Source organism: Perissodus microlepis, chromosome 16 (assembly GCF_051167445.1).
Source record: "Perissodus microlepis isolate ML-2025 ecotype Zambia chromosome 16, ASM5116744v1, whole genome shotgun sequence".
Taxonomy (NCBI): Eukaryota; Metazoa; Chordata; class Actinopteri; order Cichliformes; family Cichlidae; genus Perissodus; species Perissodus microlepis.
This window is the reverse complement of record NC_140476.1, coordinates 20,487,183-20,609,078: the sequence shown is the minus strand read 5'-3', so window position 1 is coordinate 20,609,078 and position 121,896 is coordinate 20,487,183. Positions and strand designations below refer to the sequence as shown.

At 39.3% G+C, this 121,896-nt stretch overlaps 5 protein-coding genes across 9 annotated transcripts; 2 read left to right on the top strand and 3 right to left on the bottom strand.

Annotated features, from left to right (window-relative positions):
* Positions 1-1,808: 1,808 nt before the first annotated feature.
* Positions 1,809-43,105, top strand: st6gal2a (ST6 beta-galactosamide alpha-2,6-sialyltranferase 2a). 4 transcript variants are annotated; one of them, XM_084909005.1, is made up of 8 exons: positions 1,809-2,023; positions 20,356-20,446; positions 23,350-23,406; positions 23,476-24,555; positions 28,423-28,520; positions 29,033-29,134; positions 32,758-32,932; positions 38,975-43,105. In XM_084909005.1, exons 4-8 carry the CDS (start codon positions 23,520-23,522, stop codon positions 39,220-39,222), a joined length of 1,659 nt encoding a protein of 552 aa, XP_084765131.1. In that variant the 5' UTR covers positions 1,809-2,023; positions 20,356-20,446; positions 23,350-23,406; positions 23,476-23,519; the 3' UTR covers positions 39,223-43,105. The 4 variants fall into 4 exon arrangements, with proteins under 4 accessions (XP_084765131.1, XP_084765130.1, XP_084765132.1 ...); XM_084909004.1 differs by having other exon boundaries at positions 20,353-20,446; XM_084909006.1 differs by lacking the exon at positions 20,356-20,446 and adding an exon at positions 9,670-9,736.
* Positions 33,894-65,050, bottom strand: tmtops2b (teleost multiple tissue opsin 2b). Its single transcript, XM_084909007.1, has 4 exons — positions 63,719-65,050; positions 47,820-48,145; positions 43,167-43,400; positions 33,894-36,956 (listed from the first exon to the last, which is right to left on the bottom strand). The coding sequence occupies exons 1-4, from the start codon at positions 64,083-64,085 to the stop codon at positions 36,741-36,743; spliced, it is 1,143 nt and encodes a 380-aa protein (XP_084765133.1). The 5' UTR covers positions 64,086-65,050; the 3' UTR covers positions 33,894-36,740.
* A 3,595-nt stretch (positions 65,051-68,645) lies between these two features.
* Positions 68,646-102,191, top strand: uxs1 (UDP-glucuronate decarboxylase 1). Of its 2 annotated transcripts, XM_084907648.1 has the most exons (15): positions 68,646-69,392; positions 69,980-70,007; positions 74,550-74,598; positions 79,852-79,895; positions 81,844-81,904; positions 85,673-85,853; positions 89,044-89,148; positions 90,062-90,121; positions 90,707-90,828; positions 95,292-95,411; positions 95,860-95,903; positions 98,665-98,725; positions 98,830-98,887; positions 100,362-100,465; positions 101,467-102,191. In XM_084907648.1, the coding sequence occupies exons 1-15, from the start codon at positions 69,302-69,304 to the stop codon at positions 101,596-101,598; spliced, it is 1,260 nt and encodes a 419-aa protein (XP_084763774.1). In that variant the 5' UTR covers positions 68,646-69,301; the 3' UTR covers positions 101,599-102,191. The 2 variants fall into 2 exon arrangements, with proteins under 2 accessions (XP_084763774.1, XP_084763773.1); XM_084907647.1 differs by lacking the exons at positions 68,646-69,392; positions 69,980-70,007 and having other exon boundaries at positions 74,410-74,598.
* Positions 102,192-102,263: 72 nt separating this feature from the next.
* ecrg4a (ECRG4 augurin precursor a) lies at positions 102,264-106,969 on the bottom strand. Its single transcript, XM_084907649.1, has 4 exons — positions 106,462-106,969; positions 103,894-103,935; positions 103,600-103,769; positions 102,264-102,822 (listed from the first exon to the last, which is right to left on the bottom strand). The coding sequence occupies exons 1-4, from the start codon at positions 106,529-106,531 to the stop codon at positions 102,673-102,675; spliced, it is 432 nt and encodes a 143-aa protein (XP_084763775.1). The 5' UTR covers positions 106,532-106,969; the 3' UTR covers positions 102,264-102,672.
* Positions 106,970-112,020: 5,051 nt separating this feature from the next.
* otos2 (otospiralin 2) lies at positions 112,021-113,851 on the bottom strand. Its single transcript, XM_084908888.1, has 3 exons — positions 113,004-113,851; positions 112,766-112,830; positions 112,021-112,646 (listed from the first exon to the last, which is right to left on the bottom strand). Exons 2-3 carry the CDS (start codon positions 112,827-112,829, stop codon positions 112,417-112,419), a joined length of 294 nt encoding a protein of 97 aa, XP_084765014.1. The 5' UTR covers position 112,830; positions 113,004-113,851; the 3' UTR covers positions 112,021-112,416.
* Between the last annotated feature and the right edge of the window lie 8,045 nt (positions 113,852-121,896).

Here is a 121,896-nt window from a genome sequence, read left to right as displayed (position 1 = left end):
ATTAGGTACATCTGTTCAATTGCTCTTTAACACAAATATCTAATTAGTCAATCATATGGCAGCCACATCCTACCCGAAGACAAAAACACACACTTCTTGGCCACATCAATAGGTATACCTGTTCATTTGCTGGTTACTGCAAATCACATGTGATCAAATCAATGCATTTAGGCATGTAGATATGGATTTTCTGAAATACAAGGTTCAAACATCAGAATGGGGGAAGAAAAATGTAATTTAGGTGACTTTGAATGTGGCATGGTTGTTGTGACAGATGGGCTGCTCTATGTATTTCAGAAACTACTGATCTGCTGGGATTTTCCCACACAACCAGCTTTTGGCTTTAACAGAGAATGGTGTGAAAAAGAGAAAATGTCCCGAGAGGAGGAGGGCCAGAGGTCAGAGGAGAATGGCCAGGTTGCTTCAAGGTGATAGGAAGACAAGTTGGCGTGTTACAGCCAAGGTATACAGAAGAGCATCTCTGAGCACAAAGCCTGCTGATCCTTGAAAGAGAAAATCACACCTGGTGCCATTCCCATCAGGTGAAAACAGGAAACTCAGGCTACCATTCACACAGGATCACCAAAATCTTTACAACAATTCAGACTGGTGGGGGTGTATTGATGTGGGAGATATTTTCTTTGCATGTTGGGCCCCATAGTACTGTCTGTAGGATAGTTCCAGCTGAGCATTGTTTAAATGCCACAGCCTACATGAAGAAAAAACATACGCACTTGCCAGCCACATCATTAGGCATACCTGTTCAACTGCAGATTAATGCAAATCACAAGGCATCAAATCACATGGGAACAAATCAGTGCACTTAGGCACACGGATATGGCCAAGAAGGCCAGCTGAAGTTCAAACTGAGCATCAGACTGCAGCTGCAAACTAATGTGTGTGCCACTCCTGTGGGTTAAGAAACTAAGATTACAAGTTGTACTGGCTCACAAACGTTTAATAACAGAAGACTGGATAAATATTGCCTTGTCTCAAAAGTCTAGATTTCTGCTGTGACATTCTGATGATAGGGGCAGAATTTGGCATCATATGACCTCAAAGCATGGGCCCATCCTGCCTTTTATCTGTGGTTTAGGCTGCTGGTGGTGGTGGTAGGGGACAGCTACTTCTTTTCTTGCCGCACTTTGGGCGCCATAGCACCAACTGACACCACAGCCACATTATTGCTGTTAACCATGCTCATCCTGTTGTGAGCACAGTCTACACATCTAATGATGTCAAACTGGTTTCTTGAACACGACATTGAGTTCTTTGTATTCATCTGGCTGACACAATCACCGGATTTCAATCCGGGGTTGAGAAAGTTGGGATGTGGTGGAATGGGAGATTGGCATCATGGATGTGCAGCCGGTATTTTGCATCAATTCTGTGATGCTATCATGTCAATATGGACCAAAATCTCTGAGTAATGTTTCCAGCGCCACAACGAGTTAAACCTTCATCGGGCAATGAACTTGCAACATAACAATGAAAAGAACTTCATATTTTCCAGTAACAGTCTGTTGTTGAAATTTTGAATTTCCAAGTCTCAGTATGAAGGGCTAACCTGACTGCATAGGTTTGGAATCACTGTATCAATATTAGCCTTATTGCCTTATTGACATTTTGCACACCATGACCCCTCATCCAACTCACAGTCAAAATCAAACTTAATTTTAATATCAGTTTCCTTCCTTTATCCCTTATTTCCTTCCTTCTGGCCAGCAAGCCTTATCCGTGGCGCACTAACAAAGGGGAAAAAAAAAACTCGCTGGCCCCGCCCCCTTTAAAAACGCAAAAAAAAAAAAAGAGAGGGGGGGGGTGGGAGGCCAGCGACAATGTGATAGACAACACAGCCGCTCTGCTCTCTCAGCGTAGTAGTGGATATCTTCACAGTGACCAGAGAGCAGAGGCGAGCCAAAGCGAGCCGCATGCTCGCTGTGCAACAAGGGGGACGGGAGCAAAATGAGCCACCGGAAAGCCGCAGCAGCAGCATCCATTGAGGACCCGTAACAGTATTTGGGTAAGGCTTTGTTTGCTCTCCCTAGGATTTCGATACAGTTCTGCATTTTCTGATTAAGAGCGCTTTGTGCACGAACGCGGAGCGGAACAAGGGGAGGATGTGTTCGCACGATGTTTGCTTAAAGCGCTGCAATACCGAGAATTTGAAATGGAAAAAAAAACCCTAAATAAAAAGAAAAAACATGCGGATGAGAATGTAGCCGACAGCGCTTTGTCTTCGTTACTTCTCCGAAGCAGCATAAGCATCACAGGAAGCTCATTTTAACAGCGGCTCATTTTTTCTAACCATTTTTATTGGTTAGATTGTTTAATGAAAACAGAGGCATTGTTGACACAGGCAGCAGAGTTCACCGTTTCTGACGCGCTCCTGTTACCAGGCGCTGTTTAGTGTTTTTCTTTTTTTTTGCTTCGCCCCACAATGGATTGATTTCATTCACAGCTCACTGTGAAGCCAGGCCCCCACTCCGCTCTACAACTTGGGAAGAACATGCGGAGGTTTCTCGCTGCCTTAGCGCTCAGTTATTGATGCACATGCTGGAGCAGCTCCACACAAAACAGCAAACCAAGGCCAACTAAGGAGCTCCAGGTTAAGACAACTGGAAGGAAAAATAATAATTTATTGAATTAAATTAAAAACAGTTGTATAGTATTACATTAATCGCGCTTATTTGACGCAAACAGAAATCAGTGCCACTTTAGTTAAGGTGGAAATAACCTGCTTTGTATACCAAAAGTTACATTTAGCAGTCATGATTTGGTGCTCACGTGCTCCTTATTGAAATGTCTTTTTCCTTTATAAACACTGCTGCTTCCCCTCAGTTCACTTCACTTCAATTCAGTTTTATTTATGTAGCGCCAAAACACAACAACAGTTGCCTCAAGGTTCGTTATTGTAAGGTAAAGAGCTTACAATAAAACAAAAAGAATTCCCATTAATCAGACAACCACCTATGAGGAAGCGCTTGGGGAAAGTGGGGAGGAAGAACTCCCTTGTAACAGGAAGAAACCGCAGAACAGGCTCAGGGAGGGGGGAGACATCTGCCAAGACCGACTGGGGGTGATGGGAGGAAAAGAGGACAGAACACACACTGTTGAAGAGAGCCAGAGATGAATAATAACTAATGATTAAATGCAAATGGTGTTTAAACACATTGTGACACAGTTGTAGCCATTTGTTTTTAAAATTAGAAGCTAACCTATTCTACTTTACATAGCCATTCACTCACAGACTAACACCAGGTGATTGAAAGCAGTGAAAACAACAACAACAGGACCAACAACACACAGACACACACTGGTGTCAAGAGCAATTAAGCCTTTTATTTTTTGTGCATGTGGAGGGTTTGGAACGTGATGCCTTTTGAAGTAGTGCGAGTTGTCTTGATATCAGCAACAGGAAGTTTTATCACTGAGCTGTCGCCACTTTTAGCTGAATGTCACCGTAACACATTAAACCTGCCAAAGAAACGCACACAGCCTTCAAGAACCGCGGCGGAGTTTGGGAGTCGACTGAAACTCATTACAGTGAGAACACGTGCACGTGCACAACCTCGCTGTTCTCCGTAGTCCGCCGGAATCAAAGGCACCGGTCTGTTCTTTTGCATTTTCCTTCTCTGTGCATCATAAACAGCTCAGGGAAGGAAATTCAAAGCTCCTCTCCAGGTTATAGTGACATTGCATCAGAAAAGTGTTATTACGTGTGCGCGTGTGTAGAGCTGCTGAATATTTATGTGCGCTGTGGTTTTCAAGGCTTCACGGAGTTTACAAGGACAAGGACAAAAGTTGAATTTAATGGTCACTGTTTAAACTGTAGAGGTAAAGTTATTTTTGTTAAATTATTCATTTATATGTGATAAAATAAACCAGAGCAAAAACGCAGGATCGCTTTCTGTTCTACTTCTCAAACCATAGATGTTCTTACCCCCTCTCACAGTGCATTATAAATGTGCAAATGAATGCTTGATACACACAGATTTACACCCGCGCTGTGTGAAAACGTTGTGACTGTCACACAACTTCTGTATTACTGCTATTACACACAACTAGCTAATCGCATCCACGCGTTGGCTGGCACCTCTTTGTGTCTGCAGCTGGATGTTTATTGTCTCCAATGGGGCTCCCTCCCTCTGTGTGTGCAGACAAGGAAAAGGTGTTAAGGAGAGCTCCTTTCTTTGCACACACTAACACTAATACACCACATTTACTCCACCACAGCAAATACTTCAAGCCATTTTTACACACGGACTCTTTATTTCTTTATCGAACTGATAGATATTGACCAGCATGTAGTTCTGCCATGAAGGTAGTAAACATGTAAAATGGTAAGGGTGTAGAGGTTCTGTAAAACTAGTGAGAATTTACACTGCAAAGAAACACATTAGGTTGAAAGGAAGGTTTGGAGGTTAATTACACACACACGCACACACACACGCACATATATGTAAAAGGGAGGGAGTGCTGTGTGTGTGTGTGTGCATTCATGAATATGGCTCTAAAAATACTAGGAGGTGAAAAAAATGCTAACAGATGAAATGCATAATTGAAGTCGGCTATGACCCAGTAACAGTGTTGGAGTCAAAGACTGACTGTTCTTATTAGCATCAGATGAGAGGACGTCTGAGAGGGGAAGTGATTCATACCAGCTTTAGTCTGGATTAGGCTGTAAAGAGATAGATAGATGTGCAGCAGTCAATCTGTTCACGAGCAGGGCTGTGAAGTGGATATTGCACCGCTGCAGCCTCGAAGGTGCTCGGAATAGTTGCATTGATTAAAGTATAAGATGGTACTGCTGATATTGAGGTTTTCAGAATGCTTTTTTTTTTCAAAACCAGTTCATATTGATTTAATTTTTTAATTGCATTAAACCTGCAGTAGCATGTTTTTCATCACCTGAGGGCTGTGCTATGAACAAAGTTCAACAGAGTCAGGTTTCTTTGCGTTAGCTGGCTCGACAAAACCCAAAGCCTGAGTTGGAGGTAGTGGGCATCATGACAGTGTTTATCAGTTTTTTCTGTCAAGTTGGGCTTTCTGCCTCAAGCTCTGCACACTCACATAAAAATGGGCATTTTTGTAGGTAATGTGACTCTTCTTCCACCAAAAAATGATCCCTGTGAGTGCCACCTAGTCTAGCCAGAGATGTTATCAGATGGTGATAATAAATAGTGATTAAAATTCAAAGAACAGAAAAAGTATCTGAGTAAAATGCAACACAGTTGCAAATAAGACAAAATTAATGCTGCAGAAAATTAATAATCTGGTGATTTAACGCGCAGAGCGGTAAAATAAATATATTAATTCAAGTTATGCTGAGGGCACTTTCTGCGCTCAGGTTTTTTTCTAAGGTAACGGCTGCAGATTAGAAACCCTGAAACTGTAAACTGGATTTATTGAAAACTAACGGTTCATTGTCCCAATAAATGAGATCGCTGAAAGCGGTTTAGTTTGTTGGCAGATTAACTCAAATTAATGTTACTGAGTAAACAGGTGTTTCACATATAAAACACATTTTCCCAGCAGAGATTTTAAAAGATTAGCACTTTAAACGTGCTGTAAATGATAGATTTAAATCAGATTTTCGATTTCAAACCAAAACTCTAAAACTGTCCATGGGGATTTAGGGTACTTTAAGCTCAAAGAAGCTCACTAAGCCATTAATCTCGCTGAGCAGCACATGCCCCAAGTGAAAACAAGTAACCCAAACTTTTTAACTTGACATGGCAGCCTTTGTATGTATCCTTAATTTGCACTTGTGTTTCTATCTAGCAGTTAGATTTATCACAGTTTTTCAGCAATGAAAGGAAGAAGTTAAGACTGTGCAACTAGTTGCACAACTTGTCACTGTCAGAAAAGTTGTGCAACTAGTTGCACAACTTGTCACTGTCAGAAAAGTTGATTTCGAAACTTGTTTGCTTTCACAGAATCTTTTAGTGTGGACTCAAAAATTGCAGCACATAAGAAATGTTAGGCTAATTTGTTTGTTTCATGTCTATGATAGAAAAAAAATATATGTCAGTGGAGTTTTGAAAAACCAAATATCAGTATCCGTCCTAAAAACAAAATCCGGCATTGTTCGAGTTCTACTAGTGAATCTCTTGATGCATGCTTAATCATCCAGGTAAGTAAATGCTGAAAATTCTACATCCAGATGAACAGAATCAACCTGGTGAATGTTTCGATGCTTTCATCTGTGTGTGTACTACACTGTAAAAACAACCTTTGTAAGACTCATGTCACACAACGTGAGATCAGATTGTGTGATTAAAGAACAGCGTAACGCTGATGAATATGAGGGCAGAGACAAATCATCTGCTTGCGTCATCTGGTTTGTGCTGCTCTTATCTGTGGAAATGACAGTATCACATAAAAGTACGCAAAACTTGTTTTGAAATATATATTTTTTTCTTTTATGTTGCTTTCTGTTGCTTTTGCATGTGATGGTCCACTTATGGAGTCACCTCGAAGGGGAATCGGCATCATTTTATGTTTTTGATTTGTTTTTTTTGGATGTTGGTTGGAGCGTGAGTCACACAGTCAGAACCTGGTTATAAATTAGTGAAGGTGTGAATTTTGCCACAGGGCAGCTGTCTTTGATTGGTGCGTTTGAGAGACGGCCACAGATTTTTGCCACCTTTCCCAAAGGTGTCCAAAATCAAACAGTGTAAAGAGGCCTTTAGTCTCTGATTGTGTCCATCTGCTGTGTGGTGTTCAATAGGTTTTCGAAGGTGACTTTTGAAAGCTTTTTCTTCTTCTTTTTTTTGTGAGTAAAAGCAACCACAACAGTAATGTCACAGGCCGAAAAGCCCTGCAAAGCTGAGGGGAGCTGCAGAGTCAGGTAATAATTCTCCAAGTTTTGCTTTGAGTCGATACCCGAGCTCCTTTGTAATTGTTCCTAACATGCTTGCAATTTTACTGTTGGCGATGGCTAGAGGTAGGGTTTCAATTTTATCCGCACCAGACTGTAAATGTTGAGATACAGTGCAAAGGAGTGGAGGGACTTGACGGGCAGGCCACTCCGGGAAGGTGGAGGTGTAATTTCAGATGCCCACTAACCGACCAGACCAGCAGTTATCTGAGCTCAGGCTTCAAAAGCAGGAGAGCTGGAGTCATCAAGCCCAGCTGTGTCCCTCACTCCTGGCTGTAGTGCGTGAGGACTCGGAGGATGACCCCTCTGAACACAGCGGCGTCTTTGGTAATTAGCTGTCTTCACAGGATTGTAAAATTCCAGAGGAGGCGTTTTTCAATCTTAGCTCGTGTGCATCTCGATGTGCGATGCTGTAGTCCTTATGGTGTGTCTTCTTAAAAAGGGACACGGGATATTCAAGCAGCTTATTATGGCGTCACATTCTTATTTTTACTCTTAAGTCTCTAATCTCAGTTCATGAGGGGAGGCAAATGTCCGGAGTTCAGACAGATTATAAAAAGGTTAGCTTTCTGTAAATGGTTCTTGAGCTGTAGATTAGTGGGTTTGGTCTCTGCACAGTTAAGTAAATAATATTTATATAGAACTTTTTAAGCAAAGAATCTATTACAAAGTACTTTACAGGGAATTTAAAAATATATCGCACAAAAACAACATAATACAAAAGAACATCATCCAAATACCTGTCAAAAACAATTAGTTTTCAGCTGGTTAAGTAAAAGAAAAACAGCGATCGTGGAGGCGCGGTGATGTGGAGAATGCTTACGCCCTTGCTCAGCATTCCTCTTCTCCGATTCTAAAATGCAGTGTTTCACGCTACCTGTCAGCATTGATTGTGGTCCCAACAGGCAGAAAGTCAACCAACAATACCCCCTTTCGGTCCCAAAACACAGTTGCACACTGCGTGCACACTGTGCGTAAGCATTCTCCGTGACACAGCGCGTCCACACGTCGCCCTTAAAACTGTCGCTCTCCTGCAAAACTTTGGTTGGAACTTCATCACCCAACCACCCGATAGTCCGAACTTTACACCCAGTGAGATAATCCATCCACAATACGAGGTTAGTCATTTATATACTGATGCATGGGCTGAGCTGTAGTTACATCGTAAGGTTTTAAAAACTGATCTTTAAAATGAATAGCGGTAATAAAAACCGAGAGAGGCCGACAGTGATCACTGACTGTTTTTAGGGGCTTTTTGAGATTAAATAGAACAAGATACAAAGCATGTTAAAAACACAAAAGCCTTATTAAACGCAGGGTAGTTTGGGCCCGGAAGCAAGATTTGTCATGTCATCACTTAAAGACTGGATCCCTTTTCTGTGTGTGGACCAGAGAAATATCGATACTGGCAGCAGTTTTCTGAGCCTGTTTGTCTCGTTTCCTAATCACTGTCATCAGTAAGTGTGCGAGGTGATACGGTCTGGTACTACAAACATCGCCATGTACTTTCAGCCTACACAAGAAGGGCAACAGACAGCGAAAGAGGCTTTAAGTGGACTTTCTCTACTTTTTCCCCCCACGTCAAACGGCCACCCGCTGTGGGCGTCAGCACTCCCGGCTGTATTTATGGGCCATAATGTGAGGTGTGGAACTGCATTTCCTTCATAGGACCTTGCCGCTGGCAGACTGTATTCAAGCGAGCGCTATGCACCGTGAAAGCCTGTCATCAAGAAGCACTGCTCTGTGTGATTTATCAGAAGAGGATGTGGTTGGAAGGTCACAATGAGTCAACCCTTTCCAGCCATATAATTTCATCAGATTTGCCATTTTCTTCCGGTGAAGAGAACTTTGTAAACTAAGCACTAGTTTCATTTCTCTTCCCCCCACTTTTTTGGAACCATGAATTGCCAAGTCCTCTAAGTATAGTGTCATTTTAGACTTTTTAAGTCTTCCACCTATTTCGACTCTAAACAGCCAGTGGGGTGGCTGATGAATAATGATTTTCTCTTGTCCAATGTCTGCTTTGAATAAGTCACAGGTTTGTTTTTTCCCATTGGCTGTGTCAGTAACACTAGTCTCAAATAAAACACGTCCTCTCCTCTGGTAATTACAAGGTGCACAAACAGCTCTCCCAGCGTTCTGATAGAAAGGGGCTAATTGCCAGTGCAGTGACCTTGTCCACATATGTGTGTGTCCAGGTGTTGTCTCAGTATTATGGTTTCTTCTCTTTTTCTGCAGAGTGAAGACTCTGTTGTTTCCTCTGTGCTAAAAATTAGTTGTGGGTTTTCTGTAACAGATGGACTGTGACAGGTGTGCTTGTGTCTGTGTGTGTGTGTTTTGTGTGTGAGAGACTTCCGCTCCCCTGCACCTCTTAGCCATTATTAGGTGTAGCTGCTTCTTCAAAGCAAGATTAATGAGTTTCTGAGCATGCCTTTGCAAAAATAGACATTTTTGCTCAAGTGATGTAATCAGCGCTGTAGTTGAAGGAGGATAGAAGGGGACAGGACAGACCTAATCTCCCTCAGTGGGATCGGTCTTTAATGGAGTTGGTACCTTTGGCTCTGACCTTGCTGGACCTGATATTACAGCAGCATGAAGCCATCTCTCATGAGTCTGATCCTGTTACCACCAAGTGGGAATCCAGATGAAAGACGTCTCTTTCTCGGTATTTCCTATAATTGATGAGCCTGTCTGTAACTTATTTGTTTTGTGAGCTGTGTCATTGTATCAACACAAAAACGGACACGTTTTTACACGTAACTCATGATTACGTTTTCTTTTTACAGGAAAGCGGTGGTGCCAGGCAGCGCAGGAAAACAAAACACAAGACACACTGTTGTTCTGGTTAAACCAGTGAGTCTATTAACTAGTCACATGGTGCTAACATTCACCCATAATTTAGATCTTTTCAGTGCTGTTTAGTAGGTGTGTGTTGCATCGTTCACTTTGCTGTTTTGTTTTTATGGAAATGAATTGTAGTGTTTTGGTTCATCCCTAAGCCACAGTTTGGTTTGAACGCCTAGATGTTACAGACAGATATTTGTTTGCGTTGAGATAGATGCGTACTTCAGGGGGTGAGTGGAAATGTTGAACAGTCTGTGAACTAATGATACAAAAGTCTGGTGGGACATTATCGTGAGAGGCCCTTTTATGATCCAGTAGTTTTTGGAACTTGCCTCAACTGACCAATTATTTGAAGATTTGTATGTTTTTAGGAAATTAAGTCTAAAAGTATTTAGAAACTGTCTTTTTTTTATTTTATTTTTTTTTACATGTGTTGACCAGTTTTGGGTCAAAGTTTTTGAAAAATTATTTGAGTTTTTTTTTAATTAATTGTGTGCATTTAAAAAATAAAGACTACTAGGCGGGGGCTGTCTGTGCTGTTTCACTATCGTTGTTCTTGGATAAACTAGCCCTCTGTATACATAAAGGGCTGAGCAATGCAATTCAAGTAGTGCACCATAACTAATAAGTAAGGATTAATGACTCTGGTGTTTACTTTCTTAATGAATGGCTGACATTAAAGCAGTGATTCACAATTGGGGTCTCTTGATTTTTGTCAGTCCAAAATCCAAAGCTGTTCACTTTTTAATTACTAGGAAGAAAAAGAAGACCAAAAACAAATCAGCATTTGAGAATCTGAATTTCATTTACTGTTTTATTATCGGTTATTGTGCTGACTAAAAAATACCAAGAAGAAATGGACACAACTCGGCGTGAAAACAAAGTGGAACAAAGAGGACTTGGACTCTAGTGTCAAAACAATACTCTTGCTGATACTCTTGTAGTTACTCTTGTAGTTAGCCTTCTGTGTATCTGTCTACATATTTTTTCCACCCTTTTTGTTGTAGAGTCCTTATTTAGCTTCTGAGATTTAAATCACTTCATTGTTTGTGTAGCTGTTGGAAATGTGTTTTTAAAACCGTGCTAAGCTGCAGTCATGTGATTATTAGCGTATGTGACTGGCAGGCAGTTGATTGGCTGGAACTAGCTGTGTTGCGCATGTGAAAGGTGTCATTTGTGCGGAGCCGGTTTCTCTAATGCCAGTACAAATTCACATTTCCACAAAAAGACTGACAGTCAAAACAAGATTACAATAACTACAAGCAAGCAACGAGGAATATTCAGTCAGTTCTCTGTATGTGTACAGTACAATATTAAAATGACCGACGTCAGAGCAAAGCCACGCAGATGTGATCACAGCCAGCGAAGCGGTGTCTGCGCTTACATCTGCATGCACAGCACCACAACTGAATGTAGGTCACAGATGAAGGCAGTGGTAGTGGTGGTGGGGGTGGGCATTGGAGGTGGAAGTGAAGGGAAGAGGAAGCCCTTCATTATGTCATTGTGTTGGAGTTTCAGTGACAGGACTAGAATAGGATGTACGGGGAGGTTTTAAGAATTAAAGTAATAATTCTTCTACATGTCCGCAAAAACAAAGATGCAATATGTCAGCAGAACCGTCTTGTTCCTCTCTGACAGGGTCAGAAAACAACTACCTGCATTAGATAAATGACTTTTGCTCACTTGTTTTGCTCTTTTTTTGGAGGTTTTTTTTCCCAGCACAAGAAAGCGTTTCAGCTTTGACATTATCCTGTCTCCACTTTCTCATTTATGTGGGCTTCAGTCTATTTGCTATTCTTATCAGCTGCTCTTTGAAGTTTGAAGATGTGATGAAGTGTAGCAGGCCCTTTGGAGAGCTCAGATACTGCCAGTGTAATTACACAGGATGAAGTGTTCTGTACCACATGGTAATAACTCCATCGCCTCCTGAGGCTAAAAGTACGGTGGACTTTGCAGCAGGGCACTTATGAAGCGAGGAAGGAGAGACACTCTTCATTTAATCTTTGCATGCGCTTCGTCTTTATGTTCAATTTCTCACTTCAGCTCACGTATTGAAGTGACCTCTGACGTCTTGCTTTTCATTTTCGGTGTCTCATTTGTTCCTTGTCAGATCCAGAACCGCCCAAGTTTCCCCAGATTAGATGAGAAAGTGCAGTATGTACAGTACAGTGAAATGTTATGCACTGGACGGGCTTAGTTTGAATGATATCAGTATCTCATGATATCCATTAACTTTGGACGATTGGACAAATGCACCGCCCAACCCTGTTATTTAAAAAAAAAGAAAAAGAAAAACGAAGCCGTTCCAGTGATGGCCCCGGCTCTGGCAGTGTGTCTGTCTTAATGACACTTACAGCTTGAATCATGTCTGCAGACCAAAAACGTTGGACGCATTGATTTTGATTTCCAGAGTCTGTATTTGGTATGTTGCTAACATGGGTAATTTCCATCTCTGTCTCATATAGAGCAGTTTAATTGGTGAGATCAAAGGCTGTGTAGCTGTTTCATCACTTTTACACTTTATTCTTTTGCCTCTTGGAGTAATTTATTCAATCTCTTCTTCTGGAAAAGTTCTGCTCATGTGAAGGGGAGTGAAGCGTGAAATCTGAAATGCAGATTAGTTGGTGGAATTGCACCAAAACAACATTCTCCTTGACTTTGAACTAGGTGATGTGAATAAGCAATGAATAGGAAAGGACTCTGTTCCAACAAGTTCTGACTTTAGCCATAAACATATCAGAGTAGATTAACTCAGAGACGTTCAACTCGTAGCTTTTAGTTCCCTGAAGGCTGATCAGAATAAGTTCAGTCTGCTCTGAGTGCGTTCACCCCGAGTTAAGTGTGTGCATGAGTAGAGGGGGAAAAAGCGATCATCAGCAGAGCTTCGGGATGCACCATGGCAACCGGTAAACAAAGAGCAAAGCTTCCATTTGAATCCAGTTGACCGAGGAATATGAATGTGTGTCACCGTGGACCATGAGGTTGATCTCAAAGAACAGAACAGAGTCAGTTTAGTTAGCTTGAACCACGCTACCAGCATAATAAACACTGTTACATTTTTAAACAGAGGATATCATTTTTTTTTGTAGTGTCTTTTTTATCTTTTGCTATGTGCTAACATGGCTAATTTCTTTTACCTAGTTTGAATTTTCAACAGGTAGAATCCACATCCTGTGTCATCTGACTGATTCAGGAGGTTTACATTTCTACATATTGCTGTCAAGCTTAAAGGTTAATATTTATTCCAAAGTGAGGAGATAAAGCTAACTTGGGTTGAAATATTTATTTTCTGTCAGAAGCTTATAAAAATGTGTTTTAAATAAATAACAAAGGTGTAGAAAATCCTAAATCTAATCAGTCAAAAGCTACTAGTCCTACAGAATAACACAAACAAAATGGAAAAGTTAATTCATTAGTCAGTTCCAAATAAATAATGTACACAATAATACAAAATATCTTGAAGACTTAAAGTGTTAAAAGCACTTCAATCAAACTTAGATTGCTTGATTTGCGATCCACTATGGTGGTGTGCAAAAGGCAAAACTACAAGAATTGTGTCTTCGCCCCAAACATCGCAGCATCACCTGTATATAACAAACCCTTCTTTTCATCAGTGTTCGTTGGGACGTCTTGTTCTGAAGGCTTGTTTTTGTCTCACTCACACTCCTAATAAACTTGTGTGTATAGGTACAGTAGCCCAAACATTAGCACTAGAGGTGGGCAGATATGGGAAAATATTGATAGTATAATTACCAATGCTGGTATTTGCATTAGGTTGATACCAGCACATTGGCAATGCTTTGTTTCTATCCGCTTCTCTGTGTAACCCACTGAATTGTGTTAAATAAATTTTATTAATTTTTTTCCTGTAACATGCACCGTGACAAATGTCTGAACCTTTTTGTGTTTGACTGTCACGTTGTTTTATTTAGAGCCTATAGCACATTTAAACAACAGAAGTTGACCCAAAGAGCTTTAGAGTCGGGCACGTTTACACTCCAGGTCTCCAAAAAACCCAGTTTCAAAATGGAAAAGCCGAAAGGCGTGTTTGATCGTGTTAAATCACTACTGTGAAAAGTTCAGAATTTGCATATTGATGATGATTTATCTCATAAATCATGACACGCTGCTCTGCCCTATATAAGCTTTATGTGGTAAAAGTATCTGTATATACAGAACAGACCCTGTATTTATTTCGTATCGCCTCTATACCGAAATCTGCAGTATTGCACGTTCTAATTTAGCATATGTGTTGCTGCTGCCAGCCGCTGCCTCTATGCTGTGTGCGTTTACCTAATCTGACATGACTCTAACTCACCATGATATTTGGTTCGACGCTGTGCTTTCGTGTCATCTCCCTTTTAGTTTTATTGACTTTATGTGACCATGTCTTTGTCTTTTTATTGCCAAGCCCCAACTGTAAATATAGTTAGGCGTGTCAACATATTTGAAAATGTCCCACTGTCTCCAACTAGCTTTTAAAAACGTAGTTTAAACATTTAGTCATCTCAGGCTAATCTTTATTGGTATTACTCGCTTCATCTTCAGCTTCTCAAATGTCACAGCCAGCTTTTCTTCAGTGTGACTGACTGCAACATGACAAATGATTGATTGTTGATGTGTTGTGTGTCTAAAGCTTTATGCAGATCAATTATATTTAAACAGCAATTGCAATCATGTCAAAGCAGTCATGTTACTAAAAAAATGAACTAATGTCTAACTGTAATTTCAGTGTTTGTAGAAACATAAACTCCTGGAACCTAATTCGCTCCACTTTGTATGATTGAAGAAGTTAAATTGAGTGAAAGAAAAGCTGATTCAGATGCTGTCAGAAGAAACGAGTTGGAGAGAAACTCAGAGTTTGCAGCATGAATTGAAACCTGGCTTCTGAAACGGGGTCTGGGGCACCGGCAGGGTCTTCACCACTTTCTGTTTCGCCTCACGCTGCTGCACATTACGCAGCTATTAAGGCTTTATTGTGGTTGAGCGTCGTAGTAGCTGGACGTGTCTAAAGATGTTTGTACCCGTTAGAATAGTCTAAGCTGAAGGCAGATTAAAACACCCTCCGTTCTTGCACGCCACTTCATGCAGCTCTCATCTGCCTCCAGAAAGACATTCGGTCACATCCCAAAAGACACAAATTCCTGGGATAAGACAAGCTGCCATTTATTATGAATAAACTCTATTTATTTATAATAAATGCCAGTTCCAAATGCACAGTTTTTGAACTCTGGAAAATGTGTATATGGGGCAGACTTTGGAAGCTCCCATGCACGCTGACAGGCACTTCAGTGTTAGGGGCCAGTGTGTAGTTTCTCTGAACTAGCTCTTCAGATATGCTGTCCAACCAAGTCAGACATCAAATGCGTTCATAGCCATCCCCATCGGCCACACTCGGATTGGAATGCATCCCATCATCTTACACAGGCTTGTGTATGTGAAAAGGTCCACAGGAGAGGAGTACAATACCTCTCTGCTCGCTCACCTGCGGAGGGCCGGCCATTCACATGGTCAAGTGGGTGTGAATGTCAGATCTATTTTAAAAGATTATGGTTGGTGTTGGCATCAGATGTGGGGTGAGCAGCCTTGGGACCAGCTAAATTTTGGATGGAGCATAAATCCAAAGCATGCTTGAGATCAAAATACAATTTGGGTGTGAAAACTTCTCCAAAAAACCCAAAATACACTCTTTAAGTTCAAGTTCATAAATAACTCTGGTCCCAGCAGTGAGGGTGCATTCACCCATCCAGCAGCCCCTCCTGCTTCAGCCTATTTCTAACAGGCTCCCTCATGTAATACATCACTGGAAAATCTATTTCCCACACTATGTGGAGCACATACTGCATTTGCATTTATACTACACTATGCTCTCTTCCCATAATCCTGGGAGACTTGGCTTGGAAAATTCTAACCTGTTCATAAATTAATTCGAGTATCTACAATAGCTGACCACACGGTTCACTCTTTGATTTGTTGGTCCACAAATTCTTAGTGAACCTCATCTTGTTGCCTTTTCCTTTTTGTTTTTTTTCTTTTTACCTCGCGGTGATGTATTAGTTTACAGCTACTAGAGGCAGTTTGAACCATTGCAAGGCAAATATTAAAGAAATTCAGCGTTATTTATTTTTTAAAAACTCTTTCACATGGAAAAGAACTCTGCTCTTGAGTGCTCAATATTTTATGAGGAACAAGTCCTTTGGTTCGTGTAGTAGTTCAGAAAATGTGCAGCCGTCTATTGTAATGCAGTGCGGAAAAATTGGGACCGAAAGCAAGCACTGCTTCAGAACAAGCCTGCGATAATTACTCTGTGTGCTTTCGGTTCAACCGTATCTTTTATAAGACTCTTTTATTGCTTCTCTTTTGTTTTCTGATGATGTGTTAAACATCGAATATTTATCTTTGTCGGCCCACTCACTGAATAACTCTTCTTAAATTCAGCAAGCCTCACAAACATGTTCCTATGATCCATCTTCAGCATTTCCATTTTTATTTTCTGTAAATGTTATGTGGCTCTTGCTTCTTAAGCCAAAGCCAGAACCTCTTCAGAGACTTATATTAACTTGCAGGAGAAATTTTTCAAGGCGTCCATGATAAAAGTATTCGTATCGTGGCCGCCCCTCACCAGTTCCTCAGCAGGGTGCTGTAAAGTGGATTCTCTGAGATGGTGTGCAGCTGGATCCCCCGAGGGCTCTTCTTACCTGGCAGCCAGATACTGGCTGGAGTTCAGCGTGCTGAGAATATTACAGCAGGGAGCTGCAAGGCATGCTCAAGGAATGTGGTTATGTAAAAGAAATGGAAAAGAAATGTAACTATAAATATATTCTCTATATTGTACTCTTTCTTGCCTCTCTTGTGGAGTCACATTGCAGTTTTATGGCTCGACTGTGGTTCAGTGTTGGTGCTATGCAGAGCTTTGCAGAGCTGTCTTTAACTACCCAGGTGACAGTTTCATGCTTTGCCCTTGCCTTGGAAAAAATATGGTGCATGTGTAAGCAATGTGCTCGTTCTGTAGGCAGAATTTCCATAATCATATCTAAGCAAATCGACACCATCATCGGACCACATACAGACATTTAAACTGCTGTAGAGTCCCAGAGCAACTACATCATATTGATCTCAGCAGGTTTAAATGCAATTCATGCAGAAAGAGGAAATGACGTCGGCCCCGCTGTTTGAAAAGTCATCCTGATTTTGTTTTTTTAACTAAGTGAAGATAAAAGATTGGTGTATGAAAAGCAGCCCAGTGATTCTTATCAGTGTTTCCACCTACGTGCATGAGACCACAAACCAGGAACTCTTTGTCAAGGGAGACGTTAGGGGGCCTAACAGTGCTGCATTATGCTAATCACACAGTTGTAGCATAGCTGTTTTTTTAAGGCAATCAGTGTGAATTAAAAAAAAATAATTGTAAAACATAACCATGGGTGTATGCAGCTTTTATAACACTATGAGCAATTTTCTGTCTCTTCAGGAACAATTACACCTATAACACTTTGTCTGAACCACAACGTTAGTCATACAAGTGCCTTCTTGAACACTAAGTTTCTCACAGTTCACAGTTCAGCTAATTTTAGGAGGGACTTCTTAAAAGTCTGTTAGTTTATGCAGGATTTGTACACTTTGTTGCTTTTCAGTGTCATAGAGCATGTCAGAAACTTTATAAACGTTATATAATAACGTGTAGTACAAATGAAACGTTAACCTTTTACATAATATCTTGAAGACAACTGATATTAATGTTAAATGCCCAACTAAACACTATCACAACATAAGTGAATACTAAAAAAACAACCTTCTTATCCTGATGTTATTATTTTATGGTATTTTGCCTCAAAAAACAAAACAAGGAAAGATGGCCCAAAGGTAACTATCTGGACACCCTGCTAAACATCAGTTGCTATCTTCTTTTCCTTATCATAGATGATATAGTTTATTTTGGTTTTGCAGTTTTTATATTGGTTGTTGAACCACTGTGTGCAGAGTAGTAAAATTCTTTTTTTTAATAAAAATGCTATATATATTTTTGTGATATTCTCTGTCAAGAAGACTAGAATGATAGACGTGGATGCTGGGCGTCTGAGCGTGTACGGCATTCAGGAAAGCAGGTTCAGAATAAGTGACCTTTTGGAAAATAAAGCCTCACCTGGCATGCAAAGTAAAGAAGACTCTAGTGGAATACAGAATATTTAGAAAACGCCACATAAAATTTCAGAATAAGATCCAGGTCCTGGTCCTCATGTGTCCCCTATACCAGGATGCTCAGATATACAAAAATGTGAGTTTGGATGGCAACGAAAAAGGCACTTAAAAGAATGATACTAAGATTATAGAGCCAAGGTAGATACAGCGACTTACTTTCATCATATTATTTTGATTTTAAAATGTTAAACAAAACATTGAAAAGATAAGAGAAGAATATTGCACTGGTAATAAAGTGAAATATTCAGTTGTGATTTTTGTGAATAGTTGTCCATAGTTAGGTTATGAGTAAGAGAAGATGGAGTGTTTACTCTTGGTTGTTGTGGAAGTGTTGGGACTTGATACCAAATGTTGACATATGCATGTAATATCCTGTTGTTAGATGTCACAAATGTGAATGTTTCACGTGAATATGGCACTTACTGGTTCTTGTTCGGGCATTGTTTTTCACTCAAACTCTCTAACACAGGTAAATAATATTTTACTATAACTATCAAGTCAACAGGCCAGTTTGACTGCAGTTATGTGATGGTGGTTACCTGCATTTACACGCACTGTTGCACTTCTTAATCTGATAAGTAACTGAAGTTCAAGCTAATGGAAGATAAAGAGAGAGAGGGTTAAACTGATATATGATTTTGTGAACTAAGGAGGAAGCAACACAAGGGCTTTCTCTGACTGCTTTAGGACAATCAATCACTCCTCCCAGAAAATTTAAACACGAACGCCTGGCAGAGGACCGGCAGACAAGCTACAAAAATACTTTTTTACTCCCTTATGAGGTACCTGCAAAAGCTGAGCACATCAGCTTTTGAGCTCATCTTTCATCCAGCCGTGCTTCAGAAAATCTCGGGGGGGGGGGGTACATGGGTAGAACAAAATAAAGTAAAAAAAATAAAAATAAGAAATGGTTGATTCATTTTTGCGTTATTGCATTTAGAACTGTTTATAACTGCAGGCGATATCTCTAACTGGGAAACTGTGTATAACACTGAAACTGAAAATAGGATGATTTCCAAATGTCATAAACTCATTTTGTATTCGCAGTAGAGCAAAGCACACAAATCAAATATTTAAATCAAGAAAACGTAACATTTTAAGAAGGGCAAAAATGTCATTCTGAGAGTGATGGCAGCAACACATTTTTTAAAAGTCAGGACAGGGTCATGCTTACCTCTGTGTGTCATCCCCTCTTCTTTAAATAAGAGTCTGTAAATATCTGGGAAATAAGGAGACCAGCTTTTGGTGTCCCGTTCCTGATATGAGACTCTGGCTGCTTAACAGTCCTACGTCTTTTTGTGTTTTTCATTTCATGATGCTCCAGATGTTTGGAGGGAGGCCTGTTCAGCACCCAGACTGGTCTTCTGTGAAGCTATGCTCCTTTGATGGATGCAGCATGCGGTTTAGCATTGTCCAAAAAAAAAGAAAAAGATGTTGTTAGGCGCATTTGTTGCTCTAAAGCCTGTGTATATCTTTCAACAATGGTGATGCTTTTCCAGCTGTGCGAGTTGCCAATCCCATAGGTGCTAATGCACCCCGATACCATCACCGATAACGAGTTAGATGGTCCCTCTCCTGCTGCAGTCGATCGATGGCATCTCTCTCATGGGTGTGTGATGACAGCTACCTATAGGGTGGTGTGGACACGCAAGTTTTAAGAATGAGACAAAGTGGGATTTTAAAATTGGTACAACAGGTTGTCCACTAAATATCTTGGCACACGTTCAAATCTCAGTGACCTTGACTTCGAGCTTAAGGTCAGAATAAGTTAGAACAAAGCATTGTAAGACTTTTAGACTGATACTATGTGGTTCTCAGGCCAAATGTCCAGTAATTCTGAAGGTTGAGTGGACTTTCAGAGGAAATTAAAAACACATTGAGGAAAAGGCCATGGCTAAACAGAAACATCGCACATATCTGCAATAATATATAAACCACAGAATGTTAAATAACTAAAAACATATTTTAGCTCATTCAATGGCTGTTTGACAGCAATGTGACTCAGTTAACTTAAGTCAAACTGTAGCAACAGTGACAAGCCCTTTTCAGCATCCCCTGGGAGAACTCTTATTTGCTGTTGTCTGTGTTGCTTGAATGTTTGTTATTTTCATATTTGACTGTGTTAGATCTCTTAGAGACGTGCAGGTGTTTTCCGGTTTCTGAACATGTTTGCTTTGTCATTTGCATTCCATAACATTCAAGCAGCTAACCGCTCTCCTCTTTCCTGCTGCACAAGCTTCAGCTGCTTCACTTTCATACACCCACTTTCGATTTCGGTCTTATTCTTTACAAGATCCGCGCTTTATATTCTGTTTGCCTCCTTTGTCCATCACAGCCTCCTGCCAAGTCATTTTGTCTTCTTTTGCTGTCTGGCAACGTCTCTCTTACATGTTTCCCGTTTTGTTGTTTCTTTGTGTATCCCTCAGAAGATAGCTCTCTACTCCGCCCCCGCCTCTCCATCTGTGCCACACACTTGTGTTGTTTCACAGTTACTGAAGCACACATCCTGATTGCTACCAGGTGAGGCAAACTACAAATGCACACACATGCTTGCATGACATGCGTTGGAGCACACACATACAGTCTGCAGTGGTTCAGTGGTGCATTTAGATGACATTTGCTTGGTGATAACATTGCCACTGGCTAGGTTTGTGTTTTGCACTTTGTCTTTGCTTTTTGTGTGTCGGGCATACTGCAGCTGTTGTTTTCAGGTGTTAAATGGCGCATTTTCCATTTAGGAACATTTGACCTCCAGTGTGGTAGACATGTCAAAACTCCTAGAAGGAAAATCCCACCTGACTGTGGCTTTAAATGTTCTCAGAGGAATCAGATGTGTGTTTCCACAGTGTATTTTCTTTCTCTCATGCCGTTCCTGCTCCCTCTAGCCTAGTTTCTCCCTGCTGCTTTCCTCCTGCTTGACTGGGGTCAGCAGATGAGCTTTGACCTCCTGTGTGGCCCCTGAGCGAACAGCTTGGAAGCTGCGTGAACGCATAGGGGCGGAAGGCCACAGGGGCACCCGAGATCAGTTGTGCTGTACTCTGCAGGACCCAGCAGCTGCAGAGACAGGAAGCTGTAATTAGGACTAGAAGAGGCTTAATACTTTTTTTCCCTTCCTGCCAGTCTTCCATTCTTGCTCTCTTTCTCTCTCTAGAGAGAGAAATGCTTCCACATTAGGAGACCAAAACTCGCAATTACATGTGATTGTAATCCTCTGATGTGAGGCAATTTAATGCTTCATTTATTCACCTTCATTGCTGTATATTTCATGCCTTAATCCATCAGTGAGCCCAACGTTTTGTACACCAGAGTATTATCAAAGCTGTAGAGGGGGGGCGTGCAAAAAAGTGAAGTAAACAAAGGTGCTATGTTGTCAGATTTGTAAAGTAATGTAACAACGAATGCTTTTGAATATTATTGTTGAATATTATTACACAGGAAAAAAAACAACTACACGTAAAATAATTACACCGTGATGCCTTTGCCTTTGTAAATGGAGGGACAGTAACTGCGTGTAATACCTGCCAGTCAGATTAACAGTATTTCGTCTCTATCTGCCATTCTGCAATTCATCTCATGTAAACAACGTGGCGCACAGCGTGACGTGAAAAAAGGCACATCCCTTTGACATTGCGTGAGGAACTCTGTATTCCTCGTCCACAGGAAAACGCAAAAAAGGAGTTTTAAAAAAAATCACCGTTTTCGGTGATTCGAAACGGCGTTTACGTGAGGAGGAAGCAGCTGCGTTTTCAAAAATACCTGTGTAGGTGCGGACGTAGCGTAAAAGAGTTAGTAGTTTATTTTCTTACTATCTGTAATTTATTGCAGATTACTTGTATTTGCTTAATTGTTTACTAAATGTTTGAGGTGTGAAATAAACCGCAACGGAGCAAAATATGGGCGTGTGTGGTTGGAGGATGTGTTTGTGCGTGTGCCTGCGCACGTGCACGCGCGGGGGCGAACGAAAAATGTTCGCCCCGAACATTTTTCTTGTAAAACAAAGGGGGGCCCAGCAAAAAAGTTTGGGAACCACTGATTTAAGGTGTGTGTGTGTGTGTGTGGACAGACAATTTGCACGCCACTATACAGGACAGGACCAACAGTCACTTATAGGGGCAAATTGCCCGACCCCACGAGTTTGAAGGCATTTTTGCGGCTCAAAATGTGATTGTAGTATCAGGGTTAGGATGAGGTTATGGTTACGTTTTAGGCTGAGAGTTAGATATTCGTTTGTGATTGTTGGGGTAAGTGGCTAGGCAAAGCATTATGTCAATTAGATGTCCTCACTAAGAAAAAAAAAAGTGTGTGGGTGTGTCATAAAAAAACAAGACTATACCACAATTTTTCTTTTTTTGAAAAGTAAAAAAGAAGGAAATTAATCAAAATTAAACTATCATTTTGAGTAAATAGTAGGATAATGGCGGATTCTTGATTATAGTAACCATTGTTTCATCAATGTTCAGGTACAAGAACTGGACTTAATAAGGAATGAAAAAATAGCCAATGCACAAAGACAAATTTCAAAGAAATTCAAAAAACCTGCTCAAGACCACTTTAGAAAAAATGCAAAAGTCACTCAGGACTTGTGCACAATAAGGTATTAATCTATTCCACTTCTAAAAATGTGTCAGTAAGTTGCTACACGTTTCTTTATGAATAAACATAAAGAGTAAAAGCCATCATAATATGAAACAGATGCAAACTTCTTTAGAGGCAGAGTCATAAACTTTTAAAATGTCCTCATGCCTCCTTATGGGTTATATCATCTCATGAATCAATTAAATGTTCATTTAGCAGCAGGTAGCAGTGATGTAAAGGATTACTAATTGATCAGCCATTTGGTTCATCACTGTGTACATCTTGGGGAAAGTACTTTAAAGACAAAATCACGATACTCAACTGCCGATCTGTGACACAGCAACAGAAAACCCCCACAACATTGTGGTTGCCGTTAAAGTCATTTTGAAAGCTACTATTTAAACAAAGCTTCCACCCGAAAGGCTTCCTTTGAAGCTTTTGTGTGGAGGCTTAAAGTTTCCTTCAAAACCTGTTGTTCAAACCTTCAAACCTCACGTTAACAAGCTTCCATGGGAAAACTTGGGTTGTTTTTGTTTATTAAATTGGGGAATTCATCCAATGATCCAAATTGTATTTCATCTTTGTCTGATGTTGCGTTTAAACACAGCCGGAGCAGCTTTAGTTTTAAAGTTGCGTCTGGAGCTTTCAATCTTACATGAGGGAAGTTTGATTACATCTAATAAATGGGGCCAGTCTTTAAAAATTCTCTTTAGTTGCAAATGGAAAGCGGCCAAGTTCTTGTGTGCAGACAGTGGTTTCCTGTGTGAGCCGTATGGTTTCACGCTCGCATGCCCTCATGCATGCATGTGCACGCTGCCTCAACTAATTAGTACCTCTCTTTTTCGCAGGGTCCTGTTATATCCTGACAGACACATGGACAGGGAGAAATAAAACCATCAGTTCAGGTGAGTATTTCAAACCTCTCGCTGCCTCTTTTTGCTTCCTATCGGTTTTTAACTGTACTTCCTTTACAGGCCCTCCACCTGACCTCTGGGGTAAGTCCTAGCTGTGGGACTTGATGTTGGTGGGCCCACAGAGCTGGCGTGCATGTGAGAAAGAGGTAATGAAGTCCAGTATGAGGCACTGGCGGAGGCTGATGCTGGTGGGAATACTGGCCTGGGCTCTCTTCTTTCTTGCCCTCCTGTCGTATTTCCTGGATGCTCGTGTGGATGAGCCCCTGACTTCTGCTGGTGCTTTACTCTCCCAGCACCCAGACACACGCCGTCTGGCCTCCATACAGGCCTCCCATCAACAGCATGCCGTGGTAAAGCTGACTTTACCATTAACTACAACGTATCCCAGAGATAAACCAGAGCTGGAGCCTCTCGCCAAGTCCGGGACCCCAGAGACCAGCCTGGAGATGAGCCAGAACCCAAACAATCTTCCTTACGCTGTTTATGGCAGCCAGGAAGTAAGTCGCCAGGACTATCTTGACCCACAGAGCCTGGCAGCCTGGTCTTCCTTTGGTACAGAAAATGTGGGTTCTCACTCAGATCCTGTAGTCCAGAGTCGTGAGCGACAGTCACAGACTGCAGACTATCAGAACCACTTCAGCAACACTCAATACCAAGGTGGCAAGGAGGAAGATGATGAAAAAGAAAATGAAGATGAAGATCTGGGAAACAGAAGGAAGAACAGAGTACAGAGTATGGCCGGTGATGACTTCTCTGATCTGGAGGAATTCTATTTCTCCAAATCCATCTCGCTAATAAAGCGGCTCTGGAAGGGTCGAGTGTCGGCGGGCATGCTGAGTCTTCGACTGCAGCGTGCCATGAAGGAATACGTCAACTCCAACAAACACCATGTTTCCTACAAGGGGAATCGCAAGCCCGCTCAGAGTGCCAAGGAGCTGCTTTGTGAATTGAAGAATCAGGCCCGGCTGAGGACAGTAGACGGGTTGGAGCAACCCTTCTCTTCACTTGGCTGGGCTCGTCTGGTGCCATCCCTTCCCCTGGAGCAGCTGTACAAAAAGGAGAACAAGAGAAGCTTCAAGACCTGTGCTGTGGTCACCTCTGCTGGGGCCATCCTTCGCTCACGATTAGGCAAAGAGATTGGTAAGCACCAAATAAGACACTTTCTGGCATTTTCCAGAAAAAGTCTACTGCAAACGTGTATTCTGTTGAAACTTGTGCAATTACAGATACTTTTCCCCGAATGTCTTAAATACAGCACTATAATAATTATATAATATAAATAATTTCCATGAAATTCTTTATAACAAATTATGAGACAATGTGGAGCCGGTGCTGCAATTAGAAGGCTTTGTGTGTCTCTGACAGTAAAGGCTAAAGTGGAATTCAATCCTATTCAACAGTAGTAAATTTCACAGAAATTAGTCTGTGAAGAAGCCTTAGTGACTTCTTAGTCTTAGTCTCAGTCTTAGTCTCAGTTGACTGCAGGTGAGTGCAGCTGACTGAAACTAGCATCAAGTCACAGGATGTAGAATTTCACTGAAGTGTTTAATGGAGAAACAGCAATACTCGGAATTAAGTAGGAACAATAACAGGTTGGACATGTTACTGCTGCCAAATAAAGGTGTCCCCGTTCCTAATAATAAATTACCATTAAATGATTCATTAGATTGTTTGATTGCTGCACAAAAGACTCGCCTGTTCTCTAAGTGTCCCACTCAGGAGTGGTAGTCTGAAGGTCAGCACATTTCCACTTTGTGCCTGCAGAGATTAGCATTTGCTCAGGTTTTTGTGTGGCTTTTGCTGATTAACTTGTCAAGCTGATTGTGCGCAGCATCGAGTGCGTGCCTAGTAAGCTAGATATCTTTGCATTTGAATGTGTGCGTTCTTGGTTTAGAGACTTTTGGCAGCTCTCTGGTAAGTGGGGAGAGTGTGAATTCAGTGACAGATGGCTCCGCAGAAAAAACAGAACCCCCTCTGGTAACCAATCAGGCCTCTTCACATCACATATAGCTTCCTTGCATTTCTCTCTGAATTCAGCTGTTCAGGGCAAGCGCTAGAATTAATAAGAAGGTCTTCAGCTTTGTGGCTTGAATTTTTTTTTTACATCTCTATAGACTGATACGGATATACAGATGTCACTGCCACAGAACACATTTTACAAGAAAGACAAGAAAGTACACCACACAGAGAAATGGGTACATGCGGGCAATGGAAACAGACTTCTGCAGGTGACCCTTTGGTTATCAGTGAAAACATCGATGCCAGAAGCCTTCAGTCTTTAGCGCGCTACTCTGTTGTGTGCTACTTGGAAATCAGCAGCGACATCATTTCCTAGCCACCTCCCATTGTTAGTGCATGAACACCTGACTTTTGGTATACGAGAAACAGGTGACTGAGATGGGAATGAGTTTTCAGTTTCAGGCACCAAATCGAAATCTTTCTGTATCATCATCTCCCGTGTTTGATTTTGATGCCTGGCCAGTCATGTGTCCCATATGCATGTGCTTGCATACAAAAATAATAATAATAAATTCTACCAGTGTTATACGGTACTTTAGTCATGAATTAAATAAAGAGCTGTTCTAAACAGTATCCTGAGTTGGTATGATTACACACACACACCTTCCTATAGAAAGCTGCTGTTGATGGTTTCTGAGGTCACCCACATCTCAGTGTAAAAACAGCTGCAGGATACCCGTTCAGTGTGTAATCATCTACGTATTCAGTTAAGAGATGTTTAACTGATGTGCTGTAGTGTCTTGATAAATGGGACCGTTGTTATGAAGCTGATTATTTATTGAACAGCATCACAGTGCTTTAAAAGAAACAGCATGAATTTGCTACATTAATTCTCAGGCTTAGCTTCAGCAGGAAATCAGATGGCATTGATCTCACTCTGTCTACTCATTCTCACCCTGTTGTACCCCCTGAAAGGCTTCTCTGTGCCAGAACTTGTATTTTGCAGGTATGAACAGTGAGTCATTCATTCATTCAGTTAACCTGTCCGGACTTGAATATGACAACCACATCGCTCTAAGTTTTGAGAATACCAGAGGCAGGTTGACTGACTTTTGGATTGTAATGTTCCTAAGTGTCTATACACCACTGAGGCCATGCTGTGAGAGTTTGTTGGTCAGAACTTGGTTCAAAGTAAGTGTGGTGATGTGTGCCTGCCATCATGTGGTGAACACGGCAAACTGCATCCTCATTCCAAACACGGTATGGAGAAGATTCGTCTTTGGCAGGGTTATTCAGTTTGATGCAAACATGCTGCAGTAAAACACTCAATTCAGAGGTTTGTTTTATTTATCAGTGTTTAGACACAACTCTAGTGTCATTTATATTTCAAATTTACCATGCGAGATAAGTAAATATGCTTGAATATCAGTGCTCTCTAGAAACTGTCTCATTTTCCTTGCAACTCTTAAGTATGGATTGTCTTGATGCATGCTCTATTATCCAGGTGAATTATGAGAGAGAAATAAGAGTTATGAGAATTTGCATATTAAGGATCAAGGAACTGACTCCAGCCCGTTGTTCTTTCAGTGGGGCTGGTTTCAGTCATTATGCAAATGGACTTTTTAAAAGATTGGGGAAACCTGCAGTCAGCTGCGACAGAAGAAGTCACTCCCACTGAAAACGCTACGTCTAGATGAACAGAATCAACTTTTGGGGAAGTCTGGATTTTACCGTCCAATGGCAGTATTAAATATGGTGCTGAAATGCAAGGCGTTTTTCCTGAACTTGTTTTTCCAGAATAATACGGACAGTTTTTTAAACTTGAACCAAGTCATATATACCTGTCCCTGTTTGTGTAAGGGGGATATTGGTCATGATAGTAACAAGAGACAAAATAATAAGCAGTTATTCATGTAACTCCATTTTGTTTTAGTGAATAGTTATGGAAAAATACTGAGAATTTATCTTCCTTTTCTTCTACTACTACTAGTACTTTCATCTCAGAATTCTGACTTTTTTCTCAGAAGTCTGATTTTTTTCTAAGAATTCTGAGTCAGTCAGGAGTGAGCAATGAATTTTTTCCAGGAACCCCATGAGACTCAGTTCTGCTCTCATTAATTTTATTATTATGTGCTACGCCTTTACTAAGTAATCCTTTTTTTTTTTTATCCTTTCTTTCTTCTGAAGGTGTTAAATAGGCGTTTGGCCTCCATCAAGATAGAGGCTGATCGCTGCTTGAAGGACTCTTCTTTAAAGCCATCCTTCTGCTTGAGCTCTATAGAGAATGGACATGTTTACTGTGTTTTATTAGAGCCTTGTTTGCTGTTGTGAAGCTGCTCTGAGTTGTAAACCTGCTGGTGGCAGTGATGAAGGGGTATCAGATCACAAGCTGAGGGATCATCCATTTTGGTGTTAGTTCAATGCAGGAGGAGGACGCCTGAAACTGACAGATCGATCAGCAGACAGGCAGGAATTAATTTGTAATTGTTACAGCCGCCATCCATCAAGGTGAGGACTTCAAGTTGAGGACCGTGAAGGACATGTGAACAAAAAAACCAGTAAACTCCTTATGTGAGCCATGGCTCTTTGTTTACCTGAGCCAACCACCGGTTACATCCCCGAGCCTGTCAGATATTGTTGTCAACAATTAGTGCAAGTGTGATTTTCATCCCTGTAGTCAGTGTGTCGTCACTGACTTTGGTTGAGGTGCTTGGTTATTGAGATGTTTGCGTGTGTTTTCTCCTCTAAATAAATTAGGACTAAGTAGAAATTCTGAAAGATGATGGTAATTGCTTTAAGACCTTGACAATTTATGAGTTTGCAGTGAAAACATGAGCTGGTAACATTTGGAAGAGACATCTGATATTTGTTTGTACATCTTCAAAGCCTGGCTTCACCTTTTAAGTTTTTTTTTTTATATTGCTACGTCTAATTTTCTGAAGAAGACTTTTTATGGAGGGAAATTGTCTGTATATTTCCATGATAACAGATGCAACTCAAGGCCAGTTTGTTACCTTGCTTTGAAAGACTCCATGATTTCCCTTTCAGACGCTCATGATGCAGTTTTACGTTTCAATGCTGCACCTACAGAAGGCTACGAGAGAGACGTGGGAAACAAAACCACTATCCGCATCATCAACTCGCAGGTGAGTTAGCGTGAGGCCTTAAATGTAAATGACAGTGAATCCTTAAAAGAAACAGATTTAAATACAGTCATTTATATTTTCAGCTCACTATTTATGTAGCAAAGTAATGCCTTTAGAAGTGTATAAAGTGTATAAATGGTCAAGTGTTTCATCCAAATGACGATGAGTTCATTGTACTCAAATAATCTGAACTCAATGGTATGAACTGTTATTAGCAGATAGGCTAGGTCTTTGGAAAAAAACACCAACAGCTTCTTTAGTCTTTGTTTTGTGTAGTCTGTCTGGAGATGTTTAAACGTTTGCTATGCCTGGTCAAAAAATCATATTTGTGTAATCATATTTACTTGACAGGTTTTATGTTGGTATCTGCCTCCTAGTCTAATTTATAGTAGGCACATAAAGAGGTTCTCTCTGTGTTTTTATTTGTATTTTGGCAAAATAGTGACCATGCATCTGAATGATTGTGCTTTACATTTGAAAGTAAGACTTACATTTCATGTGCTGTGTTACAGATTTTGGCAAATCCTAGGCATCGGTTCAATACGAGCTCTATCTACAAGAATATAACTCTGGTGGCCTGGGACCCCGCACCTTATGCTGTCAACTTACACAAGGTATATGTGTTTTCACTTTAGCAGTTTCAGCAGATCATTGTCACACTAAGGTCGCAGTGAACCGAGAGAAAAGGAGTATAGGAACATTAAAGCGGGTCGTCTTAGGAAAGTAAACACAGTTATTGTTGTGTATGTAGCCACAAACACATATGGGAAAAGAAGCTTGTTAAACATCCCTCCACTAGTTGCCATGATGTCATCTCGTCTATCTCTGACTTCCACCTGCCCTTTAAAAGGTTTGATTCATGTTAGCAAATGTGTCCAAAACAAGATTTTATTCCGAGGCTCCTTTCCCCTTATCCTCCTCTCCATGCTTCCCGTTAATTGTTATTCAGTGAATGGCCTTATTGTTTGCAATTAAAATATATTTGCATGCAGCCTCTGCTTTCAGTGGTTTCATTTATCTGGTGAATTACATGAAATTTCTTTTTTTCATCATCGTTATTATTATTATTTTTATTTTTTTTAACGCTTTAATTAATTTTCTGAAGGACATCACCAAAACAAACAAGATCAGTTATATTCCTGCATTAACCTTTAGTCCTTTTAATCAGTGCTGTGCTGCTAGATTAGGTCTTTACATCAGAATATATCAGATTAAGTAAAGATTAAAAAAATGGCTGATTTGTTAGTTTATTACTATCCATGCAAATAGAGTTCAAGCGTGCGTGCAGTGCATTGTTATATAGCTGCAGTATTTGCCATACTGCTCACCCAACTGCTCACATAACCAGTAGACAGCACAGTAAAGAACAGGATTACTGGATGTGGACTGATGGGGTTTTAATAAAGAACACGATGCTCCACTGACACTTGACCTTTGTCTCTACATCCGTGTTTTCAATTCTATCCTCGCTCATTGTCAGTAGTTAACCTTTGGAAATACTGGAAGGTGTTGTTGCTGCTGTGTAGTTTCTTGTAGCTTTTAGCACCTCGCAGTGTGTCTGTCATGTAGCTTTCCTTCTCGTATATAAGTTTGTTCAGTTTATTTTTACTTTGTATCCCATGACACTCGCCAAATGATTAAATGTGTTACAATTATTAACTTTATTTAACTTAGATATAAGTAAACTGCTTGTTAATGCAAATATCTAACCAGCCAATCACATGGCAGCAGGTCAGTGCATTTATGCATGTAGACATGATCAACACGACCTACTTGAAGTTCAAACTTAGTGTAAAAATGAGGAAGAAAGCTGGGGTTTTGAATATGTGGTTATTGGTGGCAGATGGTCTGGTCAGACTATTTCAGAAATTGCTGAGCTACTGGGATTTCCGACACAACCCACAACCATCTCTAGGGTTTGCAGAGAATGGTCAGGAAAAGAGCAAATATCCAGTTTGGCAGTTCTCTGGGTGAAAATGCCTTCAAATAGAGACTGTTTATAATCAAGGTATGCAGAAGAACACACAACATGTCAAGCCTTGCCCAGATGGGCTACATCTGGTTTTGTGAATGTTATAGTGAGTTCATTAGGGGTGCTAGTGGTGATATATATTTTCAGTGATATAGCAGGAAATTAACTAGGCATATAATTATTTTCTTTCTCCTTCCCCCCTTATTTTTCAACTAACCTGCAGTTCACAAGAGCATAATAAACCTGGACATTCTGTTTTTGGTGTGCCACCCCAATATTTTTAGTGGCCCCCATATGGCCACCCATATGAAAAAAATCTGGAGGCTCCCCTGATAGTATACCAAAAAACAGCATTATATTTACATATATTATAAGTTGAACTGCTTACTTAACATGCCAGTGCAGTTACTAATTATTATCCAATGCATGGATTACAGTAACTTGCATTGTGTGTTATATAGTTTCTCAAAATATACATTCCCAGTAGTCGGGTCTTTATTTCAAAGCCCTTACAAAGATTTACATTAAAAGCCATTAATTCATAATATTCAGCTCTCATGAATTAGTGGAACAACTGTTATTTAATTTGGCTTTTAATGATAAACTACAAATTATGAACAATGATTTTATGCTCTCCTTTATTTCTGCTGTCAAACTGGAGATGGTACAACTGATGAAAATGGACATGCACACTCTTCCACGAATCCATTATGAGTACTTGGCACACCGATTACATCAGTTTTCTTATGATTTCATTTATCCAACTGTGATGTATCCCTACAGTACACTTGCTGTCTTCAATCACAGTATTGTTCTCTATACAGCTGTGCTGCACCGTGCGTCTAAGACACTTAACATTTTCAGGGATGTTTTGACAGCTTAAAATTTCAGTCAAACCACCTGATTGACTCCAGAGCCCTTCAATTTCCTGACCGGAAATAGTCTCTTACATAGTTTCAATGACTCTAAAGTTTTAAGCATAACAGTCATGCTACTGTAAGACAGCAGCTCACTGACTTTTCTGTTGAGAGGCTGACTTGTTGGTGGGAAATTATCAGTATGCACTAGGCTTGCATCTGCAAAAGGTCCTCACCTAAACCAGGATTTGTTCCGCACATGCACACACTTCCTGTCTGAGCATTTAGTGCAGCTACATCGATTTGTTCTGCCGCTATGATGTTATTTCAGGAAATTACATTTAATATGCTTTAGTTCTATTTTGTTAAATGCATACCCTGTAAGCTATACATTATTTATGTCCCTGGGTAACAACACAAACCTCACATGAATAAAACATAATCATCTAAACTGTGAAAGAAAGCATAAATACAATTCAAATGTATTCCAGAGCCACTCATCATGATACAGCATAAAACAGCAGTGACGGACGTTTATCTGTATGGGCGTTTTGTGTTTTTTTGCAATGTTCGCAGTCTGAAGATACATTTTACTAAACTTCAGCATCCATTCAGAGGAGTTTTTTGTCCAAAAGTTAGAGACTGACAGATGTTTGCAAAGGGCTGCACTCTATCTTTAAAGATCTTTTCCTTCTTATCTTTTGCTTAAGGGTTTTTTTTTAGCCTTTGAGATAGGGTGGTGGAAAGAAGACAGGAAACACACAGCCACGAGTCGATTCAAACTCAGGCCTCTGAAATAGCCTTATGGCATTTGGACCACCTGCTCAACCCAGTGAGCGATACTACTGTTGCTATTTTTGTATTGACTGCCATCTTCATTGTTTTGAATAGTAGAAAAATCCTCTAAATATCAGAAACATTTTTAATTATTGGAAAAAAAAATCACAGTGGCACGGTGGTTAGCACTGGTGCCGCACAGCAAGGAGGTCCTGAGTTCAATTCCACCATCAGGCTGGGGTCTTTCTGTGTGGAGTTTGCATGTTCTCCCCGTGTTTGCGTGGGTTCCCTCCGGGTACTCCGGCTTCCTCCCACCGTCCAAAGACATGCAGCTTGTGGGGATAGGTTAATTGGATAATCCAAATTGCCACTAGGTGTGAATGTGCGAGTGAATGTGAGTGCGAATGGTTGTCTGTCCCTGTGTGTTGGCCCTGCGACAGACTGGCGACCTGTCCAGGGTGTACCCTGCCTCTCGCCCTATGACAGCTGGGATAGGCTCCAGCGCCCCCCGCGACCCTGAAAAGGATAAGCGGAAGCGAATGGATGGATGGATGGAAAAAAAAATCACGTCTTATTCTTATCTGACTCATGATTTGAGATTAAATCTGTCTGCTGTGTTATCTCTCATCAGTGGTACACTAGTCCGGACTACAACCTGTTCGGTCCGTACATGGAGCACCGCAAGCTGCATCCTGACCAGCCCTTCTACATCCTTCACCCTAGCTATGTGTGGCAGCTCTGGGACGTGATTCAGGGCAACACAGAGGAGGACATCCAACCCAACCCCCCATCATCTGGCTTCATAGGTGAGTGCACACTCACGCATGTCTTGCATGCGTGCAGTGGTTGCACATGTGATGCACGTCTGTCCCTTCAGCTGCTTCTTTGTTGTTATCTTTGCAGATTGTTGCCTGCTCCTATAGCAGATATATATGCACACAAACACACGCACGCTTGTTTGCTGATAGTGTCACTGAATGCACAGTGACACCATCAGCAAGTGGCAGGATTATGCAAAATACCAACACACTCGAAACCAATATATTTAAACAAACAGGAATGTAGATATGCACTTCACCTTCCTGTCCTGTTGCACTGTGCATTCTTATACATGATGCTAGGAAAACGGTTGTCTTACTCTTGAAAAGCTGCACACATCCTGAACTCGCTAGGGAAAACTTTCCTGAAATTTCTTTAAGTAGTCTTCATTGAATAGTTGTCCAGGCTTCTTGAAAGATTTTCAAAGCTCTTCTTTGGATGTTGTATTTTTTTAGGCCTGCCAATTCTTGTTTTGTCCTCCACCTATCAAGTTTCCTCAAATTTCTCAAGGAAACACCGCACACAATGCTGAGATATGGCTATTTTTCAGCTAAAAGCTCTTTGAGAATCACCTTAGTGGGAAACATACTATTTTATGCTTATCAAACTGGCATTTTCCAGATTCGTCTGAAAAGATTCTGCTAGAGAAAAAAACGACACATTTTTGAAACAGGAAAGCAACAAAGACTCCACAAGAACACGAAATCTAAGTAGCATTCACGCTAGTGAGCAGATATTTGCTGTACAAAGGGAAAAACTTGCAAAAGCAGAAATAAAGCATCAGCTATAAAATATCTAAACAGCATATTAAAAAAAATAAGTCAATTCAAATTCAGCTGACTGCAGAGGGTTGCACATGAGCGCAGAGGAGAAACTGGTCACTCTTTAATCTAATTACACTTTTTTTTTAGCTTAATCTAGCAGCTCTGCTGCATCACAACCCAGGAATCTGCGCTTTGGTTTGCCGTGCATCGGGCGACCCACGTTACAGCTGGTTTTCATTGTGACTGCACTTGGTGATAATCTGTGAATCAGTCGCTGATTACACAGCTTAAATGGAAGGCAAAAGAGCTTTACACTGGAGAAACAAAACCCTGCTGAAGTGTTAGGCATGACTGCCTGTATTTAAAATGTCACAATGTTCCTTGGAGGACTCTGTTGTTTATACTTGTCATGTTACTTTAAATTAGACTGTTTTCCACTCAGCTGAGATTTTGACCTTCAGGGGGAAATAAAAAGCCGTCACCCATCTGTTGCTGTTACAGGATGTTTCTCCATCCTTTTTGGTTTTAGACATTGGCGTTTTGTCAAAAGTGATTAAGAAAAACGTATTATTTTCTGTTTTGTCCTCATTTGCACCTCTTTCATTTAGGAAATACACGAGCACAGGGCTATCCGGTCGTTAAGTGATGACGTGACGAATCCTACTTCCGGGCCTAAAGTAGTCTGCGTTTAATATGGCTTTTGTGTTGTTAACATGTTTAATGTTTTGTATTTTCTTCTATTTAAGCTCAAAAAGCTCCTAAAACAGTCAGTGATCACTGTTGACCTCCCTCGGCTTTTATTACCGCTAATCATTTATTTAAGTTCAGTTTTTAAAACCTTAGGATGTAACTACAGCCCAGCCCATGCAGCAGTATATGAATGACTAACCTCGTATTGAGGATGGATTATCTCAGTTGTTCTCCTGGCTGAAGTTTGGTCCTTTTACAGCATCCTGCCATGCGATTACATTTGTTCCTGACCACCGAGAACACTCACGTTTTAATTTGTTTCCAAAACCCCGCAGTCAGGACATGCTATATTGTATTTAGATAGAAGCTAGCGAGCTAACTTCTAACTCCGTTAAATGTCATAAACTCCGTTTTCATGGATGCCTGGATGTTAAACTCAATTGTTACACCTGGTAGAGCAGAACGCTGATCATTTTATTAAAGATGAAAGACTTTAGACAGTTTTTCAACTCTCAGTAATGCCATAGTGATCGTTTGATATATGGACCTGCAGCGGAGTTTAGGCCCAGACACGGCTAGTGACGTCAGACTTAACGACCGGATTAAGAAAAAGTTCCTTTTGCTTTTTATAATATTCACAATGTCACACCATCCTCCAACCTAATTTACGATGCATGATACAACGTTCCTTTTTCAGCAGCAGACATTTTTATTAAATCAATTGAATCCAGCAATAAAATACAGTTAAACTGGTGACGATAATGTTATTTGTAATACCCAGCATTTCTGAACAGACTACTCTTAAATTGAATTTCATCCGAGTCACAATTACAAACACAATTTGACTTAACTAATAACACAGTGCTTTTCTTGTTTTTATTGAATACACTGAGCAGTCAGCTGCATCGCAGACTGGAAAAAGTAAGCAAAGCTTTTGTTGTGGCTTATTTTTTTGCTTGCAGCCTCTTGAAGAAGCACCAACCTCAATCACATATTTTCTGAAGGTCCTGAATGGCACTGCACAAAAGTGAGGAGGAAAATGACTCATCAATATTTTCTGCAACTCTATGTCAGTGGGTTGAGGTCTGAGCACTCTGACCTCACTTATAACTTCCTTAATCTTGAGCAGGTCCTGGTCCATTATAGTTCTAGATTTACAAAAGCAGTAAAATACTGATATCTGCTTTGTGTCTTGCAGTTGTCATTTAAGTAAGGCCAGCTAAATGTAATCAGTTTCCCTAAATTTGTGCATTGTGTTTCCCAGATATGCCCGTAATTTCCATCAGTCATCAGACTGGAATCCTTTTTCTGTGGCTGGCCATACTGGATAATCATTTTGAAACACTGGCCCTTTTATTCTGGAAAGAAGGTGAAATCATACCTGCAAAAACACCTGCAAAGAAACAACTTTGTAAGACCAACTAAATCATAACCAAAGAAAGCACAGCACAAACACAAAAACGAACACAACTCCAATAAACGCCTTCATGCAGAACAAAACTGAAGTACACGCATGATAAAAGTAATAAGGATAAGGTTCTGGGGGCTTAACCTTTCGTATTCTTCAACATTTAAAGCCAAAGCAGCAGGAGGAAAAGAGGAAAAGCAGAGTTAAATGATGATTACGTCAGTCTCCTTGCTGATCAAATCACAAGTCTGCGCAGTGACCTCCCCATTTACAGTGACACAGCAACTGAAAAGCAGCAAGGAACAGGCGCTGTTTTATTGGGTTTTTTTTTACTCTTTGTTTAAAATGTAAATTAAAAAAAGATCCTGTAGTTCAAAAAAGAAATTTGGCCTTTTTAAACTGTAGGATGAAAACTAAGAATATGTAATATACTGAAATATATTATATATAATATATACTGAAATTAATGTAATGCATACACATCAGTTCAGAAACAGACTAAAACCTTGTACCCACCACAGTGACGGTGCCCTTTATTAAAAAATACATATTTTTAATAGATGCAAAAATAAGTTTGAATGAAGTTCTTACCTTTTTTTTTGCATGTACTGAACAGGAGAAGGTGCGTGGTGGATGATAAAACTGATTGATACCAACATGTCTGGTTGCATCACACATGGGTGTACATATATGTGTGCATTTGCATACTTTACATGCATTTCTGTGGTCGTTTAGCACTTTTGTGTTATGTATAGTAAAAAAAAAAAGTTTTAAAAGGGCACATTTATGGTCTACAAATACAAGTTTACACATAACACGAAAAAGCACATCTACTTTCTCAAAGCTCTTGTCCACAGTCCACTGGAGTTCACATTCTGGGTTATTAGTGCTTCATTGTGATCGCGGTGATTCCTGTCTGATTAATGCTCATGTTCAGGGGGTGACCTCTGGAGGGTTTGTGTGCTTGGTGTCTGCGGTGCTGTAGCACTGGTTGAGAGCTTCGGTGGAGATCTGGGTGGTGCAAGCCACCGTGTTGCTGTAGACGCGCCGGTTAAGGTGGATTACCGTAGTCTTGGACGGCATCGAGGTGTCGCCTTTCTCCGATGACCAGCGATCGCAGTGAAACAGAATCAGGAAACACCTGTAAAACTGAGAGGGAGAGGAAAATAGTGGAATCACTGCACACTCACAAGCAGGTGAAGGTGTTTTACAAACAGTAAACTGAACTGAAGCATTTCTCACATATAGTAAAGAAAAAATTATTTGCATAGGGAAATGGTGCTGTCTGGATAAGTATGCAGGGTAGTGTATACAAAAGTTCACTTGGTGGCTGTAAATTTATTGGCCACAGTATTCTGTCAGGGGTGAAATCGAACATCGGACTTTTTTCTGCTTTGCACTCTGGGTCAGTGGCAGGTTAAAGAGCATTCAGCGTTTGCTCTCAGTCTGTTAGATATCTGTGTTCTCCATTGTTTTAAGGTCTTGAACAGTTCAAGACTGGAGTGCATATGCAAATGAAAATGGCCTAATGGTGTGTTCAGACTGACCGAAATTGTTGGTTTGCTTTTTGGAAACCACAAATATTTTTTAGCCAACACCAGAAGCAAAACTGCAAATAGAAGAAGGCACTTTCAGCTGTTCTCTTATTTCCCAAAGAATCTCCATGGCGACTGGATCTGCATATTTTGATTTGGCAAAGATTTTATATCCTTTCATACTCTTCCTGACAACAACCGCCTTATTTATCCAGGCTGGGGACTGACAGCAGGAGTACACTAGTTGTAACCCCCTTTGGACTTTTTCTAAAACACTATACCACAGAGCCGCTAGAAGGAGAACTTCAGTATGATTGAGAACTCATTTATGATGTTGCCAAATTTTCTCCAAGCATTCTCCTTTTTTTTTTTTCTGCTGCACAAATATGCCTTTACATAAACTCTATGTGTAATCTAACTGTAAATAATTCCTTTAATGTTCCCAAATTGAAAACAAAGTGATGCTTGGGAAAAGAAAAGGATCTGTTGTCATGGTAAAGCAGGTTACCTCCAGCACTTGGCGCTTCATTTCTTTGGAGGTCTATAGCACAGAACTTGTTAGGGTCTTATGACATCCTTAGGATCTTGTGGAAGTGACTCATCCATCCAAATTACAACTCTGTCATCAGTAACTCATGTTTTTCAGCTTTGCCTTCATATTAATGGAATACAGTTGTTAGGGGGAATATAGAATTCTAATAATGCCACAGACCACGGAGTCAAACTTAGCCCTCAGTCATGATGGCAGCTCATCTGTTGGTACCTTACCGTTGGAAGTCTTGCTGCAGCTCTCCCCACTTCAGGTTTTGCACAATGGGGGAGTGGAGAGGTCTCAGAACATATCACCAGCCATACCACCAAATATAATTACTGCGGAAGGGATAATTATTCTCTCTGACTGAAGAGTCCTTGCTAAAATATATGTATGAGGTCACTGTTCTTTGTTTTAGTTGCATTTCACAGCGTAAGAAAAATCCAGAACTTGCTGAAGCAGGCAAGGTCGAAGTCTTCATATATTATTCACAGTGTTATAGTTTTCTCCTCCCCTCTTTCAGCACAGTTGAGCTTCACATTTAGTTTCTGCTTGTCCTTTGCACATTTTCAGATCTAATAGAAATTTGTCAAGTTTGTGTTAAATTCCTTTTCCGAAGACGTATCGAATGCCCGAAAGGCTCGCACACCTTTGATAATCAGATGTTTCCCACCAGGCCGTGTATTTATTATCGGCCCACGCTGATAGCGACCTTTACGAAAACTGAAAGGATTTACCTTATCTCCCGGCTTTAAGAGTTTCTGTTTTGTGAATGTCACTCCCCGGAGCAGATGAAATAAAATGGATGTCATTAACTTCTCTTTGGCCATAAGATTAGATTTTGGTTTTACCAGATTGCTTCCAGGTGTGAATGTGTGTTTTGACAGTGGTCCTGGGGGACTATTTCCTTAAAAAAAAAGAGAGAATAAAAGACAGGAACAGAAGGTTTTAGTGTTGTATTTTATAATTATATATGTTATTTTTATGTTCTAATAATTTTGTAATGGTTGGACCTCAAATGTTTGGCTAAAAAGTTGAACTCTAATTTAGTTGGCAAGTGTGTGAAAATATTTATTTTCTCCCGTATGCTGACATTGCAGGTATCCTCCTGATGATGGCGCTATGCGAGCAGGTGCACGTGTACGAGTACATTCCCTCCATGAGGCAGACGGACCTGTGCCACTACCACGAGACCTACTATGACGCTGCGTGCACACTGGGTGCCTACCATCCTCTCCTCTATGAGAAAAGCCTGATCCAGCGAATCAACATGGGCCCCGTGAGTGACCTCGAGAGGAAAGGACGCGTCACTCTTCCAGGCTTCAGCACCGTGAACTGTGACATCTGATATATGAAGCCTGGCCTCATGAGCCCGGACGTCACACACACGAACACGCACACACTTCTGGCCTTTTCAGGCTGACCATGGGAGAGGTGCAATAATGCCCCTATGGACAAGGAGGTTGAAGCTTGCAAGTTTCAAATAAAACCCGTAAAGAGCATAAGCCATAGCCCTCCAGGGACGGATAAACATAGAGGTTTCTGAAAGACCTTGTCTTTATTACGATGGTATACTTGACCAGAGGCTGGAAATTAGAGTCTCCAGGGTGGAGCTGAAAAATAAAATAAAATAAAATATAATATCAAATTTCTCTCTGCTTTAGCTGAGCCACGTTAGCTGTGGAGCTGACTAGGGTAGCAACTGATCTTGTTTTAGGTAGGCAAGTGAGTTTTTAATAACTGGGTGTGTTTCCAGTGATGTAAAATCTGTGTTTCTCAGTACTATGGATGGTTTTCCACTTTAAGGAACTGTCACTCTTTATAATGGCGAATTGTATAATTATTTTTTTTATATATATATATACTGGTCCAAAGGGTTGTGAATAAACAAATCATCCATGTTGAATGTCATAGGTACACAAACTCGACGCAAACGTACATGCAGAAGAATGCAAACTAAAAGAAAGATGAGAGGAGCTGTCAAAGCTATCACGTTACTGTACATATTCTTGCAAAATCATCATAATGAGGGGTTGATTTCATACTACTGAGCTTATTACTGAATTATTGTTCTGTGCACGCTGACTGATAACCACCAGTTTGTCACGTTTTGGGGGTTTTTTTTGGGGGGGGGGGGCATTTGTGTACTTAAATCAGAGTAAACGGGGCCAAAACAGAACAAACAGGTACTCAGAACAGCCGTGACCCTGTGCCTAGCAGTCAGCTGAACACTTTCCTCGGGTTGCCTTGTGACTGTTCAGACACATGCAGTACACACTCTAGCGGGACTGCAGTACCAATCAGTTCGATGTGTGGAGCAGTAGACTTTCCGAAGTGATGAACATCAGGGGATCCTCCGCTCTGCCTCAGCAATCACCAGCCCCTGTTTGTGACAGTCAGTTCACTCTCTATTGAATGTAATTTTAACACTGCGTGTTGTGGCCAAACCCTTGCTGGAGCTCATCTCTGCAGGGTTATTTCTTTATTGCGTAACAGCATGAAGTGCATTCCCTACAACTATAAATGTCTCATATTTTCTGAATCCTCTGGTATTAGTCTGTGCCTACCCGCAGCTCAGAGTAGAGACAATTATGAAAAAGGAATTTGGACCTGTACTAACCTCGGATTTACTTTGTCTCCAAGGTAGGGTGGATTTTATGTTTACAGAGTGCCGTGTCTTCAGCGAGCTCGAGGTATTCGGTCTGTGGGAATGAGAGCATCTTTTTTTCTTTGTAACAGATTGATCTTGTGCCATTCGTTGTGGTTTGTTGAAAGATATGAAAACATAATAGAAATGTTGCTTTAAATAGAATGATGTCGCTCTTCAGTAGAAACACTAGAGCATAGTATCACTTAGATAATAGCTGGTGTTAACAGGAGCTGGATAATGTCTGGAATTTGTCAGTATTTACCAAAGGACATAAGCTTTTTTTAAACCCCCCCCCTGAAAAAAAACCCATCTTTTACGACTTAGACAGCTAAAGACATGAGCATTGATCCTTATTTTAACCATGTTTAAGACCAGTTACTACCACTGGTGTTTTTTTTAATTAAAGTATTTATGTACTGTAAATTTTGATATTATGCATTTATGTTTACCAGATTTAATAATCAGATGGCAATTCAGTAAATTACATGGATGACAAAACTACTGCATCACATAAAGGGAATTTCTGTAAATCAAGAATTTGCTCATTCTCACAAGAGCTTTTTCTTGCACTCGTGTAGCTGACTCAGTTGAAGTTTTATAAAAATATTTTGAAGTTTTGTTGTGGACACATTTCTTTTCCAAACCCCCAATACTTGCTTTATGTCCAGACAAGTCATTCGACTTTTCAATTAATTAAATTAGTAGCTGTAGAAGGTGTATGACAAATATTTGGGTCATTTTGCAAAAATGTTGTGTATTTTATTTTTTTCAAATCTCCCACTTTAATTTTGAGTTGGTGCACAATATCCCCCTAATTTCTAGTTAACAATGCAACATAAAATCTTACGCCCACATACCTAACAACTAGACGTGATTACTATATGGAGGACATGATCTTTCTCTTAGAGCTCCAAAGCTGACAGAGTTGGTGAATATCAACCGACAGAGCACAAATAAATGAGGCGCCACTGATTGTTCTGTAGAAACAAGCAACATTTCTTTGTGCAATGCTACGAGTGTGTTCATCTGTGCCTGCTAGAAATCGAATCTTAGTTGCTTTGTCCGGGTCGCCGTTTACACTCCGGAAGCACCGTTCACTGTTATCGTTGTGTTAGCATGTTTGCCTTTGCAGGTGCTTGTTGGGGTTTGATTCCGTGTTTGCAGCAGTGGATATCGGTCTCTAGCCTGGCCACAGTTTGCACTTCACCATCACATCCATGTCCCTTTGTGCAATAATTTGGGAAATCTGCGCACACCTCTACACTCTGCCATTTTTGTTCCCACACATGAGCACACTTGAAAAGGCATTTTTGTTGGTTTTTCCCCCCTATTTGCTCAAAAAAATTAAGAATGTTTGTAATGTGATTAACAACTTGTTGTTTTATTTGTAATGTTATTACTGAATTAGCTCAGTAATGCCAAACATTACAGCAATAGTGACAAATGTAATGCGATTGCAGTAACGCATAACTTTGTACTGTGCAGTACACCCAATCCTGACTGTAACAGAGATTTTAATGTATAGAGGAGGTAGTTTAGATGCTTAATAAAGGACTTATGATTCATTTTAAACAATGCAGGTTTTTTCGCTCTGCTGTACGTCTTATAATTGCGATAAACGATAAAATGTGCTTGTGATTGTAGCACACTGAAGGTGTGAAAGCCCTGAACATATTGTACATGTGCATTGTAGTAACAGGTTACTTTCCAATGCACAGAGCATGCAATTCAGGAGCAGGGCTAGGTCTTAAACTGTCTGTGCTGTACTGTGATGCAAGTAGGCACCATTGTCTTTAATGTTGCGAAAGGCATTCGTGCTTGCAAGGTTTTCTTTTACTGAAGTGATGTTTTGCAGATTTTATTGCATGCTTGTGGATCACATTCATCTGCAGTGCGGCTATCAGCCGCTCCATGGAAGTGCTTGATCAGGTGCAATGCCTTCTGGCTACTTCATCTTTGCATCTTTAATATTGTGCCAAATCCCATCTTTAATTGTGTTCCAGTTTGGGTGGGTTATTCATGGGATGAGGACTCAGAGTAACAGTAGGACTTCTTAGGTGCTTCTTTCTGCAAAAGTCGAGCTTAACTGAATTTTGTATTCTTTTTAAGATGGGACATTGTAGTCAAACTTGACATTAATGTTCTTTGGTAGTGAAGTAGTGAGTTGAAAAATATGTTTGAAGACATGCGTGTAACATTTACCACTTTGAGCCTCTTTCTGTCTGCTCTTTACTCTCGAGGCCTATTTTTCATGTCGAGTTTTTAACAAGTGTTGTGGGGATTTCTGTACCACACTGCCTCTGAAGAATTGTTTAACATTTGTTCTTTCTATAGCTACCTTTTTGCAGTATTCTTCAGATGAGGAAGAGGAAAGGAGTGAGTAATGAGAGTGATTGTTCTGTTTCCCTTTTAAGAGCCTTAGGGCATTCTTCTTGATTTTTTTTTTTATTTCTCTTTGGTCAGTGAAATCTCTTGATATTACACTTGAATTGATATTTAAATCAAGCAGTTCTATGATTTCAGCTGTTGTTTGTCTTTTTCTACTGTGTAAATAAAGCTGTTGTACATGTTCAAAACTGTTTTTCAGAATTATAACTCTTGATTTTAGGTAAGACACGCACATGCACATAATAGCGACTTACCTGTTTGTTCATAAGTATATAGATGAGGGGGTTGATAACGGTACTGCTCTTGGCGAGCAGTGAGGGAACTACACTGGCCACGGGGCTAATGATGTTGGGTGGGCCAAATGTTGCCATCATTGCCACGACACCATAAGGCATCCAGCACAGCAGGTAGCAGGCTGCAGTGGTCAGCACCATGAACAGAATGTGGTACTCTCTCCTCCGGGCTGCAGTCTTTCGGATCTTACCCACCTGTGAATAACGGAACAGGAGAGAGAGGGAAAAAAATATTTCTGGAAAATTTTGATTTGAATTTCCTGACGTGTGTCTTATATCTAAGAAACATTAAAATTACTTTTTCACTGCTCTCATGTAGTAATCACAAACAAAATGCAGCAGTAGCTCACCTGGCTCATGAGTCATCACAAATCTTACACTGAAAAAAAGGGATTGGCCATCTCTTGGGTTTATGTAAGCATCTTGCGTGTATTTAACACAATTGCCTCATGCTTTAAAGTTAAGTGTAACTATATAGTGTAGAAACTACATGATATGCAGAGAGGGTAGATTAAATTGTTCATATCATGTTCGAGTGAAGTAAGTCAATGATATATCAATGTTAAATCTCGCGACACTGCACGGGATTTCAGTCTCGAGCACTTTGGATCGTGTATTTGAGGAAGGCATCCATCTCAGTCAAGTCGGTATACCGAAAAAAGTAAATTGGGTGGTTGTTACATTAATAAAGTCTACCTTGTAATTTGAACACAAAAATTTCATGTTTCTATCTTGAACGTAATTAAATCATGTAGGATCTGTATGAAATTCAACAACTTAATTTGTTCTTGTTGAGATAACATGATACAATCTAGTAAGAGTGGTTAGTTGCTGGACTCGTGAAATTCACAAGATCGCAGGAGACTTCAAACTGCAGGAAAATCACTGGAGTTATAAGAGGCAGACAACTACACACACACCACGTGTATGCTTTTGCTATTTATTGTGGTTTAACCTGTCAAGGACAAAAACATACAGAAAATTCTGCATCAAGCCTTAGAAATCATAGCTTTCCTACTTTTGTTAACCCTGGATTGGTGGCATGGTGATTAGTGCTGTTGCCTCACAGCAAGAAGGTCCTGGGTTCAAATCCACAATCTGGCTAGTTTGCAGTGGTTTCTCTCTGGGTATTCTGGTTTCCTCCCACAGTTAAAAGTCATGCAGTCATTAGAGTTCGGTTAGGTTAATTGGTGATTCTAAATTACCTGTGAGTGCAAATAGTTGTTTGTCTCTATGTGATAGACTGGTGAATTATCCTGACATATTTTTAGATATATTGGCAAGTGTTTGAAAATGTCTCTTTTATAATTATAGTTTTCTGGGTGCAACCATTTAATTTTCAATCCCATGAGAGCCCACTGATTAAAATTAATAGCAAGGGTGAGTATATATGTACTCTTATACCTCTTATATATATAAATATACCTCTTTTCCACCAACACAATGTCAGTACTGGTGTGGACCTAGTTCCTCCTTATTGAGTGGTGAGAACCATGCAAACTTTGACAGGTTTGACAACTGAGGATTATTTAGGATTACAAGCAGAAGTTGGGATAATTTCTGTGGGGAATAAAATTGTGGTGAGCTGTCTGCCAGTCGTTTTTAGTGGAAATGCACGGATGTCTAGATTGGGCACTGGCACAAGCACTGTGTAAGTGAAAAAGCCATATATCTCCTTATCACTCTAACGCTGCTGGTCGATTGTTAAAGGTGTAATGAAACATATTCTAATTTGAATTCGTGATTATGTGACTAGATTTATATGTGCTGAAATGTAGCTTCTCTTTGCAGGAAGTTAGCTAGAGCAAAGGGAGTGATGCACATGGTGTTTTTTTAACACTTGTGACTTGGACACATATTTCAGTAAGTAGTTCATTTATTATTTCTGTCTAGTTTTGAGTGTATTTTATAGTGTTTGGCAGTTTTCTGATGTTTTTATTTGTGTCTAATTTAACAAAGCTAATTTGAAGGTGCTATCCTTGGTAAGCTAGCTCTGTTAACTGTTACTGAAAAAGTAGAGCACTCACAAGTTTTTATTAGTATCATTAACATTCTATCACAGTGTACATATAGTAATATGTGTTTTTTTCTGTATTCAGTTTTATTTTTGTGGTAATTCTTCATTAAACATTATAAAGTTTCAAAGTAACCAAGGACTTATAGTTTTATTGAAATATCAAAGTGTTAGCTAGCTTTCTACCTCTGCCAGAAACCTGCTATGAGGATTGCATACCAAACAGTTAACACAGTGAGGAAATTGTGTACTACTGAAGCAGCAACTTTAGAAGACACTATAGTTGGTATTGCCAAACTGCTTGGCCACCCCACTGTACACCATATGATGACTACTAGTTAATAACATTTAGTATATGTTTGTGATTTTTTTCCTCTTATATAGAGAAACACCTCTGGGGTCTGTCTAGTTTGACTGATCCAATGTTAAAATCTGTCTTCTTGATGCGATTAGGAAATGACATCAACAAGGAGCCAGAGTGTCTTGTGCTTCCATTTGATGCCCATCTGCTTTCCCCTCAGTATGTTTCAGCTTTTAACTGATTCCTTTGTCCAATATGTGTCATTTTAGCCTTGTGTTTTTTGCATGAAATCTTTAATATGTTAATGAGCAACACAGAAAAAAACAGCATAGACTTTTCAACATCTTGAAACTTCGGCAGGACATAAGGACGATAAAAGCCTGGAGGAGTAAGTTTCATGACAGTACCTGACCTCCTTTTTTGATAACACTATTGATGAGTATTGATGTTTTTCCATAAAAAAAATATCACATTTTAATTCATCTGACCACAGCTTCCCTCAGAATTCTCTAAATGGGCTTTGTTTTTTGTTGTTGTTTTTTTGCATGGCAAAGCTTTCATTTGTGTTGAACTGTGTTCAATGACGATAGATTTCTGAAGTCTTCCTGAGCCTGCAGTTATTTATACTAGAGTTTGTTCTGTTTGTAATACCTATCTGATTTAATGCAACCTGAACTTATTAGGCTGGAAACTGGTGTCCTGACGAAGGAAGGTCAGTGTGTAAAATGTTATGAACTTAACAGCTCATTTAAAGTTAAACAAAAGTAATGAAACTGAAATAAAACCAGTTTATCTCATATGATCCAAACATAGATAATTATACTTGGAGGGGATTTGAAAAACAGCTGCTTATTGATACCAGGGGGTCAGTCTGAGTTCCTGAAGTGCTTTAAAACCACTATACTAAAGCAACCTAAAACAAACCCAAGAAGATGGTTGAGTAGCTTAGGCTTTGTCTGAGTCATAATGCTGTGATAATCCTCTGCTACCCTCCTGTTGCTCTCAGGAATAAATCTAAAGCAACGGGAGAGGAACAGCTTTTATTTATTTATCCAAGACAAGTGAAGTCACTCACTTAAAAATAGAAAAAAAATACCCATGAACCAATCACCAAAGAAACTGTGATTGGTTGACTGATTCCCCACAAACCATGTGTTACGTTTCTTTGCTTTTATTTTTATGTAAATGAGCAGAAGGCATGAATATATTGCAACTCATCAGTAAACTCATCATAAACATCTGTGTTCTATGAATATGACTGTGGTGGGAACGTATCTTCTAGCAGCACTGCTCTGTTCCATTAGCTGTGTGGAGTAGCTTTAACTTTGATGGGATAGATATCTCCTTGATTTATAGACTGTCAACCAAATCTGACATGTACTGTTGATGTATTTAGCCAGAAACTTCTTCAATCAAACTTCATTGTAGCTTTGCAGAAAATCTCATTGATGTCAGATTATGTCATCTGTCAGATTTTATAACTTCTGTCTGAGAGATAGCTCAGATGGATGTGGAACATGTCAGGATTTTAAATTTGACTGACAGAAAAAACGTTTACCTTTCCAATGTGATTCCACATGAACAGAACAAATGGGAAAGGCTAAATGTTTTCAGGTGTATTCTAGATTTTCAGCAAGTTTCATGCAAATAGATCAGTGTGCAGTAAAAATCAGAAGACTTTTGTTTGCAGTGCTGCTCTATTTTAAATTTACTAGAAATTTATACTGTTCAGAAAAACTAAACAGTTTTGTTGACGGGTAAATACATCAGCTAGCTTTTATTTTCTTTCTTTAAGTCAGCAAAAATAAAAGAATGGGCAGATCTGAATATTTGATGGTTGATTACAACAACTTTATTGACCTTACATGCATTTCACGCTGGGGACATTTATTTCTGAAAATAGCCCTGCTGGGACACGACAGATTAGGTGACCCGGTGGGTCCTCAGAGAAAAGTTGATAACCCCACAAAGACTTGTGATAATGAAAATCTATCCAGTTGTCCAGTGCACAAAACCTACCCCTTCCTCTGTCTTACATGTTAGTTTTATCTTAGCAGAGATCTGTTCATATGAAGCTCTGAAGCTTTGTCACCTTTGTCAGTTATTAAAAAGCAAAAAAGCTCTTTTCAGCCATGTTTGACATCTGCAGTGTTTGGTGTTCAAAGGTGCAAAATCACTCTAAGCAACTTGTAGCTTTATTTTTGACACCTTATTCCTAAAAGAAAAAACAGCATAGACATTCACATGTATGCAGTTAATGTGTGACTAAGTGTCAGTGTCTGACAGCTCGTGTGTGTACCTGTTTGACTGCCCAAAGCAATCTGCTGTAGCAGTAGATCATCACTATGACAGGCAGACCCAAGCAGAAAATGAAGAGGCAGATGATGTAGGCGTGCGATTGGGCACTGTTAGCAGTCCAGGACACAGAACAGCTTGTTCCTGCCCCCTCTATGCCATAGCTGCTCCAGCCCAGTAGGGGGGGCACTGTCCAGAACAAGGAGTACAGCCAAGAGCCCCCAACGGCTATTAGGGGCTTACGGTAGTCTGGCCCACGCTTGTTGTAAACAGTAAGGGTGCTGTAGCGGTCGTAGGAGAGGATCACCAGAGAGATCAGCGAAACTATACCTGAGAAAGACAGAGATGTGGAGGCGTGAGGCAGTGGGGGTAGGATGTAACTGGCTCAAGAGGGCAATAAACATTTATACAGTTTATAATTCAATAAATTGCAACAACAGGCAGTCATAAAAGTACAGAAAACAATATTATATGATCTTAGTCTTTAATGCTGATTGTTCTTGAAAAAACACTCACTTAAAAGTGAGGAAATCTTAAAGGTGATTGCAAGGTACATGAATTTTTGAGCCAATAAACTTTCACCAGAATCACAAAAGCCAACAGCATGGTACTCGTGGGAAATTCACGAGAGTACCAAATCAATAGCTTTAATCGATTTAGGGTCAGGTCTTTACAAAATATTGTGCCGCTGTATAAAAGAAATAAAGATTGGAAGATTTAATTAAAAACAAACAAAATGTTCACTACAATCAGTGAGAAACACTTGTTCATCTTAGCTTCAAAATGCACCTCAGTCAAACTGAAATATTTGTGAGAATGAATCTCAATCACAGTGACTCATTGTGTCTGATCTTACCTGCAGTCAGTTGGGATTTAGACACTGTGCTAATGGATTGTCACAACAAGTGTTTCAACAAACAGCCACCTTCATTGTGCTAATTAATTAAAAACATTTCTTTGAGGTGTACCAAAGACTGTGCACATCTTCATTTAATATCATTCACGGAGAAATTAATTACATTTGGATAATCACTGTCAAATATAAAGCCTTGTGTTCTTATTAACCTTGCCATTTTATAATAATCTTAATAATTATAATATTTTTTGTGACGACACTGACTTATCTGTAGAGACAACGAATTTTAAGAAGTGACTGCTTGGCCATTGAGTCTTCATCTGTTCATGTGTACAGCACAGTATAATCAATGCTTAATTACTAAATAACTTTTGTTTCCTATGTATTATCTGCTTAGAATGGTTGTACCAGAAGGAGAGAGTAGCCTGAGGGTATGACTATTGATACTGTGTACAAGTCCTATCTCTGCCCTACGCATGACCAGCACTCAGTGCTTCCAAGACACAAGAAGAAAAAACCCTCAAGAATCCATCGGAAATGCTACCAGGTCATTTAATTTGACCTTTATGAGAAAAAAGCATAACCGAGAACACAAGAGGATCCAAAGCTGTCTGCAGCCACAGAGGACAAAATATTTCATGTAGAGCTTGGTGGTAAAATTGGTGTCTTTCCCAAAAAGCCAAGCATTACACTGTATACTGAGGGATGACCCTCTGTATACAGTGTAATGCTTTCCAGCATCATGATGTTTTTTTCTGTCTAGCAAAGTCACCATCCCATAACTATTAATTTCAGCTCAATCTGTCACTGTTTTTTGTGGTGCAGCATTTTTCCTCTAAACTAATGCATCTACCTCCTTGAACTATGGCTGATTGGATTTACCCTGGTAAATGGCCTGTGTTTGTATAGCGCTTTACCAGTGCCTAAGGAGCCCAAAGTGCTTTACACATTCAGTCATCCACCCATTCACACACACATTCACACACTGGTGATGGCAGCTACATTGTAGCCACAGCCACCCTGGGGCGCACTGACAGAGGCGAGGCTGCCGGACACTGGCGCCACCGGGCCCTCCGACCACCACCAGTAGGCAATGGGTGAAGGGTGTTGCCCCAGGACACAACGACCGAGACTGTCGGAGCCGGGGCTCCTTCCGATTACAAGACGAACTGCTAACTCTTGAGCCACGATCACCCTGATCGCCCTACCATCCCACATACTGCACTTCACTGCTTTACACACAGCGCACACATGAAGCATCAGACATGAAAGAAATAGATATTTGCATGGGATGTTTGGTGTGTTTGTAAATTACAAAGTAGTTAGATTAAGTGAATGTTACTGCATTTTGCAGAGCATCTATATGCTTCAAACTGCTCTGACCATCAAATTGTCTCATTTTTCAAATCCGGCCCTAAGACTCATCACCCACGGTATTTTTTTCTCTGCAGTTCATTACCTTTCTCATTTACACAGTTTGCACAGTGTTACTATGTTATTAACACATGCCGAATTAAAGATATATCACGTGGCAGCAGTCAGAAGTGTATCATTGATGAGATTTCCCATGTTATTTCTCTAAACATACTGTTGAACCTAGATAGCTGAAAAAACTGAAATGATCCACAGCTTTATTGATGGCAAAAACACAATAGAAGAAACCAAGTGTACTCAAAGCACACAGCTAATACATCTAATCTAATAACTCCTATTATATGCCAGCCACAGACTGTATTAGGTAATGCTTCTACTAAACTAAATTTAGCTTTATTAAAGGTCCAGTCTGGCTGGCAAGCTCATCCTGTTTAATGATTTTATTTCCAAAAATTATCTTGATTTTATGTTCCTAAATAAAAGCTCGTAAAACAAAAACAACGGTTATTATTGAAACAGCCCCTCCAAATTTCAGTTTTATAGACCCTCAAAATAAAGCGCAAAGGATTGACTAGATTGCCATTAGGCATGACTTTAACATTGCTAAGTTGGTGTTTTTAATATGCATATTGATCAACACAGCAATAGCATTGCCAAAGAACTTTTGTGTATTCTGGATCATTTCAGACTCGTATCATATCCTACACCTAGTTATTTCCAAAGGCCTGTGGCCGATACTGCTCTCTTTGACCATAAGGTGTCTTTTTTGACCATCTCTGTGGACAGTAGAATCAGAAGGTGCTTTCTTAATAAAAAATTACATTACATTGTCTACCCATTTTTTAATGGGTAACACTCTTTTTAATACCTTTCCCAATAAACACTGGGCATCTGATAGACATGCAGCTCATTTCTATATTGGGTCTGTCGGTCCATGAGCTATACTGGACATCTATTCGACATTCATGGTTGGGCATCCAAATTGTGGACCTAGTTTGAATGTCGACATGTAGACGTCTATGACAGGTACAGGAAATTTATATGATTAATATATGTAATATTATAAATTTTGGAATTCATACTACAACATGTTTAATAAGATTCAAAGAGCATTTGCATTATATATGGTTCATTTTGTAAGTATCCTGTTTTATTGTGAAGAGCTGACTGTAAGAGCAAATAAATGTGGTTGTGATCGGTAGCTGGACTGAGAGAAGTTGCAACAGAAAGTACGAGAAGTTTGTACAAGTATGCATGTATGAACTGGACTACCTGCTTGACAGTCTTTGTTGATGCACACATTTTGCAAATTAGCTGTGAGAAGCTGGGGACATCCACTGATCACTCAGCATTCCCTCATGCATAACTGTTTCTGTACAGAAAACATGCCCTCCAGCCTCTTAAAAAATGGGACTACAGAGCCTCCAGAAGCAATATAAAATTGATGTCAAAAATTAGTAGGTTTGACATTGAAAAGACATGGACAACAACCACATTTGGACTATAAATAGCCTGTACACAGAGGGACGGATATCAACAATAGATGTTAAGCAGACGTCAGAAAAAGACGTAACCTGGCGTTACAAAACAACCTCTTCCTTGGACCAAAATTGTACACCGGAAAAACGACACACCAACAACAACACATCATTCTGATGTCACTTTGCGCAGTATGTTCAGTTTAGATGTCTTTAAAGTAATAAACAATATTCATCTAAATAGTGACAGGTCAAAAAGTCCTAACACCCAATGACACACAAATATTGGTGCTACCTCAGGACTATGGTCCCCTACACTTTCACAAAAGTTGCAGTAAACAAATTATTGAGTAGATATGCCAAAAATTCCTGAAAATGAACTCAGAAATTTTTATTTTTATTGAAAAAGAAAAAAGGAAAAAAAAAGAATGAAAGTCTATAAAAGCCTGTCTATAAAAGATGCTTAAGTCTTAAATCCAGACCAGAAATCTTAGCATAATTCTGGACTATGACCTAGATTTTCACAGCTAGATAAAAACAATTAAAAAATATTTTTTTAAATGGATGCATGTTTGAAGTAGATACAGATTAGAATATTATAAGAGTATCTTTATTGATCTTGAGCACATTACTCTATTTTCAAATCTCTGCACTGTTTTTTTTTGTGCGTCAAAGGACAGATCCTAAAAATACTGGTACTAGTTTACGAAGCATTTAATCTACTCGTGCCTTACAAAACACCCAGAACTCTCAGGTTAAAGGGAATATACCATTTATGTACATTCCCATATTTAGAACGAAACAAAAGTGAAGCAGTTTTTATGGTACTCACCTGTGGAACAAGCTTCCTGGACAGCTGTGCCAAGATGAGACACATCTGTTATTTCCTTTAAATTACAGTGCTTAAAACTTTTTTATTATCAACAAACAATGTCTGCAGGATCCTCTTAACCTTTTGTTTGTTTATATTTCAAGTGGGTTGTTCCCTGGTTTAACATATTGTCTAAAGATTAGTCATTGCAGAACAGAATAAAAGAGTTCACTCCCACAGTTTTACCTCTGTTTTGACAAAGTTTTTACCGACGTTGTAGCAGAAACAACCTGGATTCATGCACCAGATATACAGTGGCTTGCAAAAGTATTTGCCCACTTGAATTTTTCCACATTGTGTCACATTACAGCCACAAACATGAATCAATTTTATTGGAATTCCACGTGAAAGACCAATACAAAGTGGTGTACACGTGAGAAGTGGAACGAAAATCATACATGATTCCAAACATTTTTTACAAATAAATAACTGAAAAGTGGGGTGTTCGTAATTATTCAGCCCCCTGAGTCAATACTTTGTAGAACCACCTTTTGCTGCAATTAAAGCTTGCCACTCTTCTTCTAATAGTTGTCCTATCGACAGATTCCCCCACCTGAGCTGTAGATCTCTGCAGTTCGTCCAGAGTCACCATGGGCCTCTTGGCTGCATTTCTGATCAGCGCTCTCCTTGTTCGGCCTGTGAGTTTAGGTGGGCGGCCTTGTCTTGGTAGGTTTACAGTTGTGCCATACTCCTTCCATTTCTGAATGATCGCTTGAACAGTGCTCCGTGGGATGTTCAAGGCTTGGGAAATCTTTTTGTAGCCTAAGCCTTCTTTCAATTTCTCAATAACTTTATCCCTGACCTGTCTGGTGTCTAAATCCAATCGAAAATCTGTGGCAAGATCTGAAAACTGCTGTTCACAAACGCTGTCCATCTAATCTGACTGAGCTGGAGCTGTTTTGGAAAGAAGAATGGGGAAGGATTTCAGTCTCTAGATGTATAAAGCTGGTAGAGACATACCCTAAAACAGCGGTCCCCAACCCCCGGGCCTCGGACCGGTACCGGTCCGTCAGTCGTTTGGTACCGGGCCGCGAGAGTTGAGGCTCAGGTGTGAAATGTATAGTTTTCAGGGTTTTTATCGGTTTTCAGCGTTATTTTGTTATCGTTTTTATCGTTTACTCAGTTTTCCTGGATCTTTTCACGTATGTTATGAATAAACCTTCTTTTTTCGGTACCGGTACTAGTTTTATTTTGTTGTATTTATCCGCGACACCTTAAAGGCCGGTCCATGAAAATATTGTCGGGCATAAACCGGTCCGTGGCGCAAAAAAGGTTGGGGACCGCTGCCCTAAAAGACTGGCAGCTGTAATTGCAGCAAAAGGTGGTTCTACAAAGTATTGACTCAGGGGGCTGAATAATTACTCACACCCCACTTTTCAGTTATTTATTTGTATCATGTATGATGTTCGTTCCACTTCTCACGTGTACACCACTTTGTGTTGGTCTTTCACGTGGAATTCCAATAAAATTGATTCATGTTTGTGGCTGTAATGTGACAAAATGTGGAAAAGTTCAAGGGAGTCAAATAATTTTGTAAGCCACTGTATACCAACAAGACAGCTGTGAACATGGGAAACAACTCTTCTCTTGTTTGTTTTTTGTTTCTAAATGTTGTTTGTTCCATTTCCATAATAATTATGTGTAAATGCCATACATAATGATATGTATTCATATGTTTTACTTGTTCTATCTCTCTTTATCTTTCTATCCCTCTGCATAGCTTCGGCTTATGTATTTGTATAGTGCTATACAAATACATAAACACATTTTGGTTGAATTTTAAAAGCAAGCAACATCAGGGAAGTAACGCAACTACATCCACTTAATAAAGTTTATGTAGCTAGCTGAATAAAGCTACCATGCAAGACCTCATTGCTCAAACAAACCTGGCATTTAAGAAATGAACTGTTAGGAGACATATTCTCTTGAAATTCCAGAGATACAAAATATGCAGCACTGAAACCAGGAAGACATACCAGCTGATAAATCAAATATTTGAAACCTTTTTTTCAGTCAAACCATTCCATTTTTGAATAAATGGTGCAGATGCTTATCAATCTAACATTACAGATTTAAACGTGGTCAAACAAAGCTTCAGTCTGGCAGATTTATTTATCACATATTATGATTTTCTTGAGTTTCTCAACTGCCACTTTATCTCAGTACCTTCTACTATTGTGTGTGTCAAAAATTATAGAGTGGCAGGTTTGTGGAAATTCCTTTTAAAGTACAATATGTTAATATCTTCTATTCATATCTGTCCTTTAATGCTTAAACCATTATGAAGCTGCAAGTTACAGGACTGCTACTGAAGTCTCCAACATTCACCCCAAGGCTGTGTTTATGTCATGTCAGAGATAATGTAATTATAAGTGTCTGGTATAATTAGAATTCATGTCAGCCTCTTACTTGTATATTGAACATGACACTTAATATTATCGAGTGCCCAAAAACTGAACAAATTAGGAGATGCCATCTCATCCTCTGCCTGGGCAAACTATTCTCTGTAATTACACTCATAAACCCATATTAAATGCATGTGTTATATTTTCAGTACACTGTATTTTAATCCTAACACATCCAAATTCATACTTATGCAATTGCAACACTTGCAAGTCGGTAACATGGGAAATGCTTTTCTGACTGTTTTTTTTTTTTTTTTCACCAGTTTTTGCAATTGTGAAAGAGCCCATGTGAAAGATGTCAAAGGGTCTAGAAGAACCGTGGAGAACATTATGCTGCCTGTAACATCATTCAACATGTTTAGTGGCAAACCATGGAGGCATATCCATGGATGGTCCTCTACAGGCTAGGCAACGACACCCTTACTGCCATTAGGTAAGGGGAAAAGATCCTAGCCAGACCTTATGCTTAAAAACCAATGAAGTCCTGCTCCACTTATTAGTACCAGACTGACAAAATGAGCATCTGTAATCTCATATTAAAGAAACGGGATAGGACTTTACATTGCTTGCACAGAAACACAATTAGTTCCAATTTCTTTAGCTGAATATATGAAAAAATGCCAAAGATAACATGGCTTGAAAGGCATAAAATAGCATTTCTGCAACAACAAGGCGATTCCCAAGGAGTATAGCTCAGCATTTTGTGCAGCGTATCGTTCAAAAACTGGCAAAACTGAACAAGTGGAGGACAAAAGAAGTGTAAGGACTACAAATCTACAGCTGTTGAACAATATCTGAAAGTCCTGTCCTTAAACAGGAAAACAACTAGCAAAGACCTGATATAGGACCTGAGAGATGCATATGGCTTTTCAATTATCCACTGAAGCCTCAACAGAAATGTTCTGGTAGAAAGATGGATGTCAAGATGCCATTATTAAGGAAGGGAAACAGCCTGAGTTATGGCAAATTATACAAGAATTGCACTGAAATTCAGTGGCAAGGGGTCTTGTGGAATGATGAATCCAAACCATTAGTGTGTTTGGAGGAACAGTGAACATGTATAGACATCAGTAAAAAACGGTGGAGGCTCTTCATGATTTGGGACGTCATTTCAGCCAGTGACGTTTGGGATCTTGTCAAAATTAAGGGAATTATAAACACAGAAAAGTACTGTAAGATTTTGATTATTATCCTTTATTCATCTATTGAGATTTAAATCTCATTTCCCAGAGAGACCTGCAATTATCTGTCATAGACTCACCTCCCCACACCTCAGCGAAGTCAGATCATCTTGGCAGAAAACAGAACAAAAGGCAGTCAAAATCTAAAGAAGAGCTTTGATATTTGTCCTTGGATAAAGTCTCTCTGAAGGCTACATAAAGAAATTAGAAGTCAGCTTGCCTAAGAGGGTTCAGGCTGTGTTGAAGAATAAGCGTCATATCAAATATTGACATCCAAGCTTGTACAATTGAATTCAATTTGATTAACATAGTGCCAAATCACAATTAGAGTTGCCTCAAGGCGGGTAAGGTACTGACCCTACAATAATACAATTGCACTCTTTCTGCCTTATATACTGTATTCCATGTATATTTGGATGTCTCATTTTCCTGGGAAAATACAAATATTTTCAATTGCCAGCGCAATTAAAACAACGTTAAGACATCCATTACGCAACCCCTCATTCTATTGTGTTGTTTTTAGCTTTTTTTGTGGCTAAACCAACACCTTCAGATGAAAACCCCAAATATAACAGATGCTCTGCCACCCTCCAACTGTGGCTTTTTTCCCCTGCCTTGTGTCACTCTCGCTAAGGCTAAGTAAAAAAGAAATACAACAGACATGCAATCAATCTGTTGTTCTGACCTCATCCTCACTGATATCTTCTGTTATTAAGGTTCTGCAGCTTACAGGCTTTAGCTACTATAAAGTATAAGACAGCCATAGCCCCTTCTGTTATGAGGACATCAAATAATGTTTGGGCCAGTGTCAGTCCCTGCAAAACTTGCTAACATCCACAAAAGTAACACAGAAAGACAGCGCTGCGGTGGTTAAGTGTCTCCTTTAGGCATAGTAGATGGTTGCAATTATGTGTGGTGTGATTTCTTTTATCGTGTATTAATCACATATTTTAATCATATCACATAGTAATAGTAATATCACTTTCTCTCTTTAGTATAGTAAGAGTACTGTCACCAGTTTGCTTGCATGTAGAATGTTATCACAAGTCGGCCCCAAGTTTTATTGCACCTTCACAGAGGACCCATTGTAGACTGGAAGATCTCCAGACATCTTGCTTTAAGGGAGGTGATGGGTGGTCGTAACTTTTCTTAGGGTGGGAAAGGGTCCAGGTTGAGCTGGACTGAAGCTATAGGGAGACGTGATGTACTGTGGAATGTTCTTTGGTTGAGAGTGTCTGTGATGGTGTATATAAGACGTCAAATTTCAGAGATGATGCTAGTGTTTTGGCTGGGAGGTTTCTCTCCATATTGCAATATGTTATTAAACCGTTTCAAAACGCTCACTGGCTGTGTTGCAGGTTACTTTTAAAATTTCCGTAACATATGTGAACTTAGTTCCTGCCAGTCACGGTTTTGAATGTGAATGTTAACCAAACATATACAGAAAAACTAATAGAATCAAATCAGTGGTACAGTGTTTGTACATTTTAGCATTTTAGAGTTTCAACAGTTTGCAGGATAATTAATCAAATCTGATATTCAGATATTCAAAAGTACATATTGCCCTTAGGTATTAACATTTATTTTAAAATGAATTCTTTTTAGTATTTCATGAATATTAACAGTGCAATGTGTTATTGCTGGAATCCAAGAAAACACTTTTAAACTGAAAAAATGTACTTAAGCTGTTAAATATTTCATTAGAGAATGCAAGTGAGGCATAACTTTCTCAAGTATGGAATTTCATAAAGTCCAGTTGTTGGCTTTTGTTTAATTAAAAAGGATTACAAAGGTGAACGATAAATTGTGAGTTTTGCGAAACTGAAAATGTGATTTTGTTGTAAGTTATATCAGTTCATTCCCAAGAAAGACATAATTGGAAAGTAACAGAGAATGTTTTCATTTAAGTATCAGACATGTTGGTTTTTATTGTAGGAAAAAGTTAAATGTCAAATATAATCAGAATATTAAAGTTCTAATGAACTTTTAAGTTCGGCTAACTTTTATCTGTTTACCGTTATTAGTACGGTGGCCCTGAGAAGCCAAACAGACTGCAACTTAAGAAAACACCAGCAATAAGAAAAACGCTGCAAAAGCACACAAAACACAACGGAAATAGGAAAAACAAAAACAGAAATAGGAAAAAACAGATTTCCAAAAGCACAAGGGAAGTGTTTCTGAGGAGACAATAACCCGACGGACCAGTTGCAGAAACCAAAATATGCTAAGAATTGCACTGGGAGACACTTAAAAGTGGAGGATTTATCGGTTTTGTGAGGAAAGAAAAGATGAGAAGTGTGTTAGTCTAACTATTAGCCTTAAAATCCGTCATCAGTATTATATGAATCATGATAAAAACACACCTACCATGTTTTGGGTTCCTGCAACTGGTCCGTCAGGTTATTGTCTCCCCAGAAACACTTCCCTTGTGCTTTAGGAAATCTGTTTCTTCCTATTTCTGTTGTCTTTTTTCCTATTTCCGTTGTTGTTTTTCCCATTTCTGTTTTGTTTTTTCCTATTTCTGTTCCCTCCCTGGCATCTACAAGGATATCTACCACCAGGTTTTTGAGATAATAGTCTCGTTTTAAAAAAAAGAATCTTCCTTTCATTAGTCATGAAAGAAAGGTCATGCAATTAATAGAGCTACTTTCAGCTGCTCTCTTATTGACAGCAGGTCACCACATGTTTAATTTGGCAGATTTGCACACTGGATGCTCTTCCCGAAAGGGATTTGTGTCTCCTCTTTATATCAGAGCAGAGATCTTTCACTTGATAAACCAATATGTAAATCCCAGTTAATAATTCATTAATGATCATCCCAAACATGCTGTTTTCTGTCATAAATGTATTTATTTTTCCGGAAAATCCTGTTCACATGTGATTAAAATCAAAGAAAATGCAGTAGTTTTGAGGTAAAACTGTTAGTAAGTTATATGACTTTGTTAGCTACTTTACAATGTGTAGAGAGAAGGAAACACCAATCCCCACTTACTGCTTTTAAGCTAAAAAGAAAACAATGATTACAAAAAGCAAAACTCCTTTAACTCTTGATTTAACTCTAAAACTCAGAATAAAACTTTTATTCTCTGGCTTTTAAATCCAAATTAGTTTTGACTATTTTTCTTAGTGTTACTTCTTCTTCGGGTTTTCTCTTTTTTTTTTCTCCTTTATTAAATTCTGTCATTTTGTCCTACATTTTTGTGTCATTTGATTATTTTATATATAGAGCTTGTCTTTAAATGTGCCATAGAAATAAATTTGACTTTGACTATCAAAATCTTTATGTTTGGGTGTCTCTTGACACAAGTTGCTTTATCTTCATTCTGGGATGTAGATCGTTGATCTTCATTACAGCCATTGTTTTCTTAAACCTACACTGCCTCATTTACTCCCATGTGATGCATTTGCACACACACACATGCAGCATATACCTAATCATGATATACAGCACTTACAGCTCGCAACAAAAGCATCAGTAACATCATTATTCTTACAAGGTTCTTACTCAAGTGGTGTAAGCCAGTGATTTGTAGGGTTGCTTAAAAGCTTTAAGAAGTCAGGTTAAGTGAATGTCAGGCCCTTGAACAATAAACAGACTACACCCTGTGTATTGTCCTTTCTTCTTATCAGCTGTTTACTTGAGTGTGTGCAGATCACCGGACTTTTAAAAGTAAAACATTCTTCCTGCTCTTTGTTGTCACCCACCTTCCCACTCGTGTAGCGTAAGTACAAGACAGGAGACAGAACACCGAAACAACTATACTTCAAAAGTCTTTAGGAATACTGTAAGTTCTTGTAATGTGGTCATAATGATGCTTTGGAAAAAATAATAAAATGTATTATTTCAACATTTCTGTTTTCTTTATACTTTCTGTACAAAAAGACAGCATGACTGTCTATGTTTTGATTGCTTTCTCTATCTGTATATGATGGTTTGCCTAGCCCTGTTTTTAATTTTACCCGTGTTTGAAACTAGCCTCAGGCCAAGAAAAACTGATCTGTTATGATGTGCGACTCTCTGGCAGTTATATATATATTGAATCAGCCCTTATGCTGTCTCATATGATGAAGGAATAACAGGGAGATGATAATGGCAACGATATATATAGAAAGAGAGAAATGAACGATCAGTGTATTATGGTTGCTGACACTCAAAGCGTTCTGCCATCTTCAAGCGCACACTATGTGACACTGACGGTAATGTTCTTTTAACAAAACAGCTACTTGGGAGAACAGGATGTACTGGACGAGGTAAGAGTGCTTGATCATTGGTACAAACATATTAACATCCTGCACACACGTCATATAAGTATAGGAACAATGTATGTACATATTAAGAAATGTTTAACAAAGAAGCATAAGACCCACATCAGAGACTTTATTAGGTATAACTTGTACCAGGTTGGACCTAATTTTGCCTTCACAACTACCCTATTTATTTGTGGCATAGATTTTAACAAGGTGTTGGAAACATTCCTGAGATGTTGGTTCATTGTGACATGACTGCATCACACAGTTGCTGCAGATTTGCTAGCTGCACCTTCATGATATGAATCTTCTGTTACACCTCATCCCAGAGGGGCTCTATTGGATTGGGATCTGATGACTGTGGAGGCCAGTTGAGTACAGTGAACTCGCTGTTATGTTCAAGAAACCTGTTGGAGATAACTTGAACTTTGTGACATGGTGCATTAACCTGCTGGAAGCAGCCATCAGAAGATGGATACACTTTAGTCATAAAGGGATGACCACGGTCAGCAACAATGCTCAGGCAGACTGTGGGGTTTAAACCATCAGTTGGTATTAAGGGACCCAAGTGTGCTAAGAAAATAGCATTACCCTACCAGGCTGAACCACTGATAGAAGTCAGGATGGATCCATGCTTTGATATTGTTTATACAAATTTTTGGCCCCACTATCCGAACACTGCAGCAGAAATGCTTAGAACAGGCAGTGTTTTTCAATCATCTATTGCCCCCTTTTGCTGAATCCATGTGAACTGTAGCCTCAGTTTCCTGTTCTTAGCTGACAGGAGTGAGACGTGTGTTTTTCTGCTATACTCCACCTGCTTCAAAGTTTGATGTGTTCTGCATTCTTTGGTTGCAACAAGTGGTTATTTGATTTAATGGTGCCTTCCTGACAGCTCGGAGCAGTCGGTGAGTTCTCGTCTGACCTCTGGGTTCCACACTGCATTTTCACTGGACATCTTCTTTGTTTCAGTTCATCTCTGCATAGAAATGGTTTTGTGGGAAACTCCCAGTAGATCAGAAATACTCCGAGTCATCTCGAACAAACAACCACGCCATGTTTAAAGTCATTTAAACCAACTTTCTCTATGCTCCCCGTGTTAAAATGTGTTTACAAAATTGTAATTCCTCTATCTGTGCGTGCTTGCATGCATGCATGTGTCTGTGTAGAGGTGAGTGGGTGGGTGGGTGGGGTGGGGGGTGCTGGGAGTACCCGCTTTAATGTTTGACTAACAGTATGGCTGCTCTTTGCATTCATATTGGCAAACTTTATGTGGCAAACATTTTGTATCTACCGACTTCTGTCAGCTTTCCAGCATCTTCTCTCTTGACACCAGTAAATAAGCAGTGAGCTGTTACCATGCTGGTTCAAGTTTTAAAAATGCAACACCGTGAGAAGCCCAGAGGAGAATAAAGTCAAAGCACGCTGCTGACTTTAAAACATAGCGTGAAGACAAATGAAAATTCACCGCCTCAACATATCCTGCTGACATATCCGGTTTTACAATACACAGAAGGTAAATGAACAGATGTAAACCAGCACACAAGCACCGGCAGAAGGAAAACACCACCGTCAGAGGATATGGAAACAGAGATAAGTTAAAATAATACACTTCATGATAAGAGTCTAAATATCATTTGTGAGGTCAGATGAAAATCTGTAAAAGTATAATAAAAAAATGCAACTGAAATGAAAAGTAATTTTACTAGCATGAGAACAACTCGGTGTATATAATTTTATTCATTCAACTACTGTGTGAATGTGTAATGAAATCACAAAGCAGGAACTCCAGCAACACTGGAGGGAAGATGAACAACTTTAATAATTGACCAAAGCGTTTCGGCTTGTGGCCTTCATCAGGGTCAAGAATGTGTAATGACAAAAGTTTGAATATCAGCAAGCATAAAGTAAACGCATGAAAGCACTAGATCATCTAAAAAGCCACAACAAGAATGAAAATGAGACCTACACTATACAAGGTCTCGGCAGCTACTGAGTGTGTACTGAAGTCTGATCATTTCCTTTTTCCTGCACACAGCTATAGTAGCATGAGAGTCCAGTGACATTTATAGGCTTTGTGTTTCCATTGTGATAAACAGGAAACGAATCACATACAATGTATCATGCTTATTAGCATAGCACAAGCAGTTTGCACTTTAATTTGAGTTTATTAACCACACTGTAAAAGACTAAAGTGGGTGAGTTACGTTCCAGCAATTGTGTCAGAATTAACTTTCCTTACCAAACTGTGGCAAAGACATGAGCCTGACCCCAAAAAGCAATCAACACTGAGCAAGCCAAATGTAGGAAAAACGTTTCACCTCCTAACATGAAAACACGAGATTGCCCTAAATCTGTCAGACAGAAATAAATACAAATGGCTACAGTTCCAGAGTTCATATCCTCTGATAAATGCGATGAGGGTCAGTGCATCCAGGTTGTGACACTACCACCTCCTGGTGGATGAACTACATAGTAAAAGTGCAAAAAATAAAAAATAAGTCCGTGTGGGGGCACGGATTTATACGTCATTAAATAAATCAGTATGCAATGCATTGTGTGACAAACTGTAAAATACAAACTCGTTTTTTCACTCTTCCTTGAGCTCAAACCAGCCAGATGTTAAGAAACGCTGGAAAGCTCATGATGTTTTAGTTTAATAAGAGAGGGGATGGAGGGCTCATGAACAATGTAGTACAATAATACTCAAATCTGACTGCAATCCCCGTTCCCTCTGGAGACAGAGGAAGAGAAGGTCAGAGTGCAGCGCTGGACCAACTGGCTAGTGTGATTGCAGATACGGAGCGGGCAGTGTCTGTCGATAAGCAGACTTAAAAAGAAACGCGATGGGCTGTACAGACACGAAACCCGCAGGTCTGAGGTCAGAACCAGTGTCACCGTTACATAATTTGTTTACCGAAAGACATCAACCGTCAAATGTACTTCTCTTTGTGCAGTGGACAGACTTTGGGTCACAATTCTTTGATAAAAAAAGAAGAAGAATCTGGATCCATCCAAAGAGCGCTTGTTTGATTATCTATCAGGCTCAGCTATCATTATATGTACAGATTCTTATTATTATGCATTATTATTGTGAAAGCTGCTACTTGGAATAATGACAGAAACTAACCATTGTGCAAACAATCCAAGTTAATGAATACCAATGGCTTCAATAAAGCGAAGTAATTTAAAGAGGGAGTCTCGTGGTCTACTGAAAATATTATTAATCCATCCAATCCCCATCAGCCCCGATGACTCTTACGCAGAAAAACACAACAGAGCGGACTAATAACTAATTACATTTGACGATGTGAAATAAAGCATATTTGCCACAGCTTTGACTTCAGTGTCTCAGTGACTTATTATAATACATTTTGCAAAAACAGCATATATTTCGCACAGTTTTATTTCCAGAAATGTAAAACGGTGCATGAGTTGACAAATACCACAACATCCCAAACTTTGAGCTGTTCAAAAAAGCAGAACTTACCAAAGCAAGAGTTGATGAAGCCGTACCAGCTGCAGCCGCTGCGCCCCAGCAGCCACTTTCCGCGGATGCTGGAGGCGAAGCTGAGAGTGGTGCCGAACAAACACACCAGCATGTCGCTCACGCTGATGTTCAGCAGCAGCATGTTCACCGGTGTCCGCAGCTTTTTGAATTTGCAAAACAGCAGCAACACAACGAAGTTGTTCAGGAAGCCGAAAGTCATGATGAAGCCCAGCACCACGGACAGCACCACAAAGCCCGCCGGGGAGAGCTTCGCCGAGCCCGCCGGCGCGTCCAGCAACTCTCGGTCATCGCTCAGGTTGAAGCTGTAATTCAGACCAGCCTGACCAGAAAACATGCCGCCGTCCATTCAGTCCATCAGTTTCTCTTCACTCTGGAGCTTGCTTCACTCGGCAGCGCTGGTCACATCGCGCATCTGTAAAGTTTGCGCGTGTAGCTTCCATCTTACTCCATGCTCATGTGCAACAAACGCGCAATCCTCCGCTGATCGTGAGAGCGATCACCTGGCTGCCGACTCTTAGAGAACTGGCAGGAATGTTAAAAAATACATTGTAACCAAAAAGTGTCACCTTAACTTGACTTTAACGCAACGCCTCCTCCGCTTTCACCGCGTCTCTCCGCGAACCAGCTTGACAGTACGCGCTATTACATATAATTTGGGCAATCTAACAAAATTCATCCCAGTTATCAAGTTACTTTCCACAGCAGTTTTTTTTTATTGCGTGGGAGACGCCTCTCGTCTTCAAGTTATCACTTTTAGACTGGCTGTAATCCGCGCTCGTAGCGGAGACTCCTGTGCCACCAGTGGTGTTATGCGATTTGGGCTCTGCGCCAGGACTTTTAAAGGCAGGGCGACTCTTACATCACAGGGTAGTGGGATGCTCGGGTGGTGGGGGGGTGAGGGGGGCTTTATATGCGTGTCTGTTTGTACATATATCTTTCTGAGGACCTATTTAAGTTTAAATAGGGTGTGCGAAACTGTTTGGAAATTTAACACAGCTGCTGCTTTTCCGCTGTGGGGCTTAATGTTGAAATTAGGTCTGGGGGTAGTGTAAGGCTTTTATTTATGTCTGTGATGGTCACGTTGAGGGTAAGGGTCTTGGGCAGGGATGTCAAACTCATTTTACATCGTGGGCCACATACAGCCCCCTAAGTGGCCCTGGCTTGTGGAAGACCCCTAGCTGCACATTTTACCCCCGAGATATCTCAATATAAGAAGTGCAATTTCAACATTACTTCTCAGTTTTCCTACATCATAAAGATTTTGCTGTAGTAAATGAGCTACAGCTGTCAGTGTGATTCTTTGGGTTTAAATGATAAGAAATGTGTGTGTGTGTGGGGGGGGGGGGGGGGGGGGGGGGGGGGGAGAGAGAGGAACCACTCTCTCATTTAATTGTTTATCTTTGACTTTATTACTATACTATGAACGACTTTGGGGGAAGGGTTTATCAGTAGGACATGTTTGACACCCCTGATGTAGGGAATTTTTTATTTACAATTAAATGTCATCTTTGGATGGACAACAACTAAGATGTTGCCCTTCATAATTAGGGCAGCAGGCTATTTAAGGGAGGACATAGTTTAGGAATCCAGTTTTTGTAGCTAAGCCTGAGACCACTGCCAAGTGAAGTGCTCTAAATGTTTGCGTTTGATTTTATGAGGGGCATTTGAAGGTTGTGTTGACAAAGAAAAGAAAAAATGAAGCAAAATGTTCTGTTTGGTTCTCACAGTATCTCACAGAATGAAATGTACAGAGTCAGGCAGCAGTTCGGGTGTGATGAACATCTGTATTTTGGAACTTGAATACATGTATTTAAAGGGGACAGAGCTATGTCTCAATGTAAATAATGTGCTGATGATCAATGTGAGAGCTAGAAGCTAAATGCTGTAACTCACTTTCTACAGAATCCTTTGTAGAGATTGAAGATTTGGACCCAGAATAAGGTTTTAAAAAAGCTGTTCCCCCCACTGAAAGTTAGACTTCCATCTCCATCTTTGCTCATGTGGAACTCTCAGAATTATTCATTCATGGCTGTCTGAAACAACAACGACAACAACAAAAAGGGGGAAAAACATCAAAGGTAGAAAGAAATGCATCTTTGTTGTTGTTTTTTGTGTGTGCTTAGAATGTAAAAGGGACACACACTCAAAAAGGCCAACAGGAAAATTTTATTTTTCATCCAGTGTTTTCCCCAAAAGACTTTCAAGTGGGTTGGTAGACAATGATCAATGAGCTGTTCAATTCAGGACCTGGGCAAACAGATTATCCTAAAGTGAGTGCTCATATTCTACCCAGTATTCAAGCACGACCAGGATATGAACTGTCTCAGTCTATATTTATCATAGCTTCCTCCTCCAGCAGCCCTACACCCAGCCTTCATAAGTGGATCTAGATTGCCCACGAGTTAATATATAGTTAAATCAGCCATCAAGCGGGATGAAGTGTGTTATTTTGATGTCACTGTTGAAAATTTGCCTGCAAATCAAATGAATAAGAGTAAAGTAAATCCTCTAAAGTTTTAAGGACATGATAAAAAAAGAAAAGAAAAAAGATCTGGTCATTTATTTGACAAAACTTAAGCCAAAATGCATGTAAGAAATTGAGGTATTACCCTTGCTGTTTCCATATGAATTAAGAGGTTAAGTAGCAGCAAGATATTGCTAACAAAATGCACTTGATTTACCTGTATGAAAGCAGAAGTTTTGACAGTTTGCAGGTCTGGAGCATTCAGGTGTTCGTGAACACAATGCCAAGGAAGGAGGGGATCAGCAGTAATCTTAGAGTAATCATTCTCGCAACTGTTTTTTTCCTCATCAGTATGGGAAAGGTTATAAGGTTGCTTCCAAACAATTTGAAGACAATTTTTAAGAGAATTAACAAGAGGAAAATGTTCAAGACAATGTCACAATCATGCTATGATTGGACCTTTCAGCAAATTAACCCTAAGGTCAGACCATACAATGTTCAGAGAAACTGCAAAAAACTCAAATGCTAGGTCTGAGACTCATGAAAGCACAATCAAGACAAGAGCAAACCACAAGATTTTTAGAACAATGTCTGTTGGATAAACAAGGCCAAAGTGAAGCTGGCCACAAAGCACAGCACCACATTTGGAGAAAACCATATACAGCATATCATCACAAACACCTTATCCCCTGTGTGAAGCACAGTGGTAGAGGGGGGTTGATTTGGGTTTGTGTGCAGCCACAGGACCTGGGCACCTTGTACTCTTTGAGTCGACCATAAACTCCTCTCCATACCAGAGTATTCTAGAGTCAAATGTGAAACCATCTGTCTGACAGCTAAAGTTTTGTTGAAACTTCTTCATGCATCAGGACAATGAACCCAAGAACAGCAGCAATGTTACAACAGAATGGCTGGAAAAGAAAATTAATCAAGGTGTTGCCATAACCCAGCCAAAGTCCAGACTTCCACTTGACTGAAATGCTGTGCTGGGAGAGCTGTAGATAAATGAAATCCTACAAACCACAAAGAATTGAGGGAACACTGGAAAGAAGAGTGAGACAAAATTCATCATGTGAGAGACCGATGAAGCCACACCGAAAAAGCTGCACGGGGAGCATTTTGGCTTAATTTTCATTAAATAAGTAATGACAGTGTTTTGTTGTTCATAATGAGACATTTAATCTGAAACAACAAATGTCAGCTTCTTTGTAGTGGTAATGGAAATCAAAATAATAACTGTTGGGATATGAAGATATATCACAGACTAGACAATTTATGCCATTATTGCCACTTTAAGTACCTGCAGCTTCTTTCTGGAAAAAACATGTGACCTGTAGTTTTGATTGTTTGCTGCACAGCCTTGTGCTTACAATCTCACTGAAAAAATTAACACGACGTTTCCAGTAGCGAATTGATAAAGTGACTCTCTCATCACTAGCTCTGTTTACCCTCTTGTTACAAGGTTTCCTCTGTCGATCATGAGTTATGTCTGAAGAACACATGGAATTGTCACAGTAGATTGTAGGGCTATGCAGTCTTTGTGTCGAATAAATGATGAAACAGGAAAAGCCCAAAAATGAAAACTTTATATTTTTTATTCTAATTTCTAATACTGTTCATAATGTACAAATCATGTATTGCATGCAGCAGGGTCAAGATCTAAGCATACATTTATTATTGCCCTTAAATTAAATGTAAAAATAAATCACACAAACAAACTAAAGGAAATTGCTAAAGGTATTTAAAGCCCAACCTTTGCCTGCCACTAGGTTATTTATGAGCCATTTGAATGGATGAAAAGATGACTTGACTTGAAGATGACTATACTCACAAAGAAAACGGCAGCCGTTAAAACCTATGTATAAATGTGTCGTTTCATGCATCGGTTAAAACACTCGACTCCAGGTACACTACGCCCAGCTATACATATATATATATATATATATATATATATATATATATATATATATATATATATATGTATATATATATATATATATATATGTTTATTAATTTATTCCATAAGAAGGTTAGTAGTAGATCTGCAGTACAAGAGTATATTAATTAGGGCTGTATCACTCTATATATCTTTTTTTAAATCCTAAAGTCTAGGTATATCAACTAGTGCAAGTATATAAACAAGAACAAGTACAAGTAAGCGGAAAATGGGATACAGTGGTTTAGAAACTCAACAAGGTTCACTTCACACTGGAAAGTAGCGCAATGAATGAGCCATTGTGTGTTATGAAAAGAAATGAGTTTGGAACTTGAAAGCTACGCCTTCTTAAAGAATGGAATTTTAAAAAATTACTACAAATAACAACAATTTGGGGAAGATATGTCTAAAATTAAAAAATAAAATAAAATTGTATATATGTACACACACAACATCTCACGAACGTCACAGAGGCTGCAAGAAAAATCAGGCTGCTTAATCGAGCACCGAGCAGTCGCTCATCTGTTATTCCTTGGCCCAGGCGAGAGGAGCAAACTTCGACATTTCAGTGGTGTTAAAATTAGCGACTTATTTATTCTCGCGGTGCTTATTCGAATATGAACGTTAGCCACGGCTTATTTCTGCTATTGTTTCAATAGCAGTTATATTTAGTTTAGAATCTTGTTATACAGGCGTAGCTTAATGTGAAGCTAACGGCTAACTGTCCGTAGTGTTATCAATGCGTTACAGTAGTTTGAAGCTGTGTGATAGTCACATCCGCGTGCGAAAGAAGTAGCCATGTACTGCAGCTAATATGACCGCCTTCTCCGTGTGGGTATAAATGGGGTCAGCGAATAAGTTTAGGCGTAGTTGTGAACGTTGACACTCCACGGTTTGGATTGCCACCTTATTGTGTGCTACCTGTGCGTGCGCTGCTAGCCACGTAAACTGCTCCCGCTCGGTGTTGACGTAGCAGGACGTAGCATCTGTCCCTTGCCTGCCCCGCCAGGCTACACTTTCTGTGAATTTGTGGTGCCATCGCCAGCCTGTCCGCCCAGTAAAACCGAGACACACCGAGGACATGAACCGCTGTAAAACAAAATGCTATAGCTGGACCTGAACGTGCGGTTCGCTTGTTTCCTGGTCCTGCTGCATTGAGCGGATGATGAAGCGGATCATCTGGATGATATCAAGCTTAAACAGAAGAATCATGAAGCTGCTTTTTGCCCTCGCTTTGATCGCCTATATTGCCTGTAAGCGCACGATTTTTAAAAAAATCTTTGATTCTTGTCGCCAAGTTGCCATCTCTACAGTTTATTTTCCACTCATGACAAACTGTACTCGTGTGACAACAACCAACTGTTGGGTGGCCAAGCCCCCCAGTCCTCCAGAGTGCACCTTTCAAAGGGTAGACTGCCTACAAGTCGCCCCTCTGGATGTTTTTGATTTCATATAATTGATTCTAATGCCTTTGGGAAATTTAAAGGATATTTTAGGAATTAATCTGAAAAATTGACAAAGTAATGAGCAGGCTAATTAAGACTGAGGATAAACATTTGTTGCAAGTGTTCAGAGATTGGACACAGTCAAAATGTGACAGTTCTAGTAACGACACTAACTGCTATAGTAAGTTCATTGCTCAGTGATTTCAGATCCACTTGTGAAACTGTACAGCAGTAGTTGAAAAAACAATTGGATCAGTTTTCATTACTTGTTTGTCTTCAGCAGTTTTTGTGTTTATCATAGAAAGTCTAGCTGCCTCTCAATGTGGCACTGCTCTGTTTATTCGTATTGCATTCATTATGATGCCATTATTATGTGTTCTCTTTCTCTCTTTTAGCTGTTTGGGGAACATACACCAACATGAGGTATAGTAATTCATTTATCTTCTGCTTGAAATCATATATAATCATATATCACATAATCATATAAAAGAGAGTTTTCACAGAACTCTGTGCATTCCTTTGGGAGAACTGAGTACACACCCCATGATTCAGTAGCTTGTAAAACCAGCTTTAACAGCAACAATTGAGCAACACTTTCTGTGTGACTTTATCAGTCTCTCATATCAATGTGAAGGAATTGTGGTCCCACTCTTCTTTACGACATTGCTTCAGTTCATTCACGGCTGGGAGCATTTGTTTATGCAAAGCTCTCTTAAGGTTGCAATAAAGCATTTCACTCAGGTTTAGGTCTGGACTTTGACTGGGTGGTTGGAACACAACACCCCTTGCTCCACCCTAATGTCCAAGTTATTCTGCTGTCGATTTGGTGCTGTTCTAGGGTTCATGGACCAACTGCTTCACCCAGTTTCAGCAAGGCTTTATCTGTCAGGCAGATGGTCTCATATTTGACTTTAAAATACTTTGGCATACGGAGGAGTTCATGGTCGACTTAATAACTGCAAGGTGCACAGGTCCTGTGCTGCAAAACAAACCCTAATCATCAGCCCTCGACCAACATGCCTGATTGTTGGTATTACATGTTTGTGCTGATAGGCTGTGTTTGGTTTTCTCCAAATGTGGTGCTGTGCATTATGGGCAAACATCTCCACTTTCTTCTTGTTTGTCCAAAGGATGTTGATTTTTTTTTTAATGTCTCTGAGTATTAAATGGTCTGACCTCGGGGGGAATTTGCTGGTATGTTCACTCCCAGGAAGATCATAGCATTATGTTAACACACGCCTGACTCCTCCAGATCAGTGTACGGCTTCTACTTACTCTCTTAATTCCTAGAAGTAAGGGTGTACTTTGTTTTGCAGAGGACTGCGCAGCATCCTGTGGATTTTCTTATCAATATGACTGTATGATTGATGATGGTCTGTTTAAAAATACACGTTTTATTTCCTTTGTTTTGCTTCTAATTCTGACACAAACTGCTCTGACTGCTTGTAGGCCCAAAACTTTGGGGGGAAATATTGATACATTTATTTCTGTTATTTCTATGTTGTAGAATAATAGGTAAAGTATTAGAACTGTAAAATAACACAATTCTAAATGGGGGGAAAAGGAAATGCACCTGCCGTTTGTCTTCATAACAGGTTTGGAAGCTTGGATTCTCAGCCATCTGGCAGCTTTTGTAGATACTCGCGTTACAAGTTTTTCCACCAGTAACTGCTGCCCAACTTGACTAACAAGTAAACCTGGTTTGAGGCCGAGAGGAGACACAAACTCGGCGTCAGGGGATCAAAAGCTGGTTTACTCATAGTGCTGGTCCCAAGCCTCCATAATGGGAATGGCAGCTGATTAACCCATGACCAATTTGCCCGTGTGCTGTGTGTGAATATAGTATTGTACCTAATGCGTCACTAATTTACTGGCCAGGACAACTCTGTCTGTCTCATAATGGTAATGTAGTAGTTGGTAATCTGAGAGGGTAACAATCTGCTTTTTCCTTTATTCGTGCATTTATGTAATTTCAGAGAGAAACTATACTGAGATACTGAACTGTTGTTCAGTCCTCATTAGCTCCAACATGACCCACTCAGCTCTGTCAGCATTATTTAAAGTGCTCAAAGAACCTGAGACAGAAACATAGTAGCATTATTGCCATCTAAAATGGTTTTGAATGTGTCACTACAGTGTCACAAACATGTAAAACATAAGATGAATCATAACATACTGCTTTTCATTTTTAGCTTGATTATATTTGTACAAAAGTACAATAACTTTAAGCATTTACATTGAGACTTGAGGTAAAGTGAACAATAGTATCTGTAACCTGTTGCAGCAGGTGCCATTAAAAGGTCAGTGTTTTATTATACATATACAAAATGAAATTTCCATTAATGAAAAGATAAAAAAAAATACTTATGTGTACTGTTAATTATAGTTATTAGAGCAAAAAACATCAGCCAAGTAAAATTGAAACTTGTTGTTCTCCCATATTCACACAGCCATAGGAGCTTTATGTTTTGTCTTAATAAAGCAGAACTGCTTTATTAATTGAAACCTTTGTTTTACACCATAGCTTATTACTGACTCTGAAAAAGTGCACAACAGTCACTGCAGTGATTGGCATTTTGTTTGTTAATGTCATCATTGCAATGTTTTAGATGTTCATCTTGTCTTTATTTTTAGTTAGCTTACAGCTTGAAGTGTTTAAGGTATTTGCTATCAAAATAATCGTTTGTTGCAGCCCTACTCAATACTAATACTTTTCTTCCATTTGGATCAAATTAAAGTGAGGAGAATTCACATTTAGACACAATTCGATTTTTTTCGTTGTCTCAGCTGATGTCAGCAGTGCTCCCTCAGTTATGGGAAGTTGTATAGCTAGCCCTCTTTTGTGTTGTTTTAGAAAATTAATGGGTGAATGTAAACTGAGTCAGAGTAAACTGGCATGTAACCACTCGATGGGACTGATGTGTAAACACATGCTGCACAGCTGTGTGAAAATTAACCTTCAGTGATAGAAGACTGCTGTCAGTAGCACTGTTAACATTAGCCTCACTCGGCACATTAATCTGATTATCTGTACAATGTTTTGCATGGTTTGCCACACCAGAATTTTATCAACATTTTAAATGTGATTAGGCTATTGACAGATGTGATTGATTTCAACAAGCCCTATGAAGGGCTTGAAGCATAAAATGCAGAAAATCTGCAAGACATCAAGACGTTACTTTATGTAGATGTGTTTAATAAACTCATAAGCATAAATACCAGCTTTTTTCTGTTTCAAATTGTAAACATGCCGAGGAACCTTTTGTATTAGTAGTTGTGGCCAAATTGTTGTACTTCAAATGGGTGGGAAAAAATATAGCCGATGTAAGTCTCCAACGATGCACTTAACACTAATCAGAATTCATAGCATTCCTCGAATGCTGGCATAATGTTTACTCATCTCTATAATGTCTCATTTTTTGCCAGAAGTAGGGCGTCTCATGAAGACGACCATTCTGCTCTTCTGTTTGTGCTGTTTTATCTGTTTAATTAACCAGTCCTGACAAGTGTCTGTGGAGCTCAGTCTACAATGTGTCATTACTCCATAATGACAGATGCTTATTGCTGCACAACAACAGGAATTTACGGTTATGAATATACCGCCTTGTATGATATGAAATAAAAGGAGTAATATAAAAAAGGCATTCTACTCCTGGCGTTCTGAGAAGACTTAGCTGTCAGGAGTAGATTGAATTGTAATGAAACAGCTGCAGTGTGGTAGCGATGGTGAAAAAGCAGCGCGTAGTAAGATGTGTTAATCCTGTTCAAAGATGATGGGTATGCTGGCTGACTTTGAAGTCAGCTATGCTCGCTTCCAGCTCTGTATTTTATTCCTGGATTGTGCTTTAGATGCTTTGCATGATTTTGCTGTTCGGAAAAAAATATTTGTATTCCTGTTAAAAGATACCTGAGAGAAATGGGCTGAAATGCAAACAGAAGTGGAAGCCTTCTGCACTCAGGAAGTATAGAAGTGCATAAAATAGTGACTGTGTTGCATCTCTCTCATAGTTGCTTTTAACTGCTTTTCTACATACATTTTTTTAGCTGTTGTAAAACAGCTTAAACGACTTAGTGGGATTACAGAGAGCAGCTTTATAGCAGACTATAGTCATAAGCTGTTTGATCTGATTATCCATACAAGACAAACATTTCATTGATATAATGTTATTTACATGTAGAGGTTCTGGCTCTTCAGCAGTGTAATTTACAGATGGGACTCCCCCCTCTGAGAGCATTAGCCTAGCCCAAAATCCGGCTTCAAATTGGGCTGTGTTGTTTAGTCATCTGTGATGTTGTGAGAACAAACATTTTGCCTTTTGGCTGTTGTTGTGGTGTCAACCAAAACAGAAAATACTTGCATACTACTTCCCTTCAATTGACATCAGCACAACGCAAAAGTAGAAAAAAATGTTGGAAACTGAGCTTTTAGAGCAGTCTCAAGCCGGAGCTTTTGGCTCACTGGGATTATTTATGCATCGATTCGCAATATTTGAAATCAATATTTGAATGTTTGTTGTGTCGGTCTGTAAATATGAAGGGTAAAACACGCCATGTCAGTACTAGACATGCAAATAAATTCAAATTATGTAATTGATAAAAACATTAAGCTACTTAGGTGCATGTAATGAAATAAAGCCATACAAAATATTTACTGTGAGTTGGGTAAAGCATGTAAGACATTTCTATATTGTATTAATCAGTTGCATTTAGCTGGACTTTTCCCTTGCCTTTTAATCATTATTATAATTGATTACCTTCTTGAGCTAGCCCGAAACACTCATCCCTGTTCTTCTTCGCTATCAATTAACAGTAAGCAGAAACAATGAATGTAGAGGGTTGAATGAACAGACAGGTGATGTGTTGTGTGTTGCTGCCTATAGGTCACAGCATGCTTAAACTTGTAGTTATATCCTTGTCCTTGATTAAGTCCTTTGGCCTTTTCTTTGTATCTCTCTCTCTTCATAGATCAATACAAGAAATCGGAGAAATGAAGATCAAGCAACAAATTGAAGACGTGAGTTTGAAACAAAAAAGCAGTTCTCACCACACTGATCTGTTTTATATTCACAGGTCCAAGGAGCTCTGCTCTGTGTTATCAGCTACTGTTTCACTTTCTCACAGACTCACAGACATATTTGACATTTGTATTAATAATTTACTAGAATACGCCCTCACAAAGGTGTACCTGTTGGGACAATCCATGCTTTTACTTCTTTCCTTATTAATCTGACCTAGATTTGTTTTGTTTTTTTGTTGAAAAACACACCACCACCCCAAATCAGGTCACCTTTTTGTCAAAATTGTTCAATAATCTTCAGACTCTGCTTTTCATATGGTTGGAGTCACTTTTCTTATTATTTGTTTATATACTTTTCATTGACCAGTGACTTTTGAATGTATTGTAGTTTTTTCTGTTACCCAAACTGTAAGTTTAGAAATTTTTTATTTAGTTTGGAAGACCTATAACACAATTAGTTTCTTTTCAACGTAGTCTTTAGAATTTTATTTGTTTTTTGACTCACTTTTTTTTTCTTGACTCACAGATTACCATGAATTTAAGAGTATAGTAGATGGTTGGTTTTTTCTTTGTTTGTTTGTTTGTTTTTTAACCTCTAGGATGACATTTTTGTTTTAAGCTTATCAATACTCTGCTAAAAACCGAACAACTGTTGACTGAATAATATATTGACACATACTTTCCAGCCTTTTTGTACTGCTTGCTGTCAAATTATTGTCAGGAAGTTGCTATTGGAAACCAGCTGTTCCCAGTTCAGCGATTGTATTGTTTATGTTTCTTGCTCTAGTTTTTCTGTGACCTGTTTTTTTTTTTTATTAGAGTAAGTGATAAAGTTATATAAATGAGGGTGCCTTCTGTCAGCAAGGATCATCAAAGCTTTTAATATAACTCCATAAAAAGTGTTATAATGATCTCGTCAAGCAGCACTTTTGCAGATAGCCACAGTTAAAATATTCAGTGTTATCTTTCGAGGACAGTTTTTCTATAAGGCTGGAAGGGTCACCCAAGCAATGTAAATGATGTGGAGAAGAGCATGTAACTGCAGTTTTTGTTGAATGTAATTTAGTACATACATAAGACTGGAAACATTAATCATAAATTCTTTTCTGAAGTATTGAATTTTGGTAAAGAGTAAATAGCAGTTATTCTGCATGCACATCTTTATCTGCCCTCTTGTGACTTGGGTGAAACTATCGTTAGACGTAATCCTGGATGGGAGATGTATTTCAAATCTGTTAAGGCATTAAACATCAAAACCCACAAAGAACAAATTCTGTGACTGTTGCTGACAGTATCAAAAGCCTTGGACAGATCTACAAATAGTGCACAGCAGGGTTGCTTCTTGTTGAGTGAATTAACAGTGTCGTCATCAGTAACAGCTGCAGCAGTTACTGCGCAATAAGCTCTGTAGCCGAGGGAAATTATTATTCTCAGGCGAGCAACAAATTGTGAGCTGACTCCTAATTCTAGGATTTAGAACAGGCAGCACAGGTGGATAGTTAAGTGTGACCAACTGCAGGGGATTTTTCATGAAGTGAAAATGGATTTAAATATTTGTACAAGTGGTGACAAATAGGATCGTAGATGCGTGGAGTCAGGTCTGCAGACCAAAACAAAAAAACACTCGCCAGCTAATTTTTTGCTGTTTACATTTGTCTACGCCTCATCATTCTGTGACAGGTCTGGAAAAAAATGTTAAATAAAGACTAGAAGCACAAATGTTTTTTTAATGGTTGAGTTGTTGGTTTTGACTTTGGTCTTAAATATACAGCACTAACTTATAACCCCCTTATAACCCCCTTATAACCCCCTTATAACCCCCTTATAACCCCCTTATAACCCCCTTATAACCCCCTTATAACCCCCCTCAAAATAATAATTAAACGCTTACCATGTCAACTTGGTGGTTATTGCGTGCAGTATGTGTATAGAGTTTTCTTTACTATTTCAGTATAAAAAAGCTAGATAGATGCTCTTTGTTTCTTGTAAAAGTAATGAAGCATTTCCTCTGAGTTTTGACTCTTAGAAAAAAGTTGTTGTGTTTTTTTGTTACATTTACATTAAGGTTTAATGTGAGTATTCACTTTGTGACACAGTCTGGTAGACAATAGTTACTTAGATCAGGGCAAGATTATTAGAGGTAGCATAATTGTTGTTTGGTTGATAGTCTGCAAATCTGCTGTAACATATCCGTTAATGAAGATTTGTCGATTTACATGAATCTATCCATTATCCTCCCTTTATACATAGTCAGGTCATGATGGCAGCAGGATAAGCCATGTATTTGAGTCCTCCTTCTCCCCAGCAACACCAGTTTCCAGTTGTTTCAGATGATGAGATATAGAACCTTTCAAGCAGGTCAACACGGTCCTGCAGGAGGCATCCTAACCAGATACTCAAACTACCTCAAGTGGCCTTTTGACATTAAGGTGAAGCAGTTCTGCTCAAAGCTCCTTCCAGGGTGAGGAAATGCTCCTCACCCTGCCTTTAGAGCTGAGCCGGGTTCCCTACAGACAAAACTCAGTTCATCTCAGTTCATTCAAAACCTTTTGGTCATTACCCAGATGTCTTGACCATAGGTGAGAGTCATAGCATAGGTGGACTGGTAATCAAAAGCTTCACATTTTTGGCTCAGCTCTCTCTTCACCACAGCACTCCAGCACAGCACCTGCCCTGCTGATCCACCACCTTGCTATCAGTATTGAATAGGATACCAAGTTACTTTTCTAAGAACATCATCTGCTTTGTATTTCAGCTGAAACAATATTCAAATCAATGAAGATCAATCACTAAAGTACTAGAAGCGTTTTGCTGCATCAACAGCAACTGGTGTGCAGGCTATACAAGTACTAATCATAGAGTCACATGATAAAGCTGCTGTAGCATTGCATGCATTGACATTTTCAGTTGCTGTGTATCACTCAGAGTTTTTGAATGTAAATCTGTGTTTTTATTCAGGAAAACAGTTATTTGGAGTTCATTTTTGTTGGCTCCATCCAGCAAATTGAATCGAAACTGAATTGGATGCACACGAGGACACACACGGTTGTAAAGTCAGCTTCGTAAAAGCAGTTATAATTCTCTTAACATTGAATAAAAGTGAGTGCTTATCACAGATTGCAGATGGTCACTGAAATAATTGCAGTCTGTTATGATGTTGACCTTAGAGTTTTCAATCCCGTGAAAGCCATCATATTACTGGTAACCTTAAGGTTTTTTTTAATCAGTTTGAAGTATAAACTAAGTAAATCCACACTGTGATTATAACATGAGGTGCAAGCAGACTTGTTATTTATACACTGAACCTGGGAAATGACTTACTGCCATAAAGCACTTAAATGAATTCAATAAAAGGTTGTGAGGAGATTTTACTCCTGTTAGCTAAAAATAGGATTGTTGCACTTTGTGCATCCTGAAACCCCTTCAGTCCTGTTTATGCCTCAGTGCCACGACAGCTGTGCCCAGAGGTGCTGCGTTTTTTTTGGCTTGTCCGTCTGTACCTTCGTCCAACCGTCACACTCTCATTAACATGACTCCTCTTGAAAGCAGGGGATTTTTTTTCATAGTTGAAGTCAAAAGTGAATAATTTTTATTTGTTGATCAGATGTCACTGTGAGCTCATGTTTGGCCCATTCGTGGGAATGACATTGCAGGAACATATGGAGGGAAATTGATTACATTTGGTGCGGCTGATTTGATTTCTATTTTTTGCCATTGGCCAAGGTCACTGTGATCACACAACACATGGTTTTGTTCATGACTTGAGGATTTATTTGCTCTTATGGTAATATTACAAACCAGTGTTAATGGGATAAAACAATAAGGTGAGCGTATTTTATAATATGGGCTGTTGCATTTTAGACTACATGCCATTTCACCCGACCACATAAGCACACATACTCTGTTCTGTGCCTTTTAAGCAGATTCTAACTATCACACACAAGCTTCTGTGATTCATCAGGGACAGTTTAGGGTTTAGTATTTTGCTCAGGGACACTTTAACATGCTGCCTGGAAGGGCTGGGAATTGAACCACTGACCTTCCAATTGGTAAATGCCCCAAAAATATCTTTTGACCTTTTAAAAGGTCTTTGGTTCCCAACTATTAAATACTTTGAAAGTCTTTACTCCATGTATTTATTTAAACACACAAATGGATGCAAACCACAGGTTGAGTGGTTGACATAGAAATGCAAGGGGTAGATTCTAGTTCAGTCATATACCTGTAGAAAACACTGTCACTGCAGGTAGCTGCAGGGAGTTTTGAGTAATAGGCAAAGACTTCATTGAATAGTTATTTTTAATGCAATGATACTATAAATTAGTTTTGTTCTGGTTTCTCTCGAGTTCAGTGCATACAGTGAAGTTGTCATTGCTGGTTCAGAGTGTTAGTCAGACAAAACAGGCAGTGTAATATAGTCATGTTGGTTTTCTGTCCTTTAAAATTGTTAGATATAAACTAAAATAAAAAATCTATTTCTGACATTTGACAGGTCAGGTTTTTTGAGAAGAATCCTGCAGTGAAATAGGCAATTATATTTTAAAAAAAAAACAGCTGCAGCATTTAAAGTAATTAATTAGCTGTATATCTGTGTCTTGCTGCTTATCTGGCTTCAATCCGCAGCGAGCGTGTTTATAGCATTTCGTTATTATAAATCATTGGATATACTATACAGGAGTGCTTGTACACTTGATTATAGGCTTATCAAGTATTTGACAAAGTTGCTGTCTGTGAAGTTCATCCTTTTTCCATTCTTTGAATCTTGAAATTCGATTCACATTTCTCTTCAACTACAGTGAAATGTTTTCATCAGCCCTGACTCAATTCTCTGGGAATATCTTATCATTTCTTGCTGCTTTAATCTGTAATTCTCTAAAGTGTAGGTTTGTGAACTAATCATTATTTGTATTTGTGTAATTTATTTTTTGAATTGTCTGGAACAAAGTAAAAATATTTTCAAATTTCCATAGGGATCACTATGCTTTTTGAATTGTTTGCATTATATAGGCCAGTTTGGGTCTAAAGGACAGGAATATTCAGTAAACATAAAAATGTGCACGTTTTGCAAGGAATACACATGATTTCATCTCTTGACTAAATCAATGTTATGAAAATAACATGAACTTAATGATAAACTTACATTAGCATGCTGCGGTGGTAAAATTGAACCACTGGTGGATTCATTTATTATTTACTTAAGGGCATTGCTAATTCAGCTCATGCATTTCTCCCTTTTTTATCTCACTTTAGGTTGTGGCTCCTCTCAAAGAAAAGATTCGTGACCTAGAACAAAGGTTTGTATCTGGGTTTTTTTTGTTGTTGTTTTTGTTTCTATTGAGATGTTAAAATATTTGGTCATAGCTCGGTGTGAAGGAAAGCTTAATGGACTAATAAGTAGGTTTAAGGGCCAGCGTTATATATTCCTTCATTTCCTACTTTAAACTGTTGAATTTTCATTTGAAAAGGCACTTATAGACTGAGAATGCAGCATCTGAATAACTTGCACATGGATTAACATTCTGTGCTTATTTAAAAGGTTTATCTCTCTTTAACAGATGTTGAAGACAGAATGAATGCAACAGCAGCTAATTAATTGCATCTGGTGGTCTTTGTTACTTGTGATAAGAAGATTTCTACATCACAGGCTATCAATTAATTAACCTAATTTTGCATTGTTTTTATGGTAGCATCTCTGGGTACAGTAATCCAGCTTGAAGGTGTTAATTATACATATTTGTCTTTAGTACCTTTAATGCTAATAACACTGACATACAAAGGTACGTGTTTAAATGAGCCCGTTATCCCTAGTATAACGTGTTAGGGCAACAAGAACCTCTAAATGGAGCACATTTTATGTCTACCTTATGCTCCTGAAGAGCGACTGTGGATCATTGAAAGCTAAGCCCTGTGAAAAACAGTTCTCCCTTACTGCTTTAACAGGATTTAAGAGGGGAAATATCAATTAGGTGTCGCCAATCAAATGGTCTTAGTTATTTGATCATCAGCAAGTGTGAGCACCTCTATAAAGTAGAAGATCTCAGGGTTTGCTGGTATGAAGCATTCAGGTGGACGTTCTGGTAAATTCAAAGTGGAGATGTTTGCCCGTAAGGCACAGCACCACATTTGACAAAACCCAAACACAGCACATCAGCACAAACACTTTACACTAGCTGTGAAGCCAAAAAAAGGGGCTGCTTTTCACAGTGTTTCCTTGTGAGTGAACAATATTAAAAGAAAGTAATTAAATAAATCAATGAGTAAAAGCTTGAGCTAAAATAATGGAGGTACTGAATATTGTTTCCCCTTGAGTGAGCTAATTTAGTAATGAAATATATGATTGTTTAAGATGTCATAGATAAGGAATATTGAATACTTTTTGATTTTTATGGTAATTCTAAATATTCTTTGGTTCATGATGTTTTGGAAAACCATAAATAACCAAAAGGCAATAGTAAAAATTATTATGAGTAGTAGCAGCGCATTCATTTTAAATTTTCCTACGACAGCCAGGCCTTCATTTGTTCATATGTTTGGTCAGAGGTGCTAGAAAATGTGTTTGTAAAACACATGAAATTATTGATAAAACACTGAATTTTGCGTGAAACGTACGTACACACAATTTATGCGCAGACTTGTGTTTACAGAGATATGAAAGTAACCCGAGCACAGCAGCAAATCTACAACAGAAAGGCTAAAATGAAAAAATAGAAGAATCAAGGTGCTACAATGGCCCAGTCAAAGTCCTTTACTCAACCTGACTGAAATGTTTTGCTGCGACCTTCAAAGAGTTGAGCATTAATGAATGCCAGCGAATCTCAATAAACTTCAGCATTGTTGAAGGAGAAGAGTGGGCCAAAATTCCTCCACAAAAAATGTGAATGTTCTGTGAAAAATGTTCGTTTGTTTCATCATGCATACAGCACAGGCTTAGTGGTGCAGCGTTGTGGTTATTTAAAGGCCAGTTTTAATAATCAAGTTGAGGTTATTTTTGAAACAGTGTTGTATTCCCATAAGCAATCTTGAAATAAATACACTTCTCTAAATGATTAACCAGCTCATATCTTTGTTTTTAATTGTAGCTACACCAAAGGTAACCATAAAATATAGTTTATTGATGTTTATTAATAAGATTACAGGACCTGGATTGAGAGTAAGATCCTAGATTGTTCTGTTTTGCTTTGGGCTTATGTGATTGTTTCTCCAGATGTTCTCTACAAAAGGTTTTTGTGTTCTCTCTTACAGTTTTTCTCAGAAATACCCACCGGTGAAATTCCTGTCAGAAAAGGATCGTAAGAGAATTTTGGTATGCAACACATCCAAGTGCAAATCGTATTTTCAGTAACCATGACATGACATAACCCTGAGCTTTCATAAGCAAAGGCCAACAGAAGCACAATCTTTCCTCGAAGCCTGACTTATCTCCATGTTAACAGTAAACTGAGGGAAGTAGAACTTGCAGAAATGTGTATCTTAAGTAGGGATGAGTATCGTTTAAGTTTTATCCGATACCGGTGCCAAATCGGTACTTTTGAAATGGTGCCGGTGCTTAAACGGTGCTCTACCGGTGCTTAAAGAATGGAGAACACAAACTTTGTCCAAAAACCTCTTATGTTTTTATGTTTAGCAGTCTCTTTTTTTCTGCAAAATGATAAGCACCGTCCAGCCCCACGCACGGGGCGATCCGCGCTAACTCGGAGATTTATGGAGATTTACCACACCCAGTAGATGTGCTCGGTGTGAGGTCTTGCAGCAAGCTATCAAATACGGTGCATTTCTCGGCTTTTAAAAAAACGCTATGCGTCGCCAGGTGTTTCATCAGATTCGAGGTGTTACCTCCTTTGCACAGTATCACCTTAAAGCACTTGTTGCAGGCTGCTGAGTTTGCATCTTTTGCTGTGAAGTACAGCCAGACTTTTGACCGCTTTGCCTTGGGCATTTTTAATCTGTAGCTCTGCTCTAAAAGAACGTACGTGCCTGGGCCCGCCTACTATCCTTGGAAAGGTAAAATGATTGGCTAGAATCAAAAGTGTATGACATCTCAGGAAAAAAAAAAAAAAGCACCGAAATGTGCACTGCTTTTCAGTCTGGTTACTACCGTTTATGTCAGAACCCGGATACCGGTACCCATCCCTAATCTTAAGGTGCTGTCTAAGAGAGCAGACCTGGATCAAAGGCGATCAGTGCTTCCTATAAAACACTTGCTTTATAGCAGTTTTACAGCAGCTATCACCCACCCTAATTCTTGAAGTGGTGCTCACTATTGGGCCAAATGGGTGGAGCTGGACCTAGTGCTGAAGTAGAAGGTCAGTAGTGTTGTGTGACATGGTGCAAACTAAATACAGCTTATTTATAACTACACAACAGACAGAAAACCATTGAAACATACAGATACCACATAAGCAATTATGAAAAATTTACTTTAAGCTAATTCATAGTGTTCATTTTTACGTTATGCTTAATTTTATATTCTTTATATGATTAAAAAGGATAAGTTGTAGTATTAATGTTGGCAGTGTACCACAGAAACATCTCAAGATATTCTCAAAAGAAGTCTGAACTTAATTATCTAGCTCTTTAGCCCTCCTTTGAGTCAGACTGTGAGCAGTAATGTAGCAACCAAGGACCTTCTGAATTACTCACCATCCTGCAGTGGAGCAAACAGGAAGTTGTGACATGGACACAGGTTTTTTTTGGGGGGGGGAGTTTAGTGAAGAGTTCTGTTTTTTTTCTTACGGTCAATGAAAACCATTTGGTAACTTTAGTAACTGTACATAAAAGATGTTAACAACAGTGGCCTCAAAATACTTGGATTAGACATACACACATAAAAATAAGTGAGTCAGACAAAAAACAATTTCACAAAACTAAAATAAAAAATGTGTTTATATTGTGATCAACAGTTCAACTGAATCCACATCGGTCACACGCACTACGCTCCAAAGACCAGTGAAACACATTCCATGCTGTTTATGTGGGGTCATAAACAGACTGATTATGTTGGCTGCCACAAAAGCAGCAGTCCCTGTCCTGCAATTTCAGCCTTTGTTACCATGTGAAACAAAAACATTGCTAACGGCTGAGATGGGGAGTGTACTGGAATTGAGAAGCAGTATTCAGATAAAGCAAAGAACACATGATGAAGGTGCTTATATTGTGTCCCATTCTTAATTTCTGATTTGAGTTAAAATAGTTCCACTTTTTGACCGTTTTCTTTTGCCTCTGCTCCAGTGACATATGTCTCCAGAGTCACTGTGGAAGAACTTGTTTGAACTTGGAAGAACAGTGCAGTCAAAGGGATGAATCAATTAGTCAATATTTACATTTGAAAGATAGGAGAAGATCCACTCCAGAAATACCCACCCAGTCCGTGAGCCTATTTCCGTTAATTAACTTTGGGTGATTGATGGTGTCCGGAGCTGCACTGAGGTCAAGCAGCACCAGGACGTAGATGTGTCTGTCCTGGTCTGAAGTCTGAAGACATGAATAAGTTATTTGTAACCTTTAGCAAAGCAGTTTCGGTGCTGTGTAGCTTGCTGTTGTAACTAAATACCGCTAGCAGTTGTTCTAAAACCAGTTTCTCAAGATTGAGGCCAAATTTGAGATTAGTTTCATCAATTTTCTAAATGAATATGTACGAATACAAAGTATTGTCTACTGCCATGGCTACATGGCATAGTTACTTCAAATTTAAAAATGTACATATCATCAGTGCAAAATAAACATTTTAAGGGATTATGTGAGCCTACTGGTAATGAGCAAATGAAACACAACATGCGTCTTATTCAGGTCATGCATTCAGTTAACCTGCTGAGAATATCCCTGTGCAATCTGATAAAAATGTGAGGTAGATAACAACAATATAGTCTACATTATAAATGAATGACCAGCTCTGAATGTAACCCTTAACTCTGAGCCCACTTATCCTGAGGTGGAAACTCTTGAGTGTTTATGGGCTGAGTGGAATCATAAAGCTATCAGTGATGGAGCCGAGGCTTCCCATTCTGATCCACTCCTAAGTAAAAATTATATACTATTACTGTTTGTGTGGTATAATAGACGGCAGCAGCAGTAAACAACCATACTTGGAGTGGAGTAAAGAGTCAATAAGTTAACCCTTTAGTATTTTATTCAGTGTAGTAGAATCATTAATCATTTAGCAGATAAAGTGTTGGAAAGGTTAGAAAGACACTGCAAGCATAAAAAACAGAAAGTAAGCTTTCATAAAGATTGAAGAGGTCACAAGAGTATAAGTAGTGCAATGAACATGAGTTGAAACACAAATGCTGCATTGATTAAGAGGCGTACTGTTGGAAAATGGATGATCGTGTGTCTGACTTGGCACGAGTATTAACTGTGCGGCAGTTACTTTAGTGACTGCATACAAGGTGTGAAACACACTGAAAGATATCAGCCTCTATGTATTATGAGTAAGAAGGAAAAAGTGAAAGAGATTAAACAGCTCGGGGACAACAGCAACTGCAACGTGTTGGCCGTGAAACATGAAGGTGGGTGCCTTTATATTAAAGCTGGATATGGGTGACGAGTGACATTTATGGATGGCACTATATATATATTCAAGTTTGTATATGCAACTGTTGATTGATTGCACAGGAATGCATGCAAACGACTTGGTTTTAAAGTTAACGTCTTCTAGTTTTTTCTTCTGGTGTCTTCTAGTAACCCTAACCCCTAAGTTGTTTGTTTGGTGGATGTTAAGAGGTAATAGTGGAAAGTAAAGCAACAAAATATTAGCCTATTATATTATGATACAATATCACAATAATCTGTGAAACAATGGCACAAAACCTCTCCACAGATTTGTGTAAGACTGGCAATATTCATTTAATGGGAGATAATGAATCCTGCTGGCTTACGTAGCATATTTAATTGTATTTTAAAACGGTGGAGCACTTGCAGTTAGTGTAATACAGCTGTGGATTTGCATGCATGCTATGTTGAAGGTACTGTTTGCTCACAGGCTGCATTTCATTGCTTTGTAACGTAATATACACTTAAGACTCCACATACCCTGACATTGCAAACATATCCATCACTGTGTGTTTGCTATTAGATAACTGGAGGAGCTGGTTTTGTGGGTTCCCATCTGACCGACAAATTGATGATGGATGGCCATGAGGTGACTGTGGTGGACAACTTCTTCACAGGAAGAAAGAGGAACGTGGAGCACTGGATTGGTCATGAAAACTTTGAACTCATCAATCACGATGTGGTAGAGCCTCTCTACATTGAAGGTGAGTGAAAAAGTGAAAGTGATAGGTAATGGCCTTTTCTACTTATTTCTACTGTCTGCCTGTTGGTTGAAACAAGTGGTATAATCCACAATGCTGCTATCTCAAGTTATTTTCCATTGAGTCAAATGTGTTTGATTCCAGTATATCTGAAATAAGAAAATACGCTCTGTTTACTACAGCCGTGTTGAATAACACCCCTTAGAAAACGAATAATACATCACTGCCTTGTGAACAGCTCACTGAGATATAAGTGCTCTATGTCTTCAGCATAAAGTAGCACAGTGCTTGATGAAGCCAGACATTCAAATGATGATGCAGGCTTATGTAAGTTAAAAACTCAGACTTCATCCTGAGCTAAAAGCTAGGATTTTAACATGATTTTAACAGTCATCCACCTGCTCATGCCCAATTTGACGTGGACATCATGAGCATGCTTATTAAAACTCTGCACGCTTTGCTGGTTGATCACAAAATGCTTTTTCTGTTATACAGTAAAGTTGTTTATTTTTTAAGAAATGCTAAAAGTTAGGGTTCTACCTGCAGGTGGAAAGAGTATTGAAGTGACTGCGTTTACCTCAAATTATGAAGTTTTAGAATGAGGAACATGTTTTTTTAAATTCGTTTTTTAGTTAGGTGTTTCTCACAAACATTCGATTGTGGTTGCTGAAGTCCGACCTGAGCGAGCCAGAAATAAGAAAGTCAGCTTGCATGGAGGAGGGCCAAAGAGACAGGGGGGCTAAAAGGGCTTGTTTCAGATGGAGCATAAACTGATGGTGTTGCACAGAGGGCCAGTATAACAGACTTTTTTTTTTTTGAACAGTTGACATGCAGAACTACTCTACTGGAGTCCCAGAATAAGAATGTAGAGCTAGAAGCTACAAAAATAGGTCATCTTTAATGCTGTTCTGAGTAGAGGTTACACCACTCCAACCCCCAAAAGAATAAAAAAAAAAAAGAAGAGTAATTTTAAGAAACATACAGTACTTTGGTGTCCACAGTGATGACTTATCACAGGGTCGTCTGACAGTGTTGTAATTCTAACTGCATTTACATTTTAAAAGTTTAATGCTGGAGAAGCTCAATTAAACCTATGTAACTCAAAACATTCATGCTTTGTAGTGTCATACAAAAATATACAAACTATCAGGTTAGCATTTCCTGGATGTGGTTATTTTTAAGAATGGCATTTTAGGGGTTATGAGAATTGAAAATGGGATACAAAAACAAAAGCGTCCATCGATAGTTGAGCTATCTGCACGGATTGGAGTAGCGGTACGGCATGTTTGATGCACTTTGTATCACGATCTGACACCTCAGAGTGGTCAAGATCTGTAGGTGCCTGTCAGGATGGAAAGAGCTTTGGTATTCCGTTTTGATGCCAGAGTATTTGAGTTTCTCTGTTTATCACTTTTTCTTCCAGTCTATCTTTAAATTCCCAGTACATGCTTAGAATTGTTCCAGGGTGCTGAGTGCCTTGATATTCTCAGTCAATCCAAGTGTGTTGACATCGTTTGTTTGCTTTGGTATACCATCTGTCAAAAGCAGCCTAACACTCTGTTAGACTTGGTGTCTACATAGGTGGACGAGAATGGGCAGAGGTGGGATTGTTAACGGCAGGGAGGATTGACGGCTGAGGTAATAGCAGCCAACATGTCTGCTGCAGAAAGGACATACTTAGTATTTTGTTCCAGCGTAGCAATTGGTTTTTCTGCCTGATAATGTCTTAAAGACGTCACTGCAGTTTGGTGTGAAAAAATTTCCCCATTAAAGTACCATACGCATGGAGAGTGCTAATGATGAACACATTTCATATGGAAGAGATCAACCAAACATGACTGATTTACATTTAATGTTATTGCTAATATACAGTCTTGAAAATGTATTCTAAAAATAAATGTGCACAGCAAAAGAGATCTCCTGTTGCTCGCAATAGTCTGATCTGACATCAGTGTCTTTGGAATTTTGAGAGGAACACAAGGTACTGCAGTGGACTTAAAAATACTGAGTGATGGGATGGAATAAGCTTTGAAAGTAAGGCATTGAAGAGGAGGTCACGCTTTCAGTGGCTGATAGGCTTTGCCTTGAAAAGAAATTATTTGAGTGGCCTACAAAACAGGAAAATGCTGTGGAGTGCTAGAGACTGGGAATGAGACAGATAAGTACCTGTTCAAGACTTATAGGGCAGTAAGGACTACTTAGAAGGATAACCACAAAGATCAGATTAAGTACACATAATGCATTTCAAGTTTTTTTTATTGATTATTAAATAACTTTGAAAAGTTTTAATTTGACACATTTGAATTAGTTTAATTAAAGAAAGGATATGGAGAGCAAGGTGTTGCTCCTCTCCACTCAAATGATGGATCCAAAGGAGGAAAAGGTTGCTACAGTTTGGTGCCAGTCAGGTTACAGGAGTTTCCATTTAAAACCAATGTGCAGCTTTTAGGACTCTGACTCTGGGGTTTATTCTCAAAGCGTTTGTATAATCAAAGATTCCCGGGAAAGCCATGGGGGACTCAGTGAATATGGAAGTATCCCACATATTGATTTACCCATTGGCCGTTTGCAGTTTGGGGTAAAAAATAATAGAAATAACTCAAATAACACGACCTACTAATTTCTAATTACGTATGTTATTTATATTGTTCTAAACGCTTTTAAAAATCAGTTTTCTTCCATTTAAAATGTTTGACACATATAGATTTGCAACTCAACCTTGAAAGCCTCAAAGAACAACTGTTCTGGTTTGCAGTAGTACTGTTTTAAACCAAGCATTTCTTCAGAGCTAAAACTTGTTGTATTTGGAGTTCAGACTTACCTGCAGCTCCCAAAGTATAGATAGTTGTTTGTAGTCCATTGTTCTAATATGATATAGCACATATATCTGTTACTCTTAAGCCCTTCAGCTTGAATCTGCTGTTACAGCTTTTTACCTCTCAGCCGTAAAAGGTTAAAGGGGTATTGTAGTCACCCACAGACACCCAAGTTTGTGAAAGCGATAACTGAAGGACAAAGTGATGTAGGAGTTTTTTGCTTTTTGAGTTTAGTCTCCTCTCCTGCTCTTTTAAAGCCTAAGCTTCCTAAATTGATTATCAATAAAGGCTTTAAAACTAAGGAAAAAAATCCTCATATACAGATTTTATGAAAACAGGATTGATTTATTGATTATTGTTTCCTCTGCTCTTCACAGTGGACCAGATCTATCACCTGGCATCTCCAGCCTCTCCTCCTAACTACATGTACAATCCCATCAAAACACTGAAGACCAACACCATTGGCACACTTAACATGCTTGGTAAGTAAAGTCAGTACTCAAGGATAGGGTTAAAAAGACTCACTAATTGCATCGCCTGTAAATCAGAATTGATGCAGCCTTTTTTTTTTAAATTTCTCCATCCGTTTAACAATAAAATATCGTAAATAATTCTTCAGTCTTCAGTTAAGCCTGTATAAAAAATGTCTTTGTTGTCAAGTCAGACTGAAGAAGTAAAGGGAAAGAAATAGATCCATTAGTCTCACTCATTAAATTGTCAGCTTTTTATCCAGCTGCTCCAGAAAAAAATGCCTGTCATATTATTTTGTCTGGGTGCTGTCAGAATATTCAAACTTAGGTTCATTACTTAAGGATATATGATTCTGCGACCTATTCGATCCTTCATGAGAAGTCTGGTGAGGCTTTTTTTGTGTGCTAACAATAGTGATTAAGCTTTCAGATGTAAAATGCATTTCGAAACTCCATCAGTGGTACAGCTCTGAGAGAAGCAAATAACTTTTCTTTTTCATTTTCCTGCTGGTCAGATAATAAGTACTGAGTCAGAATGGCAGGTATATCCTTAATAGTCATGTCATTTTTGAAGGAGCCACCATGAAACATTTATATAATAGAAACCATTGTTGAACAAGTCAAGAGTCGTCTTTGTTATTGTTATGGAAATCTATTCTATTATTTTTTTAAGATAAGAAAACTTTGTCATCCCCAAACTCAGAAAATTAAATGATACGTGGATGCCAATATAACAAAAAGGACCAATGTACTGCTCTATGAGAATGATTCCAGACACTCTCGAGTTGTATCGTCATTGTTTGAAGACAGGTTGCCTCCCACCAGATCACTTGTGCAGCCACCTCACGATTTAAGTGGTTGCCCAGAGGTTCAGAGTGTTACCCGCTCAACCTACCATAACACTGTTGTTTTGTTTGTGTCCTAGGCCTGGCCAAGCGTGTGGGCGCAAGACTCCTGCTGGCTTCTACCTCTGAGGTTTATGGAGGTAAGAAAGATCTCTGAAGCCGGTTGTGTTTTCCACTGCCATTGTGAGCCTTTCGCACACCTGATGTTATTTACTGCTCATTCCTATGATCCATCCTGCATCTTTCACTAAAACGCAGTTTGGGTTTCAATCACAGCAAGAGCACAAGATTGAACAAACCTGGGTGTTAGCTTATGTGTATGTGTGCGCTGTTATATTCATTCACACAACTACAGTTAATCAGATTTTGAGAGTCATAATTGATGAAGAGGTTTAAAAAATCCAAATGATTTCTTAAAATTTGTGCTTATTGTGAGGCTGAAGTATTGTACCGTGTTTACTGTGAGATTCAGAAATGGCAAATGAGAGCTTTACCCTGAATGCTAATGAAGGTATGTCATTCAGCCTGTTCTTACAGGCCTTAATTATTTATTGCAAATGTTTCATCTTATCTGCTCAGTGGTAAAATGCAGCTGTATCTTCTAGGCAGACATGGACGTGTCTGTGTGTGCACCAGTGAACAAGCAATTTTTTTCTGTGTGGAGAAAGCTGAGCTGAAATTATGTGAAAACTGCTTGATCTGTTCCTGAAATAATTTTGTTTCAGATCCAGAGGTACACCCCCAAAATGAGGATTACTGGGGTCACGTGAACCCGATCGGTCCTCGAGCGTGCTACGATGAAGGGAAGCGTGTAGCGGAAACTATGTGTTATGCCTACATGAAGCAGGTATCCTCATCATTTAACATTTACTGTGCAATAACATCGTCTATTCCTGATAATTATTATAAAACAAACCCTACAATTATCTAAAAAACATTTAAATACAAATGAAAATCTCTACAATAATTGAATGTTTCTACTTAAACAGACACTTAATACTTTCTGGATGAGAGGACTAGAAATAACTATCCATGCAAGTGGTGAAAAGGTTTCTAAGATAAACAGGTTTCTAGCAATAAATTTTTTTCATGTCTTGCTATGAGGCTGTTTTTAAGGCGATAGCTTCCCATGGCATGTCGACCTTGTGTTGAGACTTGTGTTTTATGATGAAAAATTCAGCAAAGCTCTTCATGATTTCAGTTATGTTAAGACGGATTGGTATTGACTTGATTGACAACAGCCTTTGATGATCAGATATGATTGACTTCTCTTGCCTTTCCTTCAGGCAGGTGATATTTATTTATCTACCTCGTCCACCGCGCCCCCCTCAGAGCCTCATTATTTTTTTTTTCACACTTACTGAGAGAATTGTTGGAAATGGCTGGCTTTCAGAATCAAATGTCAGCTGTTTATGCTGCGGGACGAGAATATCGCACATAACATCTATTGCCCGGTCATGTAATCAAATTCATTAACATTTAAAAAGTGATGAATGTGGGTTATGGAGCAGATGAAAAGGCATGTCTTACCTGCCTGTCGCCATAAAGAAACATTAAAGGGTGTGTGTGTGTGTACAAAAATTACAGAACAGTTTTTTCCAATCAAGTTATTTGATTGGACAATATGAAATTATGCTTAAAATGTCTCTTTACTTGGTTGTTACATTAATGATCATATGCATACCTGTGTTACATTGTAACAAAGGTGAAGATGAACAAGATTTTAAACAAAACATGCGACAGAGAGAGGAAAAAAATAGAGCGTACAAACTTGGAAGTCACTTGGAAGTTGTGTAATCTCAGCATTTTCTCTCAGTTATCCTTGAGAATGGTGTCTTTACAGCTTTACAGATTAACTGAAGGGACAGATGCAATTTTTTTCCCAGGTTATTAAGGACATGACTTTCAATTTCTTTTAATCCGTTGCAGCTATATTTGGGGCGTGTCACTTCTTCTTTTGTCCTCAATTTGTCCAGTTTCCTCAAATTTTTAAGGGCACACTGCACACCATGTTGAGATATAATAAGTTTTCAGCTAATAGTTTTTAAGGAAAAACCTTGTGTGGTTTAGGCAACAGGCTGTTAGTAACAAAGTGGCTAAACATACAATTTGATTTTTTTCTTTGCTGAGTGTTCTGTTGTGTATAGACAACACTGCTTCATGCCTTGGTTAAGGGTTAACAGACGGTCAGGTGCGGGAACTGGACTGAAATTGAGTGAAAAAGCAGCCAGTGTCCAAAGAAAAACTTTGCAAGACCTCAAGACCAATTAAAAAAATGAAACAAAACTCTGACTTCCTGGAAGCAAAATATAAAGAAATGAGGTGTGACTCAAGACTTTTGCACAGTACTGTATACTACTGTACAGCCTGTAGTGGAGCACAACTTCCTGTTTCTTCATGAGTATCTGAAATCTTGCTGAAAAGTTGGAGACTGTTAGAAATGATGGAGTGCAAAATGTCCCCCTCCCCAATATTATCAGATTTATGCTTCAACATATGAAAGTGAATAAAATTATTCAGCTGGAGCTTCACTTAAAATATTTTTGAAGGTAGAAACCTGCCAGTTTTGAGTGACTGGCTGAGCAGTGCATACAACCTGTAGAAAATGTTCAGCATGAAATATGAATGAAACACGAGGAGTGGGGGATTAAAAGGTTCTGGAAATGGACCTTTTAAACATGGAAAACTGTGCCGAATTTAGATTTGGCGGGTTTCCTGTTTAGCATCATGTTGTCATGCACCTCAGGCTCTTTTCAGTGCGTCTGATTTTTTAAAAAAAATATTTTTTATGTTCACTCTAAAAATGTAGCTATGTCCCCTGAAGCTGGGTCTCCTGTGGTGTGTAAAAAATGGTAATCCCTTAATCAAATTTTCTTTTTTCATGAAGTGGGCAAATTTGCATGGAGTCTCATCTGGATCAGTCCAGGTTGAGAGAGAAAATTGTGTTGGTGTGCCAAAAACAGTCTCCAGGCTCACTGGCACTCAGCACAGTTCTGTGAAAACAAAACTCTGCATTAACAGCCTGACCCTGGGCTTGAACCGCCGTTAGGTTTGAACACTCTGACCTCTTCAAGTGTCTTTGATTTAGCTTGGAGATCCAGCTCTTAACACCAGTCATGATTCATTACTAAATGTAGGTCAGTTTGAAACCCAAGTTGATGTTTTCTTTCATCTGCAGAGATTAGGCAAATTTAAATCAGGTGTTTTTCATTTTTGTAGGCCCCATTCCCAGAACCTTTTGATCACCCTCTCCTATTTATATAGAAGAGGGTGATTATATAGATATATATGTATATAGTTGTAGCTTACATGCATACCAATGCTTACATTAAGACTTTTTGTGTTCACTGGTTAAGTGATCTTTCTATATTTGCAGTTATGCAGTCACAGTGTGTCTAAGACTGCATTAGCTTAATGTTAATTTGCAGGTTTGTTAACGTGTAAGTTCCAGGTATTTTGTCTGAACTTGTCAGTCTTCTTCCTCTGTACACTGGAGTAATTTTTCACTCTGTTTAATGCTGGAACAGCCTCATCCTGGCACTAAAGATTTATCCTACGGGCCAAGTATTCAGTGTTTCATCTGCAATTCAGCACGTATTGGTACATATTTATAAATCTCAAATTTTTAGTTTTTAGAATGGCATCCTGTGCTTTGAGTCATATTTATGTATTCATATTTATTTTTTTCTTCTTTTTATCCAAGAAGTTATATTATGGGTGGTGTTCCTAAAGGTATCCCACAGGTAAAGTAGCTGCAAGTAATTTAAATTTAGTCAGTCTGGCTCATGATCAGAACATCACAGATATCCAGGGCTACAGTTTCTTAAAAATGGCATATTCTGAGAGTCCTGTCAACTCTTTTCATGGTTCTTATTTATTGTCTATTGTCGTAAGTGTACTAATTTCCTCTTAGAAGACTGTTTTCACCAACATCTTCGGTGAGGTGCAGGGACTGAGATTAGTGGAGGAAAAGTAACCCTGCTGAGTGTGTAGAAGTTTACCATTATTTACGGGACGGGGTTACATGAGCACACACGCACAGCCCTTTCGAGACCTCTTCATCATGTTGTCCTCATTGTGTCCTTGATCCTCACCACACTGAATATATTTGCAGGATGTGCCTGTTGAATTTCATGTTCCACATTTTCAAGAGAGCAATTTCCATAATTTTCATGTTTTTATTCATATTACACGACCAAAGACGATTCCACGTAGCATCTGAAGTAGTTTGTGGTGGTGCGTGAGAGTGACTTAAGAAGGTCCGTGGATTTAAAATAAGGAAGAACTTTCTCACTCTGGGATCAAGCAGAGTATCTATCCTCTACTTGGCCTCGATTATTTACTGGTTTTTGACAAGTGGAGGTGATTATGTATGTGTCGGGACAGTATCCTGGAAAAAGTTCTGGCTAAAGGAATTGGTTTAATTTCCTCCAAATTCTCAGTTACTGCTTGAGTAGAAAACATGTTTAATGAGCAATGCAGGAAATTCTTTCTAGATAATCAACAACATATGCAAAATGAGTCCTGATGCTGTGAAGACGACTTAAAGCTCTGTAGGGTCCATGGAGTTGATCAGGAGGAAGTTATCCTTTAATTGTTATCAGGTCAAAGAATCAACCTCAATAAAGTGGGAGATGGTTTCCCCAAAAACAGAACAAAGAAAAATGTCTGGTTAAACTAAATTACTTTTTTATATTTGGCTGTTTTGCTGGGCGCTAAATATAATTGAAGCAGTTTCCTAGTTCAAAGCTTTTTCTCCACTCATTGACTACAGATAAAAGTTAGCATTTATCTATGAGAGGTTCATTATATCTGATTGTCCATGTCTAAATAAAGTGTTTGTCAGACATTCAAATGTTGATTATGGAAGCGGGCTGCTGATGCTTAAAAACAGTAAATCTAAAGAAACTTATTAAAACAAGGACACAGCTGTGTTAGTCTAACAGCTGGAGAGATTCTTAATATGTGATTGTGAGGGCCCCCCCCCCCCATAACACATGGCTTCCGACTCTGTTGGCGTCAGCTGAGTTGTTACAGTTAACAAAGGCTAATCTGCTGACCTTGTCCTTCCCTTATTACCTGCCATGTTGGAAAGGAACTAATTTATTGTGTGTACATCTTATTTGTATGGGTCGATGCTGAGTTTCTAGTTTTTTAAGTGAGCCCAGCCAGACAGTGTAGAGTCAGTGATGTGTATAAAAATGTATATTTTTAAAAACCACAGGAGGCTCAAGGATTGAGTATTGAGATCCTTAAAAAGTATTCAGACACCTCAGAGTTAACAAGTTCTCGGTTCTCCTTTGCTTACAGGAGGGTGTAGAGGTGAGAGTGGCAAGAATCTTCAACACGTTCGGCTCCCGTATGCACATGAACGACGGACGTGTTGTCAGTAACTTCATCCTTCAGGCTCTTCAAGGAGAACCTCTCACTGTATGCATTTTAAGCTTTTTACTTGCTCGGCTTTCACCTCATTTGTATGTGCTGGAAGTATCGAGGCACATCGGGATCATTTTAAAGCACATTGGATTAGTCCCATGTGGAAGATGGTTTAATATCCATATTACATATAATTTTCTTTAACTGAAAATTAAAGGATGGGGTTTTATTATTTCAAATCTAGATCCTGACCTGTTTAACATAATTTCTTTGACATTGTAAAAGTGGTTTAAAAGCATTACATTGAAACCAAATATGGATGCAGTAGAGAGAAATGTAAGGAATGGGAGCAGGGGAGTAACATGCATCCAGAGGTCCAAAGGGGAATCTGTTTCTGAGGGTATTTACACAGGGTAACACATGCTAGCCTTGGCCTTGACTTTGACATTTTACAATGTCAGCTTGCTCAAGGATAGCCTGTTTATTTTATTTCTTCTTCTAGGTTTACGGTACCGGCTCCCAGACAAGAGCCTTTCAGTATGTAAGGTAAGTTTACTAAATTAAACCCATTATATTTATCCCTGAAATGCACAGTTTTTCTCGTCAATCTCCATTGTCTCATTATCTTAAACAACTCTTAAGCCACACCCCCTTTTATTTTTATTTTGCTTCCAAGGAGCCGAACTTCCATTTTTTTGAAGTAATCTTGAGCAATAGTTCTCAAGGCTTTCTGAAGATCATACAAAGTTTTTTCTTTAGACATTTGTTGCTTTTTCACTCGTTTTCAGTCCAGTTCTTGTATTTTCAGCTTTGTTTAGTAAGACCCTCAGCACTGACCTATGAATCAATCATGTATAACAAGGCACCTGATTCAAAGGATGATTCTGTGTCTTAGCAGAAAAATAATTTTAAATTGCATATTGAAGCACTTTGTTATGGTCACATAATTTGCATTTCTTTAGTTGAGTCTACAAAAAATAATAATAAAGGTAACATAGTTTGACATTCATAAAATAGTATTTTTACAAGAGCTTTTAGCTGAAAGCTTATTCAGTTTCCTCAAATATATTACGAATACACTGCTTGTCGAAATATGTCAGGTGGCAGGCCTAAAGTAAACTATCTACAACAAACGAACAGTATCTGAAAGTCAAGTTTTTAAGAGACCAGAAAAAGTCTAGCACACGATTGTTGCCACTGTAAATCTTGTGTATGTTTAGAAGAGGTCAACAGTGAGTGTGTACAGCCACCTGTAAAACACAGTGGAGACTCATTTCAGCCAGTGGTGTTTGAAGTCTGAGAAGTACAGTCAGATTTTGAGACACCATTCACACCACCTGAAAAGCTGTTGATTGGCAACACCTTCATTTTTCAGCATGACTCGAAACACACTGATAATGCAGTAAAAGCATTTTCAGACGAAAACCCCGTTTTCAAATCTCTCCAGGCTAGTGTGGACGTAGCCCAAGGCTGTCAGTCATGGATTAGCCTCCCCAAAGATCCAACCTCAACATTATTGAAGCGGAGAACAGAACAAAAGGCAGCCAACATTCAAAGAAGAGCTTTGAATGTCCTTGAAGCTGCCTGGAGAACTATTCCTGAAGACTAAGAAATTAAAGAAAGCCGTCAAAGAGAGTTTAGACTATGTTAAATTAATTAGTTAATACCAAATATTATGACTTGTTAGTAATGTAAAAACCCTGTTTTTTTTTGTTTTTTTTTACCTTATCTACTCTATTTCCATTTATATTTGGTTATTCTTTACTGAACATTTCTTTATAAATGAAATGAGGTGTGGCTCAAGACTTTTGCACAGTATTGTGTGTCACCTGTTTCAAATACTATAACAAAAAAATACTAATAATGACAAATAACTTTGAATATGAAATATTAAGCAGTCTCTGTACACACACATATGCCAATGTAAACCAGAGTGAGGCTTTTGTTCATGGTGGCATTAAAATGTATGAAAGATATGTTTGTGGGTAGAGTTTTACACTTTTGTAGATTTTAATATAAAGTAAAGAAGCACGGTGTAAGTTCAAAGAGTATTTACTGGTTTCATTTCGTCAGACTGAGCAACAGGGATCAGAGGCACAGAGCATTTGAAGCTCTCGTATCTGATCGTAGCATTTACCTGATGCCCTGTATGACTTTCGTGTTGTGTAAACAGTCTTTGGGTAGCTTTTCTTGAAGTTGAACCTCCAGAAAAAAAATGTATTTCATAACTAACACCTGAAGCTAATCAGATCTAAACTTTCACACCAAGCAATTAAAGATGCGCACTGGAGAATTTCATGATTTCAGTTCTAAAATGTTTTATTAAAAGTTTTTACAGAATTTACAAACAGCATTCATTCATGCATTCAATTTTGCATTGAAGTTTCTTTGTGAGTGATCAAAAGAAAAACAAATAGTTGGATTTCTAAGTGAAAGTAAATCCTTGGAAATTAACAGCAAATGTACCAAAAGTGTTTATGTAAATGGTAACTGTGTCAATAACTAAAGTAATATGATGAGATAAAAGGAATGAACTCAAGATTTAGATTTTTCAAAGGAAGAAACATTGGGTGAAAAGCTGTGATAAATATGGTTGAAGTTATAAAGAAAATTTGCAGAATTATTTATAAATAATGTAATAAATAATGAACAATTTGGGGAACAGCACTAAAAGATTCATTGGTGTGAAGAAGTTCACATCAAGTTTCTGCCGGCGCAGGTCTAGGACTCCTCTTTGGCTGTTGGTATGAATTGTGCCTCAGTTCGGGAAGTGGACAAATAAACTTTGTGTATCTCGTTAGAATAAGTTGAGATCTGGGGTGAGGTTCAAACATGCTGCTTTGTCTATTTCATCGTCCATTTTCTTAACTGCGTATCCAGCTCAGCTGTTTAAGAGGCAGGGTACATCCTGAATATGGCCATCACACGGCTGTTTCATCAGAGTTAATTAAATATAAAACAATATTAAATGTAATAGAAACAAAAATCACAATTAAGTTCCCTTAACTGTCCCTGTGTTTGTTTTTGATATCAGATTGTTAACCTGCTAAATTCTAAATTAACTTTTCCAGAGTTGGACAGTCTTATCTCAGTGTGCACTTGCCTGCCAGTGTTGAGGTCTAATTATGTTAATTAAGTGTGTGTGTGTGTGTGTGTGTTAGGGAGAGTGAGAGTAAAACAAGTGTCAGTCAGGGTATGCTGATACACTTGGAGACGTGGAGTATACACGGTGTCCTGATTAAAGAAATATGTTCATAAAGTGTCCTTCATATTAAAAATAGAGCGTGCTCCTGTCTGTGTTTTCCAGTGATCTGGTGAATGGCCTTGTCTTGCTGATGAACAGTAACATCAGCAGTCCAGTCAATCTGGTGAGTTCATAATATGTGGCTGCGTTTCATAAATTGAAAGGCAAATTGATTCTGTGCGTCTGACACTTGCTGACTCTGATGTAATGGATTAATTTGTTTTTCAGGGAAACCCAGAAGAGCACACTATATTGGAGTTTGCTCGCCTCATTAAAAGTCTCGTTGGTAAGTCTTGTGCGGCCTGTGCCGGCTCATGCCTCGTCATCTTTTTATCCTGGTGGTATAAGGTCGCCCTCACAGGGAGGAAGTTGGGAGGACATTTAAAAGCAGGATCACTTTCTTGTTTGGAGCAAATCACAGCTAACCATAAATGCAACCAAAATAGCGTCAGCTGCAATGGGGATGTCAGCGGGCCTCAGCATGAAGTATGCTAATGAAAACATACCTGAGGCAGAGAACCATGAAAGATTGCTCGGTCATAACCAGAATCCAAGAATGTGATACAACTGATGTAAGGTGTATTCCAGTGGATTGGTGACAGGTGAAGGTTCACAAGCTTTAAATGGGCTGCAAAAAGTGACCTCATGTGACAAAATAACCAAAAGAAGTGACGATACAGTGTTGCGTATATCATGTGTTGATCAGTGTTACTTATTTGTGGTAGTAGAGGCTCCAGTCTGCAGAGCAGTTCTAAGACAACGATAAGTCTAACATGAGAGTTATACCTGCTGATTTCTTTTCTTTTTTTTTAAACGTGTGTATACGTGCAAGGAAGGTTTGTTTAAAAGTGTGTCTTGGGAAGTCTGGCAGCATCTTATACCCACAGAGTGTATGATAAAAGATGAACTTTTGGGGTCTGAATAGTGAGGTGGAAGTGCCCTAAACCTGCATTCTTTCCTGTGGCCAACAGGGGGCATTTCCTTTGTTGGCACCAAAAAAATCTATCTATATGTTGAAAATAGATATATTAAAAAAAATGTGAAAATGAGTGTTGATGTCTGCTTTACTACCTCAGTAAACTGTTTATGGATTTTAATTTTAATTTTGTAAACTGTGGTGCCCAGCAGAGTGAAAAAGACGTTTGCGTTATCGAGTTCTCACATAGGAGGAGGAATGACTCCTTAAGTACACACTTTAAATTTAAATCTAAGTTCTGCACTGCAGAAACACCAAGAAGGAGGTGTTTCGTTGTTTTGCAGTGGTAAACAAATAAGTCTAGTTTTCATTTTAGTTTTTTGATGATATTGGAAAAGCGTAAACTCAGTTGCAGCCACCAAATCTCTGACTGATGGAAAAACAGACCACAGTGTGAAATGTTTGTCATCATGTGAAACACACTCTGTATTGAATGAATAGTTGTGATTGGTCCAGCACTATCAAAACCAGGCGTAACCTCGGGGGTGTCAAGGGTTATTTAAGGTGGAATTACTTTTTTTTTTGTCTTTGTGGTCTCTGCAAAGATATGCATGTTTGTTTGTTTGGTTGGTATGTTTTACTGGTATAGTGTCTTACATTATCAGTCGCTATAGTGTGACATCATATTGCAGTCTCTGACTTACTTTCATAGTAAACAGCCAGGGCCAAACCTGTCACTGAATGTAGTTCCCTAAAGGTAAACAGTCCCTTCAGTTGGCTCTGTGAAGAATAATAACATCCTCCTCCCTGCTGTCCTTTAAAACACTTCCATGTACACACGCAGTGAGCCGAAGCCAGATCCAGTTTCTTCCTGAGGCCCAGGACGACCCACAGAGGAGAAGACCCGACATCCGCAAAGCCAAGATGATGCTTGGCTGGGAACCGGTGGTACGTGTGACGCACGACAGACGCCGAGATTATTCTGAGATATTTGTAGTGCACACATGCTGTCTTCCACCATCAGTATACTTGATGTCCTGAAGTTTTTAATAGTGACTGAGCTGAGTGTTAAAAATGTTACATAATTTACTTGCGATTAAGTGTAAAAGAAACTCTTTGCAGTCCTGTGAAAACAAAGTACTGCGTCGATAGGAATTAGCAGGGTAAATACCAGCTGGATGCTGCTAATCTTTATAAAAGCAGAAGTTTGGGGAGTTATCCCACGGGGGAAAAAAATCAGTGATGAGCTTAGCCAAGCAGCTATTCCTACCATCAGTTTGGCACATTTCAGACTCTAAAGTTAACAGGTGTCAGTTAGCATGTTCAGTTCAATTCAGTTTTATTTATATAGCGCCAAAACACAACAACAGTTACCTCCAGGTGTTTGATATTGTAAGGTAAAGACCCACAATAATACGTAAAAATCAGAGAAAAACCCCCTATGAGCACATACCTAGGTGACAATGGGAAGGAAAAACTCTTTTAATGGGAAGAAAGCTCCAGCAGAATTGGGCTCAGGGAGAGGCGGCCATCTGTCGCAACCGGTTGGGGGTGAAGGGAGGGAATATTAAAGTTAAAGGCAGCACAGTTTGAAACAGGAAAAAAAAGAGCTTATAGATGATAGCTATATTCAATATTTCTATCATCCAGTATCAATCTCACTGTTACCTCTTTAACCTCCTGAGGGAAAAATAAATGAATTTATCCAAAACATCAAAGGCCAGTCACACCGTGACTTCATAATATTTACAATTATTCCTATGAATTCAACACCTTAACTCGGAAAGAGAAGGGCAGGCTGTGAATATATATGACAGGGGGCTGTATTAGCCGGACTGTCAGTGATGTAAGATGCTAAATGATCGGTTAAGGGAAGGTATTCGACTCCGAGGTGTCAAGCACCTCCTGTTCCTCCTGTCAGTGTTTGATGTGTTGTCTTGTGTTGACAGGTGCCCCTGGAGGAAGGCTTAAACAAAACAATTCAGTACTTCAGCAGAGAGCTGGAGCACCAGGCTAACAACCAGTACATCCCCAAACCTAAAGCTGCCCGCATGAAGAAAGGAAGACCCAGACACAACTGAGCCTTACTGTTCCAACTCAACACAAAGATGTTAAGACTCCTTAAAGTGCAGCTCTGTGAAATACACTGCTGATTGCTGCACTCTGGGAAATGGAGTCTTTTTTTTTTGACAAGCAGAGACATCCTACTCTTAAAACATATTTTACAGACTGTTGCCCTGCACTGGACCTACAATTTTAGTGTCAGTAAGGCCGCCTTACTGCAGCTTGTGTGACAGACGAGCCTGAATCAGAGGCAACAAACTGAAGGCAAGAAACTTGCCTCAATCTACTTTCTTTTGTGAATTTATGCTTTTGCTATTTAAATCGCCGACATGAGAATTCTGCAAACAGCTTGCACTGTGCATCTGTGCTTTGTGTTTACTTTGTGTTTTGTCTGTAGAAACAAGCTATCTGAATTTGGTTTTTTCCACTGGATGTTTTGTCCTTCGATCAGTGGCGTGCCGGCACCCTGTTGGCTGTCCATGCAGCGCACCGCAGGGCTGGGATAAACCTTCTAGAAAGACTGTTACAGATTTGCTTTTCACAACATCTTCCGTGTTTGTTGATTAATTATTTCGGGTGAAGATGCTATTTTAATAAAATATTTCCAATACTTTGCGTTTGATGTTGGTGGTTAAAGACACTCACGTACTGTTGAGTCGGATTTAAGAAAAAAAAAACATGGCAGAGCCAAAGAACTAGAGAGCTACATCTTTATTTACAGCTAAAGGCAGAGAGGAAACCAGCTGTAGTTGTCGGGCAGGTGGATGTCTATGAATAAAAATTATTTTAGAATTAGTACGTAGAAAGAGAGAAAATTATCATGAGAAATATGCAAAAGACAGAATACCTGTGAAGTACTTGAACAGGTGTGAGACTAAAGAGATAGAAGGCGACTAACTGAAAGATCCAAAACCTTTGGTGCTTGTATTCTCAATGCAGTGAGTGCATAAATCTGCTCATAATGCAAATGATTCCTTTTAGTACACCTAATTTAAAGTTGGAGTAAGGGTATGTCTCCTGGGAATGAATGCTGCTTAATGTACCACACTCTGATGGGACTGATATGCACCCAGATGTGTGCGTATCTGTGGTTAATAGTAGTCGTAGTTAACATCAGCGCCATGTCTGTAAGAAGAAGGATCTCGCGGGGCAATGGGAGCATTTTCATCATAGTGGTGCTGACGGCCGGGGTCGTTGGCACGCGCGTGGTCCCTCCAGTACGCCATGTCGGCCTCCAGCCTCTGGTGAGACAAAAACACCACGGATGTCACTTGTTAATAAACTCAATAGAAGTCTGAAGCCAGCAGACGCACAGGGTGCTGATAAGATGACCACAAAGACTGTCAGCAGGCATAGCTGTGGCAAACAGACCTGCATGAAAGGTAAACGCTGAAAAGGCCGATGCTATGACAGCTTTGGCCTTTTAAAGGAAGCAACAGCAAATGGCATTAGCACAAGGTGTCAACATGGCGCTGTTGGAGAAATACTTCTGTAGCGGGGTGAAACACATGCTGTCAGCTGTCAGAAATGGCAGCGGGGAGCTACTTTGTGCACTCGGCTCTCCTTTTTCTGCCCTTGTTCTGCGTTCCCTTCGCTCCTTAGGGTCCCCGGCGAGTTCTACACGAGAGCCGCTGACCTGGAAGAAAGCTGAATCTGGCGCTGTAAGTGGGCTTCTGTTTGTGCGTGAGAGAGAGGAAATTCATGTTGTCGCGTGTTCAGCCCTGCACCTGTACTTATCTGTTCATGATTTGGCCTTTTGAGGAATGTTTCAAGCATCGTTCAGCCATCAGACCAGTGTTTAACCTAAAATGTTTGTCTTCAAAACAAATGAGATGAATGAAAGGTCTCAACTTTTTGTACTCTCTGTGTATGTGTTTGTGTTACTCTCATAGTTATTTTTAAGTGTTCCTCTTGGTTTTACTCACCTAAACCGACATTACTGAATAGTTGTAATGGTATTTTACTATAACATAAAGTAAGTCTTAAAGTTGACCTCTCCCAGAAGAAACATAACTCACCTGCTCATCATATCCCATGTACATAAACTGCATGATCCACTGCTGTACGTCCGGTCTGCTGCGATCCCAAAGGTTCCTCTTGGTTCTGCTCAGTTTTGCCAGGAACTCTTTGGCTTTGGAAGAAGGAACTGCAACTGAGGACCGTGATGCTGCAGTACCGGTTCCTGCCACTGGATGGAGGCACAACAAGGGGTGGGGGGGAGAAAGGCATGGTATTTTGAAAAATACTTAATGTTGTTGAGTTTTCTATCAGCCGCACAAAGACAATGTTAGGTACGTGTTTAAGGATGTTACCATCTCGCTTCAAGATCTTGTGTAAGTGGCCGTCGCTGGATACTGTAAAGGAGAGTCAACAGAGACATAATGAGCTGCAGTACAAATGCTTTTCTTCGTGGCAGGTATGTTAGACTGGTGATAAATAATAAAAACAACTAACTCAGACATAATTAATCTTTAAAACAGCCACACATTTTAACCAGTCAGCTTAAGGTGTCTGTTTCTTTCTGATGCCATCTTCACAAAATTATAAATACTATTCATTTATACACACTCACCGGATGATTTGTTAGCTACACCAAACTGGGCCCCTCTTTGCCTTCATAACAGCCTTCATTCTTAATGGCACAGATTCAAAAACATTCCTAATTTTTTTGACATGACCGAATGACACAGTTGCTGCAAATTTGCCAGCTACATAGCCATGATCCCGCTCCACCACATCCCAAAGATTCTCTATTAAATTCAGATCTGGTGAGTGTAGAGACCATTTGAGTGCGGGGAACTCAAACATACAGAAGAGCATGGTTATTTTAAGTGGTTACTTGTTGCTGTTGCTTTCCTATCAGCTTGAAGCAGTCTGGCCATTCTCTGGCCGCTGACCTCAACGAGACATTTTCATGCAGAGAACTGCTGGTAACTAGATAATGTATCTTTTCTTTGTTCATTCTCTGTAAATCGTACAGATGCCGATCAGCAGTAACACTTAGACCAGACTATCAGTCACTAACAACTGCGCCGCATTCAAAGTCACTCACATCACTTTCTTCCTCATTGTGATGCACAGTTTGAACTTCAGCAGGTCGTCTTGACCGTGTCTACCTGTCTAAATATACTGAGTTGCTGCAATGTGATTGGCTGATTACATATTTGAGTTAGCAAGCAGTTGAACATGCGTGCCTGACAAAGTGGCTGGTGAGCATCTGTCTGCATTTCTTTATGTTGTTTGCAGTGCAGCAGTTTTTCTGGTTGGCATCAGTAGTTTTACACCCTTCACATGTGCTTACTCAGCCGGCAAGTTGCCAACTTGCATCCAAAGAAAGCAGCTTCTGGCAAATTTGCATGTAAATAAATGTGCTGCGGTCACTTCCTAGAGCTCTTCTGGCACACTGTTGACCCAATGTTTGGAGCACTCGTGTCCAAGAGTTCACCAAACCAATCTAGTCAGATGACGTTTTACTGCCCTTTATTGAGCCCCGTGCATTTGGGTGATGTTTCTGTAACTTAGTCTTTTGTTTGTTTCGGAACATTTAAACAGAAAACTGAGCTCAACACCGGAAGATGCACAGAAATACAGCCGTACAGGCATTTCAGTGGCATAATTCGAGATAAAGTTGGAGAGAAGTAGATTTATTCAGAATGTTCTCAGTACTGCAGCAGCTTGGCCTTCATAATGTACTATTAGTCATTATTAGTCATTCTTTCCACAGCTCTGCAGTGGTGTAATTATTCTTTTCTCTAACCATCATCATTAGAAATGTGTCCACTTCCTGACATCTGTAATAGTGCGTCAATCTGCTGATGTTCAAGGTCCCTAGATGATTTATCCTACTGGCTCATTTACTGACCTACTCTGTAGTTCCAGCAACTAATCAAATAATCAAAATCCAGCTTTGGTTGTTTGAGTACCTACAAGAGTCCTGACAGCAACTTCATCCTTGGTTTAACCTTTTTGCCTTGCAAATGTTATCATGCTAACATGATAAACTGATTCATTCTCAGAGAGGAATGGGCAAACTGCTTCAACTTGGTAGGAATATAATGGTAACTAAATCGTGCGATACCAGGGCATGGTGGCTGTACAGCAGGATGCTAAAACCCATCAGTCCTAAAACTATGCATGATGCATGTCCGGAAACATCGTTTGCTGTAGAAACCATATGGTTTGCAGGCTGGTGCTTCAGACCACGAAGTTTGAAGGAAACCATAAATAAGCAGAAGCACATTCCCTTTTTTTCAGAATGACTTTAATAGTGTTTTCCTCAGCTATTTACCTTCACATTACTGTTTCATATCATAGTTAGGGCCATTTAAGTGTTGGATATCTTGTTAGATCACTGCGTATTAGTTGACTTTGTCTTATTCTTCATACTTGAACAAACTTTAATTTTAAAACAGATCCTTTTCAGTTTCAAGCATGCAGGGATTGTTTCACTCTTATTTTATTTAAAGAAAAGCTCTTTATGAGCCATGTGTTTGCAGGCTTTTCAACAGAAGATTATTGAAGCAGATGTGAAGCAGATGTGAGTTTGCTCAGATGGATTTTTCATTTAAAGTGACTTTAAATTCTGTGGAACCTTCTTACAAAATAGAATGAACTGAAAACAAAGACGACTTTGCAGGTTTCTAAAATGCATTTCAGAAGGGATCAATTGCACTTTAAGTTTGTGGAATATAGTAAAACATCTAAGTCTGATCCCTTTTTCTTAACGAATGTAAAGAAATGCATCTTTTTAACTAGTGCCAGTGCAGTTAAAAAGAAAAAAAGCAGCTGCAGAAATAAGACCTAATGGTATTGGAAACACTCGAGTCAGTAAAAGATGCAAACTTAGAAGAAGCCAAAGAAAAACAAAAGATTTTGCTTACCTCTAAGAGCTAATAATGTCAGCAGTATAGCCAACCCCATTACCCTCAAATAGAAATGCTGGGATGCCATGTTGTACCCACTCACTCTTTCCAGATCTCCTTAAAGGCAGCAACTGTGCAAAAGCATTTGCACAACCATAAGAATGGGCGGAAACCCCGACTTTCCAAGTGGAAACTGGCCTGTGGCAGTGGAATGGTTTCACCTCCTTGCCTTCAGAAACACGACTGCACCTGGGAGGTTTTTTTTTTCTCCCCCTTAAGTGAATTTTCATGTGTGTACCAGATACTTTTCCAACTCCAGCTCAGTGTGTGAGCAGCGGGGTTTGTGGGAATGCAGTTTGTCATGTGGGTTTATTCTGTGGAAAAAAACATTCCAGATTTTGAGCCTTTGCAAAGTGAAGTTGGTTAACTTCAGCTGCACCAATATGTTTTTCTATAACAAGAAATGTTGCTACACTTTCTAAAGGGATTCAAACTGTGCAGCTTTAAATCTTTCTGCATTTTTATGCATATTTCTAGCAGCAATTTCCCTCCAAAAATGCACTAAAATACCTGAGCAGGAACCCAGAAAGTGGAGAGAGCTGCTTGAGTTTTATTTCGGCAACAAGTCTGTGACCAGCAGGGAGAATCTCTTTGCTCTTGTGTAAACCTTCAAATCTTTTGCGACTGCCTGAAGGACAGAGTGACGCGGTGAGTCTGAAGAATGTATAAAAAGCAACATTCAGGTGAAGAGAAGGTGAAATGACTGAGTGGCTGCAGCTTGAATTATCTTCTCTCTTCCATATTTTAAATTCACCAGCTGAAAGTGGAGACTTTCAATACAGCCACATTACATCTAATCAGTTTACACATATACTGGCACCTTTCAGCCAAGCGGTATCTTACTCTATAAAACCTTTTTGATGTGAAACATATTTGCATGTTAATGAATTCTATTTAATTCTATATACAATAAATTCTGGATTTCTCCTCTTAAAGAAGTTGTAGTTCTTCCTTTCAGACAGTTTTTCCGCAATTCGATGTGGGAGTAATCTCTGATACAGAAGTCTGAGTACAGAAGCCCCGCTCACCTGTTATTCAAAACTTCAGATTGAAAAAGGTAGCCAATCAGGAGACGGTTACCTAAAGCTAAAGTTGGCTGTGCCAAGCCTCAGTATAAGGCAAATATGATGGATTTGTAGTCTGGATCCCGCAAAGCTTCTCTGTAAAGTCCACAAATAAAAATATGGAGTCTTTAAAAACCTTCAGCTGCTGGAATCACTGTTGTTATTCGCCTACCTCAGGGGCTTTATTTCATCTGTTGTGTGTATTACCTGGAGTGGTTGTAATACAGGTTTTCTAGCTTTTGTGTTTGTCAGGTGGCTGACTGAACATGTACATTACTGTTTCTGCTGCTGCCTCCGTGCTCCACACAGCAGATTTACAGTTGTGGTCAGATGTTTTTGTCAACTCATCACTGGCATGAAAGTCATGGTAGTTTTGGGGCTTTTAATTACTTCTTTGAACGGTTCATTTTCCAGGGTGGAATGATTGTACAGCAGACATCTTTAATGACTTTAAGAAATAAGAACTGAGTGAGCATGTTATGTGGGATATTTTTCTAACTGAACACAGGGTCAAGGCTCGTGTATACGTGAGCTCAAATCTTTTAATAAATGGTGCTGAGAGTTCTCCAGGTCCAAGGCCTATTAACTTTTTGTTTGTGGTCATGACTGACTACAACTGGTAGTTTGTCTTTGCCAGCATAAAAAGGACTCATTGATCAAAACTCGAAAAACAGGAAAGTCCGAAGAACTCAGTGCAAATGTAAGAAGGAGAATTTTAGATTTACACAAGGTAGGAAGGTCTCATGGTACAGATGTGTCACCACTTTGCGAAGGTCTTGAAGAAACTCAATTCAATTCAATTCTCTTATCCTGTCCTCCTCCTCTCTCCCCAACCGGTCGCAGCAGGTTCTTCTGGAGGTTTCTTCCTGTTAAAAGGGAGTTTTTCCTTCCCACTGTCGCCAAAGTGCTTGCTAATAGGGGGTCATATGATTGTTGGGCTTTTCTCTGTGTGTATTATTGTAGGGTCTACCTTACAATATAAAGTGCCTTGAGGTGACTGTTGTTGTTATTTGGCAGTGTATAAATAAAACTGAATTGAATTGAATTGCTCCAAAAATTGTACAATACACTTAAAAGATGGGACCATGTGAGGAAACCAAACAATTAAAATCGACTCACACAAGAAAAGAGTTCCAACATCCAGCCAGGATTATGTCAGAAGCTTGCTGATGGATACCAAAAGCATCTGGTCAAGGTGCTAAAGGAAATTTAACCAAATATTAGTGGGAGTGTGTGAATTATAGAAAATCCAAAACTTATGCACCAAATTCTTTTTTCTTTCTTTCTAGTCCTCGGAAAAAGCTTGAAAACAGCTCAAAGACATCATTTAAAGTCTAAAATTGCCATGACATCCATGACCATGAGTGCATGTAAACTGTATATTGTAAGGATGTGCAGCCCAGAAAACTGCATGTATAAAAGTAAAATGACGTTAAAGCTTGTTTGCAGTGGGAGGTGACCTGCCAGCCTGTTCACAGAGGTCTGCATTTATACTGCTGGTCTGCAGTAACCCTGAATGGCAGCACAGTGTGCAGCTAATGATTAACACTTATTTACTAATAGAAGCCGGTGATAGTCATCACAGCAGTTAGAATAAGTGTTTACAATGGAGCAGTTCATCTCCTATGCATTCAAACTTTCATGTGTAAGGAGAAGAGTGCGATTAATAGAAATTAAAAAGTCTCAGATGAGTAACTCGTGGCAGTTGTCACTGTGTTTGTCACCAGAATGAAAACAAACAAACACTTTTAGAAGACTCATTTAGAAATTCAAATTTGACTTGGCTTCGGTTTGTCATATAATGAACGTGTGTGGGACTGTGTTTGGTTTGGAACAACAAACAGCCTTCGCGTCTCTCAGGGGTAGAGCTGGAATGCAGGAAACCAGAAGCTGGCTGATGACTGTGCAGCTTTCGCCGTGAGGTTTGAAAAGAACGGATAAGACTCGAGTAAACAAAAGACAGAAAGAGGCGAGATACGGAAGATAAAAAAATTATTAAAACGGAGGAAAAGCGTGAGTATGAATATGTTCAGAAAGGGTTTTTTGTATTTTCTTCACTCAAGCTCTTACAGAAATGGCTTTATAAAACCAGCACTGCTGCAGCTGTGTGCTCTTCACACACAGACACAATTCAGCTCCTTGCTGATCAGACCAACAAAAAAAGAGAAAGAAGTTGTTCCTTCTGATCTCGACCGGCTGGGTGAATAGCTGGACGCTGTGAACCTCAGTGAAAGAGAAATGCCTCCACTCTCAATTGAGGCTTGTCTATAGAAATGATTGCACAGGAGTCTGGCTTAATCACTTCATGCACCGAGTCCATGGGCAGGATGGAAAACAAAACCAAATAAAGATGCTTGTGAAGTTCTTTCTGTACCTGAGCTTCAAAATAGTTTTGTCTGAAAGCACCTCGTCTCTGAGAAAGATGTGAAACAGTTACAGTTTTAAACTCTTTACTCTGCACATAAAATGTTCACAGTAAAGGCAGTAAGACTGTGAGATATGAAGGGCTGAGAAGGAGAGAATCCTGCAGAAAATGTTTACATAGTTGTTGCACAGACTGTCCTGTAATTATGAAAGTGTTTTGTGTGAACTGTAGATTTATTAATCGTGCAATCTGTCATTTAATTGTTAATTTGTTAGTTAATTACAATAGGAAAAGCTCTAAAACCTATGAAAATGCACAAATTTTTTTTTAAATCTATGCACTCCTTCACAAGTCCAGTGGGCCGGATTCGACTTGATTCAGGCCCTCAGGACTTATGTTTGAAACCTATTTTAGAGCCTTTGTGTTATATTTTGCTCTGTGGACCACTGTAACTCTGACACACTGGAACAAGGGAGGAGAATGGGAAAAAACAGAAAAGTGGAAAAAGATGAAGGGCTGAAATTGTGTTTCTGACAGAATGAAGAACTTCACAGCCACAAAACCTTCATCTGGCATCTGTTTGATCCTGCCCAGTTAAAGAACAGCAAAGGTGTGGGATATGACTGGCACAGGGACTCCAATTCAGACACAAAGCTTTCCTTGCATTTGCTCACAGAACCTTGAAATGAGCGTCTCTGCATCAGAGCATAACTGGGAAAGGATAAAGTCAAAGAGGTAATCCTCTCATACTGTATATGCCAAAGTGCCTGCTGGTAGTTCAGGAAATTAGGAGCAGGAGCATCATAAAATCTGAAAAATACACTGAACTTTGGACTGAAACACAATTTCCTCTTGTCGGTCCTTCACTCTTGCCCTCCGCACTTGTCTTTGCTCCCTCCTCACCCCTTCTCACACTTGATTTGACAGTCTGTGTGTTATGGCCCGAGGCTGACACAGACATCCAAAATGTCTCTCAAAGGTAACACAAACTGGTCACTGGAAAAAAAAAAAGAGGTGCCAAAGTAAATATCAGACTAAACTGAAAGCCCCTTTAATACAAAACACACCTTATTTTAGAGAAAGCTTTCCCTTTATTTGACCCCCTGAAAGTGCATGCTATAAAGCTTTTCCTTATTTTTTAATTTTATATATACATTTGTAAGATTCTCTCTCTCTAGATACAACCTCAGATCAACCACAAAGTGTGCCATATTACATCACAGGCACAGGACCTGGGCACCTTGCAGTCATTAACTCAACCATGAATCCCTCTGTACTCAAAGTATTCTAGAGTCAAATGCAAATCCATTTGTTTAACAGCTAAAGCTTGGCTGAAACGGGTTCATGCAACAGGAAAATGATCCCAGGCACAGGAGCAAATCTACAAAAGAATGGCAGAAAAAGAAAAGGATCAACATGTTTCAATGGCCAAGTCAAAGCACAGACCTCTACATGACTGATGTGCTGCGGTAGGACATGGCAGAGCTGTGGATAAATGAATGCCTGCAAACCTCAATGAACCTTTTAAAGAAAACTGGGCCAAAATTCCTCAGCAATGTGAGAGACTGATAAACTCACACAGGAAACAGTTACTTCAAATTACTGTTGCTAAAGCTGGTTCTGCAAGCTACTGAATTATGGAGTATATTTAGGTTTTCGCAGGACTTGCATCCATTTTGCCTTCATGATTCGTCATGGCACAGATTCAAAACACAGAGCAAGGTGCTGCAAACATTCCTCGGAGACTTCGATCTCATGACAGCGTCGCATCCTTACACTTCCACAGTGTGAGTCTCCTGTTCCACGACAACCCAGAGGTGCTCTGTTGGACTGAAGCAACTGCACATTCAGCAGTCTCCACCTTTCACTGTGTTTTTGCATTTACTGAGCTAAACTGTCAGCACGTACAAAATATACTCAAACCAGCAAAAAGTAAAAGTGCTCATTTAGCACTAAAATAGTTCCTGTGACTGATAATGTGATGTTATTGGAGTGATTTGGTTTTCAGGTACTTTACATACAGTCATGCAGTTTGAGTGATTTACTCCACGGCACAAATGGAAAGAGAAGGAAGCACAAACAAAGCTGTGCTGCTGCAACTTGCTCTAAATTTATTTCACTCGTTGTGCTTTATTTTTAATGACTGCAGCGTATCCCAGCTGTCAGTGAGCAAGAGGTGGGATAACCTCAACCATGTGCCAGTGTAATACAGACAGAGTAAAGAAGCTAAAGTAAGATGCCCCAAGTTTGTATCTACTTATATAATCCCACATTATATCTCCCTGCTGTAAACATGTTTAGATAAAATGCATATTGACATTGTTTTGGGGTTTTTTTTTTGCAATGTTTAAAGCATGTAATAAACTCTAATAACAATGATTATCATCATATGTGATGACTTTTTCCAGTAAACATCTAAACAGGTAATACAGGTAACTTCTTCCTGTGCTAACATCTTTCAGTTTTCCATCTGTACCCTTCATCTCACTCCTCAGCCTCAGTCTCAGGCTCGGGACGGTCATAGCCCAGCTCGCTGCTGATGGGGAAGTGAGCCCAGAAGGTGCGAGCCAGGTCCAGCATCCCATTATCGGCCACTTGGGCTCGCAGCTCCTCCATCCATCCGAAAAAGTCAGATGACCACAGGCCCCAGTACGGCACGCTTCGCTTCTCCCTCTCCTCCCTCTCCTCCCTCCTGCCAGCCGCCTCGCTCCCCTCTGAAAGCAGACGGCAGTGTGAGCGCACATTTTACACCTTGTCTCTCATCTCAGAATATCTACGAGTCACAATAGCAGGTCCACTGATGTGTAATGCATTATACGAGCTGCAGACACACCTGCAGGAGGCAGGAAGCTCAGCAGCAGAAGAAAGAGCAGCGCTGACACGTACGGAGCATGCATGCTGAGAGACGGAGAGACAAAACACAAAAGACGTCTCATGAATGCCATCTCAAAAGTAGGTACAATTTCCACGGGATTATTGCATATTGTTTAAAAAATATTCACATTTCAGCCGACTGCACGTGTCTATAAAGAAGAGAAATGTTGTCGTGTGTGGATCCATGTCTGTCTTACCTGACCAGCAGAGAATTCAGCTTTAGTCCTGTCCTCTGTCCTTCTTCCTCAGACTGATCTGAGCACGATCATTGCATCTCGGTTTAAAGGTGAGAAAAAGGCGGACATGTTTGTTTTTCACATTTTGCCTCCCTTCTTACCTCTCATGGTCCTTTGCCAAAATCCTCTAATGTCAGATGGGTAAAAGATTCCTGTGTAAACGGGAATGTCATGAAAACATTAGTAATTATAGATTTAGATGAGGATGTTCTAATATCTGATGGAGCCGATTAAAGAATGAATGACACCTGTGGTCTTCATTTTCTTTCAAGTCAAAAAGAAGTGAGAAAAGCAGCGAGAGGAGAGGAATGAAAGCACATTAAAAAAAGACACACACACATACCAGGCGGTTTTCACACCTGCTATTCAGACAGTCTACACCAGCATTGAGCCAAAGGGCATAAAGTCAGTTGGCAGGTTTTGCACCCTCAAGTCTTCTTCTCCCCTGTGAAATCTGCTTCATTCATTCATGACTGAATCCACGCCATGGATCAGAGGAGCAGCGCTCTGACAGAGAAGACGCTGCACAAAACTTCAAGTGATCTTTAGAGGATGAGTGAATGTTATTGACTTACTGAGAGCAAATCCGGTGACAAGACCAAAACAAACAATAGCTCTCGAAACTTTCTGACTTCCCTGCACTTCTCCTTTCTGCCCCCGGCTCCAGCTGACGACTTAAATCTTTAAAGGTACCTCAGACATGTAGTTTTACTTTTTAAACAGGCTCAGTTAATCCCCAAAGGATGAAAGCCTGAATAAGTAATGGTTTTATCTAACCTTTGTTTAACCACGGAAACACCACTAAATTAAAATAATAAAATAATAATAAGGCCTTTAAAGAGCATCCTGGCCAAGAGAGGAGGGACTGACAGCGAGCGGAGCAGTAAATTGTAATTACCACAAGCTTAATTAAATTTAGAAACTGAAGGTTTATTATAAGCACCCTTTAATAAAGCTTTTTTCTACAGTCACGCTTGGTTGGATTATAAAATTATTGTGAACACGTGCAACGAGTTTGCAGTCTCATTGCTTTTAAAATAATTGCTTGGAAGACAAAGACGAGTTTGAAGACTTGAAGTCAGTCGGCATCTTTAAAACGACTTTGGTGAATAAAGATGACACAAAATCAACGATAGGAGCTGAATGCAGCCGAGCTGCCAATTGCATGTAATTTGATTGGGATGCTGTCTCAAATAACTGTGATAAAAGACACAAACTGTGAACCTGCTGCCATCCATCCATCACTCCAGCTTCCCTAACCTCGCTAACTGCATGTCTTTGGATTGTGGGAGGAAGCCGGAGTTCCTAGAGAAAGCATGCAGACACGAGGCAAACATGCAGACTCCACACAGAAATAAGCCAGCTAGATGGCGGCTTGTAACCCAGAACCTTCTTGCTGTAAGGCAACAGTGCTATCCACTGTACTGCTGTGCTGTCTTGCTGCCATTTGCTTACACAGAAATTTACATCAACTAATTATATTCAGAGTAACGGCAAAATCTGAGAGATTTTTTAAACTTTTCCCCACAAATAGTGACATAGTTGCTGCAAACTCTGACAGCATCACGCATTCTCTTTTTAAATATTTATTATATTTATTATTTTTAACACTGGATTAATCTGTTTTCCTACCTGCAACATCTGTGCTTCCAAAAGTGTAAAAGACCTTTTTTTTTCTCCTACAGCCGTCTCATTTGTCTTTTTGTATTACCCAGCATTCATTACTCCACACTATCACTCCATAGTATAAGAACTGCAAACTTTTACCGCACCAACATACCCTTGTGTCACTTCTCATTTTTGTTTCCAGTTTTTAACCAGGTGGTAACAACTGTGGGGTTTATCCAGGATCCAAACAAAGCAAACATTTTGAGCAGAGAAATCTTTCTCCTTGTTGGAATCTGGACAGATTGAGTTGGTTCACACTGCTGGCAAAACACCATAGCTTATCTCTTTAAAAAACTTTTTGTTATGCTGCAAAGTATTTTAGGGTTTCTGTTTACGTGAAAACTTTTTGACATTTTGGGGGGTTTAAATAGGCTGAATTTGATTGAAAGGATTAATGTTTATAATCACAGTTATGTGCAGGGCTGATGAGCCAATGGATCATCATTAAACTGCAAATTCTCAACACATTTTAATGCTAAATCATTGGGACTTTTACTTTCCTCAATAATGAGTCATTAGAAAATACACATTTTAGTTTTTCATGTATTTTGAGACTGGGTTTTTATTGTTTTTGGAGAGCTGGAATATAAATGTGTCCAGCTTTAAAGCACTTTGGGTCAGCTTCTGTTGTTTAAATGTGCTACAGGTTGTAAAAAAAATCTGAATGTAACAGTCAACACAAAAGTTACATTTTAATAATACATGCCTGAGGTATATTTTAATTTAACACAATTGTTTGGGCTAAATACTGAACTGAACGATATTAATACTTAGTTGTTCAACTATATTTACATATGAGGCCAGATAATACAGTCAGTTAAGTTAACCTACTTGTACGTCTTTATGATAATAAATGCATTGATTATCTCTAATTTTAAACTAATATATTCAGACAAAACTGAGGTTATTGAACTCTGCATGACATTATCTTGACCTTCAGTAACACTGTGAGAAATCTTGGTTGGTTTTGACTAGGATGTTTCCTTCACTGTGAATAATAAACACATACATGAGATTACCTTCATTAATATGCACAATATCTTTAAAACTGTAAATATCCCGTCTCAGATTGATGTTGAAAAACCAGTTAAAGCATTTTCACTGAGAAGCCTTCAGCTGATCCAAACCCCTGCAGCGAGCGTACCGACAGGGACTAGAAAGAGAGAACATTTCTCCCACACTGGCTTCTCTTCACTGGCTCCCTTTAAATCCAGAATTTAATTTAAAATCCTTCTCCTCACATAAAAAGTCTTGAATAATCAGACCTGTCATATTTTAAAGATCTCATAGTAACATATTATCCCAACAGAGTACTTCTTTCTCTGCTAAACAGACATCCTCTCCACTTTTACGATTTGATAAATCTTATTTCATTACACTGATATCCTCTGACTGCTTTGAGGCTTTCCATAATGAATTGAGGGTTTCTTCTTCACTCATCTCTTTTCACTCTGTGTTTATGCATCACCACTCTCCACCCTGAGCCTGGTTCTGCTGGAGGTTTCTTCCTGTTAAAAGGAAGTTTTTACTTTCTACTGTCGCCAAGTGCTTGCTCATGGGTGTCATATGATTATGGAGGTTTCTTTATACTTTACAGTATAAAACGCCATGTGTTGTTTTGGTTTCCTCCCCCAGCATGTTGACAGCACTATGTGGGAAAGCAGATCACTGGATCATTTGTCTACCAATGTCAAATTAAACTTCGGCTTCATCTTGAAGAGGTCGACCAGGTGGCCAGTGAAGCCTATTTTGAAACAACAGATTTAATTGTGCAGGCCACATGGGGGTGATATAAATAACATTATTGAGTGCGTGACAGTTTTTAAGAGGATACCACTATCACAACCAGGATGGCTGTTTTTCTAAAACAAAATGACCCACAGACAAGTATCTGCTGATGGATAAATAAATAAATAAATAAGAGGAAAGGTTTGGTGACAAGAACAAGCTGAAAAGGGTACAGTTTGACCTTAAGGTGAGACACGGGGAGTGCAAGGACTCCCACAGACGAGCTGGCAAATAAATTAAAGCAAAACAACATCAAGAGAGGTGTGGATGAGCATGAGGCAGATTATAGACTTTGACATCAAAGATCATGAGGAAGGGGAGGGCAGGGTAGATAGGATTGGTGTGAACGCAGTGCTGTGAAAAAGCATTTGTGTCCTTCCTGATCGCTTCGATTTTTGCGCCTGTGTCAAAGATAACCTGAGTAAACACAAAACGCAGTTTTTAAATGATTTCAGTTCTTAAAGGACAACAGCTTTCATACCCATCTCGCCTGTGTGAAGAAGTAATTACCCCTTGTTAAATTATGAATTGATTGATGTCATTGAGGTGATTAACCACATTTTTCACAAAGCTGAGTTCAGTTTCATTGCCACAACATATCACTTAAATGAAACCCGACAAAGTGAAGCAGGCTAAATGATCTTAAAAATCAACACATACCACAATCTAAAGAAAAAGCTGACAAAGTCACTGACACCGATTAATCTGGAAAGCATTACACAGTCATCACTAAGGCTTTGAGAGCCACAGTGAGAGCCATTATCTACAAATGGAGGAAAGTGGGAACAGTGGTGAACCTTCCCAGGAGGGACTGGTCTATCAAAATGACTCCAAAAGCACATCAATGACTCATCCAGGAGGTCACAAAAGACTAGAGATGGACCGATCCGATATTACGTATCGGTCCGATACTGACCCAAATTACTGGATCGGATATCGGCGAGAAATAAAAAATGTAATCCGATCCATTAAATATCAAAAAAGCACCTCACAAAACTTGCTACACGGCGTAACTCTGCTCATAGCCTAGCACGTAGCAGCAGTATGCATCACGTGATAGAGCGGCTGTGTGTATTTGTAGCTTCCCTACCAAACCAGCATTTCATCTCCGAGGAAGTTATCCCAGAGAGAAGTAAAGCAAGTATGTAAGTTCATCTCTGAATGTTTGTAAAGCATTTTAGCGTTAAGCTTAACAACCGATATATGGAGGGACTGCCCCTCTCTCTCTCTCTCTCTCTCTCCTGCTGCTACTTCAATCGTGAAACTGCTTAATGATCAGCTGATCGGCTTCTCTGTCGCGAGTCCGTCTCTCTTCTTAGTTTTTGGCCCACTTTGCACCAGAAAGAGGAAACCAGCGGTTGAACAACAGCAGCACTATTAAGCTTGATAAGCTGTTGTTAGAATTTATTTAATATTACTTTCTACACCAGGATCTTTTTCTACGTAGCTGACGGCTGGTAACTGTGCAGGGGCGGATCTAGCAAAGTTTAGCCAGGGGGGCCGATAGGGCATGAACAGGGAAAAGGGGGCACAAAGACATACTTTTCTTTCTTATTCTCATTTAAAATGTCTAGCTTTTAATAAATAATTATCTGAATCTTACACCCAAAGTTTTAATCTGATGTAAAATATATAGTAGTCCATTACTGTATATAGTAACTGTTAAGTCTAATATACCCTAGTAAGCTATACTACTTTTTCCTTTGGGAAGGTACCATCTGTGCAGTCTGCAATTCTGTTGAAGAAAGATGTTGAATCTATTTAATTATTCTTGAAAAATAATTTATTTCTGTGCATTTTTCCCCCTGCATCAAATTAAATTTGATTACATCGATTAAGCATCATGAGGTGGAGGGTGGTTCCCTATTTTTTTTTTGCTGGGAGTTTGCAACCCTATTAGTTAGGTTGCTTAATATTTCTGCTAAGTACTCTTTAAAATACCAGAATAGGGAGGATGGAGTAGGTTTAAGTTTATTAGATTGATTGGTTTTGCTGAACTATGAAATATTTTGGGCGCAGTGTATTTTTTACATACAGGTATAACAGAATAGCTTTAGTGTTGTTATTTATTTAAACTTGAGTATAAACTTATACAAAATGCAGCAAGATATTAAAAAAACGTTTTATTTATCTTTATATTCCGAAATATGTTCATAGTTCAAAGTTGAGGATATCAAAATTGCCACCCCCCTTCGCCTCCCAGAGCTATGGGAGGAATAGAAGACATGTTTGAAACCTAATTTAAGTTTTGCATGATCTTTGTCAGCTAGATGCGTTTCCTGCATCAGAACAATTTGGGCTTTGTCTCTTTTAAACTTAGATAAGGCTTTCCACCTTTTCACAGGACTATGTAAGCCATTGATATTAATTGACAAAATTTTTATTAACCTGCCACTCATCTAGATTGTATTTTCTATGACTATTATACACAGTTAGATTTTCTGCCTGCACACCCTTATAATTACTAAACATACAACTTATGAAAAAAAATTTCATCAAAAAAGAGCAAAAATCAAAATAAAATATTAACTTCCAAGGTAGAGGTCCCTGAACTGGACCCTGCTTCACCTCGAGAGACAGCTTCCTCATCAGTCTGTGAAGGGAGGCTCTCGATGGTTTAGGCCTCGCCATAAAGAGCATTCATGAGAGAACCTATTTGTCTATGTATTTATTGTATAGCATATAGTACACTTAAATATAGAGGGAGGGAAAGTAGATAAACCTTAATTTCCCGAGGAAGAAGGTGTCGTCCTCCTAAAGGCTCTGAGTTTTTCTTTGTAGCCGGGATCGCGTTTCTTATATATTGATAATGGGTAAAATTTAGGGTATAGTGACTACTCTCTTAAATGTGTATATTCCCCCAGGCAGTGACTGGTCCTTATATGGGCAGATTTTGAATTTGGCAACAACAAGGAGTCAGGGAATTTTCATTTGCGGTGGTGACTTTAATGTCACATTAAATGCCAAGTTAGACTCTTCAAATGGAAAAGGCGATCAGAGGAGTATTGGAAGAAGAATGGTGCATTTTATGGACGATTTTGGACTATTAGATGTGTGGAGAGATTTACACCCAAATGACAGAAAGTATACCCACTTCTCAATTCCACACAATGTATATTCTAGGCTAGATTATATTGTCATGTTTAAGAATGACCTATTTAGAATTAAAAGCTGTGAAATAGGCGCTTGTACCATCTCAGATCATAACCCGGTTTATCTTGAGATCTGCCTGAATAGCAAAAATAGATCAACCTTATGGAGGCTGAATACAAACATTTTAAATTATCCAAATATTAAAGAGAGTTTGAAAGAGGAAATAGAAACTTATTTAGAGTATAATGAAAATGAAGAGGTATCTCCAGGAATATTATGGGATGCATTGAAGGCAGTAATTAGAGGAAAAATAATTAGTATATCCTCTTACCTGAAAAAATCTAGGTGGGAAAACCGTTGTCAATTAGAAGACAAATTGTTAGAGCTACAACATCTACATTCTGTGACGCTGGATGATGATATCAAATCTGACATAATAAAACTTAAGAAAAAAATAGATGATCTAAATATGATGGATATACAAAAGAAAATCGTTTTTATTAAACAACAGCAATGCGAGGTAGGAAGGAAATCACTAAGACTTCTGTCTCTTAAACTTAGGAAGCAACAAGCAGAGAGGACTATACATAGAATAAAGAATCCTCTTAATGGACAAATAGAAACTGAACTGGGGAAAATTAAACTATGCTTCCAGAATTACTACAGAAAACTTTACTCCCAATCTCCTGTAGATAACAACTCTATTGTCAATATTTTCTTGTCAGGTCTAAAGTTGCAAGGTGTGACAGAGGAAGAAAATAAAATGCTGTTGTCCACAATAACTAAAGAAGAAATTTACTTGGCAATTAAAAGACTAAAGGGAGGGAAAATGGCGGGGCCAGATGGGTTCGGCCCAGAATGGTATAAAATAATGCAGGATCATTTGATCCCCACCATGATAAAGACATTTAATTGGGTAATGGAAAAGAAAATTATCCCTCCCTCATGGAGGGAAGAAATAATTTCCATTATACCAAAAGAAGGAAAAGATAAATTAGAATGTAGCAACTATCGCCCAATCAGTGTATTGAATATTGACTATAAGTTGTTTACATCTATTATCTCTAAGAGACTAGAAATGATATTACCTAGGTTAATACATAATGACCAAACGGGTTTTATTAAACATAGACAGGCCCAGGACAACATCAGAAAGGTTTTGCACATATTGCGGCAAGTTGACAAACAAAAATTAGAGACCTTAGTGTTAAGCTTAGATGCCGAGAAGGCGTTTGACTCAGTGAGATGGTCCTTTCTATACAAAGTGCTTGAGAAGTTTAATTTTGATAAATCTATAATTGATATTATCTCAGAGTTATACAACAAACCAACAGCTAAAATCAAAATCAATGGGGACCTCACCGAATCATTTATATTGGAACGAGGGACACGACAGGGTTGCTGCATTTCACCGCTGCTTTTTGCGTTGTTTATAGAACCACTAAGTCAGTGGATTAGGCAGAGTCAGCATATAACAGGAGTACGAACGCCAGGAGGGGAACAGAAATTAGCATTATTTGCTGACGACTTACTTTTAACATTAACCTGTCCCTCACAGGCACTCCCCCATCTCATGGAAGCACTATCACAGTATGGTTCTTTATCGGGATATAAGGTCAATATAAATAAAACGCAGGTATTAACTTTAAACTATGAACCACCAGTCGAAATTAAGAATCGTTATAAATGGAAATGGGATGCAGATAGCATTAGGTATTTAGGGGTGGTAATACATCGTGACTTCACCAAAATGTTCAATGCCAACTATGCCCCTCTAAATGAATCTATAAAATCAGATATACAAAGATGGAACACTATTCCATTTCTGGACCTACACTCCAGGATTGAATCAATCAGATTAAATATTCTTCCACGACTGCTGTATTTGTTTCAGTCTCTACCGATTGCCATGCCACAAAAACAGTTTGCGGCATGGGATAGAACATTGTCAAAATATATCTGGAATGGGAAAAAAGCTAGAGTTAAATATAAAACGCTCCAATTAAAGAAAGAAAAGGGAGGTCGTGGGCTTCCCTGGCTACGAGAATATTATTGTGCAGCTCAGTTAAGACCACTGATTTGTCTCTGTTGTCCAGACTACACCGCCGGATGGAAAGATGTTGAAGGAACAATAGTAAAAGAAATACCAGTTTCAGCTTTAATATCGGACATAAAATTGCAGAATAAAATACATATGGCAGATAAACCTATACTACAAATAATGATATCTGCTTGGAAAGAAGTAATAAAAATTGGTGGTTTGGAAAATGCCTCTAAGGTTTTAAGATGGTGTGCATATGATTCA

What these genes read in the sequence shown, in the direction of transcription:
- otos2 (XM_084908888.1), bottom strand. Translation starts at nt 112,829, where the DNA reads ATGCATGCTCCGTACGTGTCAGCGCTGCTCTTTCTTCTGCTGCTGAGC. An exon ending in GAGCTTCCTGCCTCCTGCAG is followed by an intron (nt 112,647 to 112,765) that starts GTGTGTCTGCAG and finishes GTCTGCTTTCAG; the next exon opens with AGGGGAGCGAGGCGGCTGGC.
- ecrg4a (XM_084907649.1), bottom strand. Translation starts at nt 106,531, where the DNA reads ATGGCATCCCAGCATTTCTATTTGAGGGTAATGGGGTTGGCTATACTG. An exon ending in CAAGATCTTGAAGCGAGATG is followed by an intron (nt 103,770 to 103,893) that starts GTAACATCCTTA and finishes GCCTCCATCCAG; the next exon opens with TGGCAGGAACCGGTACTGCA. An exon ending in ACATGGGATATGATGAGCAG is followed by an intron (nt 102,823 to 103,599) that starts GTGAGTTATGTT and finishes TTGTCTCACCAG; the next exon opens with AGGCTGGAGGCCGACATGGC.
- uxs1 (XM_084907647.1), top strand. Translation starts at nt 74,425, where the DNA reads ATGAACAGACAGGTGATGTGTTGTGTGTTGCTGCCTATAGGTCACAGC. An exon ending in AGAGCCTTTCAGTATGTAAG is followed by an intron (nt 95,904 to 98,664) that starts GTAAGTTTACTA and finishes TGTGTTTTCCAG; the next exon opens with TGATCTGGTGAATGGCCTTG. An exon ending in CCTCATTAAAAGTCTCGTTG is followed by an intron (nt 98,888 to 100,361) that starts GTAAGTCTTGTG and finishes GTACACACGCAG; the next exon opens with TGAGCCGAAGCCAGATCCAG.
- tmtops2b (XM_084909007.1), bottom strand. Translation starts at nt 64,085, where the DNA reads ATGGACGGCGGCATGTTTTCTGGTCAGGCTGGTCTGAATTACAGCTTC. An exon ending in TGCTTTGGGCAGTCAAACAG is followed by an intron (nt 43,401 to 47,819) that starts GTACACACACGA and finishes CGTTATTCACAG; the next exon opens with GTGGGTAAGATCCGAAAGAC. An exon ending in ATATACTTATGAACAAACAG is followed by an intron (nt 36,957 to 43,166) that starts GTAAGTCGCTAT and finishes TCTCCCTCTCAG; the next exon opens with TTTTACAGGTGTTTCCTGAT.
- st6gal2a (XM_084909003.1), top strand. Translation starts at nt 23,520, where the DNA reads ATGTTGGTGGGCCCACAGAGCTGGCGTGCATGTGAGAAAGAGGTAATG. An exon ending in ATGCTGTCAACTTACACAAG is followed by an intron (nt 29,135 to 32,757) that starts GTATATGTGTTT and finishes ATCTCTCATCAG; the next exon opens with TGGTACACTAGTCCGGACTA. An exon ending in CCCATCATCTGGCTTCATAG is followed by an intron (nt 32,933 to 38,974) that starts GTGAGTGCACAC and finishes CTGACATTGCAG; the next exon opens with GTATCCTCCTGATGATGGCG.